At 40.1% G+C, this 144,179-nt stretch overlaps 2 protein-coding genes across 2 annotated transcripts; one reads left to right on the top strand and one right to left on the bottom strand.

Moving 5' to 3' along the window:
• Positions 1 to 28,756: 28,756 nt before the first annotated feature.
• Positions 28,757 to 66,838, bottom strand: SPMIP7 (sperm microtubule inner protein 7; the record flags this gene model as incomplete). The annotated part of the gene is made up of 9 exons (XM_080701164.1): positions 28,757 to 28,880; positions 32,436 to 32,543; positions 43,904 to 44,011; positions 44,916 to 44,957; positions 46,316 to 46,383; positions 48,233 to 48,371; positions 52,256 to 52,332; positions 58,978 to 59,075; positions 66,280 to 66,838. 9 exons carry the CDS (start codon positions 66,836 to 66,838, stop codon positions 28,757 to 28,759), a joined length of 1,323 nt encoding a protein of 440 aa, XP_080557290.1.
• Positions 66,839 to 68,595: 1,757 nt separating this feature from the next.
• On the top strand, positions 68,596 to 143,826 carry ZPBP (zona pellucida binding protein; the record flags this gene model as incomplete). Its single annotated transcript, XM_080701163.1, has 12 exons — positions 68,596 to 68,800; positions 70,928 to 71,008; positions 76,409 to 76,534; positions 91,493 to 91,642; positions 94,019 to 94,237; positions 103,081 to 103,157; positions 107,127 to 107,304; positions 138,503 to 138,585; positions 139,551 to 139,690; positions 141,497 to 141,734; positions 142,042 to 142,063; positions 143,765 to 143,826. Exons 1-12 carry the CDS (start codon positions 68,695 to 68,697, stop codon positions 143,824 to 143,826), a joined length of 1,482 nt encoding a protein of 493 aa, XP_080557289.1. The 5' UTR covers positions 68,596 to 68,694.
• Positions 143,827 to 144,179: the final 353 nt, after the last annotated feature.

Genomic DNA, 144,179 nt, shown 5'->3' with positions numbered 1-144,179 from the left:
AACCCTGGGGCATTCTACATCTGAGCTACACCCCAGCTATATATATTTTTTTTAATTCTTTATTTTGAAACAGGGTCTCACTGAGTTGCAAAGGACTCACTAAGTAGTAGCTGATGCTGGCCAGGCACCACAAACCTCCTGTCTCAGCCTCCCAAATCCTGGGATTTCAAGCATGTGCCCCCATGCCCTCTGGCATGCAATATAAATACATCACAATCCTGTCTTTTAACGTGCTCACAAAACTATGAATGCAGCAGTTTAAATACACTACAGTCGCCGGGCGTGGTGGCACACGCTTGTGATCCCCGCGACAAGAGGATCGCGCAGTTTCGAAGCCAGCCTCGCTGGCTTAAAGAGACTCTGTTTCCAAATAAAAATATAAAAAATAGGTGTCTGAGAGTGTAGCCTGGAGATAGAAGTTTTCTAGGAACCCCAGTACTGCCAAAATAAATAAATAAATAAATAAATAAATAAATAAATAAATACACCACAGTCCTGTTTTTAGTGAACTCACAGAGGTATGCCACCATCACTGCACCCTTCATTTGAGATACTTTCACTCATAACTTGTACACCCAGCCTCTGCTAGCCTCCCCTGACAACCAGCGACTCACCTTGTGTCTCTACGTATATCTATTCTGCACAGCTGGTCTAAGTGGAATCATACATGATACGACCTTTGGCATCTGGCTTTTTACACTTATGATGGCTTTGAGGTTCATCTCTGCTTTAGCCCTGCCTAGTAATATTCCACTGTAGGGACGTGCCAGATTTTGTACGTCATTCATCCGCATGTGAGTCGCTTACATTTGTGATTGACATCTGAGTTGATTTCATTTTATGAAAAATGCTGCTGTGGACGTTCAGATACAGGGCTTGGTGGGAGCCAAGTCACCATTTCTCCTGGGCTGTGCACCTCGGAGTGGAAGTACTGGGTCACATGGTAACCGCTCACTCACTGAGGAGCAGCCCGGCCGTCTGCCACAGCCGCAGTGCTTCGCATCCTCAGAGCTGGGCACCATGGCTCCTGCTTGTCCCCACGTCGCCAACACTGTCTGTCATTGGTGACAGCTGTGCTCTCTGGGAGGGAACCATTGGCACGGAACCATCGCACTCCTGCCGGAGCTGTGGAGACAGTCATACACCAGCAGTGACGTCAACCCAGCCAGGGTCTTCAGCACCTGGCACAAGCAAGTCCTTCGGTGGTGCCGCGAGAGGTAGCTGAGGAGATGCATGGGCACCATCTGCGCTCCACAGCGGCTTCCAGTCTCGTGCTTCGGATACATTTTTTAAACTCCCTGACATTTAGGGGCCGGAGGACCTAGACTCCAGCTGGAGGAATCGGCGGAAGCTTTTCTTGGAATTTGAGGGTGCTTGATGGAGAGGATCTGAGTACCTGCAGGCAAAATGAGGGGTAGTTCCTGGGGCAGTGTGAGAACTTGCTAACTCCTCAGAAGCCACAGGGAGAGGTGGTGTGAGGCCCTGGAGCACAGGGTACTGGGCTGCACCCCACTCCCGGACCTGGGAGCACCTCTGCCAGGTGCCGGTGACCGGCTGCCATTTGAACTGGCAGAGCAAAGAGAACATCCGAGCATGTGCACCCATCGTGCGGTTCTCTCCCTGACCCCTTTTCCTGGATTTGTAGTATTTATCTTCCAATTTAATGCCAACCTTAATCCAGCCCTGCTCACTGTCCCATCTCAGCCCCACACCTGTGGGTGCCCTGCACCTGCTGAACAGGTGACAGGATATGATTAAGGACAATTTCTCCTGCCAACACCTTATTAAAATCTCTTGTGCTCCTCATGTATAAAAAAATCTAGGGAGGATTGAGTGCATCACTTTTATGTCTACTAAAGGTCTGAGTGGTGGGTTTGGTGCTGGGAAGGACCCCAGCAGAAGGATAAGAGAGCTCAGAGGGTCTGGGAGCAGTGGCCAGGTGTCCCCAGTCCACGGGGAGCTCCCAAGAACCCAACTAGGGTGACATCCGGGAATATTACAGGACACGTGTGGGAGGTGAAGACAGATCGCGTGGGTTTGGAAGGGTTGGGAAGCCCATAATCTCCCCACAGAGCTCATTTTTCTCTTGCATAGAAAAAGGTAATAGGGCTTAAGCAGTGCTTACGCATTCACTTATTTATTTTGACCACAGCAAGGTGTGGTGGAAAAGACCTCTTTTTTATTTAATCAAAACAGCCCGCAATGCAGAGGGATCGAGAGCAGTCTCCCCGTCTTCACTCTCGCTTTCTGAAGTTCCTGTGATACCCGGTGAACTGCAGTCCAAAGATCTTAAATGGAAAATAAATCCCAGGAATACGTCGCTGAGGTTTTGAACGGGGAGTGGTTGTGGGAGCACCATGTGCCCTCGTCCTCCCAGGCTGTGAATCACTTCTTCCTTCTCCCGGGCATGCACACTGCACACGCCACCCGCCAGCCTGGGCCCTTGGGTCGAATGTCCAGGCATCCCAGCGTTTGCATTCCATCAGCTCTCCTGTGACATAATGGCCCAAATCACAGAGTAGTGGTGGTGCTGCAGTTTGGATATGCCAAAGAGAAGCCGTAGAAAGTGTTTCACTTTAAGCGAAAAAGTCCAAAACTCTTGACTTAAGAAAGCAAGGAAATTGTATGCTGACGTTGCTGAGTCGTATGGGGAGAAGAGATCTTCCATCCATGAAATTGTGCAGGAGATCAGAACTGGCCCCGGGAGACCAGCGTACCGCTGGAGCTTCAGGTGGGCCCCCTGGAAGTGGCAGACAGAGCCCTGTGGATGGCCAAGAGAGTTCTGACCGTGGGACTCCAAGATCCAGCCCTGCTGTGACCTGGACCAGCCCAGAATCTTGGCAGAACAGATGAGCATCGCTCAGGACAGGCAGAATCACATTCAATGCAACAGCGCAGTGCCCACCAGACAGTGAGCGAGAGGCATTAAGGGGAGCAGGTGTGCCCTTCCCTGCCCTCCGCCTGCAGTGTTGAGCAGGGAGGACCCCTCAGCGGAGAAATGCAGACCTTCAAGGGAAAGCAGGAGCTCAAGCAATTAGCAAGGGGGTATGTGCTTTGATTTGTACCCCATGCGGATCAAACAGGTCACATGCAGATTTTTTAAACACCATATCAATGGGCATAGTAATCCCAGTATTTGGAAGGCTGAGACAGGAGAATCACAGGTTCAAAGCCAGCCTCAGCGAAGTATTGAAGCTTGCATCAACTTAGTGAGAACCTGTTTCCAAATAAGAGATAATAATTTAAAAAAATAGGGCTGGTGTAATTTGTAGGTGGAATGCCCCTGGGTCAACCCCTAGCACCATAAGTTAATATTTAAAAAGTTTCAACTCCAATAAATAAAAGGTCACTGTTCCTCTCAGCCCACAGAAAGACAATGGGCTGCCGGTATGCTATGTTTTCTGTGCCTGGTGAATGAATTAGTTGTGTGGATTTAAAAATGGTAGGCAGGGGTCAAACAATGCGGTTACTCTACGTCTGCACTTTTTTCCCAAAATTGGATGGGTTGGGGTGGTAACAAGAAACCAAGTTCCTTCTCTTCCAGGTCCCTCCTTAGCTCCATGGTCCAAAACAAGCCTGCACAAAGCTGTAGGAGTCAGACACGCGTCCCGGGCTATCCTTCTTGTGACGGCTGTGACCTTTTTATCTATCAGCAAAGAAACGGGGCGAGTCTGAAATTCAGTCCCCCGGTTGATGGTCACCGCGTTTATTGTCTGAAATCTAAAGCAGAATAATGTGGCCATCCACGTTGAGAAGACGTGTGAGGTTCAATGTGACGCCAGGTTCTCCTCACCTTACTGACTGTTTGGAAATAGTTTGTCAAATTGTGTTTATGGAGACACAGTTTCAAGCAGCAGCTTCGAGTTATTTGCCCAGAACCATACTGGAAATGGGAAACAACAGGATGAAGAGAGTAATAAAGGGCCAGTTAAAGCTCCGGGGAAGATAGGAGGAAGGAAAAAAATCAGAAGGAGTGGGCTCACAGATCAGAATTATGTTTAAGATTACTTGAAAATATCAAGGGAAAATGAATGCATAGAGAGAAAGTAGCTCTGTTGGGACATGGAAGTCACATTAATGACATCCATCATCATCAGGGCAGTCATCGTTTGTTGACTGACAACAAGTTAATCCTACTGAGCCTGGTCTGCAGCCCTGCTCGCTGAGCAGATCTGCGTCTCTGATGGAGCTGGCAATTGTGTCTGTGGCTTCTATCTCCTGTACCCAGCTGTTCCCACACCACTGCTGTCTCTGTTTCAAAATAAAGGATACAATATCCAGCTGGGAATGTAGCTCAGAGGTAGAATGCTCCTAGATTTCATTCCCAGTACAAAAAAAAAAAAATTATCTTTCATCACAGTAGCCCAAAGGGGCCTCTTTCCTCTACATTTGTTTACCCCCGAAAAACAGTCATTCTAGAAACTGCTGAGGACTCACCATACAGTAATGGTTTAGCAGCTGACAACCCCTGGCACTTTTATCTTATGACAAGAGATTATAAAAGTAGGTATCAATGTTATTAGAAATTGTTAGAATCAGAAATAAAGCATAAAAAACTCATTCAAAAGAATGGCATACGAATCATTTTAAGGTACCACGTGAAATTTATTTAGGCTAAAGACTAATTAATGCTGATATGATTTCTACTGCAAATGGAAACACTACCTATAAAGCATTGCCACTCATTCTAGTGGGCGTTAGCGTTGAGATGCTTCGAATGGGAGCGTCATTAGCTCTGTTATTGCTGATCAATGTGCAGGGATATTCAGATGAAAATGTCGTCTTGTAGGATTGGACCCGCAGTTGGCACTTCTGATCAGAGTTTCTGGAAGGAAAAGAAAATGTCAGAGTACTTTGTCATTTAACCTTTGAATGTTGAGGAGTTGGAAAATACAGCAATGAAGTGCTCAGCATCGTGCCTGAGCCTCAGTAGGACCTCAGCCGCTCAGGAGACAGGACAGGGTGAACTTTTCAGTTGCTTTCTAAAAGCTATTATCTTTATTTCCTTTTCTCAAGACTCTTGGAGCTTCCCATTGGCTCTAGAATACACATTAAGCTGCAGAAAGCATCTTAGAAAACATGAACTTGGGCAGCGGCAGGCACTCTCCCCAGTGTTTGTTAGACAGTCAGTACCTACAGAGTAGCTTTGCATGTGAGGACACTAGACGAGCATCCACGGCTAAGAAGAAAGTCCCGTGATCCATACTTAGCGTCCATTAGTAGCAGAGCCTCAATTTCACCCCAGCGCATGGTAGTGTTCTAAGTTTTGGGAGCACTTCAGATTTCCAGAAAAGAAAAGCCAGTTGAGCCTGTGGGTGTGCCAGGCAACCACTGCACTTTCTAATCCCTTTTGCCTAGGGCAGCCATCGCCCACGGAGTGCCGAGGCCACCGCTGTGACCTTTTCCCCAAACAGACTATCCCCTGGGCTTCCTCATAGCTGTCAAAAACACGATTGGTTCCTTCTCTGCCGACTCTCATGGGCAGAAGTCAGAAAGTAGGACTGGGAGTTATTACTCGAGGCTTGATCCTCGATGGGTAGTGTTTGCTGAAGGTCTCTCATTGAGGCACAGATCTATAAGGACTTGGGACCCTTAGAGATCACCCTCTTCCTTAAGACAGCACCATTTCCATTCACCAGGTGTGAGGTGCATTCAAAGCATAGGGGTGTCAGCCACCTAAACCTTTCCCATCAGTCATTTTGCCAACATTTAGTGAGAGGGTGTTTGGTACCATGGATCTGTGCTCTGGGCAGACACATATGGAAAGATTCAATCTCTTTTTATCAAAAATTTGCCTGCAGTCTAATGCAGCAATTCAGGTATAACCAGTACACTCTGAAGACAATTTCTATAGATATTTTTAATGAATACTATATACTAGATATTGGGCTAAGTTGGCATGTACCATCTTCATCTTCACAGCAAATCCCAAGAGGTTATTACACCTCCTATACCATTTTACATGTGGAGAGAATGAGGTCTAGAGAGGCACAGTCACTCCCCTCAAAATAGCACGCCATCTGGCGATTGGCCTGGGATGTGCCTCTGAGCCCGTCTACAGAGCACAAGTGTCCACAGGGCTCCATGTTGGATAAAAGACAGAAGGTTTCACTGGCAAAGAGTATGGGAGGGCCACCTGGAGGAGGTAGCATTTGGTTGAACTCTTACAGCTTGTAAAAATTTGCCAGGTATACAAAATAATATAGAGATTTGAGCTGAGGAAATGGTGCACCCCCATGCACGGAGGGGGCAGAGGTCATTTCAGGTGGTGGAAACCACCTGGGGTGTCAGAGTACAGTTCCCGGTGAGGGTGAAGACAGCGAGGGGAAGTGGGAGAGCTGAGGCTGGCCCCAAGGAAGGAGGAGACCCCCGTGGGAAGCTGTGCATGCCCAGGGGGAAGAGGCCTGATGGGAGCCCAACAGCACTGCCATTGCGATCGTCCAAGAGGTGCTGGGCAAGGGATGGAGGCGGCAGTGGCAGGGAAGGAGCGAGTACCTCCTGCAGAGGCAACAGATGGAGACAGAATGGCCCCATGAAGAACTCATAAATTGATGTTTGGAGTTGATACAATCGAGTTATAAGGGTTGTAATCCCAGCAGTGGATAAATTCATTGTAATTTATCTGCTTGGTGACCTGGGCTGGTAGGGTGTAGCTGGGAGTGGATCCCTGGGGGTGCACCTTGGGGATTACATATATGATTCCTCCTCCCCCTGCTTGCATGCACTCTCTTTCTGGTTTTTAGCCTCCATGATGTAAGGATCACAGCCCATGTGCTTTCCCTCTCTCAGTCTCCTGACTCCATGTCCTGAGATCTGGGGTATCCAGCCTCACATGGACTGAACTATGTAAGGAAAACAGTAAGAAAATAAATCTTCTTTTCTTTAAGTTATGTGGCCAGTCTTTTACATTATAACTGCAAGAATGATGACTGGAAGATCAGAATTCTCAAGATTGGGCAAAAATCAGCAGGCTTGCACACGTGGCAGGAGGGATGTATAGTTATGCTGCTCTGTAGGCCAAGTAGAGGTAATTGAGAAATATAAGCCACAGAGGGCCTGCATCTGAAGGATGCTGATTAGCACAGCTTGCAGACCCGGAGAGCTGATGTCCTACAGAGGAGGCATGGCCCAGCGCAGCCAAAAGGACCCCAGCATCACAGGAGGATCCGGCCTTGCTTTCCTTTCCTGATAATGGACCTCGGCCGTAAGATATCGTTTTGTCTTGTCTTTCTTTGATTTTGATTATTGCCAAACACTAGCAATACCATATGTGACTAGGACACACGCACCCAGATCCAAAGGGTGATGGAGGAATGGGCACTGAGTCTGGCTCAGGTTCACAAAAGATGAGGTGAACCCAGGCCAAGGGTCCTCCCAGGTTGGAGCCTAAGCCCTCCAGTCTAGAAAAGATTAAGAGAATGTTTGCAGTTTTAAAAGGTAAATAGTATGCTTTTTCCTTAAATAAAAATATTCAGATGTTTTTATAGCACACAAACGTTATTTGTGATTGTAGAACTCAGACCAATTTTAAGAATTGGCTTGCCATGACTTCAGAAGAAATTCCTGTGTGGTGGTAGTTCTCCCTGGGGGAAGGGGACTGGGACACTCTTTGAGAACAGTGGTCCCCAAGGTCTTTCAGGGTCTGAGGACCGAGGACTAGAGGAACTGCAGAACACTGGGGCACTGGGGGTGAGGTCACATGGAGTAAGTATGCATGCAGGAGACTATGACTCTGGGACTTTAGCCTTGACAGTTACTAGTTGTGTGCTTTGGGGCACACTTTGTTAATCTGCATTTTTTTAGAAATTCCTTGCAATATATCATCTGTTCTAGACCCTTCCTATCAGATCTAGATTCATTACGTCTGAGCTCTTAAAACATTCTACAGACTATAGGATGAGCGTCTTTAGTTGAAAACCGACCTAGTCATTCATTGAAAATATCCATCCATTCATTCACTCATTCATTATGCATTCATTAATTCATCCAATTCCCGGTTTCCAAGCACCAGCTCTACACTGGGCTCTGTTCCTGGTACTGGAGTGGGGGGGTTGAACAAGCAGGTGAGACTCACTGGCTCTTAGGCCCTATGATCTTGGTAGTAATCAATAAATCAATCTGGTCAGAGAAAGAAATGTTGTCACATGGACCGAGGGCCAGTCCCTGGTTATCATCTACTGGGGAACTTCTTGTGATTATCATTTTCTGGGGAGCTTCTTGGAATCACTTTAGCTCTTGAATTCCTAAAAAAAAAGTGCAAATGCTTGGCAATAGAGGTTTCTATTGGCTACATCCCAGGGCCATTCTGTTGAAGATAAATATTCAGTAGGCATTCTGAATATCCAGAAATTTATTTTGCATTTCAGGGAGGGCGAGGCAGGCTTGGGCCTTGAAATAAACTCCCTTCTCCAGCTGCCTTTGCTTCTGGCATGCCTACTAAATCATGGTGGTGACCTTGGCACTGCTGGGTGGGATTTTCTGAGCATCAGCGAGAGTCTTTGGTGTCCAGGGAAGCCATGTAAAGTAGCTATTCTCTCTCCTCCCCACTCCATCTGAGTGCCTAAAGACAGGGACAGAGTGTGTCTCAGAGGGCTCCAGCCAGCTGGAGGAATGATACCTAGTGGTGGATGAAGCTCAGAAACTCGAGTATTGCCTCTCTCTGAATCCTGTGCAGTGTTTTTTGTTGTTGTTGTTTTTGGTTTTTTTGGTGGTACTGGGGATGGAACCCAGAGGCATTCTACCTCTGAGCTGCACCCCAGCCCTATTTTTTCATTCTTTATTTTGAAACTGGGTCTCCCTGAGTTGCAGAGGGCCTCCCTAAGTAGCTGAGGCTGTCTGTGAACTGCGGTCCTCCGGTCCCAGCATCTGAATGCTGGGATTACGAGCATGCACCACTGTGCCCGGCTCCTGTGCAGTTTTTGCACAGGCCCTTGTTAGAGCGCTTTTCCAGTTAGGGAACTCGACTGAAGCAGATTCGCCCCATGACTTACCCCAGCACCCAGCAGTGCAGCAGTTAACTTGAGCTGCATGGGTGACATGTATTTCCTGGGAGCAGAAGTGAGGATCCCACACTGGGAAGAGCCTGGCTGGGGGAAAGAGGAACTCAGCCTGTGTCCTGCGGTCGGTGGGGTCAGGTGGGGGAGGCATGCAGGCGGCACGAAGGCAGGAGAGGCAGGAGGAAGGGCTGCCAAGAGGCTGTGCTCATGGCGGAAATAAAGCAAGCCAGCAGGAGGCTGAGTGTTTAGATGTGAGTCCGTGGATATGTGCACCTCTGTGGAGATAGTCTGTGTGGACGTTGGCCTAGACAGTACCATTTGCATGGCTTCTTTAATGCCTCTGGCGTCCGTGGTACCCAGTGTGTCCTCTGTGTGTGGGGCAGGTATGGCTAAACTGTAAGCGACTGATGGAAGGACTGATTGTAGGATGTCAATGACAATAAGAACTAAATGAAGCAATGCCAGTGGCTAAAATGGGCTGTGGTGAGGTGGAGATGGGCTTAGGCTTGGAACTGGGCATGGGTCTCACCTCCGCCCAGACTCATAGAAAGGAAGAAGGGTGTTGGCATCCACCGCCTTGGGTTCAGAGCCCAGCGTGGCCACTTAGTAACTGTAAGCCCCTGAGCATGCTACCTAACCCCTCCATAGTGCGGTTTCTCCACATGAGGGATGGAGGGAACCGGTCGTGGTGGGCACGCTTGCAACCCGGGCATTTGGGAGGCTGAGACTGGAGGATCGCGGTTTGTAGACAGCCTCAGCCACTTAGTGAGGCTCTCTGCAACTCATTGAGACCCTTTTTCAAAATAAAACATAAAAAAATTGGGCTGAGGGTGTAGCTCAGAGGTAGAATGCCCTGGGTTCCATCCCCAGACAGCAAGAAAAAAAGAAAAAGAATAGCGTGTGTGTGTGTGTGTGTGTGTGTGTGTGTGTGTTACAGAAGTCTGTATATGTGAGACCCTTTGAGCTATACCTGGCCCAGAGTGAGGTCTCTGGAATGATTAGTTATTACTTGGGATGGCAGCCCTGTCGGTTTGGACACTAAAATAACCTCAATTTCATCACATGTAAAGTGCAAACAGGCATATATTCTTTGCAGAACGGCTGTGAAAGATGAATGGGATGCTGTGTGTGGGTGAAAGTGTCTGGCACAGGGTCTGTTTGATGCTGACCACTTGGCCCTTTCAGACCCAGACGACGTGGTTACACTTTTACGTTGCTTGCATCCTCACATTCTCCTTCCCACGTAAAGACAACAGCTGTGAAGATATTCCAAGATTGGGTCATATCTAAGATTCCAGATACTTGAACAAGTCCCGGGGAGAGGGTTTGGCTCAGGAAGGGCAGGATGTGTAACAGCAACAGCTTCAGTTTGTCCTTTATGCTGGTACCTGTTTTCCCTGTGTATGCAATGCTGTTCTGCTCAGGGATTCTTAGGGCTCTTGTCAAACATGCTCATTTCGCTGGGATTCAATGAATCTTAAAATGAAGCAGCCATCCTCCCAGGCTCTCCGAGGGTGCAGCTGATGAGCGAGCCCACACAGTGGTATTCCAGAAGCTCCCACAGCCCGGGGTCACCACAGCCCCCAGCTTCCGCACTGAGGGGACGGGGGAATTTTAAGCGGGGACCCTTGGGCAATCCCCCAGCTCTTACCCAAACGGTCACAGGGTCTTTAGCGGGTGCAGGACAGCCATGGCTTCTCCCGGGAGGAAATGGGACCGGGGGCAGGCACTGGATAAAGGGAACTTCTGGGCTGGCTTCGTCCAGAAATCTCCTGTTGAGTGTTTCACTTCATGTTTAGGGAGGGATTGAGGAACTCTTGGGAATCCAGTTAACAAAGGCTGAGAACGCAGCATAGAGAAATGTGCTCTCAGGCTGGCTCTTGGGGCCTCCGGACACTGGAGCACAAGAGGCCACTGAGAACTCAGCTTTCTTCTAAGTTGAACCCAGTTTCATCTTGTTTTTGCTTCCCAACTTTCTGGGAATCCTGAGCAAATACTTGGCATTTTTTTTTTTTTTTCGGTCCTGGGGATGGAACCCAGGGGCATTCCTCCAAGCTACAACCCCAGCCCTATTTTTTATTCTTTATTTTGAAACTGGGTCTCACTGAGTTGCAAAGGACCTCACTGAAACTGGCCGTGAACTACGATCATCCTGTCTCAGCTCCCCAAATGCTGAGATTACAAGTGTGCACCACCACGCCCGGCTATTGGCAATTCTTTTTTTAAAAAATTATTTTATTGATGCATTGCAATGATACATCACAGTGCAGGTCAGTCTGTTAAAAACTCATGCGCAGGGCTCTTGGTGTATTTCTCTCCGCATTCCTGTTCCCTGGCTCCCTCCCCCACAACTGGGAGTAATACCTTTCCATATTATTATTTGAATGGTTTTTCTTTGTTTTCTTTCAGGTTAAAAACATATCAGGAAACTTTATTTGTGGTATTTTCATGCATACCCATGAAGGCATGGTTCTGCAAAGGCCACCAGAATAGCCAGCACCCCTCGACCCCCTCCCCAAATACTTTTGGTTTCTTCAGACCCTTTATACCAAGAAAATTGGCCCAAGCCAGACTGACCAAAATTTAAAAAACAATACAAACAAACAATGACAACAAAACAGGCCAGGCCAATTAATAGATCATTTGCATTAAAGTGTGCATTAAAATATCACAGAGAAGAGAATATATATCTTTCAAAGAGGGCATCATCTTAGCACCTCTCTGGAGATTTTAAAGAGCAGTTTTTGGAAGCTGGAGAGGAGGAAAAAAGAGTGAAGGTCTTTCTTTTCATTTCATGGATCCTTAACCCCTATTTAATGCAGAGTGTGGATTTTAGACACAGCAAGTGTGCTTGTAATTATTTCAAACAGTTAAAAAAGCTAGTTAATGATGTTCAACATAAGTAATCATGTTAAATAGTAAAATTTAATTTCTTAAAAACTTAAATCCTCATATCTTCTGGAATGCATTGTACTGGAGGATGTCTGAGTAAATTAAATTCTCTCCCGCACACTAAAGCATCAATTTCCTTATGGTAATTATCTGCTAGATTGGATCTGTCAGAGGCCGGGAAGCAAGCCTGACATTATACCCTCTTTACAAAAAATGATTACAAAAAATTAAGACGAATGAGTAAAATTAAGGCAGTGGCTGCTAAGCCTCCGTCAAGCTGCTGTGGACCCTTCTACACAAGATACCATTGTGCCCGGGACTAAGCTTTTAATGACTAGCGTATAATCAGGTGAAGTCCATTAAAGAGCGGCAAGAAGTAACCGATCGCAGAGATAACAGCCAGAAATGATTTTCCGCCAAGGAGAAGCAATTTATTATACACAAAAACGCATCGCTAACGGAACTGTCTGGACGGACGAGAAACTTAGTAAAGGTGACAGGATTTCTTTCCTGGAAAGTTTGGGGGGAAAAAAATAGTAATGCACAAGGGGTCGGTGCGGCTTTTTCTCTGCCCCTGGGGCCCTTGGAGAGGAGTCTGGAGGACTGGCCGGGGCTCTGCCAAGGCATGCTGCAGGACTTGGGGTGCTTCTCACTGCCCCCCACAGCCCAGTCCTCTGGCCTGGCTTCCTCAGAAGCTAATGTGGACAGAGACATCTTACCACACAGCACTGGACGTTGGCCGACGGCAGCCCGGATAGCAGGACTGTTAATCTGCTGCTGCTAGACCCAGCCGTGGGTGAAAGCACTTAGGGAATATAATTGCACAGCTATCAGGGCCGGCACATTAGTTTAATTAACTCTAAGGCAAAGAAAAAGAAAAATCCCCATAGAATCGTGGGGAAAGCTGCCATATCCCCAGGAATAAATTAATAATGATAAATGCATGGCTTGGCGTTCAAGGCCCCAAGAAGTTACGGCCCAGTCGGCCCCTGCAGCATCCTGGCAATGCCCTTGGCCTGGGGGTTTATTTCAAGTGATGATTTTTCCTCTTCTTGATGGCTGAGACCACTAGGTCAATCTAGGCTGGGCCGTGGTCTTCTGTTTCCCTGGTCCTCAGTTTCCTGGTCTGTCAATGTTTTAGCGATCGCTAAAAACATGACAGCTCTTGGGGTTACTGTGAGCTTGGTAGGGCCCTGGGATTGGCAAGGGTCCATCACGTATGCTCCAAACTCTATCGCTTGGGGCAGTTTCCGGCTTCCACAGCAGATCTGTGTCCCTCTTCCCCTGCTCTGTGGGCTCCTTGAGAACAGGGAATAGCCAGCCGTGGGTTTCCACCGGATCCCCAGCACTTCTCACAAATGCTGGCAGCTACTGGGTGCTTTAAAACAATTATTGCATAAGCAAAGAACAAATTGAAATGTTCTAGAGCGGAATAAAGACTAGGCACAAGGAATTCTCACGTGATTGCCTCAGTTTACCTCCACATGAATGTGGTGGGTGGTCTGATTCATGTTTCTCTTGAGTCTCTGGCCAATGGGTCATGGAGGTGCTGCACAGCCTCTGACCTCGGGCCTGGGGACATCAAAACTGTCGGCTCAGCTCCTGGCTCATCATGAAACCGATTCACTCCCAAGCACGCAGGGTCGGACTGTGGGAGGTCACTTTCTAGTGGTAACTGGGATCTCAGTGGCATTTCTCTGGTCACCCATATGCATGGTGGTCCCTAGAAAAAGGCAGCCTTCCTTGGAGGCCAGTGGAGGGTGGAGGCCAGAGAGATGAGCCCTGGTGGTTCTGGTCTGCAGGTTCTGTCTGAGGCATGCCCTGGCCGTGTGGAGCAGTGAGCCCCGCTTTCATGGACTTCAGCACCCCTGTGTGTCCACATCTCAGCACTCACTCTCACCTTGTCTGCATCTGAGAGATCCCTGCCTGCTTTTAAAACGTTTTAGTTTTAATTGAAAAATAATAATTGTGTATGCAGTTATCCCTCTGTGCCCATGGGATCTGCATACGTGGATTCAAACAACCACAGATCACAATTTTTTTTAAATTGCACCTGTAGTGAATATGTACAGATTTTTCTTTCTTGTTCTTATTCCCTCAACAATATGCTATAGCAGTTTATGTAGCATTTACATTGAGTTAGGAATTGTATATAATCCAGAGATGATTTAAAGTGAGCAGAAGGATGTGCTTAGGTGATGCGCAAACACCGTACCTTTTTACATACGGGATTTGGGCATCCCTGGATTTTGACCTCAGCTGAGGATCCTGAAATCAATCCCCCCAGATTCCGAGGAGCGACTGTGTTTATGATACAGCATGATGCATGGAAACAGATATGCATAGTGGAAAGATTAAGTTGGGTTAATTAATAATCCATCTCATTCTTAAAGGAAAGCTCTCCGTGGCAATTCTCTGATGTGTGCGGGGAAAATGAACTGCTTTCATTAAACTTTGTTTATATTTCCATAAAAGTGCTGATGAAATTATGCTGTCAGCTAATTAGATATGTGCCTGTTGCCCCAGGGAATTAACTATCTGAACGCACAAGACATCTTGTCCTTTCTATATTTATGCCTGCCATGGTCTGGAAGCCCGGTCTGGTATAACTGGTACCCAAGAGGGAATAATCTTACTCTTAGGTGACTGAGTCTAAACTATGTCCAAAGGATGATGTGAAACACTTATTTACCTGTCTGATTAAGCAAGTTCCCTTTCTCTCTGTCCCCTGAAACCTCGGTCTAGCAATTGCTTATCAGTCCTCTTTCTTACGTTTTCTTGTTGCCAATATTGATCATGTCTCATGTTAAATACATATAACATAAAATACATCATCTCCAACCTCTATCGTCTCCATCACCACCATTCCTCTGGAACTCGTCCATCTACCTAAAAGGCTGTAATTCTTGAACATGAATTCCTCCCTCCACCAGCCCCACGAAACCACCTTTCTACTTTTCCACCTATGAATTTGGTTTCTCTAGTTGGGTTCCTCATATAGTGGGAAGCCTCCAGCAGTTTCTCTGTTGTAATTGGCTTCTTTCCCTCAGTGCCTCGTCCACAATGGCCTCGGTGTCAGAACTCCCCTCGTATTTCATGCTGAATAGCTCTGTGTCCCATGTGCACTCTGCACTTGCTTGTTTGTTCAGCCATCAACAGACACCTGGCTGGCTTTGCCTTTTAGCTACTGTGTAGACAACTAGTGCCCACGGCTGTAAGATCGCTCCATGGCTCTGGGTTTGATTCTTTGGATATATCCAGAAGAGGGGTTACTGAATCTCCCATTTAATTTCGGGGGTAACTACCCCACTTTGTTACAGTGGCCAAACATTCTGCCATCACACTATCAATATGCAATCCCTGCATCCTCACCAATGCCTACTGTCTCTCCTTTTTTTGGAAAAAAAATATTCATCTAAATGAGTGTGTAGGGGGATTTCATTGCGGTTTTGATTCACATCTCCCCAGTGATTAGTGGAACTTGTTTTCAAGTGTTTATTATCCTTTTGTATATCTTCTTTGCAGAAATGTCTATTTAAATAATTTGACTTTTTTTTTTTTTTGGTGGTACTGGGGGTGGAACCCAGAGGCTTTCTACCTCTGGGCTATACTCCCAGACCCATTTTATACTTTATTTGGAAACAGGGTCTCAAAAAGTTGCTGAAAGCCTCACTAAGTAGCTGAAGCTGGCTTCAAACCTGTGCGATCCTCCTGTCTCAGCCTCCCAAGCGTGGGGATTATAAGCGTGCGCCACCACGCCCGGCTAACCTGTTTTTTAAAAACAAATTGAGTTATGTGTTGTAGATGTTGAGGAATTACTTGTATATCCTGGCTATTAACTCTTTATCATATCTATTATGTGCAAATAGTTCCCCCATCCTAAAGTTTACCTTTTTACTCTGTTGACCATATCCTCTGATATATGGACATTTTATTGTTGATATATTCCAACTTAACTTTCTATTTTTGTTTATTGCACTTTTGGGTCATATCCAAAAAATTAATCACAAAGTCAATATCATAAGTTAATATGTTAAGGTAAGGATATAAATGTTTTCATGGTATTTTTTTTTTTTTAGGTACTGGGGATGGAACCCAGAGGCATTCTACCTATGAGCTACACCTTCTCTATATTTTATTCTTTATTTGGAAACAGGTCTCACTGAGTTCAAAGGGCCTCACTAAGTAGCTGAGGCTGTCCTTGAACCATGATCCTCCTGTCTCAGCCTCCCAAATACTGAAATTACAGAATTACAAGCGTGCACTACCACACCTGGCAACCCTTTTGTTTTTAATTTGTTTTTTTTTTTTTTTTTGGTGGTAATGGAGTTCCTGGAAACCCTTCTACCTCCATGCTACACTCCCAGACCTTTCTTTATACTTTTTTATTTGGAAACAGCGTCTCTTAAGCTATCGCGGCTGGCTTCGAACCTGTGCGACCCTCCTGTCTCCGCCTCCCGAGTGCGGGGATTACAAGTGTGCGCCACCATGCCTGTTCTGGACATCGCTAGCCCAAAGCATAGCAGGACTGGACAGCAGGACGGGCCTGAGAGTGGAGGGCCCCAGGGAAGAGGGAGCAGGTGACTGGCTTCACAACAGCCGTAGCATTCTAGGTGTGCTGGCCTCCAGGAGGCTGAATGCACAGAGACCTCCAGGCTCTGGGAAGATACTGAGGACAGCACCGGGCATGCAAGATCTGTTTCTTGCTTCTCCTGCAGATCGACTTAAGAGTCACAGTGGCTGGGAGCCCACTGGACCACAACGATGACAAGCTGTCTTGGCCTCACCAGGCTCCAGGTCCGGGCCATTGACTTCTGAGAATAATTTGAGTAGGCTCTACCCCTTGCCCCTCATCCTTTCTTAGCGAGCCTACAGAGGGAGGGGGCTCAGGCGTTTAAGACCCTGAATACTGTGCCCCACACCCTGAGCATGTGTGAGCTACGGTCCAAAATTAGCTAAATCCCAGGACCCCGCTTGTCACTGGTGTGAGCGCCTCTTTCGGGGCTCTGAAAATGGAGAAGCTGGAAGACACACACACAGGTGTTCCTCAGCCTCCCACAGGTTACGCCCTGAGAATGCCCCTGACCTAGCAAGCTGCGTGGCAGCAGGCCACGGTGGAGAGCAAGTTGCTTCCTCTCACGTGGGTGTGAGAAGGAAACCTTGATGATGGGTGGATGGCCGCGCAGGCTGAGGCCGGAATCAAACTGGACTTCACCCTCAGTGGACGCGAGCGAAGCCCAACACATTGTGACTTTGGCGCTTTGCCTTCCTGTGACCAGCGCTCTCTGCCAGACTCAGAAAGGGAAATTCCTCTGTTTGATTAGGAAACAGCCCTTAGCACAGCCGCCTGCCCAGGGCCTGCACATCAGCATCCCCGGGACTCCGCATGGCAGCATCCCCCATCCATGCACCTCCCTGAGCACCACTGGCGCCCAGGGTTATCGATCAAGCCACATGCAGTTGCTCCCATCCCACACAAAACCTCCTGGTGGCCACACACGGGAGCGCTGTGCACAATTTGTTTTAGCCAAGCTGTGTCCTAAGGGCTCGCGTTCATCTGGATGTGGAATAAAGCGCACATTTTCCTGGGACAGAACAGACATTTAATAAATATTAGCTGAAGCCATGAGAGATGGAAGGGAATGAGTTTGCAATGTTCCCCGCTCATCTTCACCATCTTAGGAATCATTTTAGATAAGGTGTAAATGGATTCCACTTTCTATTTCTCATATATGTGGACTTCAATTTCCTGCCTCGAACATCGCTTGACTTCCTGATCTATGCCAGGCAATTTTTCTACCCTTATAGGGCATAGTTTCCAGCTTTATAGGACAAAGAGGGTAAATAGATTTTAAAAATTATGAAATAATGCACAGTGTGCTATAAAAACAAAGAGGAAGGGGTCACTAACTCCCCCAGGGAGTTAGGAGGGCTTCGCAAGACATGAGATATTACTGCTGGGTCTCTAGGGCCAGGGAGTTGGTGGGGAAAGGCAGTCATTCCAGGCAAAGGCAAGAGAACCTATAAAGAGTAAAAGCACACACACACACACACACACACACACACACACGCACACACACACGCATGTACGCATGCACACACACATGTGCATGCACCTCACACACACACACAGGCACACACACACACACACATACACACACACACACACACACACACACACACACTGCAGCAGGGGTCAGTATGGGGCATCCAGAAGTTGTGCCTGTAAAGAGTGGAGGTGCTATAGATGAGCAAATACGGCCACCTGAGTGAAGTGGGGGAGGGAAATTCCCCAATGTAGGTGATGTAAATCCACAAACACATCAAAGTCAACCACTAAGCCAAGCATGAGAAGGAGGGAGGGAGGAAACTGGGAAAGGACGAGTTGGGTGGCGTGCGTGTGTGCCTCTACGATCTGTATCCCAGTAAGGTCTGTAACTACAATGCACCAATAAAAAATAAAAAAACAAAATAAATAAAGAGTCTGGGAATATAGTTTAGAGGTAGAATGTCCCTGCATCCCATCCCCAGTACCAATAAAATTAAATAAAGCAACCGAATTAAATAAAATTTATGTTAAAAATTTATGAAAATAATTTTTAAAAATTTATGAAAAAAAAAAAAGAAACCACAGATGGTGTGAATTCAGGGACCGGCGTCAGCGGGAGAAGAAGAGTTGAATCAAAGAACCGTGGTTAGATGGTGAGGCACTGGCTACGCGGGTCCTGCCAAGTGGGGGCCCAGTGCAGGTCAGGAGGGAGGTGCGGGTCCCTGGGGGGGCAAGCCTGGGTGACCTTCAGGGTCCACACGCCGGCCTTCGCTGGGAAGAAGGCACGAGGGCAGCACCGTGGGAGAGCAAGGCACCCAGTGTCATTTCCTGAGCGGGGTCCCTCCCTGCTCACGGTTCCTGTGTTCCATTCCGAGTTCGCTTGTACACCATCTCTCTCCACGCCGCCACTTGATCCTCGTTTCCAGGGAGCGGCCCCCTCGCATCCTCAGAAGCGGGGTCCCAGGCTGCCTGCCATGATCCAATCCATACAGGAACCCAGGCCCAGCAGTTCTTCGAGAGTCATCGGAAAGAACCCGAGGGTGCTCAGTGCTCATCATGAGTGCGTGAGAGGTCCATGTGAGGGGGATTTTTGGTTGGTGGGTTTAACGACAGACACAAAACCAAAACTATGCATTTTTTTGTGTGTATGTATGTAGACATGTGCATGCGTGTTTATGTGTGTAGACATACATAAACACGCATGCACATGTCTACATACATGTATGTGTACATACATATATGCACACACATATAACTTTTAATAAACTGCATGCACAGTGGGATGGCTGAGCTCCCTGCACCAGGCTGCCTGCTCCTGATGTGAAGCCAAAGCCCACCAGCAACTGCACCCACGTAAGGTACGTGGCATCGTCAGCAGCTTCTCAGCATTGCCGGGGAGGAGCGAGTCTGGGGTCATGAGGACACAGTTAGTAGTGACGGGTCCCAGGGGCTAGGCAGGGCGAGGAAGGCTGCCTGTGACCCAGACAGTATGTACAGACCATGAAAGGAGCCCAAGCTGTGTTTCGGAGGAGCGCTGTTTTGTTTTGGTTTCCTTTGCTTTTTTTCCCTTTTGTAGTACTCTGGACTGAATCTAGGGGCATTTTACCTCTGAGCTACATGTCCCAGCCCTATTTTATTTTTTATTTTGAAACAGGGTCTTGCTATTTTGCTGAGAGCCTACTAAGTTGCTGAGACTGGCTTTAAACCTGTGGTCCTCCTGTCTTAGTCTCCCAAGTACTGAGATTACAGGCTTGCACCACCTTCCCGGGCTGGAGCAGTTTTTAATGATAATAACTGATGAAATCTATGGAATCCTTCCACTATGCCTGGTGCATACATATGTGTGTTCTCTTCTTCAGTACCCACAGAGCTCTACCATTTTTCTGTGACGACCCAAGCCACTTGCTTGGTCGGAGTGTGTGCTTGAGCAGTTCTTGCCTGACTCTCTGGATGCGCTGACCTGGCTGGGCACCTTGACCCGCAGGGTAGGGCCTAAGGAGCACACAGCCTCAGCCCAAGGGTCAGAGCTCTGGTGGTATATCCATGTGAATTCTGAAAGTCTTAGAAAGTTATCAATTTAGGAAAATAATAATTAAATATTAGTAGAAAACTTTTGTCCCAGAGTAATAAATACTTTTGTGCTGTGTTTCAAGGGCTACACGAGTGTCGAGCTCAGCTGCATTCAGATTCCAGGGCCTCAGTTACAGAGTGGTTTCTCTCCTCCTGGCCCTGCTGAGTACCCCTCTGTCCCCGCCTGTCCACTCCAGAGCCTCAGCTTCCCCTCAGGAGAGGTGTTTCTGTTGGAAAGGGTTACCTTGCTGTAGGTCCTATGGAAGAAGAAGGAGGAGGGGGGGGAGGAGGAGGAGGAGGAGGAGGAGGAAGAGGAGGAGGAGGAAGAGGAAAAGAGGAGGAAGAGGAGGAGAAGGAGGAGGGGGGTGAGTTAAGAGGGTGGAGGCTGCTGAATAACAACACCCTTCTCTCAGGCTCCTGAGACTCCAGGCCCCTGAAAAACAAGCCATAAAACATTCAAAGGAACTGTGATCAAACCACAGCCAACACAAACATCGCCCCACCTCAGCTAAGCAAGCCTTTGAAGAGAGAAGAAGATTTGGCAAAGGGCCCTGTGATTTGGAGCCAGGCCAGGTGCCCTCACCTCTGTCTGCTGTCCTCACCTGAGCTCTGGGAGACCTCCCCAGGGGCAGCCCTGCACCCAGCATGAGGACTTGGTGGTCAGGCACTGGGGGAGCGGAGGGGCCTCCTGGTCTCAGCCATCATCAAGGAGGGGACCATCCCTTGACACCATTATTCTTGGATCTGAGAATGGACCTCATTACACAGGTGGTCGCAGTAGCCCCCGAAAGAGTTCCTGACCTCACTGGGTCGTGACGCCCCATCTGTGCGTGGATGAGAGCGACGGACATGTGTTGACCGGGCACCGTATGGGGTGACACACTCATGACAGCTTCTCTGCAGCACAGAGAGGGGCTCTGGCCTCCTGGCCCTGGCAGCCCTGGTCAAGGGCCCAGCTCAGCTCTACTATCCTATCCACCTGCTAGGCTGGCACACACTGCTCCTTGTCTTAGGCCGCGCCATTCCTGATGGGTCGGCAGCATTCGGGCACCTGGCCCTCAGGGGTCCGTGACTACTACCTGGCCCTCCTCACTCTGGGAGCATCCCTGGGAGCTGGCGGCTCGGATTCTCCTTGTGCATATTCTAGTTGTCTGTGTGCCCAGCTTACTCGAGAGGTCCTTATATTTTTCTACTGGCAAATTCATTATTAAATAATTCTTGGAGAGATACAGGCCACTGATTCTCTGCAATTTGCATCACCACACTTTAACTTGCGTCGAAAGCTGAGCTTTTGGGTCCTTTTGCTTTAGAAGCATATTAATATTTCTGTGACCTTTACTGGAAGACAGTGGAGACATATTCTTTTAAATAGCGAAGCCAAGAAAACCAATGACCTAAAATGCATATTTCTGACCCTAGTTTGATAAGTAAGTTAGGGAAGATACATCTTTCCCTAAAAGACAAATACAATTAAAGGAACCTGTAAAGTTCAAGTACAATTAAGGAGTCTCTCTCTCTCTCTCTCTCTCTCTCTCTCTCTCTCTCTCTCTCTCTCTCTCTCTCTCTGTCTCTCTCTCTCACACACACACACACACACACACACACACACACACACCTAGGATCTGTAAACTGCTAAACAAAAAAGGCAAAGAGAGAGATCCTGAAATCGAAGAGCCATGATTAAATAATTAACAGATGTATTCATCTTACTCCTCCCCTCTTAAGTGCCGTGCTAGATCTTGCATGATTGCTAAAGCGTTTGCAGGGATGAAGCGTGCAGCCAGTCTTTGGCAGTCAGAGCTGGAGGGACGAGCAGACCCCGCCCCGTGTGGAGGGCCCCAGCGACAGCAAGCTCAGCACCTTCTCTCTGCTTGAGTGCAGTTGTCACGAGCGCTGAACCACACTTTGTGGGATCCACTTGCCGTGGGACCTGGCCTGGGTTTGCAGCCAGGAACCCACTCCCTGGGAATCCAGATGGTCTTGTGCAGAGGGGTATCTGCCTCTCCCCCCACCACGTTTCCCAGCTGACTCCACATAAGGAAAGCCTGCTGCCTGAGGTCTGAACTTTTCAGACACAGCCTTAGCCTGGATGGTGGCTACACCCCTTAGAAACCAGCGTTGGCCTTCCTAACAGCACCTACAAGGGGTTTCATTGCACTCTCTTTGGGCCCACTTTCCATTTTGGAGTAAGCCCCTACTAAAGCTTGCATTAGTCTTAGAAACATCAGGAAAAAACCCTTGAGAAGGGACCATGAAACACTATCACTTTTTAGTGAAGGCCTCAGGGAAGACTTGGTTTCTATCGGTTCTTTTTGGGTAAGGGAGTACAGCAGCTTAGTCCTGAGCCACGAGGTGCTGGTTGCGCTGGTCCTCTGTATTCATCTGCTCCTCCTCCATGGATCCAACCAGCCGTGGATGGAAAATATCTTAAAAAAAGTATTACACTGAATATGTAGATTTTTCCTTGTCACTATTCCCTAAGCAGTGCAGTATAACAGCTATTTACATAGTATTTACATTATATTATGTGTGATTAGTAATGAAGAGCTGATTTTTATAAAGTACATGGGAGGCTGTGCCTAGGGCACGTGTAAACATTGAGCAATCTCATATAAGGGACTTAAACATCTACAGATCTTGTATCCAAAGGGGTCCTGGGATAAATCCCCATGGTATTAAGACTATGAAGATGCAAATGTATTTATCCTAACACACTTGGCTTTGGAATGATTGACCCACAGTAATTTGTAGCAGAAATGGACAGCACAATACTGTGACATACCACCTGTGCGCGCCTCTATCCCTCCATCTATTTAACTGTGTTTCTTCTTGACCCCACCCACCCCAGACCTGCACCGAAGTCCAGAAGTCCAGAAATCCCCCAAAGGAATCCGGGGGTGCACTGGCCTTTGATCAAGCAGTCTGTGATGTTGGCCCTGCAGCAGAGCCTCTGCGCCCCCACACTGCAGGCCCCATGCCCCTAGCACCACGCCCTCCAGGGGCCTCTTCCCTCCGCTCCTCTGCTCCGATACCTCTTCCTGCCGGTCCCACAAGACGCACACCAAGCCTCTATCTTCTATCTTGTGGCTCTGCCCACAGCAGACACAATAAAAAACGGTCTTCCAGCACTAGAAAAACAGATTTACACCCAACACTCTTTAGGGCTCTATTTCAAAGTGTGAATGTAAGAAAGTAGAGATGTTTCCTTTTACAGTAACAAACTAGAGCTATCCCAGTTTGCCCTGGGTACCTACTCAAGGATATCCACCCAAGGATATCCACCCAGGGATACCCACCCAGGGATGCCTACCCAGGCATGCCCACCCAAGGATATCCATCCAGGGATACCCACCCACAGTACCCACCCAGGGATGCCCACACAGGCATGCCCACCCACGGTACCCACCCAGGGATGCCCACACAGGGATACCCACCCAGGGTAACTGGCAATGTCTGGGCTGGCGGGAGAGAGCCAGCCTCCTCTCTACACCTGTAGTCAGGAGGTGAGTTGAAGTACCAACGCTCATCAGTGTGTGACGAGCTTGCATTTATGAAGGCGGAAGGGGAATTGCCTCGACAACACCAGTTGTATGTTCAAGGCGAACCGCGAGGGAAAAACGAGTGTGCCGAGCCCAACCACGATATTGCTTCTAAATACCACTTGGGGATTGAGGACGGCAAGTACTGAGCCTCTCGTCAACCTGGCAAGACTCTGTTTCAAAATAAAAAGAAAATAGGACTGGGGGTGTAGCTTAGAGGTAGAATGGCCCTGGGCTCAATCCCAGTACCAGGCGTGTGTGTGCACACACACACATGAAGTCAGAGTGATCGAAATGCCCCCGCACATGGTAAAACTATAAAGATGCTTTCGATTGAAATACGTTGGCAAATACACTTATGTAGAAGCACACCTGTCTCACAAAAGGACCATTTAATTAAAAAAAAATTGGTATACGTTTTAAAGAAGAATTTCTCCATTTACTGCAAGGCCAGGCCTCTCGCCATCCCTCGGGCCTTCCTCCTTAGCGCACACACTGTACCTATTTGCTTGTTGGCTGGACTGTCCTGCGGACCCCATGCGCTCCTGAACCACAGGCGTCTCTTCGGTACTTGTGTCCCAGAGAGCATGCTGAGTGAATGGGTGTGCATCTGAAAAGGGTGAGTCACCCTTTCTGTGTTACCTCAGGGCCACCCCTGAATTTGTGGATGCTTACAACCAGAGCTTCTCTGCGTTTTTATTAGGTGGTTGCTATTTCCCTCTCTGGAAGCTGTGGGTTCCTTGGAAAGCAGCTCCCCTGCAGAGCTGGGAAACAGGCCTGGGCAGCCTGACCCCCAAACCCAGCGGGGTAGCCTGCATGCCCGGGGTGCTAAGAGGGCCAGGATGAGCAGATACCACTTTGCAATTCTGAAAGTCTGTTTCTTTCTTTCTTTCTTTCTTTCTTTCTTTCTTTCTTTCTTTCTTTCTTTCTTTCTTTCTTTTTTTTTTTATCAGAGCAACTTACCTGTTCGTTATTTTAGCTCTGTGCTTCCTGGAGATTTAAAATGATCCAGTCTACCCTGGCTAAATGGGGAGAGCCGATTGGCATTAGAATATTCCCACTAATTAGAAATTAGTTCTGGGCTGTGAGCTTGTTCTACCACTGGGTAATTGCCTTTTCTGGCCACAAGCCAGTTTGGACAGACATGCGGGGACCTGGTTTTTCTGTTTCCTTCCTCTAGTCTCTACTCCAGTGTTGGCCGGCAATACTCATGGGAAACAAGGGAAATATTTTAGTGTAATCTTTTTTAAGGATCTGAGGCACCTCCGAATACTCCACGGAGCCTCAAATAGACACAGACAAATCTACACTCATGTAGAAAGTGGGGTGGGGTTGGAGGGCCGGTCTTCAAACCACTAGGATCTCTGATGTGTACCAGAATGACTCAAAAAGCCTTCTTAAAATAGCCATTTTGACTGTGAAACCCTGGTTGACTTATGCTTGATCACTTAATCAACTCTGAGCTTCCTGGCAGGCAGGGAAAAATAGAAGCAGGTCAGTTTTACTCCTCTCTATATTTGAAACCACCAAACTTTAGAAAAGATTGAGGTGGGTGGTAAAGCGTCTCAGACTCAAAAACCAGTTGTTCAGGCAGGACAAACGTTTCCTCGGTGCTAAATTCTTAAATAGAAATTTTGAGATAATTTGTTTTGAGGAGCTTTAAGGATATTGTCTGTTTTATGACTTTGCAAATTTTCCAATTTTAAAGAAATGTGCCCTCTTGTAATAGGACCAAAATACAATCGTGTATAATCACAGAATACTTTTAATCTTTTTTCTACATCTCCCTGCCTTGTTCTATACATACACAAAAATTAAATCCAGGATAATTAGGCAATGCCGTAATGTAAACTCTGCTTTTTCACATACCAATGGTACATGTAAAACTTCCCACGAAAATAGTGAGCTTCACAAACTTTTTAAAGCATATATTGTATTTCAATACAGTCCTCCCTCTGTATCCATGAGTGCGTGATTCCAGGACCATTCCCCGGACCAAAGTCTGCCGATGCTTGAGTTTTATAACTAGAGGGGTCCTTTTTGCAGCCGCCTATGCACATTCTCCCATATGCTTTAAATCATCTCTAGAGTACTTAGAATGCCTTTAATACATGTCAGTGCTATGTAAATGCTATTATATCATCATATTTAGGAAACGACAAGAAAAGTCTGCACATGTTCAGAACAGGGGTAAGTAAGAAACGGCCCACGGTTGTTGGGCCCAGGGGCGTGGCGCCCCTGTGGGTGGAGAGAAGGGCGCACGCTCGCGGGATGAGCTCTCGAATTTCCTTTGGATGGGCATTGAGTCAGTCATGTTTTCTCTCAATTCAGTAGAATGCTGCACTTTTAACTGTTTTAAGCAAATGTACTTGTCCAATTGTGTAATTACTTGCATGACAAAATCCTAAATGGAATAAGTTGGAGCATATCCCTCTTAAAAAGGGACTAGAAACATTTGTCAAACGCCTAAGGAGCACGTCAGCGAAGTCAAGGCCCACACGCGCGGTGTATAACGGCACCTCTCTCTCCTCACCAGCACCGACTTATGGGCAAAACGTGGCACACCACAGTCCGTTTTCTATGGAGGGATACATATGGTATTTATTGGCACTGTCCGTGAAATTATTTGTTACTATCTTTTGCTTTGATTCTTTTACTCTAAGCAGGTTTTGAAAACCATAGGCTGCTTTTTTTTTTTATAAATAAAATAGGAATAGGAATCCTTTGTCTAATATATTTCCCCAACAAATTTTTCTTAAAATTTGGGTGGTATTTTCTATCTTAAAAATCATTTTTTCCTACTCACATTTGTTTGGTTTGGTGTCCTCATAAAAAAAAAAAACTTTACACACACACACACACACACACACACACACACGCGCACATGCACACACACACACACACACAGCCTGATAAACTAATTCTCCTGAACTTCTGGGTAATCTGTCTAAAGCTTTAAATGATCTGTCTGTATTCCAGCAGCAATTTGTTTAATGAGTCTACTTTACTTCTTATTTCCAAGTAGCTGTCTCAATATCTTCTATGGTAAGAGATGTGTCCTGTACTTACAGGTTAACATGATGTCTTCTTCTCAACTCTAGCTATTTCTCTTCTGCTCTATCTCAAGCATCATTCTTTCACAGTATTTTTTATAATTTTGCATCTTATCATCCTAACTGGCTAGAAATAAGGTTATTGGCATGCTTTTTTCCCTTTCCAGTGAGCTCTATAATTTCTAATAATATTTTCATTTAATTTTTATTTTTTTAAAAATGTAGAGGTTCTCTGTGCTTGTGCCATCCCTAGGGATATGTAAAGGCCGAAGGATTTTAGGAGGGATTGTCGCTAATCTAGTGAGAAGCGCAGCTGCTGGCCCTCGATGCTTGGAAATAAATGAAGGTCAGAGCGCAGACTCTGAAGACACACGTCCCTGGGACTGTCTTCCTGGGTTTACACCTGTGCTGATCTGCTGACCACAGAAGCCCGAAGGCTCAACCCATGCTCACAGGCCTGGCGCCGTGAACACTGGCGAATTCTCTGTTGAGGCTGGCCTCCATTAGAGGTCTGTGGTGAGTAAGATTTGCATTTTCTGTTCACAGGTGAGGAGCCTGGATGAGGTACAGAGCAGATAGAGGGTCACCCTTCTCTTCCCCTGGGCGCGGCCCAGGGATGCTACTGATAACGCCAGCGTCCTTCTAGAAGCAGCTGTGGAGGGGCTCAGGTGCCCTAGGGATGTCTAGATGTCTGCAATGTACAGCATTGAGGTGACAGGTGTCACTTAAAGTCCAACAACATATAAAAAGTCCTGGTGTCCTGCCATAGAAAGGCCCAGAATGATGGGCAGGTGCCTCTGATGTTGAACAACAGCTTCCTTGACCAAGTGGCCTGCCAGGGAAGTTTACCCAAAAATCAAATCCCAGGTACCCACATTAATCTACTTACTGGCGGTGCCAATGCTGTCCTATTTGTGTTTTGCTGAGAATCTTTCAGAATTAAACTTATTTTTTTTAACAAATTTGCTCTTTCTGAAAATAATAGAGTACCCTATTGGGTTCATGTGGCCATTCCTTTCTCCTGAAGGTGACTCAGGTCTCTAAGATGGATGAATTTTGTTCTTTCTGATGTCCTGGCAGAAGAGGCAACCTCAAATCTATTTAGTTGTCCAATGAGACAGTAAATCATTTCACAACAAAAACAGCTGTTTCTCACCCTTTCTGAGCGTAAGAAAGGCCAAGGTAGCCCCCGAAGTATTTACACATTTACTTAAGTTCTGGGGACAACTTTCTTGGTCTGAATCTTTTGGAAGAAGGAGACATCAGGAGGAACCCCTGAGAAAGGTTTCGGAAGACATTAGAAACACCCGGAGCTTTTCTATTCTGTTGCTATTTAAAAAAAAAATAATTCAGTGAAAACTGTCCACTTGCAGATAAAGGAGAAGGTAGGTAAGATATCAGCAGTCAGGAAACCTGAGGTCCAGATAGTCGCTACCCTTGGGCTCGCTGCATCTCCTTTATAAAGCACAAGCTGTAGGTTAGATGTCTCATAGTACGGCGTGGCATGCTCAGGGCACTCAGGCTGGGGACGCACTCTGCACACGTGTGCTCACGGGGACCCCAAGCCCCACACACGCTGGCCAGGCTAGGGCTGGCCACTCAGCCGGGCCTCACTCCTACCTGCAGGTGGCCATAAGTGTCCTTCCTGACCTAGGACCCTCCTCGAGCTGAGGGATTGCTCGTCCCTCTTTTGGAGTGGGTTGAGATGGCCCTGGCCCTCTGCAACCAGTGTGGTCCCATGTGTCACCGTCCCTTTGTGACTGAAAGAACATTATGGTCTCTCCATGAGGCCGTGTGGGGTTTTGACAGAATCATCTCTGACCCTCAAATCCCCACTGTGCATTTAATTCCTATACTGTCATGGAGGGGACGGGAAGCCCCTAGGAAGTCCAGCCCTGAGGAAGGGTCCTCAGTAAGACCCTGCTGGCGTGGCTTCTGGGTCTTAGCTGCCACTGTGGACTAGGTGGGCCAGACCAGGAGGAGGCCATGGCACGCACAGGCGTGAGAGGGCCCAGGAGGGCAGGGCCGCACTGCCCTGTGGCCCCAAGTCACACAGATGCACTCGGAACATGCCCAGCTCATGTATTTCCTCAGCCCCATGCACAACGCCTTCCCCAGACAGCAGCATGGAAACAGCACACAGGGGTGGGGCGTCATTCACAAGGATAAACTTTCTTTTTCTTTCCTGTTGAAGGGGTTGTAAGGTTTCACGGTTGTGACCATTCGGGACAATGGTGCCTGGTGACGGAAGAGGTCGACTGTCATTTCTTTCCGTAAGATGCTAAAACAGAATGGAGGAAGAAAAAGAAAAAAAAATTACAATAAAATCATACAACCTTATCTTCTTTCCAACTAATGGTATATCATGTAAATGGGAGATGGAGAGAGAGAGAGAGAGAGAGAGAGAGAGAGAGAGAGAGAGAGAGAGAGCGCAGAAAGGAAAGCAAAGAACGATCACTCCTGTCTGAATTCATTTCATTTATTGAAAAACGCTGTGCCTAGAATTCCATTTCTGTGGTCCTAAGAGAGGAGGTGGGGACCGTACCTGGAGGCAGGCAGGTGGCACAGAGTGACTTACTCCAGCAAGGTCTGATGGAGGGGGCTCCCGGGAAGGCACAGCTTGGAGGAAGGAGAGGCTGAAGGAAGGGAGCCCGATGGAGGGAGGGTGTGGCCGAGGGGCAGGAGCGAGGCTTCCCTGGCCCTGGGGGTTTGAAGAGGGCCACCACTAGGCTCTTAACAGGAGAGGAGCCAAAGGTGCAGTGGGGGCCGCGACTCAGGAGTCCTGGGGGATGCTGGCACAGAGCAGTAACAGGGGACAGCACCAGGCCAAGTTGATAGCGCAGGCAAAGACACACCACACACAAGATGCCGGGGCGCACATTGTCACCAGAAACTAAGATGTATTAGAGTGTCTGATAACTCAGCGGTGACACTTCCTACTCTCTGATGGAAAGCCCACAGGGCGCAGTTTTCCAAGTTGAGAGCCTGCTAAACGTGGATGGGCCTTCCTGCGAAGGGTGCCATCTTCAAGGCGGCGAGGTGCTTTTGACCTAATCACCTGGTCCTCACCAAGGTCCCTCCTCATGCCTAGAGCTGAGTGCAGAGTGCAGACATGGGGACTGCGGCCCCCAAGCAAGCTGTCATGTGGGGGACACGCTGGCTGCCGCCACTGCCCCAGAGTTTGACTCTGCGTCAAATCCCTCCTAGACAGTGAGCCACCTCGCTGCAGGTTCTACCCCAGCTCCTGTGGAGGTCTTTATGTTGGATATAAGGACACACCGAACTTTGACATTCTTTCTTTACATCTTTCACATATAGTAAAATATGTTAACGGCTAGATGTCTATCACTTCTGCCTCTGCCAATGGACTTGTAGCATTTCAAAATATGTCTTCACATTGGCCTCAGTTGGCAGTGATTGCTTAGGAATCACCCTCAAGGCTCAGGCTAAAAAATAAAAAATAAGTAAATGGGGCTACATCAAGCTAAAAAGATTCTGCACAGCAAAAAAACTCAGTCAGCAAAACGAAAAGGCAACCTCTACACTGGCGAAAAGTATTTGCCTGTATCTAATAAGAAGAGTCAATAGTCGTGCACGGTGTTCCCGAAGCTTGCTACATAAGCAGGACGGCGCCTTCTGCCTGGGAGAAGGGAAGAGAAACTACGAGAGGCCATGGCTACAGCAATTAGTTTCATGGCATAACCAGTTTACTGTATGTACCCACACATCCTGTTACCTTAGCTATACACATCAGATTTGTTTTTAAAAATCACACATCTAAACGTAAAGACTGGGGAAATAGCTTCAGAGTAATATGAATACAGAGTATTCGCTTAGAAAGTCAGTGACCCTCTTTGCAAAAGTTTTGCATCAATGGTTGGAAATTCTACACAATCATCAGCCCAACCCTTTGGACAGGCCCAGGATTCCCTCTTCCACCAGCCGCCTTCCTTTTCCTCAGTCCCGTCCTGACTATGGGCTCGGCACGCAGGGCAGAGAGCTGCAGGCTGTCTACAGAGTGGCATGCGGAAGGGACGGCCCTCCTGTGATCCCTCTCCTGCCCTGTGAAGGGCTTCCTGGAAAGATGCCCCGCCCTGCCACTTGCAGCCCCCTGAAGCGTCCCCGCTGGCCACCCCACTAGCATCCCCCTGGGCAATCTTCTTGGGTGCCCCAAGCTCCCTGTAGCTCGCATGAGACCCAGTTTCCTTAGCTGCCCAATGGGCAAGGCAATGGCCCCTTCCTCACAGCACGCCAGGCCACGAAAGGGCTGGCGCCTGCTGTGCATCGCTCTGGGATGGTGAGCGATTGAGCACTCGATGCTGGTCACCATCCTCGGATGTAGTTGTCCATTTCTTGCCCACCAGAAAATTCTGAGCACCTCTCAGACAGCCTTAGTTCTTGGGAATTGCTGGAGCACAACCAACATTTGTTGATGTCACCCAAGAACAGATTCCCTAACCACAAAGTGGATGAATGAATTGGAGAACGAACAGCGGGAGGCCTGAGAACCCGACCTTGGGAGCCCGCTCCTGGCAGATGCTGCTGTTGGGGGCATGTCAGTGGGCTGAGGGGCAAGCTCCCCTGCAGCGTCACTTCTTCAAAAAGTGCCCTCCCCTAGCTACTGGGCTCAACAAGCCACCCCACCCCGTAACATCCCAGCCTGCCTTCCCGCAGCACATTTCGCTATCCAAAATTATTCTATTTCTTCATCTATTTGAATACCCCTCCACTGTCATTTGCCCCAGGACATCAGCTCCTGAGAACTGGGCTCTCTTCCAGGGCTTGGCTTTCAGCGCCTTGAATAGCACCTGGACCAGAGAGGATGCTCAGTGAATGTGTGGACACGAATGAATTCTGTACCAAAAGGATGTGATCTAGGAGGAAAGGTGACCTTCCCAGAGTGCAACGCTGCGCCCTCCTAGCCTTTCACAGTGCTTGCACCAGAGCCTGCTCACGGGCAGGAAGCGGCTCTAGCTACAGCTGGCCTTTGCATTTTTGAAACTGTCATTTTTGGTTTTTTTCCCCTAAGGCCAGGACTCCCCTCAAATGCTTTTAAATTTTAGTTATAATGAGAAATAATGTGCTGCTTCTCACCAGTGGCTTCCAATAAAATAATATTCCATCACCTTCCAGCTATTGTCTTCGGTTTCAATTTGCAAAAATGGGGTTTAAAATGGATGTGACTTTCACGTGTTTTGTGAAGAAAAAAAAAGCTGGTCATTCACAAGAAGCAAATATGTGCCTCAGGTAAGTGTGTTCCATGCATCCAAGTAGTGTGCATTTTGTGGTAAAGACTGAGAGGAGTACCAAGACTCTGTCCTGTGCTAGGCTTAAACGTCATAAGATGCCCGGGTAGCAACATCAATAGCCTATATGGTTGCCGGGGTGGGGGCACACCCTTGTAATCCCAGCATTCGGGAGGCTGAGACAGGAGGATCACAGGGCACAGACAGCCTCAGCTACTTAGTGAGGCCCTTTGAAACTCAGTACGATGTTGTTCCAACATAAAGAATAAAAAATAGGGCTGGGGGTGTCACTTGGAGGTAGAATGTCCTTGGGTTCCATCTCCAGTACCACACAAGAAAATAATAATCAACATTATTATCTTCATTTGCTTTCTAATATAAGTTTGAGTAAGGTTTAAAAAACATGCAAAATAAACTTCCCCTCTGTAGGAAAATTAACTCTTCTCCTTTTTTTTTGGACTTGATGCCCAATTTCATTTAACAATATAAATTTGCTCTTAGCATTTAATTGTTCTTTAATGGAATAACCATAATTAGGACTTCCCCTTCTAATGTAACTGAGCAGGTTGAGTAATAGGCTTCATACTTACCCGTGCAGCTCAGAATCTGGTGATGGGGTTGTTGACGGAATATTAGAATTTGCTGGGTGGGTGGCTGTGAAATGAACCTTGCCCGTATATCCTGGAATATTTGCAGCACTGAATTGAAGAGTTAAAAGAGGGAGGTAGAAGAAAATTAAAATAATGATTTGAAAAACAGTCACAGTAACTAGAACTCAAGTGGGAAAAAATACAAAGGACGATGCAGTGCGTTATGTCCCCTGTATAATGTTTAGAATTTGGGCAGTCCACACACAAGGGTCTGAAGCCTGGAGGCCCAGACATGTGGACACATAGACATTGAGGCATCACTTCTACTGTGGGGTTGGGAAAAGCTTACTTCCAGGGCATATTTTGCCATTATTTTAAATTTGCATATCTTTTACATCCATGACTCACTGCTGAGCTTGATTCTGTAATGAGACACCAGTTCTCAACAGTGGTCCAGGCCTCTCTTCCACACATAACTCTGCAGTGCTGACTCTGGTGTTATTAGACACATACTCTTACTGTGGTGTTTGTCACCAAACATCTTTTTTGCCACCATTAATGCCCTATATTACTATTTTCAAATGATTTGCTACAATTGCTCATAGAAAACAAATGTAAACTAGCAGGCTGGTTCTACACTGGCTTGTTGGCTTAATTTCACGACTGGCTGTTCTATTTCCCCATCCTCTTCCCTCCCAGAGGAGAAGGAAGAATGAAGGAAAACACATGATCACAGGGGAAGATTCTGCAGTGTTCTCTCCCCCCCTTCTCTCTGGTACTATCTTTAAAATATCTTTAAAAGATATTAGTGCCTGGCCCCACACCTTACATTCTTATTTCATTGGTAAGAGGATGGCCTGGGAGTTGGACTTTTCAATCTCTAATGATTCCAGAGGAGGCAGAAATTCAGGACACATTTTAGAGCAGAGTTGTAAGGCTTGCTGGAAGGACCTGAATGAATGAATGAACGAATGAATGAATGATCGAAAACTACTCAGTTCTAGGCCATACCCGTTAGGACTTTTGGGATCTTCTTGGGGGAGTGTAGCTGTAAGTCTGGAGGTAATCAAAATGAAGCAAAAGTACATATGTGAGTGTCTCTTCCCCCAAACATTCACTGAAGCTTCCATGCGTGTTACAGAGGAAATCCCCTCCATCTGTGTGACAGGTTTTTTCCACTGCCTCTCAAGCACCTGCACTATTAAAATTTTGCCTCTGAAGTCGGGGCCTCCCGCATGCGCAGCTAAGAGACAGAAAGGCCGACACAGCGACCTGTCGATCATGTGAAGGGCTTGATGTGGAGCGCACAGCTACACGGGTCCTGTGGCAGGCAGGCTATCGGTGCTAAGTGCCATGACCCCATGTCCAATAACACCACACACCACGCAGGAGTTGACGGATTAGCTGCTCTGCTCGGGCTGGGAATACATTCAGTTGCAAAATAAACTGCCAAATATTTGAAAATGAAAGTTCTTACCCACACTGCTTCTAAATTTATTCCATTTAACCCTCTTACGTGGAGACATCATGCAAGGAATTTTTGCAATCTTTTTTGCAACGTGTTGATCTTTTTTTAAATGGTGCGTTGTAGTCATTCATCTTAATGGAGTACAAAATGTTAGGGAATGGGGTGGGAATTGGGTAAGGGCGAAAGTGATGTGTTCATATATGCCTCTAACGTTGATCTTCTATTAAGAAAATTACTTTTTGGTGCTGGTTCTCTGCTGGGAGGTGATATTTATGGGAAATACTGAGTTGTACAGCTGAGAAATTGATTTCCAAGTTTGTTTCACGTTCAAAGAATCCACCTCTTCATTTGAAGACAGCGGAGGGAAGTAGCAGCCCATTTGAAAATGTGCAGTGTTCAGTTTCAGCTTCGCAGCCTGCTGTGTTCTGAACACTCTCTGTCCCCTTATTCACTCATGAGCTGGAGCTTCTTGCTAATAGGTAAACTTGACTATTTTGTTGCCCAAGTTTACAAATAATGGCTTCTCTCAAAGCACAATAAAGTAGAAATGGAGTAATTTCAGAAAATAAGGATGTCTGGGAAATCAGAAAACAGGAAGACAGATAACTTATAATTAGTGCCAAATAGAAAATAAGGAAAATGTGGGGAAAGGCACATTACAAATTAAAGGTATGCACTGCGTATTTGGATGGATTTAGGCACGCGTATAACCTCTCTATGTACTCTAGACATGACTAATGCTTACTGAGCATGTGCTATATTCCCTTTTAGCTGTTTCCATGAATTGTCTAGTTAATAGGTAAAGTATATCTGAGCTGTGTGTCTTATCATCACGCCTGTTTCTTTACTGGGAAGAGGGAGGCAATGAAAGTCTAAGACGCATGCCCAGAGCCAACCAAGCTGACGAGTAGCAGAAGTGGATTCCAACCCAGACGCCTGGGTTTTCGGGACAGTGTGCCTGGACTGCATGGGAGCCCTCACATGGCCCCTCCTGGCCTCGCCAGGAAAGCCTCCGCAGGTCAGAGTGAACTGAACCATTCAGTGTTGGGCATCCGTGCGAGGCCAAGTCCATGAGACCATCTCCTACTTACAGCTAATCTCTGTCACGCACACTTCTAGGCAGAGATCAAGCAGGCCTGGTACCTGATCACTTTTAGATTACATAGTTATTATTTACACTTTCTCCCTTTATTTTAGTTTTTCTTGCAGTGCTGGGAATTGAACCCAAGACCTTGCACTGCTAGGCAAGCTATCTCTTGCTAAGCAACACCCCCAACCCCCATCTAGAGGATCCAAGACCCAAGGGGGCAACAAGCAGAGACGCAGAGTGTGAGGGAGGGGGGATGAGATGCACGGAGCCCTCAGGGCTGCCCCGGCCAGCCAGAGACCCAGACCCGAGGCCAAAGGGAAGCGCTCTAGTCAGAGCGACTGTGCTCTGGCTGCGAAACGCCGGGGTCCCTGTGCTACGGGGAAGGCTCCGGCATAGCGCCCAGCCTGCAGTTGGCATGCAGTCAATATAAAAGGGACTGCAGGTGCAGAGGGAGAGAGGCGGAGAAAGCAGGGAGTGAGGAAGGGCTGACGGGTTCAGTCTGGGTTCAGGGACAGTGGGCCGAGAGGACTGGAGGGAAAGGGAGACCTCGGAGAATCCAAGAGGTGTGCGGCCAGAGCGGAAAAGGTCCACTGCAAGTTTTGATTTGTCTGATGTTATTGATCAATGGGACATGCAGGTAAAACGAGAGTCACTTTGTAATGACTTTTGGTCACTGAACTGTGTTTCTCTAAATGTCCTGAGATATTGTAGCCCCGAGATACTGCTCAGGAGTTAGGGTTTTATTGTTATGGTTATCATCATCTAGCAGATATATTTCCCCCTTCTCATCTTAGACTTTCACACCTTCCATTTAGAAAGGGATGTAGAAATAATAGAGTCCAGAGCTTTTCTATCCAGGTAAGAGCAACGCCCATTCTTGCTAAAGGTAGGACAGTGCTCGAGGGGGCTGAGGGGGTCAGGGAAGCGTTCACCCTGGGGAAGAGGAGGTCTGTGTTCTGGATTCTCTTCACTGCTCATGAAATGAGAGATCAGGGCTCCAAAGTTATCGCCCCTGGTCTCGGCCTCCCCTCTCAGATGGGCACAGACCTGGCCCTGTGCCTCAGCCTCAACACACTATTTGGAGCAACAAAACAAGAGTAGATTTGAAAGTGCTCTGAGAAGGCAGAAGTGCTGGGAAGCTGAGGACATCCTGTCTGTAGCTGCTCTTCATTTGGGTTGTGGGGCGATCCGGTCCTTTCTTCAAAGGTGCCCAGGGCCCGGCGGGAAAGCCTCCCTTTTTCCACTTCAGGCTGGCTGGAAATCCATTATGGACAATCCATCTTTATTTTCAAATGATTCCTTACAGAAATCACTAAGTGGAAAAGCACAGTGGATTGGAAACTCCATGATATTCTCAGATAAAAGACAGACTGAGTGGTAGGGGCTGCCTGGCTCAGAAAAATGAGGGAATGGAGCCCGCGAGCCCTGGCGGGGCCCGGAGGCCAGCCCTCAGCCTGGGCTCTGACCAGGGCCAAGCGTCTGAACTGAGGGAGTGGGAGGAGGCCCTGCTAAGACCCACTTGGCTCTGCCTTCAGGGCCCTCACCAGGAACAGGGCTCTCTGTGTCCTAAGGGAGGGAGGGGAGCAGACAGGAGGAGCGCCTGCCCCTGACTGTGCACAGGTCTGCAGTCACACCGGCCATTATTCTACATCTTGTCCCCAGGCTCGCGTCTGCCCACAGAGCACTCCAAGGCCAGGGACCGGGAGGCAGGCGCTCCGAGGGCCGGCTTCTCTTCACCCCTGTGTCTTGCGTTGAGGAGAGAGGAGAAGACAGATTTGAAAAGCAAGAGGGCTCTACCTCAGTCTCAGCTCAACTGTTCTGCTTGGCACAGCGTGGCAAGGCGGGTGAGTTTATATAATTTTGAAGAGCTTTCCTGAGTGTTACCCAGATCTAGCAAACTGCACTGGCTGGTTAAAGAAATGATAAAGCGGTTTAGCTCTCTTAAGCCCAGTGGGTATTTTGGATTCTCCTAGTTCCTCAACAAGCCTCAAATTGTAAGTTAAGAGGGCCTGCAGTGGAAACCACATTAATGTTTTAAGTTTTTTAAGTATAACTGGCTTATAATAATTAGATCTGCTTACTGAATTAGGAAGTTTTAATTTTAATGAAAAGACTCATGCAATAATTCCACTTTTAGGGATTTAGTCAGAAATGTATGCATAATGATGAAAAGATAGACGAAGAGGTTATTTTTGCTATGTTATTTATCATAGGAAAGATATTGTAGTCATAACTTGGCCTACATAAAATTAATATAGACTTATAGCAGAATACTATGCAGCCATTAAGATTTGAATGCACAAAAATAACCAGTGAGTATTTTTATCTCACACATAGATGCACACTTCCCACAGACATGCATATACAATGCACATGTACATCTATATGGCAGACATTCATAGACACAAGGAGGGGGAATATAAAGAGTAATCAAACCTTTAATATTAGGATTAAAAATATAAATTTTACTTTTTATATTTTAAAAGTTCTCCATTATTTTCATAATGAACACATCAAAGAGAAAAAGATGATGCTTGATGAGCTGCATTGAAAGTGACATAAATACTGAGCCCTGAATATTGATTCCATTGTGAATTTATATAAAATTCTTGAAAAATTATTTAGCAGCCAGCTTAAGTATGCTTGTATATTTTGATCCCCAGAATCTAATTCAAGGAGTCTCCCCTAAGTAAATAATTTCATGTTATTAAAGATTTGTGTAAAAAGTGACTGAAAGATTTATCATAGTGAAAATGGTAACAAGTTCCATAGGTAACGTAAACAAACTAGCCAATTCCAGTTCAAGTTATGGCGAGTGGATGAGAGCGTGCGCCCTGGGTCACACTGCAGTGCTGAGGTGGAACAAGGGCTACAGCGCTAAGATCATCACCATATAAGTATACAGAAGCAAAACTGGAAGGCATAAAAGATGATGGAAGTATTCCAGAATGGTCCTAGTGGTGATGATTTTTTTGGTGAGAGTTTGGTAGTAATTTATAGTTCAGTTTTCTGTATTACTTTTCTATAATTATCAGATTCAATTCTACAATTTAAAAAATCTATCTTTAACTTGTGATTATAATCCCCACCAACCTAAAAAACACTGGTCATGTCAGATGACTTGGTGACCCCCCCCAAAAAAAATTTAACTATTAAAGGAGTTTGGAAAACTGTCACCCTACAGGGACACTGGGTTTGCCAAGGCTGAAGATGCTCAAAGCCCATTAGTGGCCCAGACCCTTGCCTGAAACATGGCTCCAGTCAGGGGTGGGGCGTGCACAGACATGAGCACCATCAGTCGTGCAGAGGGCGCCAGAGATAGTAACATGAAAACATTTCTGCATAGGAAACTCTGAGATGTGAAAATTCAGGAAGAGTCTGAATAGGATGAGACCACACTCCCTACCTGGCACAAAGTCAGTTTATGTATTCTGGGTTTGGGGACTTTACACAAAAAGCATCATCTTGTATAGGTTCTTCTGCATTTTGCCATTGAGGCCAATGTGGTATTGTAAAAAATACATAGCATTTTGTTTAGAGATTCCTACACAGATAAAAAAAACTGTCAAGCAAAGCAATACAAGGATAAATACAGACTAATGGGTGACTGCTGGGCTGAGGCAGGCGAGGCCCTGGAGCACAGGAGTGGCTTAACAGACCTTACTGAACATCTATTTCTTAGGTGGGTGGGGAGCGTACAGGCATATGTTGTGTGATTTTACAAGCTATACAGTACATCAGATTTTTCATCTGTAAGTATTTTGTAATAAAAATGGAAGACGTTTCTTTGTGTCAAAAGGTTGAGATTCTATTAGAAATTGAAAACTAATCCAAAGAAAAAGTTTGCATCCTTGGAGGCCCTCTAGTGCCCAAATCAGAAAACTACAGTTCATGTCACTTGTATGATCTGCTTTTAATTTCACTTCCTTAAAAAACAAAACACCAGAAAGTTACAGCAAGGTGAAGTAGAATAGCATACTCTCAAATTTATTCAGGCAAATGGAATATTTTCACATCAAATTTTAGCAATGTCCCCATATTTTTATTCACTCTCTTTGAATAATGATCCCCAAAGAATAATTCCCTGGCATAGCAAGAAGGGTTCATATATCAAAATCCAGATACACATTTCAAAAACTTACTAATTTTTTGTGCCAGAAGGACATTTTAAATTGTTTTGTCTATATTCTTCATTAGTATTTTTTAAGATTCATATGTTTAATGGCAATTATTTCTTTGCAGAATTTAGAACTGAAGAATCATACTGCCCGACGGCTTTCCTGGGACATTGCACCATGAGACACCTACAACCCCAGGAGTAGAAGTGATTTCTCTCCATAGCCGCCATTCGAAAGCACAGAGCTGATTTCTGTGAGACTGATTCTTCTGCTTTACAATGATTTGTGTGTAGAGCTTATTAGCCCTCCAAGGTTTCTAACTCCTTGAGGGTAAATCCTTTGCCCTTTTATCCTTATATTACCACAGGTCTTAGCAAGATAGTGGACACTTTAGCCACCCATTGGTGGAGGTTGTTACTAATAAATTAGGTAGACATTATTATCATCATTATTATTATTATGGTGCTGGGCTTTGCACATGTTAGCAAGTGCTTGAGTTGTAATCCCAGTCTCAGACAGACATCCATCACTAAATCCTTCAGTGAGACAGGTTACATAACTATATTTTGAAGCCAAGGGGAGTGTCCAAACATATCTAGCAGTTTAATGGAGTAGTCAAAGAATAAGACAAATAAAATTATGTGAAAATCCTAAATTAGAGTACATTGTATTGCATTTAACAAACAATTGAATATCCCTGAAGGGTCACTTACGTGAGGTTTAACCAGCTTGTCTTCCAGACACAGAAAATGTTTCAAAAAGATAGAAACTAATATTTAAAATGCGACGGTGATTCCTGCTATGTCCCTGCATGGTCTCTTTGGTGAGACTTGTCAATCATTATAGAAACTGATGATAGAATGCCCCTAGTGTTTGGCACCTTGGTGCATAATGGCAAGAGAATAGGACTTACATTTTGAGCCCATCTTGTGGACGTGAAAAGTATAATAGGTCTCCGGTATCTGTGGGTTCTGTATCCACGGATTCGGTCGACCGCAGATCCATAGTACTTAAGAAGGTTTGTGCCTGTACTGCACAAGGACAAGCATCTTCCTTCCCATCCTCTGTCAGCAGTATAGTAACAACTAATTACACATCGTGTACATTGTCCTAGATACTTTAGTAAACTAGAGCTGGTGAGGTATACGGGGAGATGTGTGCAGGTCCTGTGCAAATTCTAAGCCATTCTATATAAGGGGCTTGAGGATCCTCGAGTTATGATATCTGCAGGGTCCTCCAAACCTCTATGCCATACCAAAGGATGACTGTAATTTAACCTCTCTGAGACTCAGTACTCCAATTGGTGAACACACACGTGTGTGTGTGTGTGTGTGTGTGTGTGTGTGTATTAGAATAAAAATATAAAACACTAAAGAAAGAAATTGAAGATCTTAGAAGATGGAAAGATCTCCTTGCTCTTGGATAGGCAGAATACATATTGTCAAAATGGCCATTCTACCAAAAGTGATTTACAGAGTCAATGCAATCCCCATCAAAATACTAATGTCATTCTTCACAGACCTAGAAAAATCAGACATAACTTTCATATAAAGAAACAAAAGACCCAAAACAGCCAAATCAATTCTTAACAGTACGAAACATAAAGTAGACATCACAATTCTATACTTCAAATTATACTGCAGAACTATAGTAATAAAAACAGCATGGTATTAGACACATGGACTAACGGAACAGAATAAAGAAACAGAAACAAATCTACACACTTATAGCCAATTGATTTTCACAAAAGTACCAAAGACATTTGTTGAAGAAAAGACAGCTTTTTAAACAAATGGTGTTGAGAAAACTGGCTATCCAGTTGTAGAAAAATAAAATTAAATCCCTACCTCTTACCTGGCATGATAGTCAACTCGAAGTGGATCAAAGACTTGGAAATTATATCACACTTTGATATTACGAGAGAAGAAGTATTGCATAGGTCCAACACTCTTAACATATAGGCACAGGTAGAAACTTCCTCAATAAGACCTCCAAAGCTCAGGAAATCAAACTAAGAACTAATATATGTGATGGTATTAATCTAAAATACTTCTGTTCAACAAAGGAAACCATCAATAGTCTAAAGAGAGAGCCTATAGAATGGGAGAAGATCTGTGCCAGCTATTCCTTTGATAGAGGACTAGTATCTAGAATACATAAAGTACTTAAAAGACTTAATACTAAAAAATAAAAAAACCAAATAACCCAATCAAGAGATGGTCAACTGAATTAAACTGACACTTCATACAAGAACTATAAATGGCCAGTAAATACATGAAAAAAGTCCAACATCATTAGCAATCAGGGAGATGCAACATAAAACTGTACTGATATTCTATCTAATCTCTATCAGAATGGCAATAATCAAGAAGTCAAACAACAATAAATGTTTAGGAAGATGTGGGGAAATAGGAACTCCTCTAGACTATTGGTGGGATTGCAAATTAGTGCAGTCACTAAGGAGATCAGTGTGGAGCTTCCTCAGAAAAATTGGGAATGGATCCACCATAAGGTCCAGCTTTCCCAAAGGGACTGAAATCAGAATATTATAGTAATATATGCATATTTAGGTTTATAGCAGCACAATTCACAATAGTCAAATTATGGAACTAACCTTGGTGTCCATCAACAGATTAATAGATTATAAAATTAAGGGATATCCAAACAATGGAATTCTACTTAGCAATCAAGAAAAACAAAATTGTATCATTTGCAGGAAAATGAAAGGTCCTGGAGAGCATTATGTTACATGAGACTTGCCAGGCACAGGAAGGGAAAGTTCATATGTTTTGTCTCCCATGTGGAAGCTCGGGAGTAACTGAGAAATCCGAGGGGCGTTAGTCATGGAGGAGGAAGCCAAGTGGAGCCAGGAGGTGGTCTAGGGGAAGAGGAGGTGGGCGGAGAAGAGGAAGACCAGTGCAGGAAGTGCTCCCACTGACCTGTGCGCCCAGGGGAGGGAACCAAGGCCAAGCCCCGCATGGAGGAGGAGGGAGAGGGGAGGGAGCCAGGAAGCTCATTAGGTGCTCTGGTCACTATGAGCTACATTATCATGTGAGACTATCACACACCGAAAAATGGATAAAAACGTATTTATTCTCTATATCTATGTTTTTAACATAGATATATATATATATTCTACTACAATAATATACAGTCAATCCTCAATTTATAATGGTGCAACTTACTATTTTTGCTTTAAAATGGAGCAAAAGTGATACATAATTAGTACAAAACATACTCTGGATGTGGGTGGATTGGGTCTTCCCCAGCTAGTGCTGCACGCTCAGTTCTCCTTTGGATTCAGGGCCGTGGCAGCAAGCCTCCAGTCAGCCCAGCCAGAGAGGTGAACATCATGTTAAGAATACCAGGGCGTGTTGCACTGCCAGGCTAGGAGGTTTGGTAGGTTAAGCGTAGTCAATGGGTTATTATTATTATTATTTTTTTTTGTACTAGAGATTGAACTCAGGAACGTTCTTCTTCCAAGCTACACGCTCAGCCCTGTTTTATTTCTTATTGTTAAACAGGGTCTTCCTAAGTTGGTGAAGGTCTCACTAAGTTGCTGAAGCTGGCCTTGAACCTGTGATCCTCTTTACTCAGTCTCTCAAGTACTGGGATTACAGGCGCACACCACTATGCCTGGCTTGAGCATATTCAATGTATTTTTGATTAATGGCATTTTCCACTGATGATGAGGTTACAGAAAAATTCCACTGTAAGTCAAGGAGGAGCCAATTAAATATACATAGTCAATAAATAGAAATTAGGGGGAAAGGCCTGAATATCAGAGCTTGGTTTGATGGTGTCCTGTCCCTGCTGGACCCAGGGTTTCGGTGCATGTCCCAGCTCACTGGTGTCATCCCAATTCAGGAGGCAGGCACACTTTCAGGGTTGTGGGACCTATTTAGCCAGGTGTGTTGGTACACACCTGTAATCCCAGCTCTTGGGAGGCCGAGAAAGGAGGATTGCAGATTTGGGGCCAGCCTCTGCATCATCATGAGGCCCTCTGTAACTTAGAAAACCCTGTTTTCAAAATAAAAAATAAAATAGGACTGGGGGTGTAGCTCAGAGGTAGAATGCCTCTGGGTTCAATCCCAAGTACCACGCACAAATGAATAAATAAATAAATATATACATAAATACATAAATAGAAAATGACCTGCTTTATAACTTCATTGATAATCTGTTATTACCGTCATGTCCCTGAGGCCTTCTGCACATGACTGACCCCACGATCACCTTCTTGGTGGTGTTTTGTGCCACCACTTTCAGATGAAGATGGCAACATGACAGAGATGACGTGCCTTACCCCAGGTTCCCACGAGTCTCCCAAACTGTAACCTCCACCGTGACAAACTATCTCTTTTAGGACACAGGTATCTTAAGCTACATTTCAAGGCTTGGCTCTTAAATGTCACCCAAAGACCGCATATGGAAGGCCATTGGTCACCAGCCTGTGGCCACTGGGAGGTGGCACAGCCCTAGGAGGCGGGGCTGGTGAAGGCTGAGCTCTCTAGGGATGTCAGGACCACACCTTCCTCCTTCCCTCTGCTCCCTGCTGCGGTGAGGTGACACTGCTCCATCACAGGCTCCCGACCATGATGGTTCTAGAACACACCCTTCCACCGCTGTGCTGACTTCCTCAGGTGCTTCATCACAGCGAGAGCGAGCTCACTAACACCCTGTGTTCATTAGCAGGCCAGACCATTTGCAACAATGCCTTCATCTGTAACAGAGCCCATCGTCCTGTGTCATCCTTAATAATCAAACAAGTGGACAGCTGCTCCGCACTCACCGACTGGTGTTTGTATAGTGGGGTTTGGAGCGCCGAGGCTTGGCCAGGGATGTGATGTCGCCAAAGGGGTTGTCCACATTATCGGTGTCTGTAGTCTGCACGTGGCCACTGTTGGAGTGAAAAGAAGACATGGTTGAGCAGGGTTCTAACTTCCAAAGGAAATTTTACTTGCCAAGTTTGATCCAAAGCTCAGAATGCAAAAGTTAGAACATTGCCCTTAAAACATGGTGATTTTTAAGTTGTTCAGAGCAAATGTGCCGTGCTGTTTGATCTTAAGCTTGAGCAGAGTGAGGACAGCGGCTGTGGAGCTGTTTTGTTTTCCTGAGCACAGGCCCAGGCTCTTCCTGCAACCCCAGGCCCCCTCCCTGGACAGCAGGGAGAGGTCTGGGGCACCATGGCAGTTTTGGATTACCGCCTGCCAGAGGAAACGAGAGTCCCGTGGTTGGCAGCCTGGGGCCTGGGCCACAGTGATGAGCCCAGGGGCTGAACAGGCCAGGAGTGGAGTGTGTCACTCAGGGACACCAGTACAGGGCAGAAGAGGGACAGTAAAGAGGAGAGGACAAGGACCCAGGGAGCAGCCCACTTTCCCAGCAGCCACTTCATTTCAAGGTTATTCTTCAAACTAAAGCAGAAAAAAGTGCAGATATCGCGCTCCTATCTCGTCATTCTTGGGGCCAGACATCAATGTAGAACCCGAGCAGTGGAGCTTCCTGGCCCTCAGAACTTCCCAGCAACTGGACGACTGCGTGTAGTTGGCGCCAGCAATGACATCCAAAATATTTTACTTCATAAAATATACTGTTTGGGAAAATAGAAAAGTAACACTCCTCCTTTTTGTGAAAAACTCCTGCTGGAACTCCTGACATTAAACAGGTATGAAGCCAGGAAAACATAAATCTGTCAGAATACCTAAGTTATCTTAAAAATTGAATATCAGACAGGACTGAGTTGAGAGCAACTACAGTGGAGACATAAAGAGACTATTTTTAAAACACTGAGAAATATTACTTACGTGTAGAGAGGAATGTATTTACTTCTAGAACTTGGACTCACACTTAGAAAAAGAGAAAGTACAGGCAGTTGGGTTATCGATATTGTTAATAATATGAAATTATTACAGTGATAACTCAGAAAAGTTGACTTCTAAAAGTTTATAATTTTAGTTATAAATTTATATATAAGACCCAGAAGTATTTTTTATATTTGGGTATGTGAAGATTTGTGAATGTTATTCCATTTGCAATTAAAATTAGAAAAAAATTGCATTCTGATAATGTGTGACTAGATTGTGGTAAATCTGTTTAGTTAAAGAGAACAAACGTGTAGTGCCAGAGATGTCAAGATGTATGAGTCTTTCAAGCACCATATGAACACAATGTTAAGTGAAATATCTGCATAATAATATTTATATTGAATTTATAACCAAACCTGCATCACAAAATGGCTGACAATAACACATTTTAATTAATTTTTTGTGATCCTGAGGATTGAACCCAGGCGCATTCTATCTCTGAGCTACACCTCCAGCCCTATTCATTATTTTTTTATTTTGAAACAGGGTCTCACTGAGTTGTGGAGGGCCTCACTAAGTAGCTGAGGCTGCCTTGGAACCGTGATCCTCAACCTCCTAGGTACTGAGATTGTGGGCATGCGCCTCCAGGCCTGGCTAGACAATAACACACTTTAAAGGACTAAAGGAGTGAATGAAAATGTGAAACATCAAATCCAGAGGAGTCCTGGTCCCTCAAGGAGGTGGATGTGCTGGGGAGAGGTTCAAAAGGCCTCTCAGTCGTGTTCGGGGTATTTTATTTTGAAAGCCGTGGAACAGACGCACAGATAACTTCACATTGTTATATGTACACATTGTACATATAAACTATTCAAAAATCAATTTAACAGTAAAAAGAGATAATAACATGGCCTGTGGGTTGTATAAGAAAAAATGATAAAGGGGCAAAGTAGTGATATTTTCAAAGGCAGAAATATGGTCTTTTAAACCAAATGCACAAAATGGCCACGGGAAAGTATTAAGGCCATAATTTTAAACATTAATAGGATATAAATAAGCATGGGTTCAAAAGTTGATGGAGATAATTTATAATTCCTTTTATGTGAAGTATAAGGAATACTGCAACATTATAATTGTCGATATCAACTTGCTTATACAACTCTCTTCTTTTATAATAGTTATAGTACATTTAATACTGTACATTTTAAAGAAGGCAGAGAAAACAGGTGCCCTGAGCATCTTCCCAGTCTCACGGATGTTGGGCTGGGGGCCTCTGGACCACTCTCCACTAGAGGAGAGGCCCTGGGCCTGATCTCTGATCTCTTGGTTAAAGAACCCAGTTCTTACTGATAAACCTGTCCTAGTGAGAACCAAGCAATGATCACCTAGGAGAATGAACTTACAAATTGACTGGTTTGATGGGTGTCGAGAAGGATCTTGTCTGGAATCTGTCCCAGAGTCCACCGACCATCTAAAACCATTACCAAAATGAACAACAGATATTTAATGAACATGGTGTTGTGATTTCAAGGTATAAGCTCTGGTGTTCTTGGCAGTCCTCTCAACTAGCAGCAAAGCCCAAGCCTTCTAGAAAGCTCCCCGCAGGCCCCCCAGTTACTCGGCATTGCTTCTCAGTTGCTCCTGGTCTCCACTGTGCTCAGACTCCATTCCCCTCTGCTTTTCTCATGGGTAGCACTGGCCCCAGATCTTCCTCCACAGAGGAAGCCCACCCTTGGAAGCCATGGCCCTCTCCCAGGTCAGCCCCCTTTGCAGACTAGCCCAGCACCGGAGCTCTGAGCCTCATCTTGTCTAGGAATGACACTGGACAGTAGATTATTTTAACACTAAAAAATGTAATGAAATGACCACTGTTTGCAAGATATAAAAATATTTTGAAGAAATTGAGAAATCCTTAAAATAGATGTAATCATAAACATTTTTGTCCTTTAATTGATTTTGACTTTTATGTAAAAATCCCAGGTTTGAGTCTTTACATTGAAGCTACTTTTATCTTCTCTTATTATCATTTCTCCTATAAAAGCTGAAGAAATCTAACAAGATAATGTGGGCTTCTTAATCTGGGGCTCATAGACCTCTTAGGGACCCCTGTCTCTAACTATATTTCAATGTAACGAGTTTCCTTTTCAATCCTGCAGGTTTTATGTATTCAAAAACTTATCCTCAGAAGGAGTGCAACAGCTTAACCAGACTTCTATGCAGTGATATACAACACACAAAAAAGGGTATCAATGCAAGCAGAAGATGCTTTGCAAAATCGAGGCAAATACATTCAGTGCAGTATTGGGAGGTCAAAGGTGAAGACCGAGGTCTCATGAGTGCTTGGGGTTTGAAGGTGGAGGGACCCCATCCAAGACAAGACTGAGCGGAGTATGGCAGATGGGAGCAAGCGGCAGTTCAGCACAGAGGATGGAACGCGACCTGGACTGATGTCTGGGTGAGAGAGGGGAACGGTGAGAGATGGGGTGCAGGGCAGAGAAGGGGTTGTGGGTAAATAATGAAGAAGTTTGTGTGTCCTGGATTTTACTTTCTAAGAAAAGATGGGCTATATCAGTGACGTAACATGAACAGAGTCACACTTTAGGAAAGTACGCTGGCTATGGAATAATTTATATGATGAATTCTTCTTGATATTCAGAAATGACAAGAAGGAACATCTTGTAATCAGAGACAATAGATAGCAATCTATAACTCATGGGTCTTCCCATTCTGCCTTGAAGATTTGAGAGGTAAATTCTAGAAGTTATTTCCAGAACTATCCTCAGCAAGGGTTATCTGGTGGAATAATCTGTTTCTGTCTCCTTCATTATTTACTCATTGTTCTTTTTATTTTGGGAATTTAAAAACAGTCATTGAAAATGACTTTCAAGGCAGAGGTAGTTTTTATTTTATTTATTTATTTATTTATTTATTTATTTTATTTATTTATTTATTTTTTGTGGTACTGGGGTTCCTTGAAGCCCTTCTACCTCCGGGCTACACTCCCAGACCTATTTTTACATTTTTATTTAGAAACAGGGTCTCCTAAGCCAGCGCGCGTGGCTGGCTTCGAACCTGCGCGATCCTCCTGTCTCTGCCTCCCAAGCGCGGGGATTACAAGCGTGCGCCACCACGCCCGGCGAGGTAGTTTTTAAATAATAAGTACTTTCAGTATTGATAATATAAAAGTATTTACAGTTATAGGTGACCTTCATGAGGGTCAACAATATGTAATTCTCAACAATAAAATATTACCGTCACTTGAAGTTTGGGAGCCCCGCTCATCCGCAGTAGAACGAGTCACTGCTGGGGTGATCACTGACCTGGGTTATTGCGGGCAACCTCTCATATCTTTTCAGTGTAAAGCACTGTGAGATGAGGTCAGCAGCTTTTTCTACTGTGGTTTCTTCTGGATCGAGTTTCGGTGGCAGCATTTTGTCCCAAGGAACAACTTCATAAGCTCTGGGGAAGTATGAAATAAGGATATTTTATGTCAAGCATTTTTTCAATTGAAATAGTTCCTAACAACATCATATACCATGAGAGGCAGAATTCTAAGATGGCCTCATGATTCCTACCCCTGGTGTTCATACCAAATGGAATCCCTCAGGGCCCAAGAGTGGGCAGCAGGTGGACACTATGGGACAGCCCTCCTGTGATATGTTACTTTACATGGGAAGAGGGACCGAGCACATGTAAGTCCCTAATCAGCTGAATCTGAGTTAATCCAAAGATGGACTCTCATGATTGGCTCGCCTAAAGAAGTGAGCCCTAAAAAGTGGTCCACATAGCAGCAGATGCTCTTTGACTGTCCTTGAAATAACAAAGTTCTTGAGCCCTATGATGCAATGAACTGAAATCTTCCAGCAGCCTGAATGATGCTGAAAGATGAGGACCAGCCCCGGCCAGCCCCTTGCCTCCAGCCTGGAGGACCTAATGCTGCATCCAGTTGGGACGAGCCTGGAATGACTTCTGGCCCAGGGAACTGTGAGATAATGCAAGCTGCTAAATACTTGGCAACCTGTCACATGACAGCAGAGCAGTCGTATGTATACTTCTATAAATTGCCAAAATTTTTCATTTGAATTTCCAGCAGGACAGAAAGAGGACTCATTTGCAAATAAATCATGGTTTTGAAAATGAACTTGGCTTGCTTAGGTCACTCAGCTAATGCTGGTTGAAGTCAGGCTTCCTATCCAAATTACTTGCCCTTGAGAGCCAGCAGCGTTCCCGGTCTCCCACAGCAATGCTGCATAATTAGACAACTCATGAGCATGCTATGAGGGCTCTAGCCACCCTGGCGAATACAGCCGGTCTGTGTGTCAGTGGAACTTGGGCTAAAGAGACGATCTTGTGGCTTGGAGTTTTGGAAGCTCCTGTTCTTATTGATGGGCTTACACACACAGTGATATCAACTTCAATTTGACCCGTAATGCAAACAAACAACTCACCCTCGACTCTAAACACTATACTTTGACAAAATGGATCGATCCCCAGACCCTGCTCTTGACTTATCCAACTGTGCTGCCGGTAACTTAGTTGTCCGTCAGTTTGCACTGAACTGCCCTTGAGCTTCTCGTCCTCAACACATATTTATTCAGAGATGACTGCATTTCAAGCAGCGATCTAAGTGCTTATGATAAAACAGTGAATAAGGACTATACTACAAGTTATATTAACCATGCAGGGATGTTGTACAGATTAAAGAACACACATTTGGTGAAGTTAAAATAACTCTGTGACAGGTCTACCATACATTTCAAAATAAGTACTTTTCAAACTCATTTATCTTGAAATTGCTGTCATGAATAAATGCTACACCTAACTACTTTTAACTTAAAGAAATGCTCAATCTAGTAAAATATATTTAATTGTATCAAAGGCTTAAACATTGCATTTTTCTAACACAGGATCTAATATTGTACTTTAGCAAATTGAATCAGAGCTTAAAAGATACCTCAGTGTTTGAGCTTCTGACATATACCATGAATATTTTATGAAATTTCCAATAGAGGTTATAAGAATTTCCCCCTAAGAAAATATAATTTTAAGAGGGACTACTAAATTCTGTAATTTGATACTTTGTTTTATTAAATGCTATATTTTGAGTAAAGTATCATGGCTTTAACCAAAATATCAACTGTGTCTAAGATGACCACTGGAAATTTTCTTATGAAAGTAAAATTTAAATAAGATAGGAAATGAACCCAAAATTCAGAGAGCGCTTTAGAGGTCATTAAAAGTTATACATATTTTGGAGATGCTGGGGATGGAATCCTTCTACCTCTGGGCTACACTCCCAGACCTATTTTATTTTTTATTTGGAAACGGCATCTTAAGCCAGCAAGGGTGGCTTCCAACCTGCGCGATCCTTCTGTCTCTGCCTCCCAAGAGCGGGGATGACAAGCGTGTGCCACCACCCCCAGCTAATCCTTCTTTTTAAGATGAGCAAATTAAGGCTCAAAATGATTGGAGGATTCCCAGTTACCATATTCAGCAAGTAGACACGTTTGAAGCCTTGGAATTGAAATGTGACATTGTTGATGAGCCGACAGCCGTCTTAAGACACTAGAGTACAACTTCGCATCATATATTTCTCTGTTTTCACAGACCCTGTGGGAATGTAGTCATTTATCTATGTATGTCAAGAAACCATATTTGGTCACAGGTGTACCATCAATTTGGATGAAAAAAATGAAGTTGAAATAGAAAATGTTCAACATTGAGAGAAAGAGGACTGGGCCTGCGTTAGTGCTCTGCCGTCCTCACAAACCGCTGCTTTCTTCTTCTCACCATGCCTTCTCACTCAGCTCCCTCCTCTTCTCCAAGCTAGGCCATGTGTCTGGCTTCTACACTCCTACTCCGCTGAATTCTAAATCCACAGATGAACGTCAGCAGCCGTCCTTGGGCCTCAGACGACGTGACCTGCTTGCACGCGATGACACTTCCTCACACCCTCCTTCCTCTCAGGTCAGCACACTCTCCCCTTGCCTCCCAGGCACTAGACTCTCAATTTCTTCCCATGTGGCTAGTTTTTCTCAGTCTCTGCTGCCAGTTCCTCCTCTCTCTCCTTAGATGTAGGATGCAAGGACTTTGTTGTCCCCTTTGCCCAACTGCACTTCCTCAGGATCTGTGTCCGTAGCTGTGGCTTCTCATGCCTTCTAGTAAGTTGTAACCAAGACCTCTCCCCAAACTCCAGATCCACTGCCTACTTGGAAGTCCGTCTTATATTTAACACATCTAAAGCCATCTTCTGATGTTTCCCCAAATTTGCTCTACCTGTCATATCTTGTTAGAGATTGGCAACTTCAGTCCTTCCCCTGTGTAAGTCAAAGCTTTGGAATCATGTTGGACTCCTCTTTCTTTCAGGTGTGTTAACCCACCGTGAGGGGATTGTGCTGGCCACACATTTAACACGTGTCCAGAAGTCAGCCATCGCTCACAACCTTCTTTACTGATTACCACCTTTCCCCAAGCTCTTGTCATCTCTGTCCTGGAAGATAGCAACGGCTCACCTTCTCCAGTGCACAGGCTGCTCTGAACCCGGCAGCCATCGCACTTCCTGTGATCCAGGCCTGATCTTGACACTTCCTTGCTGAAACCTCATGCACGGTAATAGTGACCATCACAGTAACAGGAAGCAGCCTGCAAGGTCTGGTTCCACTCATTCTCGGAACAAGTCCCTTGCTGCTCCCCTCCTCTTATCCTGCCCCAGGCTTGCTGGCCTGTCATTCCTCAACATCCTAAACACAGGGCTTTTGTGCTGTGCTCCCTCTGCCTAAGACCTTCAAATCTGTACAGCAGCCCCTCCCCTCCTCAAGTCCCCAGTTAGCCTCCCCCCGCCTGCTGACACCTGCAGCCTCCGCCCACACCCTCTCCCATTCTTCCTTCTCCCTTCCTTTCATCCCAAGCTCACCACTTTCTAGAGCAGGGTCTATTTTCTCTCCCATCACAGTTTTGCCCCCTTTAGAATGAGAGCTACCGGAGAGCAGAGATCTTGGGAAGCTTTGTGTACTGATGGATCTCATAGCCTAGGACCAGACTCCTACGTAACATGTACTAACTGAGCCGGTGAATGCTGCTCCTTCAAACCTTCCCGTTGTTCCCCGTGACTCTCTTCTCTCCTTCTCCTTCTCCTTCTCCCTCTCTCTCCTCCGTTTCCCTTCTGTCTATTACTCTATTAAACATAGGTATTCTTTAAGGCATTGACACATCATCTAGTCAACCTGAGTAAGTAAACATCTGTGGCTGATGTTCTCTGAATCAACTCTTGGGATCCAGAGTATGGCATTAAAGAAAAAGAAATTGATTTTAAAATAAAATTTCTATTGGAATAAAATGCTTACTTTTGTGTAGAGGACTTATAAAATGCATCCTTTGCACTATACTTCTTGCCTGGTTGGACAGGTGACTCACCATTATCCTAGAAAAAAATGGGTTATAAGTGTATTATATCCACATCCTAATAAACTCATAAGATTTTATTTTAAATAGTAATATACGCTTTCAAGACACTAAAGGGAAAAACTAATCTTTTATTACACATAATTTATTATAGGACTTCTGTTGACAATAATTTTTTCTTTTCCTTTATTTTTTCTTTTAATAATTTTTAATTATTTTAACTTTTTCCTTATTTTATTTTTTCTTTGCACTGTATCTGTGCACAATAGTGAGTTTCACAGTGATACGTTGGTCTAACATGCACGCAACATTACCTGGTCTGTTTTTCTCCATTTTCCCCTCCCTCACCCTTCCTCATCCACTATTCCAAGGATATCGCTCATTTTCATAGGCTTCTTTTTTTCCACCTTTTTTCTCTTTAGCTTCCACATATGAAAGATGACATGTGGCCCTTGACAGAGACTGGCTGAGCTCACCATGATACTCTGCAGTTCCAACCATTTCCCTGCAAATGACAAAATTCCTTTTTTTGACTTAAACATTTCTTTATTAAGAATTCCAACATATTAAACATTTAGGCTCTTAAATATATGCTTGTCCTAATCCTTTTGATAGATGCAATCTGCTTTGCTTCACGTATTTTGAGTGGTGTCATTAGGTGCATGTGTATTGTGTGGATTGACCTCTTTATCACTGTGAAATATGTTTATGAGTCCTGGTAAAATTTCTTGTTCTTAAATTCAATTTGTCTGATATTATTATAGTTACTTCTTTCTTTTGATTACCTTTTGCATGATATGATTTCACTGCTTAACTAAAGCTTTTATTTAGACTTCACATATTTTTTAAATTGTGTGTGTAGTTTGGTCTTGTTTTTATCCAACAGACCATATTCTGAATAACACTTAATTATGTTAAGTTTCATCTAACAGTTGACATGATTTGTTCTGAATATAGCTTTGTTCTCTTTTTCCGTTCCTCTTCTTTTTATCTTTTGCATTACTTTCTTTTGGATTAGTCAAGGATGCTTTTCTTTCTTTTGCTGTATTGACATTATTTTCCTGGCACCTTTGCAGCCATCTATCATGATGGAGTTCAGAGTGTGGAGCCGCACATGTGCACAGCCTTCAGGGAGCCCCAGCCAGGCTCACCCTCCTCCCTCTACCTCCCAACCTCCTCTTGCAGGACATGGTGATGAGCACTGATAACTTGATGTACGTACTCATACCCACTGAGGCCCTTCCCTCTTTGGGTCTCCTCCCCACTCCTGCTTCCCTCAGTTAGGGACCTTCCTCATCCACTAAACTTTCTCCCTTGTCTGGAGCGCCTCCTGCATCCCAGGTTCTCCGTAGTTTCCACATCTGAGGAAAAACATCTGAGCTTTTAACTTTTGTGACTGACTAATCTCACTTAGGATAATATTCTCCAGTCCTATCCATTTTACTGCCAATGTTATAATTATGTTCTTTTTACGGCTGAATAGAATTCCACTGGTGTATGTCCCATGCAGCTTCTCATTTCTAGAAGTCCTTTTGATAACTCCATTTTCGCATCCATCTTTCTCACCATGGTTTTAGTTTCCTCTATGTTTCTGAACATAGGGAACATGTTTGTAATAACTGAGTACATCATTTTCTATTTATCCCCCATCTGGTCTGTTATCAACTGACTTTTCTTCTGACTCTGACAATATTTTCCTGCTTCTTTTTGTTTTTTTTTTTTTTTAATTTTTAAATTTATTTATTTTTATTGGTGCACTGTATTCATACATCATAGTAGGATACATACTTTTGTAGACATACATGCACACTTTTCCCAGTCAGCCCCACCCAATCCCCACCCCATTCTCTCCCTATCCCTCCCTCCCATGCTTGGCTTAGTAGTTGACATCTAGTATTATGGCAATTTATCTAAAATTAAAAATGATAATCTCACATAACAGTTTCATTTGTCTGATACCAAGCTTTTGATGACTTAAAGATAACATTTCAATATTTCTTTTTGCTTTCTTTCTTACCAGAGAATATTTTTTTCTATTTTTTAGGTGAAACTATCATATATTTATATATTTATTTTTCAGAAAAAAATCTATCCTAATATGGAATATGGAGTCTAGGTACCCAAAACGATCTTGAAAAAGAACAAAGCTAGAAGATATATATTTTCTGATTTCAAACCATATAAAGCTACAATAATTGAAACAGTGTAGTACTATTCTAAAGGCAGATCTATAAACCATTGGAGTTAAATAAAAGCCTAGAGATAAATTCTTCCCTATATTGTCAAGTTATTTTTGACAAGGTTTCCACGAACATTCGGTGGTGGAAATATTAATCTTTTAACTAAATATTGTTAAAAATAATAATTACATGGAAAAGAATAAAATTGGACCCTTACCTAATCCCATATACAAATATTAACTCAAAATAGATAATAGACCTAAATATAAATCTTAAGACTATAAACTTTTAGGAGAAAATCTGGGTCATTAAACCTCACAACATTGAAATTGGCAGTGATTTCTTGGTTATGATTTCAAAGGCACAGGCAACAGAGGAGTATACAAACTCCCTAAAAAAAAAGTTGTATATCCAAAGACAATGTAAACAGAGTTAACAGTTACTAATAGAATGGGATAAAATATTTCCAAATGCTATATCTGAAGGCGTATTAATATTCCAACTAGGAATCCTAGAAATTAACAACAATAAAGGCAAACAATACCCTTTAGAGATAGGTAAAAGACTAACATAAATAATGAATCTCCACAGATAACCAATCTTAGTTGTCTGTTGGATGGAAAATCTTGTTTCTCTGGTTCTGATGTGTGTTACCTATTTCTTCTTTGTAGTTAATCTCTTTGAGTATTTTCTCTAGTGCTGGTTTTGAAGACATAAATTCCTTCAGTTTCTGTTTGTCATGGAAGCTTCTTATTTCTCCTTCTAATTTGATAGAAAGTTTTGCTGGGTAGGAAATTTTTGGCTGGAAGTTGTTTTCTTTCAGAGTTTGGAATATGTTACTCCAAGCCCTTCTGGCTCTCATAACTTGGTCTGGGAAGTCTGGAGTGATTCTAATTGGTTTGTCTCTGAATGTCACTTGGCCCTTTGCTTTTGTTGCCTTTAAGATTCTCTGCTTGGCTTCCACATTGGTCATTTTGACAATTATGTGGCGTGGGGATCCTCTTCTCCGATCCTGTCTAAAGGGAGTTCTATACGTTTCCTGGACCTGTGTATCAACCTCTTGCTCTATGTCTGGAAAATTTTCTGCTATTACTTCCTTGAAGAGATTGTTGATCCCTTTGGTTTCACTTTTTTTTTCCCTCCTCTATTCCAATTATTCTTAGGTTAGCTCTCTTAAAATGGGCCCATATTTCTTCAATATCAGATTCCTGCTGTCGGATATTTTTTTCTAGATTAGAAACTATGCGTTCATTTTTGGATTGCTCATCTTCTAAGAGCGAGATTCTGTTCTCCATGTGTTCTAATCGGTTGTTTGTGCTTTGAATTGAGGCCTTTACTTCATTAATTGCATCCTTTATCTCTTTTTGGCTCTCTCTGAGTTCTTTTCGAAGCACCTCTATTATTTCTACAGTTATTTTCCTGATTTGATCTTCTAGAAATCTCTGATTTTCAGTTTTATCGGGTTCTGATGTTGTGGGGTTGTGGGCATTTATTGCTCCAGTATTATTCCTCTTTCCCATGATTTCAGATGTTTGTGCCTTCTCTGGGTTCTTACCTTGGGTCACTATGACTTCCCTTAAGGTGTTCTGGATCTCGAGTCAGTAGTATCTCGGACCCCACTACTCCTTTACTGGGTTGTATCACAGAGTCTCCGACCCAGAGAGTCGATAGAGGCTGCTTTAGACTGTGGGGGGTGCCAGGTTGCACGTTCTCCTATGGTGTGATATCTCTGCCACCGCCCCTCCCCCACTGGGTCAAGTCCCAGGGAGTACAGTACTGGGATTTCTCCTCTGTGGCCCGCAATTTGACTCACTGTTCTTGAGTACGCAGATGTAGCTGTACTGGCCTCGCTGGATTCGGTGCTGCTGCCGCCGGTGGCAATATGGCGCCGCTGCTACACCCTTGGCTGTGGGGCTGGTTTTTTCTTCTTGGTTTTGGTTTCCACTTTGAATCCCTGCAGCGTGTGCTGAGCTCGGCCACTGGGAACTTTAGATGCTCTCTGCGCAGAGAAATCCCGCCTGGCTGTTCCACAGTGGCTCACCTCGGCTTGCTGTAGCCGTCCCGTGAATTCGCCGGCAGTATGGCGCTGCTGCCGCCGCGTCTGCTGCGTCCTCGGGCGATAGGCCGGTTATCTCCTCTGTGGCTCTGTTCTCAGTCCGCTTTCTCTCTGGAGCCTGGTGATTTTTTGTTTCACTGGTGATGGTGTTTTCTGGCTATGAAAGGCGCTGATTTTGTGGTAATGGAGGTTTGTTGTTAGCGGGGCTCTTAAGCCCCGCTTTTCTCGGTCGCCATCTTCCCGGAAGTCCTCCTGCTTCTTTTTGTAAAAATTAATTTTTACTGAAAATCTATTTTGGACTTTAGGTTGTTGGTTGCTAGAGTTTGTTTTTGTCTTTAAACAGTGTGTATTTTTACAGCATCTAATTAAGAATTGGAATCAGTTTGGTGCTTTTGATGTTTGCTTTTATCTTTGTCAAAGAAGTTCAGAAACTTTAAGATGGGAGTGGGGGGAAGAAATACCCCAATACAAGGTGGTATCCTTTGGTGATTGTACTTTGTGTTCTCTATCGTGTGTGTGTGTGTGTGTGTGTGTGTGTGTGTGTGTGTGTGTTGCTGGTGATGGAATCCAGGGCTTTATTACTTCTGGGCTATACTCCCAGACTTATTTAATATTTTATTTGGTAACAGGGTCTCACTAAGTTGCTAAGAGCCTCACTAATTAGCGGGCTTCAAACTTGCACAAACTTCCTGTCTCAGCCTCCCAAGTACTGGGATTACAAGTGTGTGCCGCCATGCCCAGCGCATGTGCTATATCTCACAGAGCTCTCCACTCTAGATTGGGGCATACACACCATTCCTTGTTCTACTGAAATTTCAGGAAGTGATCATGTCTCCTGCTTGCAGCGGGTTTTCCTTCAGCTTGGGTAGGTTCCTCTGCTTTGTGCACAGATTGGTGTGCAAAGGCCTGAACAGTCTCCTCTGCAAATCTCAAAAACCCTCCCCATCATTACCCAGCCTCTCTCTGATTCCTACTCCCTGAAATCATGCCCTGGGAACTGTGGATGCACTGGCCTCCCAGAACTCCATTCTCTGTCTCCTGGACGCAACAAGAATGTCAAGTTGTGCATAGACTTCTGTTTTCTGAACTGTGGTTTAGAAGCAGCCTTCAGTCAGCAAGCAGATATAGTTGTAGAACTTTCTTACAGATCCCAGCCCTTCACTGCCTCCAGTTCAGTGTCTGGAAGCCATAGTTATTTTTATAATTTAGGTAAATGGTCCATTTAAGACAAATATAGTGCGAGTGCTTATCACTCCATCTCCTTGCTTTATTACTTGTCTTATAATTTGGAAATTTTCCCCTTGTACTTTTTTTCTTCATTTTTGATAGTAATTTCCTAGCCTTTAAGAAGGGATTCTCATTCATTCGAGGTGCTACTAGTATCTAGTGTGTAGAGGACAAGGGTGCTGCGAATCATTCCAGATCACACAGGGCAACCCCCATGGCAGAGTAGTACGCAGCCCCAAATTCTGAGGAGTACTATTGGCTCTGGAATACTAATTTCGTTATATTTTTGGATTCTCTTCTCCTCCAGGGGCCCCATTATGTGTATATGTGCCCTCTGTCTGTTTTCCATGCCACCCACCTACTGACATGAGCAGCTAATCAATTTTTCCACTTCGACCCTCTTGGGCGATTTCTTGCCTTTCTTTAATGTCTCTCATTGAAAGTTATTTTTGTCTTTTTTTGGTACCATGTGATTATTATTCTATAAGATGAATTTTTATTACATATATTTTCACTGACCATTTAATTTTCTTTAAACAGTGATATTTTAAAGAACTTCAAATGACAGTACCTCATCCTCAAGGTGAAAGGATGCCTCAGGAAGCCCCATAAATAAATACAGATAGAATATCTTTATCCTTACATTTGATTCTATCGTATTCTTTCTCTCTTCTACTTCTGAGATTCCAAATCAACACTTCTACTTTCTCACTGTATCCTATTTTTCTGACTCTTATTTTACTTTCCATCTTTTTACATATTTGTTCTCCATTGTGGTATAGTTTTTTCTGATTTATCTATCAGTTCTCCAATGCTCTCTTTAATTGTGTCTAATCTGTTACTGCATCTACCAGCTAAGTCTTTTTTATTGTATTTTTCAATTCTGGAACTACCTCTTTCCTAATTTTCTACTTTCATATCTTGTAATTTATAATTTCTCATTCTTTTTGTATTCTTAAAGGTTTTGTGCATATTTCTAATGTTTGAAATAAGTGTGTATCTCTGTTTTCTCTCATTTCTGTTGATTCTCACTCATGGTAAAATTCCTCCTTATTTTTTTGGATATTATCAAGAAGTACTTTATAAATAGTAGATATTTTTTCCTACTAATAATAAATATCAAAGGAATAAATATTAAATACACAGATCACCATATAAAATTCTGAGTACTGTACAACCCTACTCAATAAGAAAAGCTTACGGTATGTGTTGTGTTCTCATCAAATGTATATGTGTGGCTTATTGAGGATCCTTCATGACGAGGTTGTAAAGGAGTAACTTTCGATGGGCTTGTCCAACCTGAAAACCAAGAGTGCATGTTCTTTGAGTTTAAAATACAGTGATAAAATATTCATCTACCAGAAATATTTCCTATTATTGATCTAAAGTATATGCTGGGTGTGGTGGTGCACCCTTGTAATCCCAGAACTTTGGAGGCTGAGAGAGGAGATCTCAGGTTCATGGCCAGCCTCAACTACTAAGTGAGGCCCTCTCCAACTTAGTAAAACCCTGTTTCAAAATAAAATACAAAGTTAGGCTACTGGTGTAACTTGGAGGTAGAATATCCTTGGATTCCATCCCCAGAACCAAAAAAAATTAATACAGTATATGGAATTTATTAATTAATTTTTTTGGTGGTACTGGGGTTCCTGGAAACCCTTCTACCTCCGGGCTATACTCCCAGACCTATTTTATATTTTTATTTAGAAACAGGGTCTCTTAAGCCAGCAAGGCTGGCTTTGAACCAGCACAATCCTCCTGTCTCCGCCTCCCAAGCGCGGGGATTACAAGCGTGCGCCACCACGCCCGGCAGAATTTATTAATTTTAATGGTTGTATAATAATTTTTTTGGAAATCTCAGCAGTGAGGAAAGAATAGTTTTAGTAACAGTAGAGAATTATTTGGCATTTCTATTTATTATTGGGAAAGACCTGTTGGGTATTATGAATTTGTGTATGTATATGGAGATACCAGGGATAATAGTGACACAGAGTAAATCTGATTATTATATAGATAATTCATCTAATGCTAGATTATTGAAGTATCTAATACTAGATTATTGAAGTCCCAAGAGAGAAATAGTATAAAAGACTATGTCAAGCTGGGAATGGTGGTACATACTGTAATCCCAGTACATGAGAGGTTCAAAAGAGGAGGATCCCAAGTTTGAGGCCAGTGTGTAATAACTAAGCAAGACTTTGTTTCAAAATAAAATTTTTAAAAATTAAAGCCTGGGGTTATAGCTCAGTGGTAGATCCCGCCCCAATCCCAGCTCAATCCCCAGTAACACATAAATTACAGAGTGTTAGTTATAGATAAAGCACAAAGTGGTAGACAGGGAATGGTGGAAGCTGGTTTTGTTCTCTACTTCATATCTTTCCTCCAAAAATGAGCCCAAATTGGCAAAATGTTACATTAAAATTTCAGTTTGGAGCCAGACAGTACAAAGATGTGAAAACATGCTGTAGATGGAGTGTGGGAGATGCCTGAGATGGGGACCTGTGGACCCCACTCTGGTGCAGCTCTTTAACACATTTCATCCAATCCTAGGTTGCAGTAGCATATGAATGTTCTTGGTCACATGCTGGGGTGATCAATGCAAGTCATTTTCCTCATCTTTAAGGACCACTGTCAGGAGTTGAAAGATACATTTCAAGAACACAGAGGAATGAAAACTGTATCTGGCATCAGGTTAGGTGTTCAATATGTTTATTAACTACCACTTGGTATTGTAATATTCCTACTTTTAGTAGTGCTATAGTAGTTTTATTTGCATAATAATGATGATTCAGTGAATCTTTGACTAAGTAACTTGGGGCAGAATCTGCACAAGGCACTAGGTAGGAAGGATCTGGAGTGAGTGGATCATGGATGGCTTAGAGGGGTAAATCAGAGATATCAGGATGTTGGAAACCTCAATATATTACTACTGACTTTAAAGACAGGGAGGGCCAGATGAGGAGGAATGTGTGTAGATTTAGAAGAGAGCTCTCCCTTGCTGACAGTGAGCAAGGCACAGGCACCTCTGATGCAAATAACTTGATTCTACAACAATCTGAATAACCTTGGAAATAGGTTTCCCTCCCAGAACCTTTATCCAAGAACCAAGATGACATTTTGAGTCTGATATTTTTATATCCTAAGCAGAAGATTCAAATGTAGACCCCCAGACTTCTCACCCACAAAACTGCAAACAAATTGTTTTACCTTAAGTTGCCAAGTTCGGGGAAACTGGTTATAGCAGCAAGAAGACACTAACGCAGATAGAATAGTGAGTACCTAAGGAAAGGGGATAAAGGTAGTGCTGGAGCACATGACTATTTTGGTTTTCAGAACCATGTGGATAATTGTGTCTATGGCAGATCTGGGCAAAGGAAATCCTTTAGAAGTCATCATTCCAAAAGCTACTGTATCCATATCCAATCTATACTTTGAAAAATAAGAAAGCAGGGAAACAAAAGTTAAATTTTAATTTTAAACCAGAATAAAATAAACAGGAACCACAGTTGTGATTGCAGAATAATTGCATTTATGTTACAGTATGACATTGCCATTTCCTCAATAGTGTTTCAGTATCTACTAATGAAAAACAACCCCCAAACCCAGTGGCTTGAAAACAACCATTTATTATCTTCCATCCGCAGTGCCACCCAAGTAGGAAGAGGTCCTTAGCTCCCTGCTTTACCCAAGGGAGTGAAGGAACTTGGTACACTTGAACAGCATTAACATTTTTCCAAGGGGGTATCCCAGAGTATAGTGTTCTGTTGCATTAGTCCAGGAACCACAATGGATCAGGCACAATTGAGCAACCCAGGCAAGAAAAATGATGGGGGCCTGAATCTGAACTAGTAAACCTATATATCCTCTCTGTACTAAGTAAAGAGTGAGCAAATGAAACGTCCCAGTTCTCACTATGGAGAGAAAAAGTTCACGCATCCATGTGTCCCAGGCCCCAAATTCTCTGGGGTTGCCCCCATCCCACTCTCCCAGAATCTATGTTACCAGTCCTGGATCTCTGAGGGTCTGGCATCATATAGCCACTTGGGGGAGAATAAAGACAGTGACTTGAGCTAGTAGCCTGTTATAGGTCTAGATCTAGAGGAAGCCATATTATATCAGCCGTCATATGCCATGAAAGGAGTTGATTCAGCACCCCAACTTCTCTGGGAATGTCCAGCAAACTAGGATATCTTTGAAGCACTAACAGGTCTGGCAAATTCAAGCTGCTTGGATGGACTTTTAGACTTGTAGAAACCATAGCTTACTCCCGCTCAGCTTCCCTTGGGGACAGAAGGATTACTAGAATCTCTGGCCAAACTGACAAGTGTAAGTCTCGCTTTTATGAGATAAGTTCTTGAAGACTAAAAGAGAAGCCTGATTTTTCTAATGCCAAACAGCTACAAAAAGAGTCAAAGAAAATAATCAGGCAAAGATGCTCTGCACAAAGAAAAAAGATAAGTCTTTAGAGAATGATACTAACAAAATGAAGTTATATGATTTACCAGACAGAGAATTCAAAATAAAGATGCTATCATGAAAATGTTTACTAAGGTCAAGACAATCAGAACTGAAAGGAGAGATTGATAGTTATCAATAATAGGAGATAGCAACACCTCACTTTCAGTAATAGACATACCATCCAGAGAGAAGATCAATAAGGAAGCAGGACTTAAATAACATATACATCAAATGTACCTAACAGATTCACTTAAGAACATTCCACCCTATAGTGGCATATTGTTAATAACATAAAAACCATTCTCCAGGGCACTTTATGTGTTAAGTCACAAAAAAAAATCTTAACAAATTTAAGACTGAAATCATGCCTCAAACATTTTTTTTATCATAATGAGACAAAACTAGATATGGTAAAATTTGAAAATATGTGTATGTTCCACAGCACTTTGTAGAATGATAGCTTCTCCAGGTCAAAGAAGAACCCAAAATTAAAATAAGAAAAAAACTTGAAATAAAATAAAATGAAAACACAGTACAACAAAATTTATGGGATGCAGTAAAAACAGAACTAAAGGAAGTTCATAGAAGTAAAATACCTACATTAAAATAAATGAAAAATCTTAAATAAACTGAAATATGTACTTCAAGGAGATAGAAGTAGAGTATGTATAAACAAAATAAAAATGGAATGACTCTAGGAAAAACAATAAAACCAAAAATTGATTCTTTGAAAATACATCAAAATTAGCCGGGTGTGGTGGCGCACATTTGTAATCCCCACACTTGGGAGGCAGAGACAGGAGGATTGTGCAGGTTCGAAGCCAGCCTTGCTGGCTTAAGAGATCATGTTTCCATCATTTTCTAGGAGTGAGATTCTATTCTCCATGTGGTCTAATCGATTCTTTATACTTTGAATTGAGGCCTTTACTTCAATGATTGCATCCTTTATTTCTTTTAAACTCTCTCTAAATTCTTTTCGAAGGTCCTGTATTATTTCTACTGTATAGTTCTGATTTGATCTTCTGGAGATCTCTGAATTTCTGTGTTATAAGGTTCTGATGTTGTGGTGTTTTGGGTGCTCATTGTTCCATTGTTATTCCTCTTTCCCATGATTTCAGAAGTTTGTGCCTTCTCTGGGTTCTTTGCTGGGTCACTACAACTTCACTTAGGGTACTTTGGATCTTGAGTCTGTGGTAATCTGTCACCACTACTCCTTTATTGGGTGTATCGCAAAGTCTCAGACCCAGGGAGTTAATCGAGGCTGCGTGAGACCATGGGGTGCCAGGCTGGGTGTTTTCCCACAGGGAGCTGTGACTAGGGTGTGGTATCTCTGCCACCACTACTCCTTCACTGGGTTGGACTGCAAAATCTCAGACCCAGGGAGATTATCAAAGCTGCAAAGTCCCTGGGGGTACAGTACCAGGATTTCTCCTTTAGGGGCCGCAATTTCACTTGCAGTTATTGAGTGCACTGATCTGGAGCTGTTGCGGTCAGAGTGAACTCACTGCCACCTCTGGCAATATGGTGCTGCTGCCACACCCTCAGCAGGCATGAGGCTGGCATATTTCTTTTCTGGTTTTGAGCTCCCTTCTGAGTCTCTGGAGAACGTGATGAGTTTGACCACTGGGAATTTTAGACGTTCTTTGTGCTGAAAAATTGCTGATTACACCTGAATGATCTGCAGTTGCTCACTTTAACTCCTTGTTTACCTTTATTCTCTGGAGCCTGGGGGGTTGTTGCGTGCGCTGCTCTGGAGCTGTCCTGGGCGCGGTGAACTCACTGCCGCTGCAGGCAATATGGTGTTGCTGCTGTGCCCTTGGCTGTGAGGCTGGAGTATTTCTTTTCTGGTTTTGAGCTTCATTCTGAGTCCCTTTCTTCTCTGGAGCCTGTTGCTGCAAGGCAAGATGGCGCCGGCGTGGCTCTGCCGCTGCAATGCGGGCTGGTTTCTTTTCTGGTTGTTCTTCTAGCCTTCTTTTTCTCTGTCCCTTGTATTTGCAGTTTTTATTTCTCTGCTGATGGGGTTTTTTGGCTATGAAAAGCGCTGATTTTGTGGCAATAGAGATCGATTGTTAGCGGGACTCATAAATGCTGCTTTTCTCAGTCACCATCTTCCCGGAAGTCCTATATTTCTTAATTGTTTAATTATTACAACAAGTACTATTATTCCAAATTTATGTAAGAAGAAACTAAAAGTTCTATGCTCTATACTATCAGACCTCATTGGTTCTTTTATGTCTCATATTTTTCATGAATCATATCAGATAGACCTTACTATTATACTTTGAAGTATTTATGCTATGTAAGTTTTGTAAATAAGAATATACAGGTATATAAATTATAAGTAGTACTGGGTTGGCAGCACATAAGCTTTTGCCAAGATTTGATCCCAAGCAGTCAGGTCCACACAGCCTATTCTCTGAATTCCTGCTACAGATTTAGTCAGTGAAATACACAGTTTAGATAAGCACTATACTTAGTTCTGATTTGTTGGTGCAAAGTCTATTAAGATCATTTTGGTAATCTAGTAGATTTATTAAACCATTTTTCCAACCTAAAGATTCTTGGAATAATGGAAGAGTCAACTCTGAGAAGAACTTACAAGAACAAACATAAAATGTTGTCTTTAAACTTATACTAGACTTGGTTTTTCTGCTCATGAGGTAATTAGCATACTTGACGGAAATGATAAGAATGGCTTTAGTTCATCTGAGAAGGTAGCTTTGACAGTAAACACACTATCAAACATTAAAACATTAGGAAAGGTTGAGCTCAACCTCCTTTCCTGATACCTTAGGAAGATAGTCACTGCTCAGAACAAGTGAAATCACATCGTGTCTATGAGATGGACCTGTACTAATCAATATTCCTTCATAGCTAGTACTTAAGCAAATTAATTACCTAAATAGTATTTGTCTTTTCTAAGTACATACCATATTTTTCTAGGTAACACTTGAATGGATTATAAAATAATTTTTAAAATAGCCTGTTCAACCTTGTTTATACTTTTTGCAAGAAAATTCTATAATTAATTCAGTAATTTCTCTAACTGCTAGGGCAAAAATTGGAGTGCAAATGAATGTACTCTCTCGCCAAATTCCCCATTTTAGCTTAAATATCATCTTGAGAGTGGGGCCAAGGATAGTTATCTTGTAGGGATTTCCATTTTCCATTTTTCCTTTATTCTTACTATCTCCCTGGTTCCTAGTGTGGCTTTTCTCCAGGGAAGAGTGGCAGAAACCATGAATCCCTTTCGCCCCAACAGGTGGTGGCCTCATGTTCCTTCACCCTCCAGCCTGTGGCTGGTGCGGGAAATGAGATAGGGAAATGCAGTTTGTCACCAGAGCCAGCCAAGCATTCTTGCCTTATCATTATATTCACAGGTTAAAAAATTATTTTCATTCTCTGCCTGCCAGACACATTTTTCATATAGAAAGTAGTCCCAGAGGTTCTTGTTAGGAGTTTTTCTCGCCACTCCTGAGCCCAGGATCCTGGCTATCTGGTAGAGTGCTTATGGAGAAATTACAGGGTGCAGATATCAGCTAGAGAGAGGCCATGGACAGGGCCTCTGAAGCCTCGAGCTATTGATGTAGGATGCTTGTCCACAGCTCTTGTCCTTACTGGGCCCCCAAGCAGGCTTTCACCTTTATTCCCATTTCTTCTTAGCATTTGTAACACAAGTTATTTATAACCACCAGTAGATACACTTTTTCAAGGGAGAGAGATGAGGCTTGTTACAATTATTAAAGTGATACATAACAACCCCCCCCCCCAAGTGGCAAATAAGGTTAGATCTATATCTAGAATAAATGACGTTATATTTTGTTCTTTGTTTTGGCCACTTAAAACTAGTGGTTCATCTTTTATATTTGTCTTTAAAAAGGTTATGAGTCTTGTCATTCTATGATTTTATTCAGAGTCTACAATTTAAAAACAATGCCTTAGTTTTCACTTTAAGCTCATTTAACTAAAATGCCAAATCTTATATTCATGCTCTTCCCTTCCCTGACATTTTTAAGAAATATAAAGTTTCTGTCATTATAGTTACCTCCAAGTCTTGCTCTGATGGAAATGTCTGGTACTTCCCTGGAATTCCATCTTCTGTCCTGCTGCAGTTCTTCTGATAAAATTTTTTGTCTTTTAATTGCTGTTTGAAATCCCTTGTCTGGCCTAGGAACCCGATTTTGAGGTTTTGTATCACTGAAACCCACTAGGTTTGGTATGGTTCTGCCAATTCGAGGCTTTAAATCAGCATCGCCCCCAGGACTCATAAACCCTGAACAGGGATCATGCAAAGGCACATCATCCCGAAGTGGATATAACGGATAATTTGGTCCGTAGGGTGGGGGATAAGGATAGTGTATGTGATAGTCTGGCAGGACAGAAGGGGGGTAAGGATGAAATTTAAGAAAACTGGAGTTGCATTTCTTTTCAAATCTTTCATAGTTATGTCTGTTCTCAAATCCTTTTACAAAGGGCATATTCATTTTTTTTAAGAGATCACAGTAGTGTGGGTAATCTGTATTCTCAACAGTCTTTTTTCCAGACAGGATAAACCTTTTAGGGATACTTATCTCACTGGATTTGTAATGAAACTCCATGTCCATGGCTTTTTTCTTCGTAAGTTTTAAGGACTGAAAATTAGATTCTTCTGATGATTCTTTTAACTATAAAAATCTTACATTTCCATGAAGATTAGAACTTATCTATGGTAAGATTATTGTCTTAGTATTATAAATATTGGTAGACTTTTTTCTTTTTAAAGTAAAAAAAAATCATCAAAAGAAGCTAAGGTAGTAAAGAAACAGAGGAAAAGGTGAGCACTTGTTGCTTGGTAACAGCTAGAATTCTTAACACACGGAATCATTTATTATTTACATCATAATGTAATTCTTGGGAAAACAAAAAAAATAACCTTAGTAATATTTCCATGATGCCCTTTTCTTCCATACTCAGGATGACTATGTTTATTTTTTATTCTTAAAAACTCCCATTAAGTTGATATTTTATGGGTAAAATGGTACTTAGTTAAGGAGTAGAAAGCAATTGATCTAGTGAAAATATTAGGAAATACATGAGTACAATGGAGCACTTGTCTGATAGATATAATGTGTGATTACACTTGCTACTAAATTTATAAATGTATTGCAGCAAATAAAGATATACTGAAGTGAAATCGGTATACCTAATGTTTAAAAATGTATTTCACAAATTATTGTCAAACTGAAGGTTCATCTTTTACATGTCCCAAATTATCCTTTATTAATGCTATCATGGTGCCCAGAGTAGGAGTATAAGGGTCTTAAACTCATTTCAGTAAACTATAACGGGGCATTGCTTATTAGCCCACGTGAAGTATGAGATTTCATTTAAAAACGAACATACCAGTTAAGTCATAAGTGCTTTTTACAAATAGACAATTTGGCCCTTCATGGAAACTGCTATCAAAGAAACTCCAAATATTGGAATTAAGCCCTCTCAGAAGCAGAAAAGGTAGAGGGATGATTGTTCCAATTTCTCTAAAACACGTTCTCATTATAAATGGGTTCGTAGGGTGATGGGTGGTTTTGTATCTTTTCTTGAAATATAGGCGATGAACGATGATCTTCCAGGCAGAGTACTGTATGAAATCAAGTTTAATCTATGGTCTTTTCCTTCATTCATCCTTTTTTCCTTTTTCTTTTTGTGGTACTGGGAGTGGACCCACAGGCTTTTCTACACCCGGGCTACATTTCCAGACCTATTTTATATTTTATTTGGAAACAGGGTCTCACTAAGTTGCTGAGAGCCTAAGTAGCTGAGGCTAGCTTTGAACCTGTGAGATCCTCCTGTCTCACAAGTGCAGGGATGACAAGCGTGCACCACCATGCCCGACTCTTCGTTCATCCTTGAAATCTTCGACAAGCCCCTGTCCCTCGCAACCCCCACCCTCACCCCTGCGTGAACTACATTTATCTTCCAGTACATTCCAATGTTCTTGTTGTTAACAATACCAGATCCAAGAACTCCGAGGCCAGCAGGTGATTTGACTCTAATCCTCACTACTGCTGGGGAACTGGATTTCAATCGGGCGCCTGGGTCTACAACCCCATTGATCAAAAGGGGCCTTCCCTCCATCCTCCAAGGGAGGCAGAGGCGCGGGCCTCCGGCCGAGGTTCCTTCCCTAGCTCCAGAATCTTCGACACGTCGCCTGTGTTCTCGAGGATTCCCACAGTGGCACGCTGTGTCGAAGGCCGAGGGGCCGCGCAGCGCCGGGCCGGGAGGATTCCTCCCTCCCCCGGGGTCCGAACCCAGCTCAGCCGCAGAACACCGCCATCAAGGCCCGGGCGGAAGTGGCTGCCTGCTGCCTGGTCCGTCCGGTCCGTCCTTCCGGTCCGCCCCCTGCTCACTTCCGGCGGCGGGTGGGCGCGCGCCGCGTAACGACCTTCAGCGCCGAGGGTCGGCCGGCGGCGGCGGCGTGTGGATGGGGGCCTCGGCCTCGGGCCGGGCGCGGCGGGGCTGGCGGCGGGCGCTCCCCCGGGCCGCCGTCCTCCTCTTGTCCGCCTTCCTGGTGCGGGCGCCCCCGGCAGGTGAGGGGCAGCGAGCTGCCACCATCCGGCCCGGGTCACGTGATCCTCGTTTCTATGGAGACAGCTACCCAAACCTGGCTGGACCGGTCTCCAGGGTCTAGAGGTGTTAGAGGTCCACCGCACTGCACCAGAGGAGCGGGAGGACGGATGCTGGCTAGATCCGACACGTCACTCAAGCATCCCAAGTTGAAACCTTACATTTAAGCTGACACAGTAAACCCCCTCTTCTAAGCCCGGGGCTCATTTGCTGCCTTCCAGTTTGCAAGTGCGAGTTCCACGAAGATAAACCGAGTCTTTGCATTTCAAAATGAGTGTGCCTCTGGTTGCTCTGGAGATATCGGTGATGCTGGGGCTCCATCTACTGGCTTTAGGTGTGAGATGCAGGAACTGGAAAACTTCCGTGTTGTTTCAAAATATGTATATGATGTGGACAAACGCTGAAGAAAAGTGAGAGTTTGGGGAAAGGATTATTTAATTCGAAAGGTTTGGGGTTCGGGTGCTTTACTATGTGTTCGAATTCGATATTTCATTAAAAATTAAAGTCCTAGAATTGAGAAATGAAAGACTTATTTCAAAGGAAAAAGGAAGCCCTCCTAAATAAATAAATAAATAAATAAATAAATAAATAAATAAAAATGTAAGCATGGGGTGGAGAAGGAAAAGGAAAGAAATGGAGAAAGGGAGATTACAAGATATGTCAAAGTGCGGGCATCCAGAAGCAAAGATTCATCTGTGAGACTAGCCAATAGCCTTTGTCTTGTAGGGAAAGATACATTTGGGTATAGCTCATGATCTTGACTTGGGTATGAAACACAGAGTGTTTACATTTAAATGACTTTTCTGACTTTTTTTTTTTACAACAAAACAAGATTAGATCTCTAAGGGTATATGGGATAGGACAGTAACTAAACATGTAATTATGAATAATCAAATCTTGTTATTTAGATAGCATTTTGCTGTGTATACAGTGTTCCTGCAATAGCTCTGTGGGGCTGCTATTGTAGGGTTCCCTTTGCAAATGAGGAAAGCAGGAGCTCCTTATTTACGGTGGTTTTACTAAAAACAGTGTGAAACTCAGGTCTTGTGGCTCTTAATGCCATGCCCTTTGCTTTGCACTTAGTTTCCTTGCTGTTAATCGTTACTTGGGTATAATGCTTTGTAGTTTTGCATTTTTTTTGGCGTTCTCCACTTTTTCTGATCACACTTTTAAGCAGTCACATATGATCATTCAAAAATGAATGAGGAATAGCAGAATATATTTCATAATTATCACTTAAGGGTTGCTGTGTGCAAGGTACAGTGTTTGGTATTGATTCTTGAGAAGCTGATATAAGCACTGATTCTTTCTCCATTAATATAATTTATAACTATTAAGGAAAATAGTATATGTGCATAAACAACTAATCCAGCATAGAATGAATGGTATGAAAGTGGTACTAGTGACATACCAAGTCAGGTGAAAAATAAGGACACATGAGGCTTGCAGGAGGAGGGGTTTGAAATTTGCATCTCGAAAGGTGGGAGGTTTGGACTTGAAAAGTAAAAGAGAACAAGGTGTGATGGTGCACACCAGACATCCAAGTACTTGAATGGCTGAGACAGGAGGAATCCAGATTTGCGGTCAGCATGAGCAACATGATGAGGCTCCCCACAGCTTAGTGAGGTCCTGCTTCAAAAATCATCAACAACAACAATATTAAATAGATCTGGGGGTGTATGTGAAAGGTAGAATGCCCCTGGGTTCAATCCCCAGTAAACACACACACACACACACACACACACACACACACACACACACACTGTTCTAAATGGATATAGAAAAAGCCAGAGGTGAGATGGAAATCTAGGTAGGTTAAATTCATTAGGGTTATGAAGGTTGGTAGAGTTGAAACAGAGATGTCAGGTATTGGAAAGAATTGATTTATGGGAGTCCCATCAAGCATGAGACTGCACTATACTATCATACTACACTGTTTTAGTATTTTGGAGTTTCTTATGGAAATTGATTTTTGGGTCTCCAGGCATAATACTATATACACTATGCAATGACATTATGCTGTTTTAATGTTTTGAAATTTCTAATGAGGTAAACTCTTGATCGCCTGTTTTCTTTTTTGCTTTTCATAGTTGGAAATTTGGTTCGATTACCCAGAAGTTTTCGTTTGACCCAAGATACAGTGAAAATAGTGGGATCAACAAATTTCCCAGGTATTCTATAAATAGGATTCTAGTGGTTTTAAGAAAGGTATTAGCATTTGTTTAAATTTGATCAGCCTTGGCCAGGAGGCTGATGTTCTCCAGTTACGCTTCCTTCTACAGAAATTGATTAAATTTGTTTCCATAGAAGAGATTCATCCACATCTAATTCTATGTGCTATAGCTGCTAAGTATGTAAGGAATAGCTATTCTAAAAGTCAGCTAAATTTGCCTATAATGTTTTTGTTTATTATGTGATACTACTTAACTAGTAAATATGGGCAGTTTAAACATCCTAAAACATATGATACCCTGATATTAAGGATTTGGGACTTATAAGAATTTATAAATGTCCCAGAGGCATAACAACTACAACTATATATTGTACTTTTTTATTAGGGTAAATTGATTTGACATAACTTTTTTTGCTTTAAAATGTACAGTTTAGTTGTTTTCAGCATGTCGACAAGGTTAGATGCCCATCTCCACTGTCTTAATTTAATTTTATTCACTCTCAAAAGAAATATCATTGTCATTAAGCAGTCACTTCCCAGCCCTTTGAAACCATTAATTAATTTTCTGTTTGTATACCTTTGCCTATTCTGAACAGCAGTGGGAACATATATTATGTGGCATTTGGTGCTTGGCTTTTTACACTTAAGCATAAAGTTTTTGAGATTCACCCATGTTGTAGGATATATATGCACTTCATTCCTTTTTGAAGCAGAATAATATTCTACTTTATATATGTTTTCCTTCCCTTGAGTATACATAGGAGATTTTCTAGTAAATAGGATAATTTTATTTTTAACATTTTGAGGAACTGCCAACCTATTTTTCAAAGAGCCCGGACTACTTTACTTTCACACCAGTAAAGTAAGAAGGTTTAAATTTCCAGACATTACCGCCAGCACTTGTTATTGTCCAACCTTTTCAGTTCCTAGCCATCCTAGTGGGTATGAAGTGCGATCTCATTGTGGCTTTGCTTTGTATTTGCCTAATGACTAATGATGTTATGTCTCTTTTCATATCGTTTTTGGCTATGTGGATATCATTTTGCAGAAATGCCTATCAAGTCTTTTGACATTTCTAAGTTTTGGTGCTTGTTTTTGAGTTGTGGAGTTCCTTAGATGCCCTGAGTGCTGGACCCTTGTCAGATAGACATATGATTTGCAAGTATTTTCTCCCCTTAACTAGATTGTATTTTCACTTTCTTTTGTGTGTGTGTGTGTGTGTGTGTGTGTGTGTGTGTTACTGGGGATGGAACCCAGAGTCTTTCTACCTCTGGGTTATACTCCCAGACCTATTTTTTTATATTTTATTTGGAAACAGGGTCTTACTGATTTGCTGAGAGCTGCACTTAGTAGCTGAGGCTGGCTTCAAACCTGCATGATCCTCCTGTCTCAGCCTCCCAAGTGCTGGGATTATAAGCATGTGCCATCGCGCCCGGCTAGTATTTTCACTTTCTTAATGTGCCTTTTGAAACATGTTTTAAACTTGGATAAAGTCTAATTTCTATTTTTTCTGGCACTTCAAGTGTTGTGTCTAAGAATTTTAATTTCTTGCTTTCTGGGCCCAGTGCTCAGAATAGCCCAATATATGCAAAACTGTAAGGAATCCCTAAACAGCAACTGATGCCTCATCATTGATTGGGCAATAACTTATTGCAGTAATTTACTCCTACATTTCCTCATAAAATTGATTAATATTTTAAATCACCAGGAGATATTTACATCACAGTAAGATTATTTTTTATCTATTTTAAATTTATATTTTACTAGGTGTGGCTCTATACTATGTTGATGTTCTAATTTTTTAAGTCTAGAATTTCTTCAATTTTCTCTGTTGTGCAGTCTCAGCATCTGCATATGTCGGTCATTTTTCTATTATGTAACCTTTTCTTTGACTTGTTTACATTTTACTTAATTTTACTTACTGTTTTTACTCACTACTGTGTTAATTCATTCAGTAAGCATTTACTATTTGGTTACACTCTTAGTTTATTGTTTTTTGGTATCTATGATGATTACCATTTTATATAACTCTTTCTGTATCTGCTCAGAAGTTTTCTGGATCTGTTATATCCAGAACTACTTTGTGAACATATGATCAAATAATTAATTTTTATTTAAAAAATTTTTATTAGTGCTTTTTTTCATACATCTTAATGGGGTACAAGATAGTGGAGGCATACATGCGCACATCACTCACTGAGCTTTTCCCCAATTCTCACCCCATTTCTCCTTTTTTTCCTCTTTCTCATGTTTGGCTTAGCAATCAACTTTGATATGTCTGTGAATGTACATCATGTGCATTAGAGAATGTCCTTTTCCCCCTTCCCATCCCCTCAGTTAGGTCGCCTTATTTGCGCATCTGTAGTTTTTTATCTTCCGTCTAGAGTTCCTCCTATGACCATTTTCCTACCTAGCTTCCATGTATTAGGGAGAGCATCTGATTTCTTACATTTGTGACTGACTGATCTCACTTAGCATAATGTTCTCCAGTTCCATCTATTTCCCTACAAATGATGGAATTTTGTTCTTTATGGCTGAGTAAAATTCCATTGTGTACATATCCAGTAGTTTTGTAATCCATTAATCTGTTGATGGACATCTTGGCTGGTTCCATAGTTTGGCAATTGTGCAGCTGTGAACATAGGTATGCATGCATTAGTTTGGTAGTTTGATTTCCATTTTTGGATAGATACACAAGTGGTATTGCTGGATCATATGGTGGGTTTGTTCCCATTTTTTCTGAGGATCCTCTATACTGTTTTTCAGGGTGGTTGCACTAATTTGCAATCCCACCAACAGTGTATTAGAGTTAATGGGTATTGCATTGAATCTGTAGATCACTTTTGGAAGAATGGCCATTTTGATGACATTTATTCTGCCTATCCAAGAACATGGAAGATCTTTCCATCTCCTAAGGTCTTCTTTGATTTCTTTTTTCAATGTTTTATAATTTTATTTATAGAGGTCTTTTACCTCCTTGGTTAGGTTTATTCTTAAGTATTTTTTGAAGGATATCCTGAGTGGAAGTATTTTTTTTGGATTTCTTTTTCAGTGGATATATGGTTGGCATACAGGAAAAATTCAGATTTTTTTTTGGAGGGATTGAATTTTTGTATCCAGATACTTTGTTGAATTGATCAGTTCTGTAAGCCTTTTGGTTGAGTTTGTTGGGTCTTCTAAGTATAATATCTACTCATCTGCAAATAGAGATAGTTTTAGTTCTTCTTTTCCTATTTGTTTTATTTTCCTACTCCTTTGATCTCCTTCTCTTGCCTTTTTGCTCTGGCTAGAGTTTCAAACACTCTATTGGAAGGAAGTAGTAATAATAGACATCCTTGTCTTGTTCTTGATTATAGGGACTTCTTGCAATTTTGGCCCATTTAGTATGATGTTGGCTGTGAATCAATTGTGTATTGCCTTTATGATGTTGGGTATGTTTCTTCTATTCTGATTCTCCTCAGTGCTTTTAGCATAAATTGATATTGTATTTTGTCAAATGCATTCTAAGGGTCCATTGTAATAATTTTTGTCTTTGGTTCTGTTTATGTGATGAATTACATGGATTTATTTTTGTATGTTGAACCAGCCTTGCATCCCTAGGATGAACCATACTTGGTCATGATGTATGATTTTCTTGATGTGGTTTTGAATATGTGTTGCTAGTATTTTGTTTAGCAGTTTTGTGTCTAAGTTCATCAACAATATAGGCCTATATTTTTTTTCCCTTGATCTGTCTTTATTTGGTTTTGGTATTAATTTGATGTTGGCTTCGTAGAATGTATTTCGGAGAGTCTCGTTTCTTTCTGTTTCACGGAATAGATTGAGGAGTATTGATATTAGCTGTTCTATAAAGGTTTTATAAAATCCACTTGGGAAACCATCTGGTCCTGAGCTTTTGTTTGATGGATGCTCTTTATTGCGGCTTCAATCGCTGATTGCTATTGGTTGGTTTAAATTTTCTATATCTTCTTGACTCAGTTTAGAAAGGTTGTATTTATCTAGAAAGTTGTCAATTTCTTCCAGATTTTTTACTTTGTTGAAATATAGTTTTTCAAAGTCTGATCAAATAATTTAAATTAATAAACATGTATAATTTAGAAAATATAAATTTCTAAATTAGATATGATTGAGTTACTAGACTAGTAACCAATTAAAGTTTACCTTATTGGTGGTAAGAAATGTATTTTCCTACTCTCTTACCATAAAAGTGATACTGGGGAAATTGATAGAAATAAATCCGCCCATTCATGTGGCCATTGTTATGTAGATGTCTACATTATAGTAGTGAATACTAATTAACATTGAATATTAAATATGTAATAATAATAATGAATGCTTAAATTGGTAAAAGGAGAAAGTATGAGAAAATGAAAAGTAGTTACATTTATGAATATAGCTGTAAGGATCCTAAGAAGATATCTACAAATTTAATCCAACAGTGATTAAGTAAAAAAGTATAACCACTTAGAATTATTCTAGGAAGATAATCTATTAAGGTCAAACATTCAATTAAAATATTAAAGAAGAAAAAAATACCCAAATGATCACCTTAATCTGGAAATATAATTGTTAAATTCAGTACTGACATGATTAAAAGCAACAAAGAATACTTGAGGGGACTTTTATTAATCAATTTTTATAGCCCATATATATATATATATGTTCAGTAAATACCATACTTTATGGTGAAACTTTTAAGGGAGTCTCTTTAAAGTGAATCAGTAAAGAGCTGATATGTAGTTTTTGAAAAGTTGTTGGATGTTTTCTAAAAGCTGATTTAGGAATGAACTCCAAATCTTTACTGAAATATTTACTGTGTTCCTTTTTTACATCTCCTACAGAATGCTATTTTGATTATCATGATTGTTTAAATTTAAAGCAGAGTGGGGAAAATGCTTAAGACTTGAAATCAAACAGAATATATATTTGTTGAATTCTTAATTAAATCCTTATTTTTATTCATTACATTCTCTGTGTAATGTGAATAACTTATTATTCCTCTAAATAGTTTATTTATAAGTGCTGCTCATGTTTGATAAAAACAGAAGAAGTCTAGATATAGAATGTCTTAATACTTCGTAATTGAAATTTTACTTAGAATAAAACAGGTAAACATATGTGATTTCTTAAAAATAATTAATACACTATGTTTAGGTTGAGGATACACTCAGGCACCCAAACATACACACTCATGCACACACAATTTTCATATATAAGATACACTGTGTGCTTTTAATGTTTATCACATAGTTGCAGTGGAATTTACTTCTTATCAAATAATAGAAGCAATAATCCAAAGAAATTCTGCAAGAGAATGTATCCAAAGCTATAAGAACATAGGTATTACACTGAAATAAAAACATGAGATTTCACTGGGACATTTTAACACTATTTTCAGTGAGCGTGTATGTCATGATCCATCAAAGGAGTCCACATGTGCTGTGTGTGACCCATGGGCTGCGAAATGCTGAGCTGATAGATCCATCGTTCCAGTGGCATGGGCCAAAGGGGAAAATTGTTTCTGGTAAGATTTTGTGTCATTTTTCATAATTTAGTAGATATATCTAAATGTACTCAAAGCTAAAGGAGTACTTGTGTCTTGCACATTTATCCACTTTCTCAATTTTTTCCTTATAATTTCTTTCTAGAGTTAGATATGCCAATGTAGATGGTGTTGCCATATTTTAATCTTTATTCAGAATAATCTAGAAATATACTGAAAGAGCAAAGGGTTTGGAAAGTTCTCTTAATTTTCTCTGTGCTAAAAAATGTTATTTTTCAAATAGAAATTAGTTTGCAGGACTGATTTGTTTGCCATTTTCTGTATTTCCTTTTTATTTTAGTTTGAAATGTGTATTTTATTTTATTATATATTTTTAATTTGTTAAAATATGATATTTATGGTAATTTTTAAAAAATATAAATTACCATAGCTGGTTTTATTTTTGCCCTTGTTAGCAATAAGGACTAATGAATTTTCCTTCTAACGATCTGTTCATTGGAGCACCTAATAAGTTTTGCATATCCTCAGAGGAAGTTTTTGTTTACCATGGTTTCTTTTTTTAACCCTTTATTGGTATTTTGAGATAATGTATGTGGATTAAGAGCTGCAAGCTTATTTACCTTGGATGAAAGAAATTATACGTATACAAAGATATGCCAAAAAAACATTCATAGGAAATACGTATTTTGTAACGTTTTAATTCATATTTTAATTTTCTTGAGGGATTTATGCTGGTCTAAATAGCTTAAGCCTTAAAGAATGGGTCTGCTTTTAGGTCAGGGGCTAGTTCTTTTGAAGTGAGTTATCCAGTGACTTCATTGATAGATGCCATTGTGCTAAGCTTTGTGGGTATTAAAAAGATTAGACCCAACCTCTGTTTCACTAATGTAACCTAGTAGGAGCTGTGTCATGTGTTCATGGAGTTAGCTGGGTTCAGTAAAAGAAATCCTAAGACGTCTGGTAGCTTATGTAAATCAATAAAATGATCCAGGTGTAAAAGCACTGAATTCTGGAAATATCAAATTTTATTTTTATTGTTCCCTGATAGCACATTATGTAATACACACATGATTTACATATATTCTACATTTGGTATTGGAACTTTGAAAGTTGAAAAATAGAAAGATTAGATTTTTTTTTCAGTTGTATTTGTTCCTCCTTTGATTTGGAAACTGAGATTTGAAACCTTTTCTTCTCCAAGATGGGACACTAGGTCTTGCAGTTTATATTGCAAAATACAGTATATAATTTAATTATCCTTTATGTAGGACCAATATTTTATTCTGCTCACTTTCCTAATAGGAAAATAGATATACAAAAATTGAATTATTTTTAGATATGGATAAAATTGTATTAATGGTATGATTTACATATATAAAACTTATTCCCAGGGAATTTGACATTCTACTTTCATGATTATTACATCATATAGCTCACTGTCTACCAGTTTTAAGGCTTAGTAATCATGTTATCACTTTTATTTCAGAACAAAACTACAAAAGCTGCAATTTTTTTCAAGTTTGAAAATAGGAAATTGTTTTTCAATTTAGTGTAAATTACACTATACGTTATTTATTTTATAAGTACTTTTTATATAGTTTTATTGGTGCATTATAGTCTTACATCAAAATGTAATTCAAAGTGATGGTGACATACATGTGCACAGCACTGTTGACCTCCTTCGTCCCCTTTTCACTCCTGCCCTTCCGTTCCTATACAGTATGTTGAGATTGACATTGGTCTTCTCACATAGGTACATAATGCCAATGGGGTATTTCTTTAATCATTTCTCCCTCTTCCTCCTGCCCTTCCCCTAGACCACCTCCCTGGCTCCCCTGGAATTTATCCTTCATTATCTAAGATCCCTCTGGTATCTCAGTTACTCCCTAGCTTGTGCATATGAGGGAAAGTATATGACCCTTTGGTCTCTGTGACTAGCTAATCTCACTTAACATAATCTTTCCCAGATTCATCCATTTTCCTGCAAATAACATAATTTTGTTCTTATTTATTGCTGAGTAGAATTGCATTGTGTAGATATCCCATGATTTTATAATACATTCATCTGTTGATAGATATATAGGTTTGGTTTCATAATTTGGCTATTCTGAATTGTGCTGCTGTGAACATGGATATGCTTATGTTACTATTCTGAGTTCAGTCCCTTTGAAAAGCTACCCTGGAGTGGTGGAGTGCTATCATATGGTAGATTCATCCCCAATTTTCTGAGGAATCTCCACACTGAACTCCATAGTGGCTGTACTAATTTTCAATCCCATGAACAGTATATTGGAGTTCCTATTCCCTACATCTTTACCAACATTTATTGTTGCTTGGCTTCTTGATGATTTCTGTTCTGACTGGGATTAGGTCGAGTCTCAGTGTAGTTTTGACTTGTATCTCCTTGAATGGTATTGATGTTGACCATTATTTTATGTGTTTATTGGCCATTTATATTTATTCTTCTGTGAAGTGTCTATTTAGTTTAAATGCCCATTTCTTGATTGGGTTATTTGGGGTTTTTTTTAGTGCCCTATCTTTTTTTGTGTGTGTGTGTGTGTGTGGTACTGGGGATGGAACCCAGGGGCAGTCTACCTCCAAGCAACACCCCCAGCTCTACTATTTTTTATTCTTTATTTTGAAACAGGATCTCACGGAGTTGCAAAGGGCCTCACTATGTAACTGAGGCTGGCTTTGAACCTGCACCATCCTCCTGTCTCAGCCTCCCAAATGCTGGGATTACAAGCATGCGCCACCATGCCTGGCTTAGTGTTATATCTTTGAAGTAGTTTGTATTTTTTGCATATTAGTCCTTTATCAGAGAAACAGCTGGTAAAGATTTTCTCCCATTCTGTAGGCTTTCTCTTAGACACTTCAAGATTTTCTTTAATACGCAGAAACTTTTTAGATTCATGCCATCCCATTTATTCTTGTTTTAATTTCCTGAGCTTTGGGGGTCTTATTGTGGAAGTTTCTATCTATGACTATATATTGGAATGTTGGACCTATGTCCTCCTCTATTAATTTCAGTCTCAGGTGAGATTTCCAGGTCTTTGATCCATCTACATTTAACTCTTGTGCATGGTGAGAGATAGGGATTTAATTTCACATTTTTTTTGCAAATGGATAACATCAGTTTTCCCAACACCTTTTGTTGAAAAGGCTCATTTTCTCAACTTATGTATTTGGCACCTTTGTTTAAAATCAATTGGCTATAAATGTGTGGATTTGTTTTTGTACTTTCTATTCTGTTCCATTGATCTGTGTGTCTGCTTTTGTGCCAATACCATGCTGTTTATATTATTATAGTTCTGGAGCATAATTTGAAGTAAGGAATTGTGATGCCTTTTGCATGGTTCTTACTGCTGATAATTGCTGTGGCAATTCTGGCTCTTTTGTTTCTCCATATGTAATTTAGTGCCGATTTTTCTAGATCTGTGAAGAATGACATTGGAATATTGATAGGGATTGCATTGACTCTGTAGATCACTTTTGGTAGAATGGTCATTTGGTAATATTTATTCTGCCCATTCAAGAGCAAGGAGATCTTTCCTCCTCCTAAGACCTTCTTCAATTTATTTCTTTAGTGTTTTATCATTTTCATTGTAGATTTCTTTTGCCTCGGTTAGATTTATTCATAGATTTTTTTGGTGTTATTGTGTATTCACTTGTTCTATGGATTTCTTTTTCAGTAGATTAATGCTTGGCATTTAGAAAAGCTACTTGATTTTTTTTAAGATTGATTTTGTATCCTGCTACTTTGCTGAATTTGTTAATCAACTCTAGAATTCTTTTGGTTGAGCTTTTTGGGTCTTCTAAATATAGGATTATGTCATCTGCAAATAGAGATAATTTCAGTTCTTCTATTCCTGCTTGAATTCCTTTGATAACCTTCTCTTCCTTAATTGCTCTGGCAGGAGTCCCAAGGACTATATTGAAAAGGAGTCAGTGATGATTGTAAGGGAGCATTCCCACAGTTTTTCTCCATTCAGAATGGTGCTGGCTTTGGATTTATTGTATATTGTCTTAATGATGTTAAAATAAGTTACTTTTCTTTCAGTTTTACCTAGTGTTTTTAACATGAATGAGTGTTGGTTTTTTTTTCCAGACACATTTTCAGCATCCACTGAGATGATCATGTGATTTTTGCCCATAGTTTTATTTATGTGGTGAATGACATGTATTTATTTGCATATGTTCAGCCAGGCTTGCATCCCTGTAATGAAAGCAACTTGGTCATTGTCTGCAATTTTCTTCATGTAGTTTTGAATTTGAATCACTAATTTTTGTATAGAATTTTTACATCTATGTTACTCAAAGATATTGGTCTAAGCCGGGCGTGGTGGCGCACGCTTGTAATCCCAGCATTCGGGAGGCTGAGACCAGAGGATCACGGTTCGCGGACAGCCTCAGCTACTTAGCAAGGCCCTCCGCAACTCAGTGAGACCTGGTTTCAAAATAAAGAATTAAAAAAAGGGCTGGAGGCATAGCTCGTAGGTCAAATGCTCCTAGGTTCCATCCCCAGGCCCACACACACAAAAAAGATACTGGTCTGCAATTTTTTCTCCAAGGATCTTTATGCAATTTTGTTCTTAATGTGATACTGGCCACATAAAAGGCATTTGGGAGGAGTCCATCTCTTTTGATTTTTTGGAATACTTGTGAGGTATTAAGTTTAATTCTAATGTAAAGGTTTTGTAGAATTCAACCAGGAATCCATCTGGTCCTTGGATATTCTTGGATGGAATACTTCTTATTACTATTTCTATCTCTGCTTGCTGTTGATCAGTTTAAGTTTTCCGTATCCTCTTGGTTCAATTGAGGTAGGTTATATATGTTTAGAAAAGCTGATTCTGCTGGGCATGGTGGCACATGCTTCTAATCCCAGCATTTGGGAGGACAAGACAAGAGGATTGCAGTTCATTGACAGCCTCAGCTATGTAGGCCCTTTGCAACTCAATGAGACCCTGTTTCAAATAAAGAATAAAAAATAGGGCTTGGAGGTATAGCACAGAGGTAGAATCTGAGGTTTCATCCCCAGTACAAAAAAGAAATGAAAAGCTGATTTTCTTTTTTCTACAAAAAAAAGGGTCAGCTTTTTTGTTGCATATCTTTTTAATTTTTTATTCTCTATTTCATTGATTTCTGCTCTGACTTTTATGATCTTATGCCTTCTACTGGCTTTGGGATTAGTATGTTCCAGTTATTTGAGGTCTTTGATGAATGCCATTAAGTTGTTTATTTGGTAAATTTGTATTTTTATTATGGGGGCACTCAATGCTATACATTTTCCTCTTAAAACTGCCTTCAAAGTATCCCATAGATCTTGGTAGATTTGTCTCTATTTTAATTTAATTCTAGGAATATTTTTAATTTCCCCCTTATTTCTTTTACGATACAGCCCTTATTCAAAAGTGCATTATTCAGTCTCCATGTATTTATTTAATTTACTTTGTTCTTCTTGTTGTTATTTTTTGCTTTCATTCCATTATGATTTGAAAAGATGCAGGGAATGATGTTAAATTTTTTGAATTTGCTGGTATTTGCTCTGTGGTCCAGAAGGTCTATATTGGAGAAGGTTCCATTAGCAACTGAGAAGGAATGTGTATTCAACTTTTGTTGGTTGGTATACCATATATATACACACACACATATATATATATATATATATATATACATACACATATATATGTATATATAATATATCATATATTAGATAATATCCTATATATCTATATATAATAATATAGGATAATATCTATATTATATCCAAATATCTAATAATTATGTAGGACAATAATATCTTAATATCCTATATATTTTGGTATAGTGCTTAGTTCTGAAGAATCTTTACTTATCTTGTTCCTGGATTATAGTTCTAGCGATTTGAGCAGTGTGTTAAAGTTTCCCAATTTTATTATTTTGGGGTATATTTGAGACTCATATGTGATATTGTTTTATTAAAGTGGGTGTGCCCACATTTGAGTCATAAAAATTTACTATCATTACCTCTTTTTGTTGGATTTTTCATTAGTTAGAAGTGAACTGTTTTATATCTTCTGATAAATTTTAGCTTAAAGTCTATGTTGTTGGATATGAGCATTGCCACCCCTACTTGTTTTGGGTCTCCATTTTCATGGTACATCTTTTTCCATCTTTTTACCTTTAGTCTATGGACATGTTTGCCTGTAAAGTGCATTTCTTGCAAGCAGCATATAGCTGGATTATGTTCTTTAATCCACACTGTTAGTTTATGCCTTTTAATTAAGGAGTGTAGACTTTTGGATTATGTTCTTTGACCCAAACTGCCAGTTTTTGCCTTTTAATTGAGGGATGTAGACTTTTAACATTCATTGTTTTTGTTGAGACTTGATTTTAGTTTCCTGTCATTTTGAGTTATGTTTTATATTTGATACAATGTTAATTATTCTTTAGTTAGTTGCCTATCTGGTGGAATTCACCCCTTCTCTGGTTCTGGTATTTCTTTATTTTTCTTTATGTTTTATGTCTTTGAATATTTTCTCTAGCACTGGCTTAATAGTCATGAATTCTTTTAGTTTTTGCTTATCTTGGAAGGTTTTTGTTTCTTCATCAATTTTGAAAGATATATAAATATATTTGGTGGTACTGGGGTTCCTGGAAACCCTTCTACCACCTCCAGGCTATACTCCCAGACCTATTTTATACTTTTTACTTGGAAACAGGGTTTCTTAAGCCAGCACGGCTGGCTTTGAACATGCATGATCTTCCTGTCTCCACCTCCCAAGCGCAGGGATTAACAGGCATGTGGCACCATGCCTGGCAAAGATATATTTTTTTAATGTAACAGTCTTGGTTGGAAGTTGTTTTGGATTGCATCATACCAGTCCCACCTGGCTTTCATGACTTGTGTTGAGAAGTCTGGACTGATTGTTTTGCCCCTCAGAGTTATCCATTATTTTGTTCCAGATGCATTTAAGATTCTTTCCTAGGCTTCTGTGTCAGTCGTTTGAATTATTATGTTCCATGGAGATATTCTTTGATTTTTTTGTATTGTGAATGTCTAAGAAACTCGTTTTCTATATTTGGAAAATTTTCTGATATTATTTCTCTGAAGAGGTTTCTGGTTCCCTTGGTTTGTGCTTTTAGACATTACCAAAGTCTAATATTCATAAGTTGGGTCGTTTCATAATATCCTATATTTATTGAATGTTTTGGTCATGTTGTCATATTATCTACTCCATATTGTTGACCGTGTGGTCACTTTTGCATGAACTGTATTCTAAGAGTGAGACTCTTTTTTTCCATTTGGTCTAGTTGTCAGAGGTGGTTTCTATTGAGGTCTTTAATTCATTTATTGTCTCCTTTATTTCTCTGAAACCTTTTTTTATTTCTTACTTAGAGCTTCTGTTTCTTTATTCACATTTTTTCATGACTTGTACATGTTTTCTGTGATCATTTCTGAGCCCTTTATTCATATTGAATATTGAAATTCTGAAATATTCTGACATTTTCTGCAGCTCAGTATTGGTGATCTTCCTTGTTGTTGATTTGTGAGAGTTTATTGTTTCCTGTTTAGTATTTATTCTCATGTTTTCAGGATTACCGGGTTTATATTTCTGTCGTCTTGGCATCCTCTTCCTCTTTGTGTAAGAGTCCTATGACTATTTGTTATACCTTTATAGTAAGGCATATACTAAAAGCATATATGCCTCAAAGAATCTGTTGTATATAATCAGACTTTTCAGTTTGTCCCCAAGAATCTCTTTAACAAGATGTAGCTTTAAGTCAGTACAGGCAAACAGGAGTCTTAATTGGCTTTAGGTCAAAGTGCTCACCAGGACCAAACTCAGCAGAGCTAGAGATAATGATGTTCTGTTTAGAGCCTGCAGCCTGCTGTTTGAGTTCAATACCGCACAGACACCACTGGTGCTCTGCTGGTTATAAATCCGTGAAACCCTAGAGTACCAGCCTTGATTCTCTGTGGACACTGGGCCTAAGCTCAACAGAGCTAGGAATTATTGCGTTCCAAGCTTGTGGCCCAGCCAGCTGTTCTAGAGACACCACTTCTAATCTGTTGGTTGCAATCATATGGAACACTGTTAGTCTCTGGCATGTGTGATCACCATGAAAATTCTGATAGAGGGGATAGTGTTGTGCTCCCAGCCTGTAGCTTTTACCATGTGAGCCCCTGGCCCCCTGATTTTGGTTCCAAGCTCTTGCATTAAGTGATGATACAGTTCTGTTTCTGGTGCTTGGGTGGCCCTGTTATTTAGCCTCATGAACACCATTGCTTCCCTGGGAAGCTGGGATCATGTGAAGCCCAGTTGGCCTCCTGCCTTGGTCTTGGTGGTGCTGTTGGTGCACATGTAGGGCATTCTAGGCCTACATCATGGTTGCATAAGTTATTTTACTCAACAGGCATCACTGCTGATAGCCTGGTGATGATTTCTGGAGACTGCAGCTGTACAGAGCACTGCTGACCTTAGGTTACACCCACCCAAATGTCCCTAAAACTGTCTGCTTATGTTTCTGCCATGTCCAACTGTATCCCCAACACCACCTCCACTGTGATGATTTGCCAACTCTCAGACTAGACTCTGTGTGTCAGTTAGCAGCTAAGCAAGCCCCTGCAGCTATGCAGACTCCCTCTGGGATGGTTTGGAAACTCATGGTCTTGATTAGTGGTACTTCCCTGAAGGAAGGGACAAATTGATCTGGAGCCACAGGAGTTTTCTGGGCAGTTTGGCTAGTTGATCTGTAGACTCACAGTGGTCTTGATGTGGCAGTTTGAAGCAGCTGGGTCCTTGCAGAAAGATCCTGCCATTTCTTGCTCTTAAGTAACTGTAGCTACAGGATTTCACTGGGTGATTTGGATAGGTATTCTAGGTAGTCACTGTCTTGAGTTATTTGAGTGTGCAGAGACAATTGGGATTGCTGTTGATGATAGTGTTCTGTAATGAATGTCTCAACAAAATTCTGCTGCTTCTATTCTGGAGCTGGTCTCTGAGAACCACCGGGTCTCAGCATATTTCTTGAGATATTATCTAAATACATAGATTTTACATATATAAGGTGCATGGTATGTCAGTTGGTGAAGGTATATATTATGAAGTAATTACTGGAACAATGCTATCATTTCATCTGGTGACAACGCTTAAAATCTATGCACTTTTAGCATGCTATTTTGAGCCACAGTCACTATGCTGTACATAAGGGGTCTGGATATCATTTATTTTATAACTGAGAGTTTGTACTCATCCACCAGGAACTCTCATACCCAGTACCAGTACCTGATAGTAACCTTCTACTCTGTATTTATATGAGTTTGACATTTCCAGATTTCATACCTAAGTGTGATTATACATAGATGCTTTTCAGTGTCTGGCTTATTTTACTTAACATAATGGGTTCTATAAAAATAATATTGAATATTTACCATGTATGAGATACTATTATAAACAATTTACATATGTTAACTATTTATTTTTCACAAGAGTCCTTCACAGTAAGTACAACAGTTTTCTCCATTTTACATATGGGAGAACAAAGGCATGAGAGAATCAGTGCATGGGTTTTGGTAGTTTGTGTCTTTCAAAGAATTTGTATAACTTGTCAGATTTTCAGATTGTGGACTTTATGGACATAAAGCAGTTTTAATTTTACATTGTCTTATGAATGCATCCAGGTGCTGTGTGAATGCGTCCTCATTCATTCCTGGTGTGGGTTGTGTTTTCTCTCTCTTGTTCTCTCTGGCTATGTGTTCAACAATTTTATCAGTTTTTGAAGGACAAGCTTTTGATTTAATGATTCTCTGCTACTTCTGTTTTCAAAATATTTGTTTTATTTGTTTTATTTCTTTCTTTTGTTTGTTTGGGTTTGCTAGTCTTCCTCTCCTCAGCCCCCAGTTGTACAACAATGAGTCGGCAGCATTTTTCCTTTCAACATTATAAAGAATATAAATTATATTATTTTCCTCTTGTGTAATTCTAATGAGAAGTCTGTTATAATTCTTTTATTTGTCCCTTTGTAGGCAGTGTGCCATGTCTTCCTGCTCCCACCAATATTAAGATTTTTCTCTTTGCTTTTCATGTTTGGGAATTAATTAATTTATTTATTATTTTATAGGTGAATCTTTTTTGTTTGCTTCTGTATTAATTCTTCTAGGTGTTCTAAGCTTTTAGGATATGTAGTTTGGTGTCTGTCTTTAGTTTTTGGAAATCTTCAGCCATTATGTCATAAGATTTTTTAATGCCCTATTTTATGTCACCTCATCTTGTAAAATTTTTTGATATTTCATACACAAAACTCTTTAATATTGTTCTATAAATATTAATTTTGTTGTTCTTTTTGCTTCTTTTGGTGTTTAGTGTTGAGTAATTTCTTTATGCTTATCTTCAGGTTCATGGATTTTTTTCTTTGGATATATTAAGTCTATTCATAAGCCAATTGAAGAAATTTCATCGGTATTACTATTTTTTTAATCAAATTTGTTGAAGTTCTCCCATCAGATAATTTCTATACTTTGACATTCTCTGCTAAGACCACTTATCTGGTCTTTCATGTTGTCTGTGTGTTGCAATACAATTATTTTACATTAATGATCTGATTCTTTTTATACCTATTCTATTAAAGAATCTTGTTCTGCACATTACTTGTTCTCTTGGGCATTTACCATTTCTTTCTCTTTTGTATGCCTTTTAATTTTTTGTTGAAGTTTTAAGCTTTAGGTAAATATTTCAATGCTTTACAATAAACATTTTCCTCCTAGTTCTTTATTGTTAAATTGTGTTGATTCAGTCAAGACTTTGTGGCTCTCACATTTGGTTGTTGATTGGCTATACTCAGTGCACCAGAGGCATGCCAATCCAAAGATGAGTGGATCAAAAAATACGAGATATCTACACAGTGGAACTCTACTTAGCAATCAAGAAGAACAAAATTATGTCATTTGCAAGAAAACGGAAAGAGATGGAGAACACTGTTAAGTGAGATCAGCCAGTAGCAGAAAGTGAAGGGTCCTGTGTTTTCTCTAGTATGAGGAAGCCAGGGAGTAGTGGGGATGCCAGAGGGGCTCCAGGCAATGGAGGACCAGGAAGGTGGTCCAGGGGAAGGGGCGGGAGAGAGTGGGGTTCATCGACGGAATTACTACTTCAGCTGTGTGTACAAATGTGAAAGTGAAAATACCAATGTCAATCTCAGTGGCCCGTGTGTGGGGGGTGGGGATGGGGAGGCAGCAAGGTGGGGCACTGAGTGCTGTATGCATGTGTGTCCTGTCAGCATGATTTACGTTATGACGTGCGGCTATAATGCACCAGTGAAAGCATATGTAAAAATGTGTATGGTGTAGTTTGGTTCATTAGAAATAGTTTTTCCCATTATTTAGTCTTGGTTTTTGTTTCTCATTTTGTGTTGCTCTCAGAAAGATTCTCTTTTGCAGTTGTGCTGGCTTGGTTTCACTGCTATTTTTACTCAACCGATATTAGTGGTTGGTAATTCAGAGAGAGGGACATTGTCTTATGTTCTGATTAAACTTCAGTCTTAGGCAGGTAGAGTGCCCCAGTTCCTGGAATCTTGGCCTTTCTAAGTATCCCAGCTTCTCCTCTAACTTTAATTCACACCCAGTGCTGCTTCTTAACTCTTTGCCAAGGATGAAACAATGTTTTTCTCTCCTGTCTCTTTCTTCAAGCAAGAAATCCTTGTTGAACCTTAAGTGAGTCTTTGTTTTTCTCTCAGTGGATTAGAGCTTTGATTCTGTAGAAGATGAGGTGGAATGGGTGGGTTTGAATTTTGGCCGAGGTCACCCTCCTTTAGCCAGCATCCTATGAGAAGCATGCCCAGGGTTCCCTAGTCTTCCCTGGGAATACCTGGAAGTGTTTGTGAATGAAAAACTCTAAACAGATTCAAGTCCTTCCTACTCTGTGGTCCCCAGAGAGGGCTCACATACTCACATTGGCTTTTGGCTTTTAGCAATTCCTCAAATGAAATTAGCCAAATCTTCTTTACCAGTATGTTAATCAGATTTTTCAAATACCACAAATGCCAGATATACACAGCTTAAAAGGAGGAAAGATTTATTTGGCTCATGGTGTCAGAGCTTAGGTCCATGTTCAGTGCTCCACTGTCCTGTGGTGAAGAGTTATGGTGCTGAGCCCATTGTGGGGCAGAGCTGCCTGCCTCCTGGGGCTGAGAAGCAGAAAGAGACTCGCTCTTAGTACAGGGCCTTGCCCTCAACCCCTCACGAGGCCAGTCGGCTCCCAGAGGCCGGATCCTGCAGCTGCTGTGGGAGCCTTTGTGCCACTCTTGGATCTGAGGCACAGTACCCGCTCCAGTGGCAGGTGCAGCGACTGCTTGGGTCCTGGTCCTACCTCCAGGCCTGCCTCTGTGCAGGCTCGCCCTGCCCCCCCACCTCCTGGACAGGGGCAAGGAAGTGCTGATATGCCAGGGCTTGTCTGTAGGTTTGTCCTTATTGTAATGATGAGGTTGATCGTGGATATTTACTTTTCATATCTGAGCTGAATTCAAAAGTCTAAGCCTATTTTTAAAAAATACTTACCTGTAATTAAATTGTGATTAATTTTCTGTGGGCTTCTAGAAATCTAGTTCAACTCTGTGACTTTTTAGAGAAACAATCCTGAAAGGAAGAAGTACCAGCTTCAGTGAAACAGTTACTGAGTTTCTGTTATTTATGCCATTTACACAGCCTTAGCTTCATGAATTTCCATTTAGACTAGTCACTTAAGGATTTATGAAATGAGTATTGTCGTGTGATAGACTAGAATAGAATGAGTTCTTTTGGATAAGAAATTCTCTAGATATCTTTTCAAAGTGTGCTTTTTAAATTTTTACCACTGAAGGAAGCCAGAGGCATTTTACTACAGCTTATATGCTACTTAGTTTTCTGGCTCTCATACAATTTAACTTTGTAGTAGACATTCAAATGTGTATTTTGATACATTTATTAATAATTCTGATATGGGAAACCTTTATTTGAAATTTGCCAAGAAACACATAGTCTCATTGCTGACATGATATTTAAAATTTTTTTTTAAAAATGTATGTGTGTTTTTATTATAGCACTGTGAGGTATATTTTCTGTTGAAATATATAGCAACCACAGACTATAAATTAGAAAAGAGTCATCATGTTAAGATAAATATATCATTTTTAATCAAAAATATTCATGAGGAAGTAGTCATTACAATAGAAATGTATTCTAAATTTGTCACATTTTTGAGTTTCACCTAGGATATAAAAATGAGTGTTTATAAAGCTCTGTGTAACTGCTTGAGGGTAGTTATATGTACCCATCTTTTAATTTCTCCTTCAATGTCTGAAGCAGGATTTTGATGTACTTGAAACTCAATAAATATTAAACAAATTAATAATGAATTTTTCAGCTTGAAGAACACACATTTTTGTTTTACACTGAAGAAATATTTCAATTTAGGATTTATAAGCCTTAAATTATTATTTAAAATTGGAACAGTAGATATCCTCCAAGGTTATTCTTTCAATTCTTATGGATAGAGTATTAAATTATTAACTAAGAAAATTTTAATACCCAAGAAGGTTTCTGATGCAGAACTGTAGTTTGAACTTTAAGAATAACAAATTATTTGCTAAATGATGTATAGCTTTTTCATGTACTTTAACATTTGTTATATTTGTTGTACAAAGCAATTCTGAGACAGACTGTCATATACTATGATTTTTCATTATACACATTTGAAGGCACAGTGGATAAGCAAGGCTACACAGTTTATGAGGGAGGAAGGTGGTCTGCAGACCCTGGCCTGACCGCCCAGAGGCGGACTTGCTTTCCATTTTGCTTGGCTTTACCCAGTGTGACACTTGCTAAGGCCTGTGGTAGTGGGAAGGAAGCAGACACCCACTGAGCTCCTTCACACCTGCCTTTGTCTGACCTGGGGAAGTTACAGGACTTGATCTTCCCTTATTTTTTTTTTTCTTCTGCAAACCCTTAAGGTTATAAATCAAGTTTTGCTTTATATTCTGTGTAGTAACAGGAAATTTCTAAACATTAATGATTATTTTCTGATAGCCTTTGTTATAGTTGTGCTGTTTTATATGTCTCATATTGTTTGAAAGCTGGCCAAAGCCCTACAAGAGCTCATAATTTAAAATATACTTGTAATTGTTTTATATCACATATAAATGTATGTGCTATATAAAGTATATTTTGTATATATTTATTCTATGTGTGTTACAAGTATTTACATGTTATATATGAACATGGTTATATATTTGTATTTTTATTTCTGATAGTTCCCTGTTCAAGGAGCACATTAGGAACACATTATGTATAGGCCACTGTTAGTCTGTCTCCTTGTTTCTCTCTTTTTCCCTCTTCCCTCCTCCTCCTCCTCCTCCTCCTCCTCCTCCTCCTCCTCCTCCTCCCTCCTCCCTCCTCCTCCTCCCTCCTTCCTTCCTCTCTTTCCTCCTCCTCCTCCTCCTTCTTCTTCCTTCTCTCCCTCTCTCTCTCTCTCTCTCTCCCTCTCCCTCTCCCTCTCCCTCTCCCCCTCCCTCCCTCCCTCCCTCCCTCCCTCCCTCCCTCCCTCTCCTACTAGGAATTGACCCAGGGATATTCTCCCTGTGAGTTACAATCCTACATTCGCACCTTTTTAAAACTTTGAGACAGGGTCTCCTTGTTGCTCGGGTTGGCTGTACATTTTTGGTCCTCTTCCCTCAGCCCTCGGAGTAGCTGGGATTATAGGCGTGGAGCATCCACTCAGCCCATTGTTCTTCTCCGACCACTTAGCCACACGGTTAATGAGCTCTGGTTAGTTCGAATCTGACCCTAAGAAAAAAGGAAAGTCGCCCTGGCACCCACTGTCAGCAAAGACCAGATGCAATGGTCAGCTATGCCATAGTTCCTTTTAGTGACTGTGTAGGTAAATTTTGGTGATTTTAGTCCTCTTAAGCTTTGTTATTTTACCTGCCTCATATACATAACGTATCGATATCTTATTGGTTTAATAGAAAACAGCTCTGCACAGGTGACATCCACCGGAAGCCTTGTATTCCAGAGCTTTGAGGAGGGAATGAGTGGAGTTTACACGTGCTTCCTCGAGTACAAACCCACAGTGGAAGAGATTGTTAAAAATCTGCAGCTAAAATATGTTGTCTACGGTAAGAAGTGGGTTTGTGTTTTAACATTCCTTTCTTCATATTTCCATTGGTACATAGTAATTCTTCATCTCTGTGAGGCTCAAAGTACTGAAAACACACACACACAGGTCTTGGGGTGTGATTTCCTTCAGGTCCCACCTGCTGCCCATGCGCCAGTACATAAAAGTGTGGCTGGCAGTGATGACTTCTTACATGGGCACAGAATAATCTTTTCCCCCTTGACCCTGCCTATCCCTCTACCCCCTTCCACTATTCTACTGGTCTTGTTTCTCAATTATCTAAATATTATCTATTTTGTTTTCTTTTTGTTTTGCAGGTCTGGGGATAGAACCCAGGGGCATTCAACCTCTAAGCTACACCCCCTTTACTATTTTTTAGTCTTTATTTTGAAACAGGGTCTCACTAAGTTGCGGAGGGCCTCACTAAGTAGCTGAGGCTGTCTGCGAACCGCAATCCTCTGGTCTCAGCCTCCTTAATGCTGGGGTTACAAGCGTGCGCCATCACACCTGGCTTCTATTTTGTTTTCAATTTTATTTCTATTTTGCTTTCACATCAGTCACTTTCTGTGATTGATCCCACTTAGCATATTTTCTACCTCTTTCTATTTTTCTTCAAATTTCATAATTTTGTTGTATTTTAACATTTCTTAATATTTTAAAATACTTAGAATTGCAACAGTTTTAAAAGAAATTTGCTTTCTTTAGTCTCTTAATTTAAAAAAAAAGTACTGTCTATCCATTTTTGCTTCATGCAGTTTAATAGCGAAGCACACATTTGTTTTAACTTGGAATTGTCTTTTTTCTGTAGGGATGTTGAGTGTATACAGATACGTTTAAGGGCACAAATGAGAGCAGAGGATATAGAAATCTGTTTTCAGATAATGATGATGATTGTGTTGATAGAGTGCATGCTGCTTTTACATTGTGAGTGTTAGGACCACTCATGCACTGCTGCCCCCTAATTCAGGACCGGGCAGCACCCGTCAGTCCCTCTCCTCACAGCTTGACCTGCTTGGCAGGGCTGGGTTGACGTAAAGTGACCAGGGGATGATGAGGTAAGCACAAGTTGTTTGTAAGTTTCTTCTTGCCAGTGGGACCAGCATGCAGTGACAGGGCAATGGCCCTCCATGAGGTCCACATCTTGCCTCTGGAACCTGCCAGTATGCACCCCACGTGGCAAAAGGACTTTGCTGCTATGACTAAATTAAGGCTGTGTAATGAGATTTTTCTGAATTATCTGTGCGGCCCAATATAACCACAATGTAAGAGGGAGGAAAAAGGTCAAAGGCAGCAAAAGGAGACATGGGGCACAGGGAGAGGCTTGAGTGAAGGAGTCACAGCCTTATAAGGCAGGCAGCCTCTGGCTGTAAAGAAGTGGGAGTGGTAAGCAAATGGATTTTCCTTGGAGTTTCCAGAAGGAACTTGGATTTTAGTCTAGTAAAATGAGTTTGGCCTTCTCACCCATAAAACTGTAAGGTAATAAGTGGTTGGTGAAGTCACCAAGTTTGTGGTAATGCATCATAGTAGCAGTGAGATCTTTACACAGCACTCTCCTCAAGACCATAACCATGTTTCAGTAAGGAAAGGAACTTTGTGTCTACTTCTATGAAAAAGAGGTGTACTCAAAAAAAGAGACTTTAATAAATTAGTAATTTTCATGATTTACATATTCTACAGTTTTGTAATCCATTCATCTGTTGATGGAAATCTTGGCTGGTTCCATAGTTTGGCTATGGTGAATTGTGCAGCTATGAACAGAGATACACATGCATTAGTTTGGTAGTTTAGTTTCCTATCTTTTGGGTAGATAACCAGAAGTGGTATTGCTGGATCAAATGGTAGATTTGTTCCCATTCTTCTGAGGATTCTCCATACTGTTTTCCAAAGTGGTTGCACTAATTTGCAATCCCACCAACAATGTCTTAGAGTTCCCACTTCCCCACATCCTTGCCAAAAGATATATTAGAAAGTGTACTCACTTAAGTGTAGAAGAGAAAGTCACTAATGTTAAAAATAGATAATTTAAGTGAACAGGATGAGTTAAATATTAGTGGAATAGAAAAAAAGGAATGGAAGAAGAGAGGAGAGAAGGAAAAGGGAACAGACTGGTAATAAAACTGACCAAATTATGAGGTGTGTATGTACGGCTATCTCAGTGAATCCCACTGTATGTATAACTTTAATGCACCAGTGAAACATATGAAAAGTAGGGGAAACTCAGCATATACTATTCTAGCCTTTAGTAATCACCTAAATCTAAAATTCTAAGAGAATAGGAGTGTATTATAAATTTATCCCAAATACTGATTTCTCCTGAATAGTTGCATTGTACATTTGAATTCCTGAAGTAACTATGTCTTTGTTTAATTTCTTACAGCTTATCGTGAGCCTCGTTATTATTACCACTTCACAGCTCGGTATCATGCAGCCCCCTGCAATAGTATTTATAATATTTCATTTGAAAAGAAACTTCTTCAGATTTTAAGCAAATTGGTTCTTGATCTTTCCTGTGAAGTTTCCTTACTTAAGTCTGAATGCCATCGTGTCAAAATGCAAAGAGCTGGTTTGCAAAATGAACTGTTCTTTACATTTTCAGGTAAGTATATATAAATATGTAAAGAAAAACAAATTGAAAACACATAACTGGTTTTAAATACATACTGTGAATTACCAGCAACATTTTTAGAATATGAGTTTTAAATCTAAATATATTTTCTCTTCTCTATTTTGACTTTAGTGCTAGTAACCCCCCAGTTATTATAATCATTAAAGTTTGGTATTAATACATCAACTATTATTGGAAAATTGTGTACTATGGATTTTTGCGTCATATATATTGGGACTCTCCTGTTAGAGGCATGTATGCTTAAAAATGTGATGTCTTTTTTGTGGATTGGTCCTTTTAGCAAAATTTAATGCATTTCTTTGTTACCTGAAACAGTTTTTGACTTAGAGAACAGGATAAACACATATTAATATACCCAATGATCTTCAATAAAGAAGCAAAAGTATTTTAATAGAAAAATAGTCTTTCAAAAACTGAGCTGGAAATTACACCAGAGACCTTGAAGCTCCTTGAAGAGGGCATAGGTCCAACACTACAACACATAGGTACAGACAAACATTTCCTGAATAAGACCCAAAAGGCACAACAAATTAAAAGGAGAATTAATACATGGGATTGCATGAAACTGAAGAGCTTCTGTTCAGCAAAGGAAACTCTAAAGAACCTCAATTGAGAGCCAACAGAATGGGAGAAGATTTTTGCCACCTACACCACCGATAGAGGACTAATATCTAGAATATACAGAGAACTCAAGAAACTCAACACTAAGAAAACAAAGCATCCAATAAAAAATGGGCAAATGAACTAAATAGACACTTCACAAAAGAAGAAATTCAAATGGCCAATAAATGCATGAAAAAATGCTCAACATCACTGGCAATCAGAGAGATGCAAATCAATACTACCCTGAGATTTCACCTAACTCCAACTAGAATGGCAATCATTCAAAACACAAACAACAACAGATGCTGGCGAGGATGTGGAGAAGTGGGAACTCTAAGACATTGTTGGTGGGATTGCAAATTAGTGCAACCACTTTGGAAAACAGTATGGAGAATCCTCAGAAGAATGGGAACAAATCTACCATTTGATCCAGCAATACCATTGTTGGGTATCTACCCAAAAGAAAAGAAACCAAACTACCAAACTAATGCATATGTATCTCTGTTCATAGCTGCACAATTCACCATAGCCAAACTATGGAACCAGCCAAGATGTCCATCAACAGATGAATGAATTACAAAACTGTGGGATATGTACACAATGGAATTTTACTCAGCCATCAAAAAATACTCAATTACATCATTTTCAGGGAAATGGATGGAACTGGAGGACATTATGCTAAGTGAGATTAGTCAGTCACAAAAAATAAGAAATCAGATGCTTTCCCTAATATGTGAGAGTTAGGGAGAAATGGGTCATAGGAGGAATTTTTGAAAGAGGAAATCCTATAGAGGAGCAAACAAGACAACCTAAAGGAGGAGAAAGGAGGGGGGAAGAGGAAAATCTCTAAAACACACAATGTACTTAAACATATCGAAGTCAATCACTAAGCCAAGCAAGGGAGGGAGGGACGGGGAGGGAATGGGGTGGGAATTGGGTAGGGGTTAAATCAGCGATGAGTACACACAAGTTTTTTACCCCAATATGTTGTGTGAATATAATGCACCAATAAAAAAGTTAAAAAAAAACTGAGCTGTAACAACTGTACATCCATATCCAGACACAGGCCTCAAATCTTTTGCCAAAATTAACTCTAAATTGGGCATAGACATCACTGTTAAACACAAATGCAAAACTGGTAACATAAAAAATATAAATGATCTTATTCTTTAATATATAAATTTGAACATTACCTGTGCTTGGAGGCTGGGACAAGAGGATCGCACAGGTTCAAAGCCAGCCTCAGCTACTGAGTGAGGCTCTCAGCAACTTAGTGTGAGACCCTGTTTCCAAATAAAATATAAAATAGTCTGGTAGTATAGCCCAGAGGTAGAAAGCCCCTGGGTTCCATCCCCAGTATCACACACAAAAACTAAAACATAATATTGAAACTGTTTTCCAGGGTCATTATGGTCTATAATCAATGCATTATATATTGTATTTTTATAGTTTAAAAAAATCACATAAAATGAAAATTCTCTACCTATGATCCTATAGTCCAAATGATCCAAATATCAGGGAAAATTCATGTAAGTCTGATAGTCATATTTTATGTTTTGATACAATTTGTAATAAAAGAATTTCCAGAGTCATTAAATGTAAGTTAGAGAAGGGAAAAAAATTACAAAGTACCTGCTTAATGTAAAAGGCAGGTAAATGGCGAGAACTTGATTTCCAACATTGGTCTTTCCTCTTTCTCTGAGTTCCTCTTTCTGACTCCTCCAAGTTTAGAGAAGCCTGACTTCTATGTGAGAAACTATGATCTTCCATGTTCTTGGATAGGTAGAATAAATATCATCAAATGGCCATTATTCCAAAAGTGGCCTAAAAATTCAAAATAATACTCATTAAATTACCATGGTCATTCCTCAAAGACAAAAAAATCAGTCCTTAAATTCATTTGGAGCTGGGCATGGTGGCGTATGCTTATAATCCTAATCCCAGCATTTTGGAGGCTGATTCAGGAAAATCAAGGTTCGAGAACAGCCTACCTTAGCTAGCTAGGGAGGCCCTTTGAAACTCAGTGAGACCCTGTTTCAAAATAAAGAATAAAGCTGGGTGTGGTGGTGCACGCTTGTAATCCCTGCGCTTGGGAGGCTGAGACAGGGGGATCGCACGGGTTCGAAGCAAGTCTCGGCTACTTAGTGAGGCTTTCAGCAACTTAGTGAGACCCTGTTTCCAAATAAAGTATAAAATAGGTCTGGGAATATAGCCTGGAGGTAGAAAGCCTCTGGGATCCACCCCTAGTACCACCACAAAAAAAGAAAACAGGAAAAAAAAATAAAGAATAAAATATAGAGCTGCAGGTATAGCTCGGAGGTAGAATGCCTCTGGGTTTCAACCCCAGTATGGCAAAAAAAAAAAAAATGAAAAAATGGAAAAAACAAAAAACCCAGAATAGTTAAAGTAGTTCTCAGCAATATAAACCATGCAAGAGGCATCACAATATGTAACTTCAAACAATACTACAATACCATAATAATAAAAACAGCATGGTACCAGCACAAAGACAGATAAATAGGTCAATAGAGCAGAATAGAAGACTCAGAAACAAATCTGTACACTTAATGTCCAATTGATTTTTGACAAAAAGGCTAAAAACATACACTGGAAGAAAGATAGTCTGTTCAACAAATGGTGTTGGCAAAACTGGTAAACCATATGCAGAAAAATGGAAATAAATTCCACTTTCTCACTCTGCACAAGAGTCAATTTAGGATAGATCAAAAACTTGGGAATTAGACCAAAGACCTTACAGCTCGTTGAAGAGGGTATAGATGCAACACTTCAATACATAGGCACAGGCAAAAACTTTTTCAACAAGACCCCAAAGGCACAAGAAACTAAAAGGCAGATCAATATATGGGATTGCATTAAACTGAAGAGCTTCTGTACAGCAAAGGAAACTATCAAGAACCTCAACATTGAGAATTGACAGAACGGGAGGAAGTTTTTGCCAACTATTTCTTCAATAGAGACGAATATCTAGAAGAGACAGAACTCAGGAAACTCAGCACTAAGAAAACAAATAGCCCAGTTAAAAAACTAAATAGAAACTTCACAAAAGAAGAAATACAAATGGCCAATAAATGTATAAAAATGCTCAACATCACTGGCAATCAGATAATGCAAATCAGAACTACCCTGAGGTTTCACCTAACCCCAACTAGAATGGAAATCATTCAAAACACTAACAACAACAAATGCTGATGAGGACGTGGAGAAGTGGAACTCTTAATACATCACTGGTGGGATTGCAAATTAGTGCAGCCAATTGGAAAATAGTATGGAGGATCCCCAGAAGAATGGGAGCTAACTTATTACATAATCAAGCAATACCATTTCTGGGTGTTTACACAAAAGAATGGGAACCAAACTACCAGACAACAAGTGACAAATTCACATCCTTAAGTTTAGAGACATTGATTTGGGAAATCAGTTTGGGAGAAATAGGTCATCTCAGTCAACAGTGGGAATCTGTGATGTAAAGTGCCTGGGTAGGTGTCTGTATATTCTATTCTGTTCCACTGTTCTCTGCACCTGTTTTGTGCTAATAATAGACTATTTTGGTTACTATAGCTCTGTGGTATGCTTTGAAGTCAGGAATTGTGATGCCTCCTGCATGATTCTTGTTACTAAGAATATCTTTGGCTTTTCTGGGTCTTTTGTTTCTCCATATGGAGTTTATGACTGGTTTGTATAGGTTTATGAAGAATGACATTGGTATTTTGAAAGGGAATGCACTGATTCTGTAGATTACATTTGGTAGAATGGACATTTTTATTATATTTTTTCTGTCTATCCAAGAGCAAGATCTTTCCATTTTCCAAGTTCTTCTTCAGTTTCTTTCTTTAATGTTTTATAATTTTAATTGTAGAGGTCTTTTACCTCTCTGGTTAGGTTTAATCCTAGGAAGTTTATTGGTTTTGTAGTTATTGTGAATGGGAATTTTTTCTGTATTTCTTTCTGTGTGGATTCATAGTTGGAAAATAGAAAAGCTACTGACTTATGTAATTTGATTTTGTATTCTGATACATTGTATTGGTTAATCAGCTCTAGTAGTCTTTTGGTTGAGCTTTTTGGGTCTTCTAGATATAGGATCATGTCATCTGTAAAAATAGTTTTAATTCCTCTTTTCCTATTTCTTTTATAAAAAGATCATTTTAATCCTTCTTTTCCTATTTGAATTGCTTTGTTATTCTTCTCTTGTCTTATTTTTCTGGCAAGAGTCTCTAGGACTATATTGAAAATGACTTGTGATAGAGGGCATCCTTGTCTTGTTCCTAATTTTAGAGGGGATTCCTGCAGTTTTTCTCCACTCAATATGATATTGGCTTTGGGTTTATTGTATATTTCCTTAATGATGTTGAGATACATTCTTTCAATTCCAATTTTCTGCAATGTGTTTAACATTAATGGGTGTTAGATTTTGTCAGATGCTTTTTCACATCTATTGATATGATCATGTGATTTTTGTTCTTAGTTCTATTTATGTAGTGAATAGCATATATTGATTTTCATATGTTGAACCAACCTTGCTTTTTTGGGATGAAACCAACTTGGTCATGGTGTACAATTTTCTTGATGTGATTTTGAATGCTCACGACTACTGTTTTGTTTAGAATTTTAGCATCTGTGCTCATCTGTGATATTGGTCTGTAATTTTGTTTTCTCAAGGTATTTTTATTTGGTTTTGGTATTAATGTGATATTGGCCTCATAGAAGGAGTTTGGAAATAACCATCATTTTGATTTCATGTAATAACTTGTGAAATATTAGGTTTAGTTCTCCTCTAAAAGTTTTGTAGAATTCAACTGGAAACCCATCTGGACCTCAGCTTTTTTTTTTTGATGGCAGAATTTTTATTGCAGTTTTTATTACTTTGCTTACTATTGGATGGTTGAGGTTTTCTATATCCTCTTAGCTTAACTTAGGTAGGTTGGATGTGTTTAGAAATCTGTCCATTTCTTCCATGTTTTCCAGTTTATTGAGATAATAAGTGTTCAAAATAGTTTCAATGATCCATTGAATTTCTTACCTGTGTGTGATGATGTCTCCTTTTTATTTCTGATTTTAATGTTTTGGGTTGATTTTTTTTCAAGAGTATATCATTCAATCTCCATGTATTTATGAATATTCTTTGGTCTTTCTATTGTTGATTTTTACTTTCATTCTGTTGTGATCTGAAAAGATTCAGAGAATTATGTTACATCTTTTGAATTTGCTGGTGCTTGCTTTGTGGCTAAGGATTTATTTCGAGGTATCTTTATTTGGTTTGGGGATTAATGTGACATTGACCTTATAGAAGGAATTTGGGAGACTTCCATCTCTTTCAGCTTCCTGGAGCAATTTGTAAAGTATTGGGATTAGTTGTTCACTGAAGGTTTTGTAGAACTCGGCTGGAAACCCATCTTGTCCTAGGGTTTTCTTTGATGGCAGAATTTGTATTGCTGTTTCTATTTCTTTGCTTGCTATTGGTTGGTTTAGGCTTGCTATGTCCTCTTGGTTCAGTTTAGGTAGGTTATATGTAGTTTTTCCAGTCTACTGGAGTATAGATTTTCTAAATAGTTTCTTATAATCCTTTGAAATTCCTCACTGTCTGTGGTGATGTCTCCTTTTTCATTTCTAATTTTAATAATTTGAGTTGATTCTCTCTTTTGGTTAGGTTGGCCAGGGGTTTGTCAATCTTATTAATCTTTTTGTGAAGTATCTACTTAGTTCACTTGCCCATTTTTCAATTGGGTAATTTGTTTTCTTCAGCTGTTTTTTAAACAGATTTCTTATTTAATTATATTGTGGGCTGTGCATAGAACTATGAGGATTTTATTATTTTAAATGGGTGAGGTGTTTTATATGGACCCCAATTTTTGGTCTGACTTGAATATTTTGTGTGAACTTGAGAAGGTGTCTTCTTGGTTTTTGGATGTGTTAATCTTTGACATCAGATACAGTTAACAGATGGTGTTCTTCAGGTCAGCTATGTTTTTTTTTTAATTTTATGCTTTCTGGGTTTTCAGTTACTGATGGGGGTGTAGAATTCTTCATATATAATCACGGATTCTTAAAATTTTTTGTTGAAGTTCTATCTCTTTCCCTCGTATATCATGAATCTCTATTGTTAGATGCATTCTGGTTAGAGATTAAGTCTTTGTGGAGAATTATTCCTACTGTCATTATGTTCTAATTTATACTTGAAAATTTTTTTGCTTTAATTCTTTTTTTCTGAAATTGATATTTCTCTTCCTGATTTCTGATTCATGTTAGCATATTTTATATTTTCTCAATCTCTTTACTTTATGATGTATCTATGTATCTTTATTAAAAAAGCTTTTTATGAACAACATGTACTCTAGTGTCCAGTTTTTGACGAGAAATCTGATGTTTGTCTTGTTTTAGACCCAGTGTATGTGACAAATGAATTTTTCTTGCTGCTGCTTTATAGATTTTCTCTATCTTTTATGTTTGACAGCTTGATTATAATATGTCTTAGTGTGGAATTCACTGTATTTACTCTGAGATTTTTGTGGATTTCTTTGACTGTGTATGTGAATTGTCCTTTATCAAATTTGGGGAACTTGGCCATTATTTTTTCAAATTCTCTTTCCATTTTCTTTTTTCTCTTCTTTGGTTCTCATTTGATGCATATGTCGATGCACTTGATGCTGTCCATAGACATCCCAGGCTTTCTTAATTGTTATTTTAAAAAATTTCTTCTCCTACTGATAGTCCAGTGGTTTACTTTTCCATACATGAATTCTTTTTTCTGACTGCTCAAGTCCTGCGGTTAAGGACCTTTAGTAAATTCTTCTCAGATCCCTTTTTATAACTCTTACACTTTTTATAACTTTTAAAATACACAGTTTTCCTGAATTTTGTTTTTTTCTCTATGATTTCTTTCAGCTATTGAACATATTAGTGATCATTAATTTAGAGTTTTTATCTAGTAAATGTAATGTTTGTGCTTTCTCAGGTACTCTATGGGTTCTCAGGTAGCAGAGAGATTATTAAGAAGATGGATGATTAGGAAATTCCATGGAAAATTGATGTTTTGAGACAATTCTATGTGAAATTGTGAAATGTAAAACTCAAGGTCATGTACATGGCATAGTGCATATCATTGTCAAACAATAGAATGGCTAATGGGATATGGATAGAATTATGAGGAAAATAAAAATTTCAAAATTGCTAGTGGATAAATCATGGGTGGCTTTGATTGTTAGGTTAACGTGCTTATGGTTTCTATTATATAGTCACAGCTGTAAAGAGTGACAAAAATCACATTATTCACCCTGTCATTTTACAGAGTAGGGGGTGCATACCTTAAGAAAAATTAAAAAATATTCCTACATTTATTAGTGATAGATCTAATCCAAATAAGATCTTTCCATATATTTTGATGAATAGTAAAGACTGGCTAAAAACTTTTTTTGTTTTGTTTTACTTTAGCTAAAAGCTTTTGATCTCTGTAGTAATGAGATTGATGTTATCATTTAGAAAGATTAATGGAAATCCTTTGTTTCTGTTTTCTTTTTTCTTTTTAAATTTTGTTAGTATAATAAGACTTTTCTCAGATGATATTGCAAAAGATATTACTCAGTTTTGTATTGTTAAATTCATGGGAACTTCTTGACTTTGTTCACTAATATACTCAGATACCTAGAATAATAGATGGTGCCTTAGTTGATGCTGATGGTGCTTTGCTAAATGCACAGGTGCAAATGCGTGTGGGTATGTTTACCAGTCAGCTGCATGGCTGCTGCCATCATCCACCCTCATTGCTTTTCCAGGTCTCTTTCCATAGCCTGTCTTCCTGTGTCACTTTGTGGCTAGAGATTATGTTAGGCTTGGGACACATACTGCAGTATATGGGTAGAGTTAGAGAATTGAATGAATATACTCACAAGCTTATGTATTCATATGTTATACAAGTTGAAATAATTCCATCGTTTAAATTTTGTAAAATCTGAATAGCCAACCATTGACAAGAAACTTAATTCTTAACTTCATTATAGAAGTGAGATTTTCTTGATTTACATAAAACAATATTTGGCTTAATGTCTTTTAAAGAATTGTTGCACATTAGAAAAAATGCCTAATTTTATAATGGAAGAGAAATAGTAGATAAATAAATGATCTGCACTATTTTTCAAAAGGCAATTTAAATAGTGCCACATTCTATATCAGACCCATGATAAAATGTATTTTCTCAGTTTCTTCTCTAGACAAGGAAAAAGGACGCAAGCCATGTACAAACTATAGTTGTGAATCTTCTAAGAGACTGTCTAAGGTATGTTATATGGTGCCGGAATGAATGTGCTCAGTGCATAGGTAAGTGCTGGAGCTGTTTACAAAGCGCATCTAACCCCTTAGGCCTGGATTTCATCAATGAAGAAAAACCCATGACGAGTAAGAAATTAATATAACTGATATTTTATATTTTGTAACTGATTATATGAAGAAGAACGATCTTCTACTTATTTGACTTTATTTTCTATTACTGATTATTTTGTTTATGATTATTATCCAGAACTGGACCGGCTCCTTGGGAGGCTGGGGCAAGAGGATCACAGGTTGGAGACCGGTCTGGGCAACATAGTGGCACTTTGTCTCAAAATAAAATAAAAAGGGCTGGGGATATAGCTCAGTTATGGTTAGGTGTGCAAGAGCTTCCTGGGTTCACTCTCTCTTACTGGAGAGACAGCTGGTGTTTACACACCCCTACATCCTCTCAGGTGTCCTGGTGTCCTGGGTAGTTGCAGGAGCTGACGTGAAGATTAGTTAGGGATCTTGAGTAGATCATCATGTCGTCTACAGATGGAGACAATGCTGCCCCTCTTTCCTACGTTTGCCTTCTCTTCTTTATGAAATCTTGTGAATGGCTAGCCTCTGGTGCATATGGAGGGGACATGCCTTTGTTGTTCCTGGTCTCAGGGGAAAGCATAGAGTCTCACCATCAAGCGTGATGTTAGAGCTACTTTTCATAGATGCTTTGTATCAGAATGAAGATGTTTCCTCTGTTTCTCATTTACCAGAATACTTTTATGAACGGGCACTAAGTTGTGTCTAATACTTTTTCTGATTTTACTGTGTAAAACTACATGTCTTCATTATGTCTTTTACTGTGTTATTAGGGATTGTTGTATGGATGTTTTTTGTACACTCTTTTCTGTGAGATGTGTGTCAGAATCTGAGGCCTCTGGCCATGTTTTAGAATGCCACAGAAGAAATTATAAGGAGAGATTCATACATCAATCATTCAACGTGTGTGTGTGTGTGTATGGTGGGGGTGGGTACTGGGGATGGAACCCAGGGGCATCTACCTCCAAGCTACAACTCCAACCCTATTTTTTATTCTTTATTTTGAAACAGAGTCTCACTGAGTTACAAAGGGGCTCACTAAGTAGTAGCTGAAGCTGTCCGCAAAGTATGATCCTCCTGTCTCAACCTCCCAAATGCTGGGATGACAAGCATGTGCCACCGTGCCTGGCTATCATTCAACATGTTAACTAAAAATTAGAGATAGGGAGATAATGTTAGGATGACACACAGTTACAAGTATAATTTAAAGAGAATATTTGTATGTTTTACAGACCTGTGACTATCAGAACTAGAGATATTGATATTGACATAGTCTAATGTTATCACATAGCTTTTTCCAGTTTGCCTGTATTCATGTGTGTGTCTAGTTGTATACATTTTCCTCACCTCTGCAGAATCATATATCCACCACTGTAGTCAAAATATAGACCATTTCCTTACCACAAGTGACCCTTCTGCTGCCTGTTTACTACCACACCGCTCTTCTTTTTGACTCTCTTCCACCTGCTTTCCTAATCATTCCTGGCATTTATTATTCTGTTCTCTGTTTCTTTTTAAATGTTTATTGGTGCATTTTAGTTATACATTAATGAGCTGTAAAGTGATACACTGTATGTATTCCACTTCTAAAGTTAGACCATTTGTAAAATTTCCTAGAGATTCATCCAAGATGGTACAACCTGTCATTCTTCCTTTTTATTGGTATGTTGGGATGCACACATCACAGTTTTTTTACCATTAACTTGTTGAGGAGGCAGCTTTTGACTTTCCATTTAAAGCTGCAGTTGTCATATGTAGGTTTGTGTGTGAGAATAAGCCAGCATTTGTGACATTTATTCTGACATAATCATATAGATTTACCTTCCTACCAGTACTGTGTGAGTGAGCACAAGTGAGCGGTTTCTGACATCCTTGTGGACCTGTGGGGGTATTCACATTATTATGTTAGCCTCCCTAATAGTTTTGTTTTGCACTCCGTATTGGGTTTAATTTGCATTTTTCTAGTGGGTAATGACGTGAAATATCTTTTCATATGCTTATTTTCTCACCTGTTCACCTTTGATGAATTGTCTACTGATTTTTTTACTCATTTTCAAATTGTATCATTTGCTTCTAAACTGGGCTTAGAGAGTTTTTCATATATTCTAGATAATCATCCCTTTCCTAATTTGTTATTTGTAAACATTTTCTCAGACTATAGCTTTAGTTTCCTCACTTTCACATAGGTTTTCCAGATAAGTTTTTAAAATTTTATGAGATGGCTGGGTATGGTGGCGCATGCTTGTAATCCCCGCGCTTGGGAGGCAGAGACAGGAGGATCACGCAGGTTCGAAGCCAGCCGCACTGGTTTAAGAGACCCTGTTTCAAAAATATAGAAAATAGGTCTGGGAGTGTAGCCTGGAGGTAGAAGGGCTTCCAAGAACCACCAAGTACCACCAAAAAAAAAAAAATTATGAGATAATGCTCAATAACTCTGTGACACTTTCTTGTATAGCTGATGTTCATTGAGTCGTGTTCATTATCTCTTAAACCAGATTACTAATTTTTGGAGAGTTTATATAATTAATGGTTGTGCCTTCATCTACACATTCACATTGTTCAGAAGGTTTTACTTTTTCATTGTAATCTTTCCCAACTTACAGAATTCTTTTATTACATCTCTTGCTACAAATTATTAACCCTATCTCAACATATTCAATATAAGAAAATTAAGTTGTCAATTAAAAAGGTACTTAACTTTTAAGTTTTTATTGGATCAGAGCTCTGTTATTATTTTTTAGAGGAAAAATAGAAAACAGTTGTCTAATTTGAAGTCCACTAGGTTTTCTCTTTCTTTCTTTTGGTGTTAGGAAGTAGAGTGACTCATGAATGTGTGTCCTGAAACTTTTAATTGTAGTTTTATATTTAAATACAATTGCTTATGTAACACATGAGCATACAGCTAAGTTTTAAGTACTTCTTTAACCAGAATTGATGTTTGTCTAAGATTTCCTAACAATGGCAAGTGGACCTTCTGTGGTTCTACGTGGCAGGTGCCCTCTCCTTGATGCGTCTCACTGGGCAGGGTTGCACATTTTTGTAGCAGAACAGAACAGAACTGACTGCCTGCTGGCGGCTGGTTATGACTACACCTCTCCTTTCATACACAGAGCTCAGATCACACAGAAAAGTTCAGGTCTCTTACTGATTTTAGGAGCCAATCTAGAAGAAGTAATACAAACATAAAGGAAATGATAGAAAAGAATGATGTTTAGATTATTTTTGGAAACTCAGGTTTGGGACCACAGAGCTAGAAGTTGTATTATGTGTTATATTTCATCATTTTTTAAATCAAAATTTTCTTTATGAAAAGAGTGGAAGGGGGTACCTGAGGATATACTTCTTAACAGTTCTTAAAATGCATGTCTTTACATACATTTAATTTCATAGAATATACATCACCTATAGCCGGGCGTGGTGGCGCACACTTGTAATCCCCGCGCTTGGGAGGCCGAGACAGGAGGATTGCGCAGGTTCGAAGCCAGTCGCATGCTGGCTTAGGAGACCCTGTTTGCAAATAAAAATGTAAAAATTGGCCTTGGAGTTTAGCCCGGAGGTAGAAGGGCTTCCAGGAACCCCAGTACTACCAAAAAAAAAAAAAAAGAATATACATCACCTATAGAAGCTGACATGAAGTTTGTTCCAATGGGTTCTGTATATTACTCAAAATCCAAAGTAACTAAAACTTTTGGTTAAATATCTGAATAGTTTCTTTGTGTTTTATGTGGAAGTATATTTGGAAATATCTGAGGTATATAGACATCTTTTTATGTTTACATGTGTTATTTATATCCTGTAAATACAAGATGAAACTAAGGCCTCAAGATTTTATAAGTATAATTTTGGAATTATACTTATTAGTAGCTAATATTTTTTTCAAATTTTATTTCTATTTCAGGCTAAAAATCTCATAGAGAGATTTTTTAATCAACAAGTAGAAGTTCTGGGCCGACGTTCACAGCCATTGCCTGAAATATATTATATTGAAGGCACTCTCCAAATGGTTTGGGTTAATCGCTGCTTTCCAGGATATGGAATAAATGTCCTGAAACATCCAAAGTGTCCTGAGTGCTGTGGTATGTAAAGAATGATTTAATGGTTTATGGATGAAAATCCACTCACTTTCATTATCCCTGAGTCCCTATCATTTTTTTAAACTGTTATTTGCATATTGCTTTAAGTAATTTGGAGTTGGGTATTTGAAGACTCTGCAAATCTCAAGATGTGAGGAAGAAAGCTAGCTTAATTTTGACCTTGATAGTTGTATTACAGCAGAGGGAGAGGGAGAGAGGGAGCGGGAGCGGGAGCAGGAGGGGGGGGGCACCACAGGTTCTTTCTGAGTTACTTGCCCTAAAAGGAGCCAGAATGATGTGTCTTTTAGAATCTGTTATTGAGGAGTTTAGTTTTAGTTCTAGTCTAGAGTATATAACTCTGTGTTTGTTTTTTCCTTTTTAAGGGTTTGATTTATTACCAGTGGTTTTTATGACCTTTGACCCTAACACTACAAGAACTAGACCACTCTAGCTGGGCGTGGTGGCGCAGACTTGTAATCCCTGAGCTTGGGAGGCGGAGACAGGAGCGCGGGTTCAAAGCCAGCTGTGTTGGCTTAAAAGACCCTGTTTTCAAATAAAAAGTATAAAATTATAAAATAGGTCTGGGAGTGTAGCCTGGAGGTAGAAGGGTTTCTAGGAACCCCAGTACCACCACCAAAAAAAAAAAAAAAAAAAAAAAAAAAGAACTAGACCACTATTAGACCACTCTCCTCATCTTTGTTACAGAAGAGTTTTCTACAAGTGTTTCGGATGGTTTAAATATATGGATTCAATCTCTTTGCATTTCTGTTATCAAGAGTTGAGGGGACTAGCTAATTTTTAGTCTTAAATACTTTCTAATATAAATATCAGTAAATTAATACCATTTCCATTCAATTTTCTTTCACTGTTTTTCTTTTCTGTTTCTACAAGTTAGATTAAAAGACTTTTTATATAATAGAGCATTAAGTATTTTACTTTGGATTGTTTAGCTTTGCTTTGTTGCTTTATAAGAAATTTGACAAAATATATATAAAAGGTAACTTAGGAAATACAATGCACATTTAACAAAGTGTGTCCAGATGCTAACTTTGTAACTTTGATAATAGTGACTATGCGTATCACTTTAGCATAGATAAGGATGAAGAAGTTCAGCTTTCTTCATATGTGCTTATATATTTATATATATGTGCTTATATATTTATATTTTTATCCAATAAAGACTTAAGGTAAACTAAAATTTTTGAAGTATTTGTATTTCATTAGTTTTGAAATAGTTAAAATAGCTCTTTCAAGTGAAATAGTAGTTTTGAATCTCTAAAAATTACAAATAATTTTACCATTAAATAATTTTTTAAGCCAGGCATGGTAATATACATATGTTTTCCCAGTACAAGTTCAAGATACTTAGCAAGATCCTGCTTCAGAATAAAATGGAAAAAGGATTGGGTATGCAGCCTAGTGCCAAAGAGCCCCTGAGTTCAATCCCTAGTACCCTAATAATAATAATTTATAAAAAGTATGGATAGTTACACAGCTGCCAGGACTTCTGTTTTCACCATATAATTATGTTTAATTTATTATGCATTATACTATTTATCATGTTAATCAAGTAATTATTAATCCTGGGGTCAATAGATTTCTTGAGAAATATATGAAAAAAGTATCCAAATCTCAAAAATTCTCTGCTTCAGAAATGCTGGCTTTTTTTTCTTTCAAGTATATAGTTTCTTCCCACAGAGTTTAGAGATAAAGGAGATGCATCCATGAAACAGAATAGAGTTTGCTGAGTTTCAGGGTAAAGAATATTACCTTCCTCCACCACACACAGTGAGAGGTAGCATAGATCACAAGTGTTTAATATACTTGAGATAAGACTTTCTATATTTTTTGTAAACTCAAGGTGGTTACTTTGAAGGAGATCAGATTGGAAAGCAGCATCCAAACGAGCACAGATGAGTATCGCCTTTCCCGGAGGACTTTTGTTTCACTGGGGCTAGAACGTATAAAAGCAGGAGAGGCACGCTGCTTGGCCTTCCAAGCAAAATGGAAGAGTTAAAATTGAACATGGGAGTAAGAGTCATGGCTTCTGGTACAGTAGAGGGAAACGAAATTTAGTTCCCTCATTTTTATAGAATAGTTACTATGAATTTGTGATTTGCCAAATTTCAGTTGATACTATTATATAGTAAATATGTTTTTTTGTTTTGCGGGTTTGGAGATGGAGACCAGGAGCATCTGACTTCCAAACTACACTCCCAGCCCCATATTTTATTATTTTAGTTTGAAACAGGGTCTCACTGAATTGCAGAGGGCCTCACTAAGTAGCTGAGGCTGTCCGCGAACCGCGATCCTCCGGTCTCAGCCTCCAGAATGCTGGGATTACAAGCGTGCTCCACCATGCTCGGCTGTATGGTAAATATTTTAATTTAGAGCTCTGTTTGTGTCTTTTCATCACTGTCAGCTAGTAGCTAAGACTGAGGTCCCTTTTGTGAACAGAAAATATTCAGTATTATTACGTGAATAATACTCAGGTCCCATCACATAAAGTTCAGATTTTTTTGTCTATAGTACAGAAGGATATTACTTCAAAATTTTAAGATTCAAAAATGTTCTCCAAATTTGAAAAATAAAATATATTAGCATAAAACCAGTTATAAGACAAAGTTAGACATGCTAAGTGACTTAAAGCTCATCTAATTATGAAATGGAATACTAGATAGAATCTCATAAAATATGAGGCACTCTATAAAATGACTTACTTTCAGAATGAAAATTCACCACATTTATATGTACCAAAAAAGAAACATTGTAGAAAGGCATGCTTCTTACATATGGGGAGTTTATTTCCTTTTAATCAGTTGGTTAAGTAAATATTGTATTAGTATTTTTTTGCATATCTTCTATCTTATACTCTTCATCTTTTTGCTAGATGGCATACAGATTCTTTGCTTATAAACTAGTGTGGATGTAATACTTCTACCTATATGATTTTCTTATTTTTAGTTCATGTAGTAATTTTAGTTAGACTCTATTGTAAAAAATAAAAAATAACTCTGTATTTTCATATTCAGCTTTGCTTATTATGTACATCAATTTGTTGATCATGTTGAATAAAGAAAAAGCTTTTAATTAATGGATTATGGATGTTTCTTAATTTCATAAATTGTGTCTTAAAGATACTCCAACCAAAATACCAGGCAAATATATTTTTCTGATAGAATATTATTGAAACACAGACTTTGAAATAGTTTTCTTTGTAGCTTCTGTTATTATTTCTAATATTTCTGTAAAACTTTGCATATCTTTCCCACTTATCTCTCTCTGTTTTATTTTCATTTTGTAATTTCCTTAAAATATACTTGTAGGTTAAGTAACATTTTTGGACACAGTACCCTATACTCCCCCTCCTTTATCTATCTTTAACTGTGGCACTTGTTTTGAAATTGATATGTATGACAATTTCCTGAAGATTTTCTTAAAACTATATCCAAGGTATGACCCTTTTACATCTGACTCCCCTGTGACTCAGATGTGCATGAGTTAGTGTTGATAGAGCAGGGCCTACACAGGTAAAATGTCTGTCCTCCTCAGGCAACAGGCCATTTGTCACTGGTTTTTATGGACTGAATATATAGCTCCATAATAGTATCCTGCATTAGTTTTTTTGTTTTATACCTTATACAAAACAGAGCCCCCCCACACACAAAAATTATTAGCCATGCTTAAGTCTTTGGGGAATCTTGTGATAACCAGCAGGGGGCTCTTTTTACAGGGATAAACTGATGTCAGTTACTGGAAGTGATTAGGTAACAGGTTAGATTATTTAATCACCTGCCATGATTTTGTTAAAAAAGGATACCTTTGTACTTTACATGAATTGTCCAGTGACATTGAATTGTTCAGTATGTACAATTGTCTTAAATAAGGTTTTTCAGTCTCTTATTCTACTGAGACATGTAATCCTGAACCCTTGTTCTAATTTTACATCAAAATATCAAAAATACAAACATGTTTTCCTGGTGTCCTTTTCACTACATGGACTTAAGTAGTTCTGTTATTAGTATGAAATAAAGCTTGTTTCCTCTTTAGCTCCACAGAGGCCTCATTCTCACTTTGAATCATTGCATTTCTGAAAAAGGCCATAAACTGACAAATCACAGCTAAAGGATAGGTTGTCCTTTGAATAACAAAACTGTTTACCTGGGTCACTCTTTAGAATTATATGCTTAGTTTCAGAAAAAGCAGGCCATGTAATTACAAACAACACTTGTGACCTAAATTAGATGAAACTACCTTAAGTATGTAGAAGAGTTATTGGGTTGAAATCTAAAACATAGAAGTAAAAGTTAAGAAGTGCTGTTTTCTCAGATGAAGGTATCCCTTGAGCAGACAAAAGATCCTTCTGAGAACATTGACGAGTCAGGTAAAATGTAAAAATTACACATTTCACTGAAGACTGCTGTCAGGGCATACGGATTCCAGGGACAAAGCGCCTCAATGGAGGAAAATTGTAAATAAGTAATAGATGTCTGAAGGCAGTGGTGTGTGTGTGTGTGTGTGTGTGTGTGTGTGTGTGTGTGTGTGACAACCAAACACTTGTCAGTGTAGAATACTATGCCAAAGAAAAATCTGTCAAAAGGATAGCAAATAAAAATACTCCTAGATAAACAGTATATGGGAGAGTTTGTCGTAGGCCACAGTATCACAGGCATATAGAGAAAGCACTAAGGGGACTCCTCGGTGATGAGAAAGTGATCCTAGACAGAGACATGTTCACATCATGTAGCAGGGAAATAAGACGTGGAAAGGGGGAAAACAGATGCAATTAAGTATTGGCCATAAAAAATGTGTCGCATTTCATCAAGCTTGCAACATGTAGAACTGGAATATATGGCCATGTAGCCTTAAAAAGAGGAGGGGTAAATAGAATTAAAATGTTCTGAGGTTCAACTGTGTCTTTGAATTTGTATAAATAATGATTTATAATGGATTGTAATCAGAGATGAAGATACATACTTTCCAAGAGAGCTGCTAAAAGACAGATGTAGATTACAGTCTGATGGAAAATAAATTTAAGTTCTCCTCCCAAAAAAGTCACTTGATTTAATCCAGAACAAGACATGTCTGAATAATGAAAGTATAGCTGGAGGAAAATAAAACAATACAAAGGCGATATAAATTCAGATAATACAAGTGGACTATGTTCCTTAAAGAGAAAATATTTAAGACTGAATTAGCAAAACCAAGCCTAGTATCATGCCACCTATAAGAGACAGATATTTAAGTGCATGAATATCAAAGTGTGAAGGTAAAGGGTTAGATAGAAAAGATAGAGCAAGCAAAGGATAACAAGAAGTTGGCATAGATAGACAAATTATGACAAAGTAACCAAAAGAATTACTATGGACCAAGAAAAATGACAAGAAAAGTTTGTGTTAGCAAAAACTTTGTAAGGGGGCCATTGGATAATTATAAAAGGATTAATTATCAAAGAGATCTGGTAGTATAAGAATCCTAAATTTGTATTTAATAATTAGGCTTAAAATACATAAGACAATAATTGTCATAGTAGGCACATAAATTATGTCTTGAAATGTTGATCTCAATGTTTAAGGAAAATAGGTATTTTAGAACATAGCAGAAAAATATATTCATGTCTTCAGAATTAGAAAAAGATTTTTCTTATACTTTCATTGGTGTATTATAATCATACATCATAGTGAAATTAAAGGTGATACATTAAAAGATTTTTAAGACAGGAAAATAATTAACAGTCATAAAGATTTATAATTTTTACTAAAGTGACATTAAGTACTTTGTTTATGAAAAGATACTAAGACAGATGAAAGTTAATCCCAGAAAGGAGTAGAAATATTCACAATAGATTTAACTCTCGCCAAAACTGCTAACCAGAGCATTTAAATAACATACAAAAGAATATTTTAGTAAACACAAAAAGCAAGAGATTTCAACAAGTATTTCAGAAAAGAGAAATTTCAATGAATATGAAAATAAGAATTTTGTTCAACCTTATCATAAGCAGGAAAATACAAATTTAAAATTTAAAACATAGTGAAATCTTACTCCACACCTATCAGATTGATAAAAATTAGCCAGTCTTCAAATACCAAGTGTTGAATAGGGTAGGAGCTTCAGGATCAGGCCTCCATGCAAGCTGAGGGTCAGCCAGTTCACTTTGGCAGACAGTCTGATTTAAATGTGAGGATACATATTTATACACATATATGCATACATATATAAATTTAAAAATATAAATATATAAATAAGTATATATAAATATGTGTATTTATTCATGATTGAGATTTTAACTCTTAGGGAATTTTAATCACAGATTTTTTTTTCTAATGTTCCTAAACTGTAGACATCCCAAGTGTTTAAATACTAAATTATATGAATAAATAGTGATATCTTCATAGGAATTGCAATGAATAATTACAAGTGAATGGACTTATGAATGAACATCGTTATGAAAAGAAGTGAGACACAATAAATAAAATTTGTTCATTTTAGTTGTAGCTGAGCTCTATTTTACAGGGATTTATTCATGACTAATAAATTTGATTGCAAGCCAAGGAAATGATTACCACAATACTAATAAGGATCATGGCTTGCTTCTAAAGGGAGGAAAGGGTGGGTTTTGAGGTGATTGCAGATTTCTGTAGTGGTCTAAATTGTCTTCATACAGTATTTAAATGTAGACATTCATTACATGCTAATTTACATCTTATATTTTTTCTTTATATGATACATTTAACAATAAGATAAAAATTAACTATTTTCTTATATAGCCAATACCATTTTTATGACACTAAAAGCACGGAAGAATGATGTTTCACAAAGCGTTTCTTTATCCAATAAATGAAACAATATCATTTGTCTATGGAATCACATAATCTTTGTCTTCATAAACTTACAATTTTATAAAACGCTATCTGTAGTGGTTCTATGGCCCAGGTATAGCAGTAGAAATGTGTAATCCTGGCTACTTGAGATGCTGAAGGAGGAGGATTGCAAGTTCAAGACCAGCCTGTGCAAATTAGTGAGACCTTGTCTCAAAATAAAATTTTTGAAAAAGGGCTGGGGATGTAGCTCAGTGATAAACACTTGCCTGGCATGTGTTAGGTTTCAGGTGCGATTCCTAGTACTGAAAATAAAACAAAAGGCTCAGTGGAAATAAAAAAAAAAACACGAATTGTTTTCAACATTGTGAATACTTTCATATTATTTTACTGACTTTATATTAGCTTAATTTGTTAATAATGGCTAGCTAAGGGGACTTCCGGGAAAGGGCGACCAAGAAAAGCAGCATTTATGAGTTCTGCTAACACTCGATCTCTATTGCCACAAAATCAGCGCTTTTCATAGCCAGAAAACACTATCAGCAGAGAAATAAAAAATGTAAACACAAGGGACAGAGAAAAAGAAGTCTAGAAGAGCAACCAGAGACCAGAAAAGAAACCACTCCTCGATGTGGTGGCAGAGCCACGCCAGCACCATCTTCCCTCACAGTACCAGACTCCAGAGAAGAAAGGTAAACACGGAGCTGAAGTGAGCAGCTGTGGATCATTCAGGTATAATTCAGCAGTTCTTCCAGCGCAAAGAATGTCTAAAACTGCCAGTGGACAAGATCATCACGCCTTCCAGGGACTCAGAACGGAGCTCAAAACCAGAAAAGAAATATGCCAACCTCATGGCTGAGGGCATGGCAGTGGCTCCATATTGCCAGCAGCGGTGGCGAGTTCACCAGGCCCGCGACAGCTCCAGATCAGCGTGCACAATAACCGTAAGTGAAATTGCGGCCCCTATAGGAGAAATACCAGCACTGCATGCCCAGGGACTTGCACAGCTTTGATAATCTTCCTGGGTCTGAAATTTTACAGACCAACCCAGTGAAGGAGTAGCAGTGGCAGATATACCACACCCTAGTTGCAGCTCCCTGTGGGAAAATGCCCAGCCCGGCACCCCAATGGTCTCGTGCAGCCTCGATTAACTTCCTAGGTCTGAGACTTTATGATACAACCCAGTAAAGGAGTAGTGACAGTTGAGATTACCACAAACTCCAGATTAGGAGCACCCTAAGTGAAGCTGTGGTGACCTGGGGAAGAACCCAGAGAAGGCACAAACTTCTGAAATCATGGGAACGAGGAACAACAATAGAGAAATGAATGCCCACAACCCCATAATATCAGAACCTGATAACACAGAAATTCAGAGATCTCCAGAAGATCAAATCAGGAATATAACAGTAGAAATAATACAGGACTTTTGAAAAGAATTTAGAGTCTAAAAGAAATAAAGGATGCAATCATTGAAGTAAAGGCCTCAATTCAAAGTATAAACAGTTGATTAGACCACATGGAGAATAGAATCTCACTCCTAGAAGATGATCACTCCAAAAACGAATGCATAATTTATAACTTAGAAAAAAAATCAGACAGCAGGAATCTGACATTGAAGAAATATGGGCCCATTTTAAGAGAGCTTACCTAAGACTAATCAGAATAGAGGAGGGAAAAAAAGGTGAAACCAAAGGGATCAATAATATCTTCAAAGAAATAACAGTAGAAAAATTTCCAAACATAGAGCAAGAGGTTGATACACAAGTCCAGGAAACTTATAGAACTCTCTTTAGACAGGATCAGAGAAGAGGTTCCCCATGCCACATAATTGTCAAAATTACCAATGTGGAAGCCAAGGAGAGAATCTTAAAGGCAACAAAAACAAACTGCCAAGTGACATACAGAGGCAAACCAATTAGAATCACTTCAGACTTACCAAACCAAGTCATGAAAGCCAGAAGGGCTTGGAGTAACATATTCCAAACTCTGAAAGAAAACAATTTCCAGCCAAAAATTTCCTACCCACAAAACTATTAAATTAGATGGGGAAATAAGCTTCCATGACAAATAGAAACTGAAGGAATTTATGTCTTCAAAACCAGCACTAGAGAAAATACTCAAAGAGATTAACTACAAAGAAGAAATAGGTAATGCACACCAGAATCAGAGAAACAAGATTTTTCCATCCAGCAGACAACTAAGCAAAAAGAATAAACAGTATTTCAAACAGAAATAAAATCTTAACATGTTAGGAATTAAAAGTTATCTCTCAATAATCACACTGAATGTAAATGGCTTCAATTCTCCAATAAGAAGACATAAAGTGGCAAAATAGATTAAAAACCAGAATTCATTCATCTGCTGCTTACAAGAAATACACTTTACAAGTAAAGATAGTAAGAAACTTAAGGTAAAGGGCTGGAACAAGGTAATTCATGTTAAGTAGCCATCCTAACAAATGTGAAGTAGTATTTTACTATAGTTTTATTTGTATTTCCCTAATGATTAGTTATATTATAATGATGAGTGATATTCATGTGTTTATTGATCATATAAAAATCTTTGGACATTCATTACCTATTTTAGTCTTTTACCTATTTCTAAATTGTATTGTTTGCTTTTATTGTTGCTAATTTTTAGGATTTCTATTTGGAATATTAATATACCTTCAGATATAGCATTTGGAAATATTGTATCTTATATCAGTAACTTTTAATTCTGTTTGCATTGTCTTTGGATGTACAATATTTTTTTATTTTTTATGAAGTTAGTTTATTCTTTTGTTGCCTGTGCCTTTGGAATCATATCTAAGACATCACTGCCGATTTCAGTGTTGTAAAGTTTTATGACCCAGGTTTTCTTCTAAAAGTTTATAGTCTTAAGATTTACATTTAGGTCTTTTATCTATTTTGAGTTAATATTTGTATATGGTTTTAGGTAAGTGTCCAATTTTATGCCTTTTCATGTAATTGTTATTTTTCAACAATATTTAGAGAAAAGATTATTATTTCCTTTACCAAATGTTCTTGGAAACCTTTTCAAAAATAATGACCATATATGGAAGAATTTATTTCTAGGCTTTTTATTTTACTCCACTGGTGTATATATATCTGCCTTTATAGCAGTACTACATTGTTTTGATTATTGTTATTTTATAAGGTTTGAAATCAGAAATTGTACATCTTCTAGCTGTGTTCTTTTTTGAGATTATTTTGGGTGTTTAGAGTTCATATTTCATGTTAGGATAGATTTTTTTCTGAAAACAAATAAGCAAATGCATAAAAGAGAAAAGAAAAGAAATTTGGAATTTAACACCAAAAAAAAAAAATTAATGCAATCACTTTGGAAAACAGTATGGAAGATCCTCAGAAGAAGGAAAACAAACTTACCCTATGACCCAGCAATACCACCTCTGGGTATCTACCAAAAGAATGAAAATCAAAATACCAAACTAATGCATGAGCTACCTTGTTCATAGATGCACAATTCACCATTGCCAAACTGCAGAACCAGCTAAGATGTCCTTCAACAGATGAGTGGATTACAAAACTCTGGGATGTGTACACAGTGAGATATACCCAGCCATAAAGGAGAACAAAATTATGACATTTGCAGTGAAATGTCACAAAAAATAAGAAATCAGATGCTTTCCCTAATGTGCAAAAACTAGGGAGAAATAGGTAACAGGAGGAAATCTAGATGAAGAAGAGATCCTATAGAGGAACAATTAAAGTGACCTATCTGAGGGAATGGGAGGGGGGGGAAAGGGAAATTCTTTAAAGCAAATGATGTACTTAAACAAACATATCAAAAGTTAATCAGGAAACCAAGCATGGGAAGGAGGGAGGGAGAGGGTAGGGGTCAGGGCTTGGGTAAGGGCTGATTGGGTGATGTGTGCATGTATATCTCAAGTTTTTTTTTTTATCCTAATAAGAAGTATGACTACAATGCACCAATAAAAATTTATTAAAAAATGGCTAGCTAATAGTAATTGTGTTAAAATTGTATATGTTAGAATGTGAGTACTTCTTCTATTAACTATTAAATGTAATGTGATTTGCAGTTACATATAACTAACTCTTTTAGTTATTTCCTTGTATTAATTTACATAAATATGAGTACTTATTTAAAAAATGAACACTTTAGCTGGGCATCTTGGTGCATGCTTGTAATCCTAGTACTTGGGAGGCTGAGACAGGAGGATCGTGCCAGGTTGAAGCCAGTCTCAGCTACTGAGTGAGGCTCTCAGCAACTTAGACCCTGTTTCCAAATAAAATATAAAATACATCTGGGAGTATAACTTGGAGGTTGAAATCCTCTGTGTTCCATTTCCAGTACCATACACACACACACAAAATGAATAATTTGATGTTTTGTTTTATTTTTAATACATTTTAAGATGATCTTAGTATGTTAACCTTTTCCATAATATAAATATTATTACAAATGTTTCAGAATTTTATTTAAGAAATTATGAATATCACTTTTTGAAAAATAAAAAGCAAACTTTCACAGTCATGTAAAGACAAGACTGTCTCTCACTCCATCACAGTCTACTTAGGCTAATGTCCTTTATCTATAAGCAAAGGGCTGTTATCTGGAAACATTCCAGAGCATTTTCTATCCTGTTCATTTCCTTTCTTTTTACCTACCCGCATACAGTTAATGTGCTTTTATTTGCAAATCTTTCTCCCAATTTTTTTTCTTCCTCTTTATTCTCACTATAATTACCTTGATTTGGACTTGCTTTTTTTGCATCTGGAATGATTACGTTCTCTACCTACCTGGTTGTTACAGCTTTTTTTAGGCTGCTGTAACTCATAAACAACAAAATTTTCCTTCTACACTATTCTGGGGCGGGGAAATCCAAGGAAAAGACACCGGCAGGTTGGTGTCTAGTGAGGGGTCTCTTCATGATTCACAAGAGTGCTGTTTTCTAGGACATCTCAGGAGGAAGGTTTCCTTTATCTCATCCTTTACATAGGGCTCTACTGGCATGACTCAGTCACCTTCCAGAGACCTCACCTCCTAGTACCATTACCGCAGGGTTAAGTTGCAACATACTAATCTTAGGGGGACACTCACTCCATTTTACTGTTGGACCTTTTGTTCACCCACATCAGTTCACATTTGACATTGATTTCAATTACACTTCTAAGTACTTTAAATAATAAAGCCCTCGCTCCTTGGCATAACTTATAACAACCTTTTATGAGCCAGCTTTATCTTTTAGCAATTTATAAATACTTTTATGATAATACTGATTCTGTTATACATTAAACCAGAATGTCTTAATATTTAGAAATATAGTGTGTGTTATTTTCAGGAACCAAGGATATATTGATGAATCACATTAAAAATTTCTTGCTCTGGTATTATAATTTATCTAGTCTGATATCTTATAAACAAACAGATAAATGAACAAGATGCTTTCTTGCAAGTTAGCATGCAAAATAAAGAACATTACACAGAGTATATGGTATTCTCAAGCCCAGTATTCAGTAAAGAGTTCAAAAAGAAGGAGGAACTCCAGTCATTAGTGTTTTTTTTTAATATTACACATTTTATACACAATGGAATTTAGCATCTGTATTCACAATCAAGGGCCGATATGCAGTGCCACATCAAGAAAATTCTTCCGCAAGCTTGTTATGTCTTTTAGTTTACTCTTGCTAGGATGCTGCTCTAGAACACATAACCACAGGAACGGAGACAGGAATAGGAAGGACATGATTTCACTTCAGGTGCCTATGCTGTCAGAGCCAAACCAATTTGGCTGGGCTCCTTCGGATGCTGTTTGGTTGGGGAGTTGAGTGCATCTATTCTCCTCCTAACTTGGGTGATGACCAAAGTTCCAGAGAGAAACTCATAAGGCCATGGCTCTGAACGTATACACTGTCCTTTCTGCTTCATTGTATAGCCAAAGAAAGTGACATGGGCAGGGCCGTGGTCAAGGTGCGGGGAGATAGAGTCTGCTTCTAGGGAGAGGAACTTCAGAATCACTTGGCAAAGGGCATGGCTTTAGTGAGAGTGAGAGCATGGGACAATGACCACAGTCTATGCGAGGATTGTAGTCAAAGAGTGTCCCTTGGCTTTGCTTGGGGAGCTGAAACCAAAAGCAGAGGTGGGTGACATCTATTTTCTCCCTGCCTCTGGAATCGCCACTGTCATTCCACTAGTGATACGAGGAAGGAAAATGCCTCCTAATGAAATTGCTGTTGTCAGACATTGGGCAGGGTTAGGGGACCAACGAGTGATGCTGAGCTACCTAGGATGGCAGCATCCCTGGGCCTAGAGCAGTGAGAAGAGGGGAGGAAAGGCCCTGGCCAGATATCTTCAGATTGAGCTTCCTTTGACCATCCCTAGAGGAAAAGAGCCTGGGTGAGGGGGTCAAGAGAAGTTGGCTCAGGAGGCATGGAATGGGGAAGGTAGGTGGAAATGGAGCACGTCATGTGTTCACATGGAAACTGACCATCAGTGGGAACAACCAGGGTGAGGCTGAGGCTTCCATAATTGGGTTGTCAAGAAAGGCTTCACTCAGAAAGTAAAGGAGCAGATTATAGCAAGATTTGAGACTGAGTTTTCTTGGTGAAGAAAAAGCACATACAAAAGCAAGACTGAGAAAGATATGTTTATCAACTGATACTGAGCCGGGTGCCATTGCACACACCTGTAATTCCAGTTCTTGGAAGGCTGAGACAGGGTGAAGACAGGTTCCAGGATAGTGCTTGGTGACTTACCACGACTCTGATTCAAAATAAAAAATAAAGTAATAGGTATATATCTTAGGAGTAGAGCAACCCTGGATTCAACTTCCCAGTATCCCGCACCCTCCCAGCACATGCACACAAGAGGTGATGGTGGCCAGGGAAGTAGACAACATGTATAGAAGGACACATCAAATATGATTCTTGTGTTTAGGGATGGGGATGCAGCATGTATTGATATTTTATGTTGTGTAACGTTAGAGTCTTGTTGTACTGCCCTATTGTCTTCATACCATCTACTGAAACCATTCTCTTTTAACCAGTCTTTTCAGTGTCTAAGTAGGTAAATATGTTTATGGGCCCTCTCTTGTTTTACCGATGCATTAATCTATACCTGCCTCAATTAGTGTGGCTTTTAATGAGTTTTACTCTCTGATAAGGCACAGTACCATTATGGGATCTTTGCCTTTCACTAATATTTTTGAGTTAGTTTGTCAAGTTCTATAAATATGGCTCTTGGATTTTGATCTTGATCTTATTGAATGTGTGAATTTTTTTCTGAGAGAACTGACACATTAATATTAAATTTTCCAATTCATAACATGATGTGCATGTATATGTATGTGTTTGTGTTTGTGCATTTTCATTTAAATTTACTAAAATATTGTAGTTATATTGATAGAGGCTATACAGATATTTTACTTAATATTCTTAGATTTTCTATTTTGAAATTTTCAAATTTAGAAATCTTGTTAAATCAGTACAGAGAATTTCTGTTTACCCTTCGCCAAATTTATCCTAATGTAAACACCTTAGTGATATTATTACTATTATTAAACTAGGATATTAACATTAGTTAAGTACCTCTAAGTAGCCTAGAAGACTTACTCAAACTGCCAATCTTCCCGATAATGTCCTTTTCTGGGATCAAGGTCCAATAAAATATACCACATTCATTTTACATTGCTTTTGTCTCCTCTAATCAATAACACTTTCTCAGTCTGTTTCTCATGACCTTGACACTTCTGAAGAAACTTACTTTGTAAAATGCCTCCTAATTTATGTTGTATCTGAAGTTTTCTCATGGTTGAGTTCAAATTTTTGCAATATTGGCATGAATACCTCAGAAACGATGTGTCTTTCTCCCTGTCCCATATCAGGAAATACCTGTCACCTAAGCATCTTATTACTTGTGATTTTCATTTTGATCAATTAAAGTCATGTTTGCTATCTTTTCCCACTGTAAGTCACTGCTTTACCTCCGTCTTAATTAATATCCTATGGGGAAGTGCTTTGAGATTACGGAGGTATGGGCATTTTCAGCAGACCCTGTCTACCAATCTCAGTGTCCACTGCTGATTCCTGCCCAGGTCAATTGTTTCCGTTGTTTGTCCTAATCACAATTGTTAGTTTTCCATCACTGTTACAAAATACCAGAGCTAATCAAGTGATAAAAAGAAAGGTGTTTTGACTCATATATTTTCAGTTTTCAATTGGCCCAGTTACTTTTTGGCCTGTGTACATCAGGGCAGGAAAGGCCTGTTCACCCTGTAACAGTTGAGAGGGAGACTGAGAGGGAGAGAAAATAAGGGACCAGGATCTCAATATCCCCTCCAAAGGCATGCTCCAAATGACCTAGCTTAGTCCAGCTATGCTCAGCCTCTTAAATATTCAACACCTCCCAACAGCACCATGGCTGGGGATGGAGCCTTTGGCATATAGACCTTTAGGGGACATTCCTTATCTAAACTATAGCAGAAAGTTTCCATATTCATCAGTGTATGTTTATTGAATATAATTTTAAAGGAAAAGTTTTCTCGAGTTTGTTATTTATTTATCAGTATAAATGCATGAATATTTATTGCCTTTTTTAGTTGTAATTCATTGCTGTCATAATTTATTATATTCAAATGTTCTAAGCTTTTTCCATTGCAAATTCACTTAGAATCTCTATTTTATGCAGTATGCCCTCCGGTTTTGAATACTTCTTTATGACACCGTATGATATTCCAGGCCTGCCTTCTGGTTATGCTCCTCAAACCGCCTCATCAGTCATGTCTCCAAAGGGCATTGCTTCTTTTTTAATATAATGAAAGTAGGCATTGCATCGAATATTATGTTTTTAAGTGTGACATCATCACCATTATCCATTTAAGAACTTTTTCACATCCCAAACACAGACTCTTAATCAGTTTGGAATAACTAGATTTTATGTCTCCTCAGCTCTTGGTAATTCCCATTCTACTTATCCTTATCAATTGTTCTACTCTAGGTAACTCATATAAATGGAATCATATAGTAGTTTTCCTTGTATGTCTGGTTTATTTCAATTAAAGTTTCTAATATTCACCTACATAGCAGCATGCACCAAACATAAATTTCTTTTTAATATTAAATACGTATGTGCTACAAAGTGTTTATCATTCATTTATTGATGAACGATGTTTTCATCTTTTGGCTATTGTGAATGCTGCTGTTAGGGAAATTAGTGTGAGATTCCCCACCTTAGTGCCTGCTTTTATGTTTTTGCTTTTATACTTAAGAGGGGAGTTAATGGATCTTCTGGAAATTCTAGAAGAAGCCAAACTGCTTTGCACAGAGTTGCAGCATTTTATATTACCACTACCAGGTGCACAGCAGTTCCAGTTTCTCTGTATCTTCACCACCACTTGTTATGGTTTGTTTTAAACTTTATCCATCCTAATGATGTGAAATGGTACTAAACTATGGTTTTGAATTGCTTTTCTCAAATGACTAATATTGCAGCTTATTGGACAATTGTGTAATCACGTTGTTTTCCCGGGTGTGAATAAGGTGTCTGTATTTATTTTTGAGTTTTACAAGTTCTGTAATAATCTGGATATTAGTTCCCTATCAGATGTATCACCCACAAATATTTTTCTTCCATTCTGTGGGGTTTGTTTATTCTGTTCAAGCTTTCCTATAAATTTGTAAATTTTCTCAAATTAATTTTTTATTTTGGTTCCTTGCTTTTGGTATAATGCTCAAGAAGTCATTGCAATCCAATGTCATGAAATTTTCTCCCAGTTCTCTATAATAGGTTTAAGGCCTTAGCTTTGTTAGTTGTTACTCATTTTGAATTAATTTCTATATTTGATGTAAGGTAAGGGTCCAACTTCATTCATTTTCACATGGATTTTCAGTTTTTTTTTTTCCAGCACTGTCTATTGAAGAAACAATCTTTTACCTATGGCCTCTTTGTCAAAAATTAGCTGACAGTATGTGCAAAGGTTTGTGGTTTGGGTCCTCTGTTCTGTTCCAGTGGTCTATGTGGATATCTTCATGCCAGCTCCATTGTAGTGAATATGAGGTTAAGATGTGGGGGTCCTCAAACTTTCTACTGCTTTGTCAATATTGTTCTGGCTCTTTTAGGGTCCTTGTGAGATTCCATATGACTTTTAGAGGATAGGTTTTCTGTTTCTGCAAAAATATGTTGGCATTTTCGTAGGTATTACATTAAATCTATAGTTTCCTTTGGATAGTATTAAAAACTCCAGTGAAGCAAGAGAGGGCGTTTTTGGGAGAGAGGCGGGGGGGGGGGGGAAGGTCAGGAGAGGGGTTTAATTGAAGGGAACATTGTTTTCATGGACATGGACATACGTGAGAATCGCAGTGTCAATCCCAGGAGTTCCTGTGGGAATCTGGGGAGTAGAGCGGGAGCGGGAGGAGAGCTCACCAAGTGCTGTGTGTGTGTAAGTCACTATCATTATGAAATACATTATAAAGTGAGACTATAACGTACCAATAAAAGTATGAAAGAAACAAATAGCAAATTTCCATCTCAATAGTATTAATTTATCGTAATTATATTAATTCTTGTAGTCCATGAACATAGAATGGTTTCTCATTTATTTATGTCTACTCTTTTTCAGCAGCACGTTGTACTCAGTGCATAGGTCATATGCCCCCTTGGTAAAATTTATTCCTAAGCATTTTGTTATTTACAATGTTGTTGCGAGTGGAATTTTAAAAATTTCCCATTTGACAATGTATTGCCAATGTACAGAAATGCAACTACTTTTACACATAGATTTTGTGTGCTGCAACTTTGCAGAATTTATTATATTTAAAAGATTTTTTAATTTTTTCTTAGAATCTTGAAGATTCTCTACATCTGTAATCATGTCATCTGCCAACCAAGATAATTATACTTCTTCCCTTATAGTCAGATTTTACCCCTTTTCCTGCCAGATTGCTCTAGCTCGAACTTTCAGCACTATGTGGAATGTATGTGGCAAAAGTGAGCATCTTGTCTTAGTCCTGATTCAAATGGAAAAGCTTTTATCCTTTCATTAGGGAGTATGATGTTACCTGTGAATTTGTTATAAAAGCATTTATTATCATAAGGAAATATTTTTTGTTTATAGTTTGTTGCATTTTTATAATAAAAGATACTGACATCAGACATCTTTTCTGCGTCAGTGTATATATATATATATATATATATATATATATATATATATATATAATTTCCTCTTCATTCTGTACATGGGGCATATTACATTTATTGGTTGATGGTTTTTCCCTATGTTGAACCATCCTGGAATTCTGAAAATAAAACTGTCTTGGTCATGGTGTACAATTCTTTAATATATTGTGGATTTGGTCTGCTTATATTTTCTTGATGAGTTTTTCATCGGTATTCACAGGGGCTATTCAAAGGGGATCTTGATACATAGTTTACCTGTAGTGCTTTGGTCTGGCATTGATGTCATGGTAATTCTGACCTCATTTTATGAGTAAGGAAGTATTCTCTATTTTGAAAGTGTATAGACAAATTCGAAAAGGATTTGTGTTAATTCTTTAAAGGCTTTGTAGACTTCACCAGTGAAACTATCTGGATAGTTACTGATTCAATCGTCTTGCTAGTTATAGGTTAATTCAGTTTCTGATTATCAGTCATTTTTAGTACATTTTCCCCAGAAATATGTCCATTTCCTTTAAATCATACAATTTCTTGACACACTGTTGTTCTTAGTATTTGATATTTTTTTGTGTGTAAAGATAGTAGTAATGTCACTACTTTTACTTAAATTATAGTTTTAGTAATTTGAATGTTTGCTTTTTTCTTGGCCAATCTGGTCAGTTTTGATGGTCTTTTCAAAGATCTTTTTCTCTCCCCATGTTTGATTTTGTTGATTTTCTCTTCTATTTCTGTTTATTTGTAATTATTTTCTTTATCCTACTGAATTTATGTTTAGTTGGCTCTATTTTGCATTGATCCTTAAAGTATAAATTTGGTGTGCTTCCTTTCCTTTTCTGATACATTTGTGTGCAGCTCTAGCTGTGCCTCGTGAGGCCACTACCATTAGGCCTTTCATAGATACCATTAGTCAGGTGAGAAAGGACATTGTCTTCTATTTCCTGTTTACATTTAATTCTAAATGAGATTATGTGTTGTCAAATGTCTTTTACATACCAGCTGAAATCATTATATGTTTTTATCTTTTATCATGTGTTTATGATACACCAACTGATATGCAAATATTAATACAAACTTATATAAATTGATTTAACATATTCATGATTTTTTGTTTTGTGTAGTGCACTTCAGTGCTGGAAATGGAACCCAGGGCCTTGCACCTGCTAGGAAAGACCTCTACCTGAGTCCCCCAGTCTCACATGATACATTTTGTATATTACTGAGTTGGATATGCTAATACTTTGTTAAATTTTTATACCTGTATTCTTGAGGGACTTCGTTCTATAGTCTTCTTTCCTTGTAAACATTTTGAAAAATTTAGGTATCAGAGCACTGCTCTTTCAAAAATGAGTTGCTATTCTTACCTCTTCTTGCTTTTTCTTAACTGGTTTGTACAAAATTCAAATAATTATCCTTCATATGTTTAACTTTTCAGTGAAGCTCTCTGTTCCTAGACGGGCTTGGTTTGTTTTGGTTTTCATGGGAAGGCATGTATGTTTTCCTTGGGGAAACATGACATTGTATATTATAGTCAAACTTTTAGAAATACAGAAATCATATTGGAAACAAGCTTGCCCATCACACTCACTCAGAATACAATCCTCCTGTTGTCACACGGTTTCTATTCTCCCCAGAGTTAAGGCACTTGCAGTAAGACGCAGTGGACAACTTTGCTTTGACTCACTCTAATGTTGAATCAACTTTGCATTCTTTGAATATGCATTGCATGGTGTTGATTCTTTTTGTTTGATTTGATCGGTAATATTGCACATTTTTAAGAGGACTATTTTTCTTATAAGGTTGTGTTAGCTTTATAAAAAGAGTTGTGCTTTGTTTTCTCTACATTCTCTCAGAGTGTTTCTGTGTATTGATGCTATTTTACTCTTCAGTACTTTTTGGAATTAACCAGGCTAGAAGTCTATACCATTGATCTACTTGTGTACCCTCTGTTAGTGGCAACTACCTTCATTACTAGATTAAGTAAGGAGAGTAATTTCTTCCACTTAAAAATTTCTTCTCTTAAAAACTTGTTTCAGTTTCTAATTTTTGCATTTTTCCATAGGTTTTTCTGTATTCATATAAAATTACTTCTGGAACTCAGAGTAAATGTGTTAAAACTTAAAAAAACTATTTAAGAATTGTGGAATTTTGATTATTTTGCTATGTTAAATCCCCTAATGCATGGATATATTGTCTATTCATTTATTTAGGTGTTCTTTCATTTTTATTAACAGTTTATAGCTATCATATACAGGCATATGGGATTTATATCTATTTAATTTTGTAGGTAGCTACTATAATTTGTAAATTTGTACTGTTGTTTTAGCTTTGGATTGCAGTTGTTCATGCCTGACGTTTAGAAATATGATTATTTTAGTTTAGTGACCTTATCCCTCTTACTTTATTAAACTCATGAATTATGGAGATTTTTTCCTTTGGTTTCTTGGAATTTTCTGTAAAAGTATTTTTAGATCATATTTTTAAACAAAAGCAATTTGAATAATGATAAAAGTTCTTACAAATACTGCTTTAGATATATCTCACTAACTTCAGTATTTATATTTTATCATTGAGTTTAAAGTATTTAAGGTTTTTCTAAATACAAGTGGAATATAAGTTATCTAAATTGCTTAAAAACAGAAGTTTTGGATTTAAGGATTTCTTTTACATTGGAATCTTTGCATACATAGAATGAGATATCTTGGAGTTGGGACCCAAGTCTAAATGCAAAGTGTATTTATGTTTTGTATGCAAATTGTACACATGGCTAGAAGGTAATGTATACAGTATTTTTAATGTGCTTTTGACTGTGACATGACACTTAAGGTCAGCTATGGAATTTTCCACCTGTGGCATAATGTCAGCATGCAGAGTGTTTTAAGTTTTGCATTAAAGACGCTCAATCTATATCTCATTGTTCCTGATATGAATGTGACTGGGAATCTTTATATTAATTAGATCAGTTTTAGGTCCTATCAGATAGCTTAATGTTGGTGAAAGGTTACTATAGTTGATTCAAAAAAATGGATACTTTGCAGTTGCTGAATGTCCTATGATTTAAATATAAGCAGATCAAGGTGATTAATGGTTTTAAATAATGTCTGTTTATTTCCTGACTCTGCAGTTTTCTGTTTAATTCTTTAATTCTCTCAAGACTTGTGTTTTGTTTGTTTCTTTTTGTGGTTTATTTTGTGTGTACCGTATGTGTGAGAATTGAACTCAGGGGTATTCTGCCACTTTGCTCCTTGCCCAGCCCTTTTTTCAGTCTATTTCAAAACAGGGTTTCACTAAGGCACCATGTGCCGGCTCCTCCACGAGACCCTCCTGTGCCAGCCGCCTGAGTGTGAGGACGGGAGCTGCATATCACACAGCGGCTCCTGTGTCGTGGGCCTGTGCTGCGCACAGTCGCACTGTGTCCTGATAGATCTCTCCTTTGTCGTTGGGACATGCCCCTCCTTGCCCACAAATTGCTCACATCAGTGTAGCAGACCAGTATGCTTACCCTTGCTTCTTGCATAATGGATTCCCCCAGGTCCATTTACTTTCAACTTATCTATGCTTCTATTTAGGAGGTTCATACTTGAGTCCTGCTTTTTAAAACTCAGTAGTTAACATGTTCTTATCATTTTACTGTTGTCTATTTCCTATATTCTTTGGTCCTCCTTTGCTGATTTTTTGAGTACTGTTTGGATATTTTAATATTATAGTTTAATATATTTAATTGCATTTAAGCCATATTTACTCTATTTAAATTCCCTTTAGCTATATGTTTTTGTAGGTCTGTGAAAGAAATGAAAGCACACCATAATTTTATCGTTTACTTAGTGTTAATACCGTACAGCTTGACACACCATGCATAATAATTGAGGCTCCTCTGCCTGGCCTCTTTATCAGGCTTGTATTTTAATGCCATGCGTTGCATGTAATGCTCAAGTCCTTCCAGGCGCTGCTGGATTTTCATGTAGTCTTACTGACTTTAAAGGACTTGAGGAGGAGAGAAGACTCTTTACTCGGCTGCTCCCCGTTGCTTTTGCCCGCCTCTCAGTCCTGACGGTTCAGGCTCCTCTTACCTTGCTCAAGTGAAGGGACTTTAGCTGGGCGTCTTTGTAGAGAAGATCACAGATGGCTCCTACTTATCTGGAGGTGTTTCCTTCTTCATTTCTTGAGGTCGTTTTTCCTGATTACTGCAGCCATGGTCTTTCTTTTTCATCCCATAAAAGTTCTACTTTGTTCTGACCACTGCACATTCTGATAAATTCCCAGTGACTGAAGCATTTTCCTCATACATAATTTGTCATTTTTTTCTGCCTGCTTTCCAGATTTCTCCTTATCAGCACTTTGTTTTATTTCTGCAGTTTTATTTGGACTTATCTTTCCCAGGGTTCTCTGAGATCCTTCAGTCAGTCCACGTTTTCATCAACTGGCACATCACTGTATTTGTCCTTTGTCACCGTCAGCCTCACCCTGCTGTGATGGCAGCAGTGCTCATGGGCTCTCCCTACTGAGATGCAGTGGAGATGCCAGAGCCTCTCTTCCTTTCCTGCCCCTATTGTTTTTCAGGATTTTACTCTCTCTCTTGACTGACTTACTGACTTGTCTGAAGGTGTTTTGACTTTCTCTGGTGCCATGCCCATTCTCCTAAGTCCATCAGTGAATTGTTAATTTCAGGTATTCTGTGTTTAAATTTTGAATTTTTATAGTTTTCAACTGCTTCTACTCACCTAAGACTTACTATAATTTATTTCAAGAATGCTTTTTATTCTCTTGGAACACAGTTGTTGTAGCCATTTCAGGGTCACTGTCTGGTCATCTAGACATCTGTCATCTTGAGGTTGGGATGCATTTGGCTTATTCCTTCATAACAGATAACATTTTCTTTGATTTACCCACATTAACTTATTTGCATTGTGTCTTACAGCCCCACATGTCACATTATGCGTCCTCCAAGTTCTGGTGTGATCTTCTAGAGAAGATTCACGTTTTTATTTTAGCAGGAAATCTATCCGGTTATATTTAGCTCATGGATTCTTCCTTTGTGATGACTAATTCAAATCAGTTCAGTTCTGAAAGTCTTGGCCATGCTGGTCTTTCGCAGACACTCATGTTTAGGGCTTAGGTGGAGACTTTGGGTTGTCTAAGTCTCTGTGCTAGTGTGAACACATGTGATGGGTGCGTGTTTCAGGAGATTGGCCGAGCCGCATGCAGCCCACACAGGGAGTCAATACAACGTGTCTTTAGTTTTCTTCCCTTCAAGGTTTTGCCTTCCTGGTGCCATGTCCTTAAACACACTCCTCGCTTTCATTGGCCGGAAGGATGGAAAGTTTTATGTACTCGCACGATGTTCTCTGAAACTCAGTCTGCCCTCATCAAACCCGGGGAAAGAAACAATTTTAAAAATGAGCAGGAAATTCATCCGCATGTGAATTGCTTATTTTAACTCCCCTTCTAAATTCTCTTGGTTCCTTTGCTTTTAAGAGTCCTCAGGCAGAGGTTTCATTTTGGTCAGAGTTTTAGCATTGTGACCAGGGGCATGGATGGGCATTAAGGCCGTGGTCTCTTCAGTTCCAGGACTTGGCAGTGCTGTGTCTCAGTGCCCTTGTCACAATTTGGAACCTTGCCCACAGGAATCGCTTACTGATGGTAGGATTACGGTTATGGGGCGCACATCTTTTGTTTCCCATCTTTAAAGGGTCATTGTTCTTGTGGTTTGATGTCCAGTGTCTTGGAAACCATTATTTCTATGTAATTTTCATAGTCAGTTTATTTTTGTTACTGTTTCAGGTAAGATTTTAAATCGATGTCCTGTTATTCTATCTGATAATAGAATCTTAGACACTTATTTTTTTAGAAAGAAGTAAAACTAATGAATTGTAAGTCTCCAACAACAAAAAAACTAGTAGAGTTAATAAATGAAATTAGTAAGGTTGCAGGATACAATATAAAAAAAATCAAATGTGTTTCTATACACTAGTACTGAATACTCCCAAAAGGAAATTAGGAAAAATTTACATTTATACAGTCACTCAAAACTTAATGGAGTGTAAATTCACTTAGTGGAGTGTAACCAATGAGGAGAAAGATGTTTATATTGAAAAACTATAAAACACTGTTGAAAGAAATAAAAGAACAAGACCTAAATCAATGTAAATATTTCTTGTGTGCAAAAAATTGGAATACTTAATGTTGCTCAGGTGACTTTGTAGGGGGAGAGTATGAAGTCTAATTGAATTATTGGTGACAGATTAATTATTTTAATGATGACATTGCATTACCAGCTGGCTTCAGGTGTCTGAAAGAAAACACCTGTTAATCTTACTGAAGTTCTCAACCTTGCTTTTTTTAAAGGGTAAAACAGAATGTTACCATGCAGTCGGGGAAATTCTTTCTCTGAGCTACATCCTTAGGGCTACATTTTATTCTTTATTTTGAAACTGGATCTCATTAAGTTGCAGAGGGCCTTATTTAGTAGCTGAGGCTGGCTGTGAACCCATGAACTTCCAGTCTTAGGCTCCCAGGTACAGGGGTTACAAGCTTGTACCACCATGCCCGACTCAGTCATAGCATTCTTAGTTGCTTTTATTTATTCAATATTTGCTTGTTTGTATTAAACTGTGGGTGTCCTGTCCCCACGGTTCTTTTGGAGTTGACTCTGAGCCCTTTTCTATGATTTTTAATTTTAATTGTTTCTGTGGTTGGGATAGCCTGTTGCCATGCCTACTGTACCATGGTCACCAATGTTACTGTTATATTTTTTCTTTTTAAAATTTTTTGTGCTTTTATTGGTGCATTATAGTCTCACATCATACCATAAATCATGTTGACAGTGACATGCATGTACACGCTCTTGGTGTCCCCTCCCCTTTTCCTCCCTCCCAGTACGGAGTACCCAGATACGCTGGTGTATATTCACATGTATGCACATAGTCTATAGTAGTATTTCTATTTATGAACCTAAGTCTCCCTCCACCCCCACCCTGATATCTCCTTCCTGGCTCCCCTGAGGACCCTCATCATCTGGAGTCTCTCTTGTATCCCAATTACTCCCTGTCCTGTGCATATTAAAGAAAAAATATGACCCTTCACTCTTTGTGATTGGCTGATCTCACTTAACATAATGTTCTCCAGGTCCTTCCATTTTCTTGCAAATGATATAATTTTATTTTTCTTTATTGCTGAGTAGAGTTCAATTGTGTGTATTTCCCATAATTTTGCAATCCATCATCTGTTGATGAACACCTAAATTGGCTCCATAGTTTGGCTATTGTGAATTGCGCTGCCATGAACATGGCTTTGTAAATACTTCTGTAGTCCTCTGGTTTCAGCCCCTTTGGAAATAGGATCTCTTCTACACTTTGATGGGAGTGCAAACTAGCTTAGCCACTAGAGGGATCTGTGAGGAGGGTCCTTGGAAAACTGGGAATGGATCCACTGTATGATCCAGTCATACCACTCCTGGATATTTTTACTTCCTTTTAGTTTTACAAAATGGGAAATTTCCTTAGGTCTGTTTACAAATGTACTGACACTTTTAAATCTTTGTTTTGCCATTAAACACATCAGTATTTTTTTTCAGTGCATTAATTTTCAGGACTAGAATTTCCACTTCATATCTTTTAATTTCTGTTTTTATAATTTCACCATCTGTTTACTTATGATTATTTATTATTTAATGTCTGAATACATTTATACTCACCACTTTTAAAGTCATTATCTGCTTAACTACATGATATTTTATTTTATTTGTGCAGGTCTGGGAATGGAACCCAGGGGGCATTCGACCTCCGAGCAACACCCCTTGCCCTATTTTTTATTCTTTATTTTGAAACTGGGTCTCACTGAGTTGCAGAGGGCCTCCCTAAGTAGCTGAGGCTGTCCGTAGACCGTGATCCTCTGGTCTCAACCTCCCAAATGCTGGGATTGCAAGCATTGCACCACCGTGCCCGGCTACTACATGATATTTTCAATATTTTTTTGGTGGTCCTGGGGATGGAACCCTTCTACCTCCGGGCTATACTCCCAGATCTATTTTATATTTTATTTGGAAACAGGGTCTCTTAAGCCAGCACGGCTGGCTTTGAATCTGCGTGATCCTCCTGTCTCTGCCTCCCAAACGCAGGGATGACAAGCGTGGCCACCACGTCCAGCAAATATGCTTTTATTAGTGCATTATAGTCTCACATCATAATGTTAATCATGTTGACAGTGATACACATGCATTTAGCACTCAGTGGGCCTCGCCCTCTCCACCCTGCCTCCCCACTTCCTCCTTCCCAATACAGAATACTGAGGCTGACAGTTATTCACATAAGTTCACATAGTTGATAGTAATAGTTCCATTAGTTAACCTCAGTCTTCCTCCTCCCCTTTCCTTAGACCTCCTCCCTGGTTCCACTGAGGTTTCTCCTCTATTACCTGGAATATCTCTTGTATTCCAATTCCTTCCTAGTTTGCACATATTAGAGAAAACAAAAGACCCTTCACTCTCTGAGATGGGCTGATCTCACTTAACATAAATTTCTCCAGGTCTTTACATTTTCTTGGAAATGACATAATTGTGTGCATTTCCTAAAATTTTGTAATCCATTCATCTATTAATCAACACCTGGGTTGGTTCCATAATTTGGCTATTGTGAATTGGTCTGCTATAAACATGGATGTGTATATATTACTGTCGTTCTCTGGTTTCAGCCCCTTTAGAAAGATATCCATTAGTGCATAGCCAGATCATATGGTGGACCCACTCCCAGCTTTCCGCGGAGAAGCCACACTGGTCTCCCTGTTACCGAATAACTTTGCAATCCCACCAACAGTGCATAAGAGTTTCTTATTTCCCCACATTCTTGCCAACATTTATTGTTATTTGACTTATGTTTGCCACTCTGATTGAAGTCAGATGGAATATCAGTGTAGTTTGCATCTCCCTGATTGCTAATGATGAACATTTCTTCATGTATCTATTGACCATTTGTATCTCTTCTTTTTTGAAGTGTTTATTCAATTCACTTGCAAATTTCTTGATTGGGTTATGTGTTTTTCTAGTGTAAAGTCTTTTATGTTCTCTGTATATTCTAGATATTAATCCTCTGTCAGAGGGATAGCTGGTAAAGATTTTCTTCCATTTCATAGGCTGTCTCTTTAGACTCTATAGTTTCCTTTTAGTTTAGTGCCATTCTTTTAAAAAATTTATTGTTTTTTAAATTTTATTGGTGCATTGTATTCATACATAATAGTGGGATAAAAAAATTATGTACACATACATGTACACATCACCCAGTCAGCCAACATCCAATCCATACCCCTTTCTCTCCCCAACCCTCTCTCCCATGCTTCTCTTAATGCCATTCTATTTATTAATTCTTGCTTTAATCTTTGAGCTCGTTGGGTCTTGTTGAGGAAGTTTCTACCTGTGCCTATATGTTGGAGTGTTGATCTTATGCCCTACTCCAGTAGCTTCACAGGCTCTGGTCTAACTTTCAGGTCTTTGATCCATCTCAAGTTGATTCCTGAGGAGGGTGAGAGGTAAGGATTTAGTTCCATTTTTCTACGATGGATAACCAGTTTTCCCAATGTCATTTGTTGAAAAGGTTGTCTTTTCTCTAGTGTATGTGTTTGACCCCTTCATTGAAGATCAGTTGGCTATAAGTATGTGGCTTATTTCTGTACCTTCTCTTCTGTTCCATTGGTCTATGTACCTGTTTTTCTGCCAATATCATGTTGTTTTTATTATTATAGATCTCTAGTAAAATTTTAAGCCAATAATTGTGATACATCTGCATGGTTCTTACTGCAGACAATTTCCTTGGTTATTCTGAGTCTTTTGTTCTTCCATATGAAATTTATGATGACTATTTTAGGTCAATGAGGAATGACATTTGTATTTTAATATGGATTGTATTACCTCTGTAGACCACTTTTGGTAGAATGGTTATTTTGATAATATTTATTTGGCCTATCTCTGATTATTTTGAATCAGATTTTATTGCCTATTCTCTTGAGAGTGTGTCTTAATTTTCTTTGCCAGTCTAATAATTTTATGGTACAGTAAACTTCATGGATTGTGCTCTGTAGACTCTTCTGTTCATTTTTCCTCTGTGGAGTGTCCAGTTAGGTCTTCGTGACAGGGCGCCTTCACATTCTAAGTGCCCCAGTTGGAAGCAGCCCCTGACTTGTTCTGCCTCCCAGCACCGGCCTTCAGCTAGGGATTTCTGGACTATGTTGCTGCATATGGGAAACTCACAAATGAGCTAGTTTGACGTGGGTGCAGCTTACATACAGTCTTAGTTCCTGTATTTGTACCTTCTTGTTTACTTCTGTTTTTTCTTAATCTATCTATACGTGCAGATGGCTCTGAAGTCTGTCCTCCTACCAGTCAATGAGATTGTGACTTTCTGCCCCAGTTTTAGCCCCCTTGATGGGGCTGCTAAAGCCCACTGGAGAAATTTGATTAGATCCTGCACAGCTCCCTTCTTTATGGCATGAACAGGCTTCTGCTTTCTCTCAGGGCTCCCTGGTATTCTTGTCTCTTCTGTCAGATTCACCATTGTTAGCCACAGGTGGGTCATGTCAGTGTGAGCTGGGGTTTGAACCTTGCCTGTTTATTAATGTTGTGCTCATGGTCTTTGGTAAATGATCCTTTTGTTTATTCTAGCATTTTGCTATTGGTTTTCTGTATTTCTTTGATAGGAAGGTCTTACCTGTCACACAAACATAAAAACAACCTGATATTTTATTTTATTAATTTCAAAATTTTGTATCTTTATCCTATGAAATATAGGTATATATCATATTTATATTTTATTTTACATATAAATAAACATACACATATTTACATACACATATATCTTTTAAAGGTGCAAAAGCAACTAAAAATGCCACAGACTTTGCCAGCATTTGGGGTAGTTTTTCTTGACTTGGGTTCATTTGTTTGTTGTAGCTATTTTACTATATCCACAGCTCCTATAAAATGATTTTGGTCCATCCCTAGTTGTAGATTTGATGTTTCCATGAGGGAAAAAAGGCCTGGAGCGTCCAAGTTTACCATCTTGCTGGATGTCCGTGCACACTTAGATTTCTAGATTTCTAATTTGTTAGAGCCTTAAGTTAATCATTTGTACCTGATTTAATGTAGTTTTCCTATGCTTTTGTCATTGATTTACATGAGTATTTTAATATATTATGAATGATATCCCTTTTGTGATTATGTAGCTGCAACTATTTTTCCAATTTTTTTCCTTGACTATTGTTTACTTCTATGATTTTTAAGTTATTATTTTTTGTATCAAATGTTTTTCTTTAAATTTTTTTGTGGTACTGGAAATAGAACCCAGGGGCATTCTACCTCCGAGCTACACCCCAAACCCTATTTTTTATTCTTTATTTTTGAAACAGGATCTCACTAAGTTGCGGAGAGCCTTGCTAAGTAGCCGAGGCTGTCCACAAACAGTGATCCTCCAGTCTCAGCCTCCCGATTGCTGGGATCACAAGCATGTGCCACCATGTCTGGCATCTCTTTAATTAATTTTTAAGAAATTCCTGTCTAAAATTTATGAAGGATCTTTCTGTAATTCTCATTTCTTTATATTAGTTACCAGTGCTTCCTTCTTTACTTAATACACGTAGCCCACTGATTTTGTCCTTTAGATTCAACTATACTTTAACATTTTCTCTCAATTCCTCTTAAAGAGAAAAATGTTTTAGTATACATAATACTAGGAAGGAGTGGTATATAGGTAAGGATTGTAGATATTACACATATGGTATCATGGAGGTGTACTGATTCTAAGTTATTAGAAAACCATGTTTATTGAGGGTTGGCCTGAGAGGCCTTAACTTTTATGCAAATTTTATTTCTTTTTTGCATGTGTAATGGTGTAACACTTTGAGTACATTTGCTTAGCATTTACATATTTCTGCTTCAAAGAATATTAATGTGTGACTTGAGAGTCATTGCACATCCTTGAGAAAGCAGTGTACTAGCATCATTAGAAGTTTTTGTGTCCATTATTAGTGTAGATTCTTATCACTAGTACAGAAAAAAACCTATTCATCCTGTTTAACCAATATTTTTCCCATCTGAAACATTATTCCACAAATGAAACACCTATTAAACTTTGAAGAACTCTTTAGAATATAGTATGGAAAATACTCCCTCTAAATAGTTAAATATTTCTCAAATTGGTAAAATACATTTTAAAAGTAAATAATATGAAATTAAATAGTATAGTATGAGCCAGATCCAAACATTAGCACTTACTATTGAATCATAGTGCTAGAAAAATAATGTTATCTAGTATCATAGTAGCTGTGTTTTAGAGGTGCTGGTGACATAGTCTAGGGTCCTCATCGGCTGCACTTGCATTAGGGAAAGGAGGCAGCAGTTGGCGCCCTCAGCCCTGCTGGGCACTTGATGGCAGCACTGCCACCCCCTGTGCCTCTTCTTGCAGGGGCGAGGTGAGCAGAGGCAGCGGTCCCAGAGAGTGCAGAGTCGGGCATCTGTTTAGTGGCTGTGATATACTGGGTGCTTTTTCACACAAATCACCTGATTTTAATCTTCAGGTGATATGAAGTTGGATGTTATTGCACCTACTTGACAGTAGAGGAAGGGAACTTGGAGACTGGGCTTTACAGGATCCCCAAACCAGTCAGTGCAGATGGTATCTCATCTTGGTTTCTTCCTGCCCCTCTTTACCTCCTGTTAAAGCAAAGCTTTTATTATATAATTTCACCTCTATGAAGAATGTGATCAGGTTCATAGAAACAGAAAGAGAACAGAGGTGGCCAGTGGGTGGGGAGAGGAGAGAATGGGAGTCTCAAAGTGGGTGCAGGGTTGGTGAGACCCTGCTTCAAAGTCAAAAGAAAATAGTGCTGGGAGTAGAGTTCAGAGGCAGAATGGCCCTGGGTTCAATCCCCACTACCACAAAATGAAATGAAGTGAAACGAGTAATAAAACAAAATGTAATGGGTATAAATAAGGTTGCAGAGCTTTAGCATGAAAACATGAAAAATGAAAATTCTGGAACTGGTTATACATAGGAGTACAGTTAATACTACTGAAGTGTGCATTTAAAAATGGTTACAGTGGTAAATTCTGTTATGTGATTTTTAACCTCAATGAAGCACAAAGACCGCTTATAAAAGAATCTTCTTTGACAATATCGCCTCCATATGTGAAGTTATTTTGTTAGGCATGTTGGGAAAATAGAGCTTATTGATTTGTTCTTTATTCACAGTGATCTGCAGCCCCGGATCGTACAACCCCCGTGACGGAGTCCACTGCCTTCGGTGCAACAGCAGCCTGGTTTACGGCGCGAAAGCATGCGCATAGGCTGACACCTTGAGTCACTCAGTGGTTTATTAACACAAAAGTATATTTTTGGAATATTAATATATAATAAATCACTATTATGCCAAAATTAAATAATCATATTTTACAAAAAACGGTGTCCTCATTTTAATCAAACATGATATGTCCAAATTCTTCTTAAGGGTGGACATCTGTGATCTTTATCCATTAATGCCAGTCCTACATATGACTCCAGAGTCTCCCTTGTGTCACTGTGTTTTAAAAATAGTTTCAAATATACTGTATCAGGTTAGCCCAGAAGATTTTGCAGGATTTTTCAAAAATATCCTATTTTATCTTTGCTTTATATTCCCTAGATTCAGGCCACCATACTCTTTTATTACTTATTTCGGCTTGTTTCATTTCTTTGGTTTAATTTTATGAGATTTTAGTTATTCTAGCTTGACCTTTCATAGTGCAAAGTCAGTTTCAAAGCCAGTGTCTTATTATTGCAGTTGTTAAATTCTTTACTGTAAAAACTAGTCCCAGCCACACCGGGGGTTTTAACATAGTTCAGTGTGACTAGCTTACACCTCCAAGTCAAAGTCTCTTAAATTACCTTCTTGACATTTTAGAATGGAGAAATCATTATATTTCTGTAAATTAACATTTGAACTTTCTCAATAGACTAAGCAATTTATTTTCCTTAAAAAAAGAAATAATTATCACAACGTCTATTTCATTTACTTTGCTATTAAAGTGAATGTTATGTGGCAGATATTACTGCTGCCACCACTAATGTCTATCCTATCTCACATTGGTGGCCTATATTTGAATATGAAGAATCCCAGAATATTTTAATACCAGGAAAAAACACAAGTTGCTTATAAAATGAATAGTTTTTCAATGTCCTGATTGTTGTCTGATGTGTATTTGTATTATTTTTACTCGCCAGACTATTGATGTTTTGATCTTTACATGTCCTTTCTTAAAAGGACATAAACATCAGTAAGTGGCACACAGACATCAAGTTGGACCAGACACAACTGGGCAACGCAGTACCAGAAAAGGGATACTCAAAACTGAACTTGAGACCTCCGAGCCTTTATGAAGTAGACAGATTAATAAGTCTATTGTTAGTCATCCAGTAGAACACTATACCCCCAATTCTCATACCTGTGGCTGTATTTGATATTGTATATTGTTAATCCTAGAGGTGTCTTTTTAAATCTCTTTGGGCTAACTGGGAGTCCTGGGTGCATCTCTGTAATTCTAGTATCTCGAGTTCAAGGCCAGTCTTAGCAACTTAGCAAGACCCTCAGCAAATTATCAAGAAACTCAACAAAAAAAGGGCTGGGGGTTGAGCTCAGAGGTAAAATGCCCCAGGATCCATTCCAGTGCCCCAAAAGCCTTTGGGGCTTCCGTCAGCATGGTGTCTTATTTCCATATTGTTCACAGAGGTGGTAAAGTACCTTCTTTTCTCAATAGAAGTAACACATTGGGCACAACACCGGGCGAGATGTTGTTCTTTGATAAATAACTAGCACAGATTAAATGTGTAATGTCATGCATTGACTATAATCTTTCTTTTGAACTCTTTTGTTGGCTTACTTTTTTTTTTCCTATTTAAGAAGTTCTACTAATGGAACTTAGGGTGTGTTTTTCTGAGACACAGAGAGCACCAGATCAGTACTCGGTCAGTCTGGGAGAGCAGAGGCAGGATCAAGGTGGCACGGGTAAGTCCTGGAGGCCAGGACCTCCCTGGAGACAGGTGGCCTGGGGTGAGTGGGCACATGGTGGGAGGTGACTGGCTGAGTCTGGCTTCTTAGCGCACGCAGGTGGACGGAACTGTCTCTTCACAAATGTCAAAGGGCAGGGCCAGGGAAGAGCAGCCTTCCAGGAAAGAGAATCATCAGTAGAGATGGGAGCAGAGGGCAAACAGGAGAGAGGGAGACAGGAATTGCTCTCCTTCCTGTCTCCCTCGTGGAGTGTCCTTTGCACTGCTGTACCACGTGGCACGTTTATGTTGGGTAATTGTGTATTTCTCTTCACATTCAGTTATTCTAGGATAGCCCTGGCTCCATAGACCTCTCCTTGGTACAGTTAAGTATTTAGTAGTTCTAAATTAGTTAATTGATTTTTAAAGTTCTATGAGTAAAATACTTCAGTGACTCAGGAAAATGGTGCCTCTGTTGTAGAGCCAGAAAGGACATGCGGTTGATGCTGGTTTAAGTGATGCCAATGCATATGTAAAAATGGTAAACATCCCGGAGAGATTACTGTCATAAGGCAGTTTCAAGAAATTTTTTGCAATGAAATAATATCTTACATTTTTATAAGGCCTTAATTTTTACAAGGTATCTTAATCATATCTTATGTTTTTAATAGCCTTTGATGTTAGGAGGGCAAATATGATTCACATTTTATATGTTTTAGATTTTTTTCTCATTATAAGTATGCAGTATTTGTTCATTTGGCAATACATAAAAAGATCCTTAATAAGTTAGATCTAGTATTCAGTTATTGGAAACTGTCCTCAGGAAAAAAATTAAAGGTCAGTTGAAATATTAGATACAGTGGTATTGATTGCTACATTATATCTAATAATGAAAAAGAAATTAATATAAATGATCCTTAAGAGAGAAGTGGCTGAATAAACAATAATGTTTGCATAAAATAAAATGTTACTGAGCTATTAATATCATATCTTCAAATTGAATGTATAAATTTATCTGAAATATTCTTATATGTATTATTTAGATATTTAAACAATCACCAAAATGTTAACAATAATAGTCTCTTTGTACTAAGATCAAATTTTCTTCAATAAAATAAATGACTTTCAAAGTCTTGGAAGCAATAAACGTACTTTGAAAATTAAAGTAGTGACAGTTTGGGGAAGACATTACTGCTCTCAGCTCACTTGTCTTATTCTTCCTAGCACAGCACCAAGTCTCCTGACTCCTCATGGTGATCCTTCTCAGCCAGTGGGCACAGGGATTCTCGGCTACTGCACGTTCGTCCTGCCTGGGGAGGAGGCCTGCGCTCAGGGGGACATGGGACACGGGGTGGGGATGGTGCTGGCGGGCACCAAGGACGGCACCCGCCCTGTGTCTGGCCCTCAGCCTCTGCCGGGCTTCCCAGTGCTACGAGGCAGGAATAGCATCCCCTCCCAGCAGGTCAGGTTTCCCCTGCCCACACCAAGAGCACCATTGATGCACTCTTAATTATGGAAACTTTGTAAAATGGAGGACTATGGGCAGGGCAATCACCAAAGATCAAAACCAGATGTCAGCAAAGTTAACATTTTGGTAAATTTTCTCTTTTGCATGAATTTTTTATGTTTGCTTTACGTACCATTATGGAAACAGTATTCCCTGTGGTATATGTATTTCTATTTTACTCACTTCAGTTGCATATTTCAATATTTCATTTATTCCAATGGCCACTTAATCATTTCTAGTTGGGTGTTTCTGTTACTTCTAGTTGGATATTTCTGTTACTTCAGGTATTTCTCAAAACTGTTAGTTATTTTTTACTGATGTACGTAGCATTGCTCTACAGCTTTCTGCAATGTTTGTGGTCATTTTTAGTCTTCTTTATGTTAAACACCCAGGAAAAGAATTGCTGGCCTTAGATAGTTCTAATCCTCTGGATCTTTTGTCAGATTATTTCCTAAATAGCCATAGCAGTTCAGAGCATCGCCAGTGATATAGCAAAGGACACGGTTCACTGTCCACTCTCCAACACCAAGTCGAAGATGATTATTTAACTTGATAGATGTAGACAGTTTTCATCTATTTATGTTTTGAGTGCTATGAGGTGGAACTTTCCTCATATCACAACGACACTGCTCTTTCTGATGGTTGTATCTATTGAGTGCTTATTGTGTGTTGTTTTATAAACTCTTCCCATGGGCTGTCACATGTAATTTGTCCAACTCTGATTTATTATTATTCTCATTTCACACAGTAGAAAACAAGTCACTGTGGTTGAGGAATTCCCTAGGGTTCGCAGCTCGTAAGAGGTGAAGGCGGTGTGCGCAGTGGTTGGGTCTGCCGCGCTTTCTGGGAGCCCTGACCCCATGGTGTCTGTTGGCAGGTGCAGGAGCTTTGGGTAGCCTGGCCTCCAACCACGTGGTCCTGTCCTGCAGGGGCTCTGGGTGGCCTGGCCTCCAGCCATGCAGGCCTGTCCTGCACCCGGCCTGGCGCAGTCTCTGGACTCATGGCCCTGGGCTCTCCTGGGCCTCCTGCACCTCACTTGCCTTCCATTCAGATAAGGAAATGCAAACCCTGCATAAGACTTTTACATTATGTTGAAAAGAAGGGTGTCACAGGCTACCTGACACGCTAAAGGAAGCTGGAAATTGATATATGCATGTTTGTTTTCATTTATAGAGGAAATGAGTGAAAAGGGGTGTGGACCTGGAATGCATGTTGAGTGGGCCAATCCTCTTAGTAGCCTGCACTGAAAATCACCCTCCAAAATAAGCTGTGTACCTAGTATTCTCATTTCTTCTTCCATGTAATAGAACTTCAAACTCTTACTCAATTACTGCACCCACGTTGATGTCAGAATCAAGGATAATGTTCAATCCAGGGTCTCTGTTGTCTAGAGTTTGCCTCCATCCTGTCTAACACCAAAAGGAGGAGAAGGACAGGAAAAACTGATTAAAAACTCCCATGCAGGGAAAGGAGGAAGCAGAAACATCTCAGTCACCAGGTGGGTAGGGAGGAGTGGGATCTTTCTCAGATTGGTGTAAGTTCTTATTTTGGTCACTGGTTCTGACCTCTGTGGTCATCTTTCTTATGCGCAGTACTCCACTGCTCGGAAGCTGCACTGGTGTCATTAGAATTCAGAGGTCCGGGGGGTTCAGGCTGTCAAATTGAACATGTTGCTTTCCTACAGGGCAGTACATTTCCTCCTCAGCTTACAGTAGCATTATGGTTCCAATAAACCTACTGTAGGTTGAAAGGGTCATAACTCAAAAATGCATTTAATATTCCTACTCTGCCTATGGAAACCGAAAATAACTGCTGGGTAATGGGGATACTGCAGTGAAAGACTCATCCGTTCCTCTTCTGAGTAGGCTAGAGGACAACTGGTAAAGGGCACTGAGGTGTGAGCAATCCATGGTGATAGTTTAGCAGACAGTGATTTTCAGGGAGGGGTCAGATTTTGGTCATGCATTTGTGTCTTCTCATTACAGATTTCTCTGTTTCAAGCAAGGGCATCCTGTATCAGCCTGTGAGCTTCTGTGAATTGTTATAACTAACATCCAGTCCTTTTAACATCTGTATACTTCCGCTGATGGCAGCAAACACCTGCCAGCTTCCTTGTTGTAAACTTTGTTTGTGCCAAGTGCACGACTTCTTCCTCTACTTCAACTCCTTTCTTCCTCCCAGATTGTTCAGCTTCTTCATGGAAATCTCTTCAGCCTCAATGCTGACAGGTTCATGAATATCCTACTTATGAATATCCAAAGTCTAGCAGTTTTCTGAGCACTGATATCTTTTATTTTCTATTTTATCAACGGCAGAGTTTTGGACAAAGCCTTGAGTATCTCCACACAAGGCTTCAAAACTATTTCAGCTGCTCTTCTCACATCGCCATGTGACGTCTTC

Source organism: Muscardinus avellanarius (assembly GCF_963383645.1).
Source record: "Muscardinus avellanarius genome assembly, chromosome: 9".
NCBI lineage: Eukaryota > Metazoa > Chordata > Mammalia > Rodentia > Gliridae > Muscardinus > Muscardinus avellanarius.
This window is presented reverse-complemented; position numbering and strand designations above follow the sequence as displayed.